The following is a 144,179-nucleotide window of genomic DNA, read 5'->3' on the forward strand; positions in this document are numbered from 1 at the left end:
CGCTGAAAGCTGAATAAATTTTGTTTTTTGAACGAAATACGTCACAAAAGGTTTTACCACATATAACTGCAGTGCTGAACACTGAATACATTTTGTTTTTCGACCGAAATAAGTCAATAAACACTTTATTACATATAACCGCAGCGCTGAACACTGAATAAATTGTGTTTTTCAATCAAAATACATCAATAAAGATTTTACTACATATAACTGCAGCGCTGAACGCTGAATATATTTTGTTTTTCGACCGAAATACGTCACTAAAGGTTTTGCCACATATAACTACAACAGTGAATGCTGAATATTTTTTTTTTATACCGAAATACGTTACTAAAGGTTTTACCACATACAGATGTAGTAGAGTTAACACACATGCTTTATGAGACGTGTTAGCTAAACCAAATGCGTTAAGCAATAGTGTTGATTGCGAATATTCGAAAAGCAAATTTTTATCGCGAATATCGGCACTTCGAGAATTCGCTAATGACGAATATATATATATATTTTTTTTAACACAGTACACATCAGGTGATCAACCATCCCTTCTTCTAGCTTGTGGGCCAATGAGAAGACTTTGTCACAGCTTTGCAACATCCCTAGCAACCAATAGAATAGTTGCCTGCCCCTTACTATATAAGTTGCACGTATTGCGAAAAAATATGCGTATCATTAATTGCCGCAAATATATTGGAGCACTCTATCTCCATATAAAGCTATTCTAATGTTCTGCCGTGTCAACCATTTTCTCCAGTCTCAGGAAACTTATACCAGCTAGAAAAATGTAGCATAAGTGACCCACGCCGGTATTTTGCGCGCATTACGCGAATAATACGTTGCTGATTTTCGCAATCAAGAATATAATCTCGAATTCTCAAATCTTGAATATATATGACAAATATTCTACAAAATATTCGCAAAATATTGCAAATTCGAGTATTGCCCCTGCCGCTCATCACTGTTAAGCAAACACCTTCAATTGCTTTTCAATGGCTTTTGTTTCACGATAACATGAAGAAATTTGAGTTAAGAGTTTGTGTGTTAACCCTGCTACATCCGTATAACTGCAAAAGTGAGCGCTGAATATATTTTGTTTTTGTACTGAAATAACTGCAGAAGTGAAATGCATATACAGTACAGACCAAAAGTTTGGACACACCTTCTCATTCAAAGAGTTTTCTTTATTTTCATGACTATGAAGGCATCAAAACTATGAATTAACACATGTGGAATTATATACATAACAAACAAGTGTTTTAATATATATATATTGGGACCAGCCTGGGTAAGGTTATTTACTATATGATATTTACAAATGCCTAACTAGGCAGAGAAACCTATCTTGACCCAGGTATTTAAAACTTCACTTTTATTGAGGTAGTTCTAAAAGTATATATATTGTATGTGTGCGACATGCACCCTTTAATTGAAATAAAGACAACCAAAGAATGAAAGGTTAAAAATACAAAGCACCTCAACTATGATAGCGATGATACCTGCACTAAGTGAGGGGAGGGGATAATTGCTCTATCTCTCACTGCATGTCCCTATAGACAAGGTACCACTGTCACTGGCGGAGCTACACACTGCCTTGACGCCGTCAGCGGTTCACTGCACGCTGTGGAGGGTAGTCTTGATACCCTTGAAAGGTGGCGTGGGAGGGAGAACACTGCCCACCGTTCATATATGTCGCTTAAAGCGTTTATTCTCAGACTGAAATGATTGAATGACTGAAAACGCACAGAGATGCAGTGTTCAGCAGCTGTACTCAAACCAACTGAATATTAAACTGCACCAGACACCATCGGCTGGGTGACCGTGAAGCTGTGGTGACCAGTGAGGAGGTGCAATGCAGTTAAAATCTGTTACTGCCCCCCGACATGTTTCGCCAGATTTCTGGCTTCTTCAGGGGCAAATGGGCAGCGACGAATGGCCATAAACAACTGTAAGTTTAAATAGTGTGGTTACTTTGATTAGCATGTGTTCATGCCGAATCAGCCCACTACACACGGCACGAGCATCCAATCAGAGCCATGGGCCCTCCCCCTCATTCATCCCATTGGAGCGCCATAGATCACGCCCACCCGACACGTCAGAGGTGACGCTCTGCGTGAAGGGAGGCTGCGCGAACACTTGGATTGTGTTCACGATAGCAGGGATGACGCGCGTATGTCTGTCACCCTTTACAGTCGTCACCTGTGGACTGTGCATGCACTGCGCTACTTGTATGTGCGCACAGACTTAGACGTGAGGGGAGAGATGAAGAAGAGGGATAACTTACACAGATGGATGATACGCCCAGACTAGACTGGAGGAGGTGGTAGGTAGATCCAAACATAGTCTTTGAAATACATTACCATCCAAACAGATGCCTTATTAGAAGCTGCGACTCATGTGCTGACAGTTGTACAGTAGGACACTATACTATATGGTTACTCATCAGCTCACCTTGTTCCTTTAATATCACAGCCAAAGGGCAAATCAGAGGCTGGAGACAAAAATGGGCAAATTATAGCCATAGGGGTGGGTAAACCACCCACAATTGGCCCTGTGTCATCAAAGCAGCTGTTTCAAAGGTGAAGGCAAAATAATGGATGAAGTGGCAGAAACTCTGGTAGCTGTAATTAATATAAAACAAACAGTAGTTGGGGTCCATACAAAACATTCCTTGGTAAGATGTCAGAACTTATGACAGAAAGATAACAAAAGACACAGAATCAAAAACAAAAACAAAACAAAATAGCAACCTGCTCCTCTCCTAATCATCCGAGAAAAGCAGTGAAGGCAAAACCTTCATTAAGCCCTTTGGGGCTCAGACTGTCCAATCGGTAAATCCACCTGGTTTCTTCCTGCAGTAGGATGGCATCAAGATCTCCTCTTCTGGCACCCAGGGTTTTCTTACATATGCCCCAAAATTTAAGTACCTTATAATCCCCTCCATGATAGGCTCTAACGTGCCTAGAGACAGAGGTGTCAGCTTTGGTATTAATACTACTGATGTGCTGACAAATCCTTCTACGGAACTCTTGAGATGTCTTTCCCACATAAATCTTAAGACAGGGACATTGGATGACATAGACAATTCCCTTGGTCTTACAATTGATAAATTGTTTAATATGATATTCTTTTTGGTCTACAGGATTACTGAAGGATCGACATTTTTGGACAAGAGGACAGAAGATACAGTCCCCACAGGGGTAAGTACCCACTACATCTGACTTAAGCCAGGTGATTTTGGGTGGTGCTGGACAAAAATAGCTGTGGACCAAAAGATCCTTAAGATTTCTACCTCTACGGTAGGTGACACTAGGGTTCTGCATGATGACTGTCCTTAGGTCATTACCTGCCCACAGAACATGCCAATGTTTCTTTAGTATGCAAAAGATCTGATTATTTTGAGCATCATAGGTGCCGATACACCTAACCTGTGGTGTCTTAGGGTCCTTGGTTCTGGCCTTTAGTAAATCGCTCCTATCGATGTTCTTTGCTCTAGCATAGGCCTTATGTAGAACCTTTTTAGGGTATCCCCTAGCACGGAACCGATCATATAGGGTGTTACACTCTTTGACAAAGGTCACCTCATCCGAGCAATTCCTGCGGGCCCTAATATATTGCCCTACAGGAATGCCCATTTTTAGGGGTCTTGGATGGTAACTACCCCACTGTAATAGATTGTTCGAACAATCTATTACAGTGGGGTAGTTACCATCCAAGACCCCTAAAAATGGGCATTCCTGTAGGGCAATATATTAGGGCCCGCAGGAATTGCTCGGATGAGGTGACCTTTGTCAAAGAGTGTAACACCCTATATGATCGGTTCCGTGCTAGGGGATACCCTAAAAAGGTTCTACATAAGGCCTATGCTAGAGCAAAGAACATCGATAGGAGCGATTTACTAAAGGCCAGAACCAAGGACCCTAAGACACCACAGGTTAGGTGTATCGGCACCTATGATGCTCAAAATAATCAGATCTTTCGCATACTAAAGATACATTGGCATGTTCTGTGGGCAGATAATGACCTAAGGACAGTCATCATGCAGAACCCTAGTGTCACCTACCGTAGAGGTAGAAACCTTAAGGATCTTTTGGTCCACAGCTATTTTTGTCCAGCACCACCCAAAATCACCTGGCTTAAGTCAGATGTAGTGGGTACTTACCCCTGTGGGGACTGTATCTTCTGTCCTCTTGTCCAAAAATGTCGATCCTTCAGTAATCCTGTAGACCAAAAAGAATATCATATTAAACAATTTATCAATTGTAAGACCAAGGGAATTGTCTATGTCATCCAATGTCCCTGTCTTAAGATTTATGTGGGAAAGACATCTCAAGAGTTCCGTAGAAGGATTTGTCAGCACATCAGTATTATTAATACCAAAGCTGACACCTCTGTCTCTAGGCACGTTAGAGCCTATCATGGAGGGGATTATAAGGTACTTAAATTTTGGGGCATATGTAAGAAAACCCTGGGTGCCAGAAGAGGAGATCTTGATGCCATCCTACTGCAGGAAGAAACCAGGTGGATTTACCGATCGGACAGTCTGAGCCCCAAAGGGCTTAATGAAGGTTTTGCCTTCACTGCTTTTCTCGGATGATTAGGAGAGGAGCAGGTTGCTATTTTGTTTTGTTTTTGTTTTTGATTCTGTGTCTTTTGTTATCTTTCTGTCATAAGTTCTGACATCTAACCAAGGAATGTTTTGTATGGACCCCAACTACTGTTTGTTTTATATTAATTACAGCTACCAGAGTTTCTGCCACTTCATCCATTATTTTGCCTTCACCTTTGAAACAGCTGCTTTGATGACACAGGGCCAATTGTGGGTGGTTTACCCACCCCTATGGCTATAATTTGCCCATTTTTGTCTCCAGCCTCTGAGTTGCCCTTTGGCTGTGATATTAAAGGAACAAGGTGAGCTGATGAGTAACCATATAGTATAGTGTCCTACTGTACAACTGCCAGCACATGAGTCGCAGCTTCTAATAAGGCATCTGTTTGGATGGTATTGTATTTCAAAGACTATGTTTGGATCTACCTACCACCTCCTCCAGTCTAGTCTGGGCGTATTATTCATCTGTGTAAGTTATCCCTCTTCTTCATCTCTCCCCTCACGTCTAAGTCTGTGCGCACATACAAGTAGCGCAGTGCATGCGCATTCCACAGGTGACGACTGTAAAGGGTGACAGACATACGCGCGTCATCCCTGCTATCGTGAACACAATCCAAGTGTTCGCGCAGCCTCCCTTCACGCAGAGCGTCACCTCTGACGTGTCGGGTGGGCGTGATCTACGGCGCTCCAATGGGATGAATGAGGGGGAGGGCCCATGGCTCTGATTGGATGCTCGTGCCGTGTGTAGTGGGCTGATTCGGCATGAACACATGCTAATCAAAGTAACCACACTATTTAAACTTACAGTTGTTTGGGGCCATTCGTCGCTGCCCATTTGCCCCTGAAGAAGCCAGAAATCTGGCGAAACATGTCGGGGGGCAGTAACAGATTTTAACTGCATTGCACCTCCTCACTGGTCACCACAGCTTCACGGTCACCCAGCCGATGGTGTCTGGTGCAGTTTAATATTCAGTTGGTTTGAGTACAGCTGCTGAACACTGCATCTCTGTGCGTTTTCAGTCATTCAATCATTTCAGTCTGAGAATAAACGCTTTAAGCGACATATATGAACGGTGGGCAGTGTTCTCCCTCCCACGCCACCTTTCAAGGGTATCAAGACTACCCTCCACAGCGTGCAGTGAACCGCTGACGGCGTCAAGGCAGTGTGTAGCTCCGCCAGTGACAGTGGTACCTTGTCTATAGGGACATGCAGTGAGAGATAGAGCAATTATCCCCTCCCCTCACTTAGTGCAGGTATCATCGCTATCATAGTTGAGGTGCTTTGTATTTTTAATCTTTCATTCTTTGGTTGTCTTTATTTCAATTAAAGGGTGCATGTCGCACACATACAATATATATACTTTTAGAACTACCTCAATAAAAGTGAAGTTTTAAATACCTCGGTCAAGATAGGTTTCTCTGCCTAGTTAGGCATTTGTAAATAACAAACAAGTGTGAAACAACTGAAAATATGTCTTATTCTAGGTTCTTCAAAATAGCCACCTTTTGCTTTGATTACTGCTTTGCACACTCTTGGCATTCTCTTGATGAGCTTCAAGAGGTAGTCACCTGAAATGGTCTTCCAACAGTCTTGAAGGAGTTCCCAGAGATGCTTAGCACTTGTTGGCCCTTTTGCCTTTACTCTGCGGTCCAGCTCACCCCAAACCATCTTGATTGGGTTCAGGTCCAGTGACTGTGGAGGCCAGGTCATCTGGCGCAGCACCCCATCACTCTCCTTCATGGTCAAATAGCCCATACTTTCAAAGTTTTCCCAATTTTTCGGCTGACTGACTGACCTTCATTTCTTAAAGTAATGATGGCCACTAGTTTTTCTTTACTTAGCTGCTTTTTTCTTGCCATAATACAAATTCTAACAGTCTATTCAGTAGGACTATCAGCTGTGTATCCACCTGACTTCTCCTCAACGCAACTGATGGTCCCAACCCCATTTATAAGGCAAGAAATCCCACTTATTAAACCTGACATGGCACACCTGTGAAGTGAAAACCATTTCAGGGGACTACCTCTTGAAGCTCATCAAGAGAATGCCAAGAGTGTGCAAAGCAGTAATCCAAGCAAAAGGTGGCTACTTTGAAGAACCTAGAATATGACATATTTTCAGTTGTTTCACACTTGTTTGTTATGTATATAATTCCACATGTGTTAATTCATAGTTTTGATGCCTTCAGTGTGAATCTACAATTTTCATAGTCATGAAAATAAAGAAAACTCTTTGAATGAGAAGGTGTGTCCAAACTTTTGGTCTGTACTGTATATTTTTCTTTTTGTACTGAAAAAGGCCAGTAAATGCTTTTAGCAGAAATAAATGCACCACTGAAGTGCATATATATTTTTCTTTCTGTACTGAAATAGGCCAGTAAAAGCTTTCAAGACATATAACCGCCGCCGATGTGAACTGAGAATGTATTTTTCTTTTTGTATTGAAATAGGCCACTAAACGCTTTCAAGACATATAACCGACATATACTGAAATACAAAATAACACATATAACCGCCACACTGACTGACTGCTACCACCGCTACTTCCGTGAACCCCTGCACCACTACTTCCCGGGCAGTTTGGCTGCTGAGAAGCAGGTGGTCTACCCCGGGCAAGTTTGGCTCCCGACCTCCTACTGCTCCCACCCTGCTGACTCACTGCTGCCACCCTGCTGACTCCCAGCCATGCTTTCAACACATATAACCGCCGACGCGAACTGATAATATATTTTTCTTTTTGTACTGAAATAGGCCACTAAACGCTTTCAAGACATAGAAACATAGAAACATAGAAACATAGAAACATAGAATGTGTCGGCAGATAAGAACCATTTGGCCCATCTAGTCTGCCCAATATACTGAATACTATGGATAGCCCCCGGCCCTTATCTTATATGAAGGATGGCCTTATGCCTATCCCATGCATGCTTAAACCCCTTCACTGTATTTGCAGCTACCACTTCTGCAGGAAGGCTATTCCATGTATCCACTACTCTCTCAGTAAAGTAATACTTCCTTATATTACTTTTAAACCTTTGCCCCTCTAATTTAAAACTGTGTCCTCTTGTGGTAGTTTTTCTTCTTTTAAATATGCTCTCCTCCTTTACCGAGTTGATTCACTTTATGTATTTAAAAGTTTCTATCATATCCCCTCTGTCTCTTCTTTCTTCCAAGCTATACATATTAAGGTCCTTTAACCTTTCCTGGTAAGTTTTATCCTGAATTCCATGTACTAGTTTAGTAGCTCTTCTCTGAACTCTCTCTAGAGTATCTATATCCTTCTGGAGATATGGCCTCCAGTACTGCGCACAATACTCCAAGTGAGGTCTCACCAGTGTTCTGTACAGCGGCATAAGCACTTCACTCTTTCTACTGCTTATACATCTCCATATACATCCAAGCATTCTGCTGGCATTTCGTGCTGCTCTATTACATTGTCTTCCCACCTTTAAGTCTTCTGAAATAATTACTCCTAAATCCCTTTCCTCAGATACTGAGGTCAGGACTGTGTCAAATATTCTATATTCTGCCCTTGGGTTTTTACGCCCCAGGTGCATTATCTTGCACTTATCCACATTAAATTTCAGTTTCCAGAGTTCTGACCATTCTTCTAGTTTTCCTAAAACCTTTTCCATATAACATATAACCGACACCGATGTAAACTGAGAATTAATTTTTCTTTTTGTACTGAAATAGGCCGCTAAAAGATTTCAAGACATATAACCACCACCTACATGAACTGAGAATGCATTTTTCTTTTTGTACTGAAATACAAAATAACACTTATATCCGCCGCACTGACTGACTGCTACGGCCGCTACTTCCGTGAACCCCTGCACCATTAATTCCCGAGTAGGTAGGCTGCTGCGAAGCAGGTGGTCTACCCCGGGCACGTTTGGCTCCTGACCTCCCACTGCTCCCACCCTGCTGACTCCCAGACATGCTTTCAACAAATATAACCGCCGACTTGAACTGAGAATATATTTTTCTTTTTGTACTGAAATAGGCCAGTAAACACTTTTAGCAGAAATAAATGCACCAGTGAAGTGTGTATATATTTTTCTTTCTGTACTGAAATAGACCAGTAAATGCTTTGAAGACATATAACTGCAGAAGTGAACTGAGAATATATTTTTCTTTTTGTACTGAAATAGGTCAGTAAACGCTTTTAGCAGAAATAAATGCACCAGTGAAGTGCGTATATATTTTTCTTTCTGCACTGAAATAGGCCACTAAATGATTTTGCCACAAATAATTGCTCCAGTGAAGTGAGTATATATGTTTTTATTTCTGTACTGAAATAGGCTAGTAAACGCTTTCAAGACATAACTGCAGAAGTGAACTGAGAATATATTTTCTTTTTGTACTGAAATAGGCCAGTAAACGCTTTTAGCAGAAATAAATGCACCAGTGAAGTGCGTATATATTTTTCTTTCTGTACTGAAATAGGCCACTAAATCCTTTTGCCACAAATAACCAGCGATCTCAAGTCTCCCGGACGTTCAGGGAGTCTCCCGCTATTAGATAGCGGCTCCCTGACGCCCGCATGTGAAACAATATATCCCGGAAAGGTTTACTCTAGTGATGTCCGGTTCATGAACGAATCGTTCTTTTGAATCGATTCAGTTCACTGAACCGGAGGAGTCGATTCCTCTGACTGAGCTGATCCGTGTGAAACAGCTCAATCAGATAGCGGAGCAGAGAGACGCTGGCAGCAGGGAGGGAGGAACGTAAACTGATCCTAGAGTGGAAGCCAGCCCCTCCCCTCTCCGCCCACCCCGGCCTGCAACCAATAAGAGCTCAGGCAAGCAGCACTGAGTCACACACTGTACAGGAGGGAGTCTAAGAATGGAATGAGTCACAGGTTAAAAGAATGTAAAGATCCGACTTAGTTAGAGACTCATTCGATTCTTTGAGTTAAAAGAACCGTGAGTCACTCGAACAGTTTACACTGAGGCTGATGACCAGGCTGCAGCAGTCATAAGGTTAACCGCCTCCGGACCGCCGAACGCAGGGACGCGTCCTGGAGGCGGTCGATTAATTCCTCCTGGACGCATATATGCGTCCTTTCGCGAGACGCGAGATTTCCTGTGAACGCGCGCACACAGGTATATTATACCTGCTACCTGGTCCTCTGGTGGTCCCTTTTGCTTGGATCGACCACCAGAGGACACAGGCAGCTCAGTAATAAGTAGCACCAAACACCACTACACTACACCCCCCCGTCACTTATTAACCCCTTATTAACCCCTGATCACCCTTGATCACCCCATATAGACTCCCTGATCACCCCCCTGTCATTGATCACCCCCTTGTAAGGCTCCATTCAGACGTCCGTATGTTTTTTACGGATCCACGGATACATGGATCGGATCCGCAAAACACATACGGACGTCTGAATGGAGCCTTACAGGGGGTGATCAATGATGGGGGTGATCACCCCATATAGACTTCCTGATCACCCCCGTCATTGATCACCCCCCTGTAATGCTCAATTCAGACATCCGTATGTTTTTTACGGATCCATGGATACATGGATCGGATCCGCAAAACACATACAGACGTCTGACTGGAGCCTTACAGGGGGGTGATCACCCCATATAGACTCTCTGATCACCCCCCTGTCATTGATCACCCCCATGTCATTGATCACCCCCCTGTAAGGCTCCATTCAGACGTCCGTATGTTTTTTACGGATACATGGATAGGATCCGCAAAGCACATACGGACGTCTCAATGGAGCCTTACAGGGGGGTAATCAATAACAGGAGGGTGATCACCCCATATAGACTCCCTGATCACCCCCCTGTCATTGATCACCCCCCTGTAAGGCTCCATTCAGATGTCCGTATGTTTTTCACGGATCCACGGATACATGGATCGGATCCGCAAAACACATACGAACGTCTGAATGGAGCATTAAAGGGGGGTGATCACCCCATATAGACTCCCTGATCACCCCTCTGTCATTGATCACCCCCCTGTCATTGATCACCCCCCTGTAAGGCTCCATTCAGACGTCCGTATGTTTTTTACGGATCCACGGATACATGGATCAGATTCGCAAAACACATACGGACATCTGAATGGAGACTTACAGGGGGGTGATCAATGACAGGGGGGTGATCACCCCATATAGACTTCCTGATCACCCCCCTGTCATTGATCACCCCCCTGTAAGGCTCCATTCAGACGTCCGTATGTTTTTTACAGATCCACGGATACATGGATCGGATCCGCAAAACACATACGGACGTCTGAATGGAGCCTTACAGGGGGGTGATCAATGACAGGGGGGTGATCACCCCATATAGACTCCATGATCACCCCCCTGTCAATGATCACCCCCTGTCATTGATCACCCCCCTGTAAGGCTCCATTCAGACGTCCGTATGTTTATTACGGATCCACGGATACATGGATCGGATCCGCAAAACACATACGGACATCTGAATGGAGCCTTACAGGGGGGTGATCAATGACAGGGGGGTGATCACCCCATAAAGACTCCATGATCACCCCCCTGTCATTGATCACCCCCCTGTAAGGCTCCATTCAGACGTCCGTATGTTTTTTACAGATCCACGGATACATGGATCGGATCTGCAAAACACATACGGACATCTGAATGGAGCCTTACAGGAGGGTGATCAATGACAGGGGGGTGATCACCCCATATAGACTCCCTGATAACCCCCCTGTCATTGATCACCCCCCTGTCATTGATCACCCCCCTGTAAGGCTACATTCAGACGTCCGTATGTTTTTTACCGATCCACGGATACATGGATCGGATCCGCAAAACACATACGGACATCTGAATGGAGCCTTACAGGGGGGTGATCAATGATAGGGGGGTGATCACCCCATATAGACTCCCTGATCACCCCCCTTTCATTGATCACCCTCCTGTAAGTCTCCATTCAGACGTCCGTATGTTTTTTACAGATCCACGGATACATGTATCGGATCCGCAAAACACATACGGACATCTGAATGGAGCCTTACAGGGGGGTGATCAATGACAGCGGGGTGTTCACCCCATATAGACTTCCTGATCACCCCCCTGTCATTGATCACCCCCCTGTAAGGCTCCATTCAGTCATCCGTATGTAATTTGCGGATCCGTAAAGCCGCAAAACACGGACACCGCGGATCCGCAAAACACATACGGATGTCTGAATGGAGCCTTACAGGGCGGTGATCAATGACAGGGGGGTGATAACCCCATATACACTCCCTGATCACCCTCCTGTCATTGATCACCCCCCTGTAAGGCTCCATTCAGACTTTTTTTGGCCCAAGTTAGCGGAAATTGTTTTTTTTTTTTTTTTTTCTTACAAAGTCTCATATTCCACTAACTTGTGTCAAAAAATAAAATCTCACATGAACTCACCATACCCCTCACGGAATCCAAATGCGTAAAATATTTTAGACATTTATATTCCAGACTTCTTCTCACGCTTTAGGGCCCCTAAAATGCCAGGGCAGTATAAATACCCCACATGTGACCCCATTTCGTAAAGTAGACACCCCAAGGTATTCGCTGAGGGGCATATTGAGTCCATGAAAGATTGAAATTTTTGTCCCAAGTTAGCGGAAAGGGAGACTGTGAGAAAAAAAAAAAATAAATAAATTTTCGCTAACTTGTGCCAAAAAAAAATTATTCTATGAATTCGCCATGCCCCTGATTGAATACCTTGGGGTGTCTTCTTTCCAAAATGGGGTCACTTGTGGGGTATTTATACTGCCCTTGCATTTTAGGGGCCCTAAAGCGTGAGAAGAAGTCTGGGATCCAAATGTCTAAAAATGCTCACATAAAAGGAATTTGGGCCCCTTTGCGCATCTGGTATCGCCGTACTCAGAAGAAGTTGGGCAATGTGTTTTGGGGTGTCATTTAACATATACCCATGCTGGGTGAGATAAATATCTTGGTCAAATGCCAACTTTGTATAAAAAAATGGGAAAAGTTGTCTTTTGCCGAGATATTTCTCTCACCCAGCATGGATATATGTAAAAAGACACCCCAAAACACATTGCCCTACTTCTCCTGAGTACGGCGATACCACATGTGTGACACTTTTTTGCAGCCTAGGTGGGCAAAGGGGCCCACATTCCAAAGAGCACCTTTCGGATTTCACAGGGCATTTTTTACAGATTTTGATTTCAAACTACTTCTCACGCATTAGGGCCCCTAAATCCAGGGCAGTATAACTACCCCACAAGTGACCCCATTTTAAAAAGAAGACACCCCAAGGTATTCCGTGAGGGGCATGGCGAGTTCCTAGAATTTTTTATTTTTTGTCACAAGTTAGCGGAAAATTATGATTTATTTTTTCTTTTATTTCTTACAAAGTCTCATATTCCACAAACTTGTGACAAAAAATAAAAACTTCCATGAACTCACTATGCCCATCACGAAATACCTTGGGGTGTCTTCTTTCCAAAATGGGGTCACTTGTGGGGTAGTTATACTGCCCTGGCATTCTAGGGGCCCTAATGTGTGGTAAGTAGTTTGAAATCAAAATGTGTAAAAAATGGCCTGTGAAATCCGAAAGGTGCTCTTTGGAATGTGGACCCCTTTGCCCACCTAGGCTGCAAAAAAGTGTCACACATGCGGTATCGCTGTACTCAGGAGAAGTTGGGCAATGTGTTTTGGGGTGTCATTTTACATATACCCATGCTGGGTGAGCTAAATATCTCGGCAAAAGACAACTTTTCCCATTTTTTTATACAAAGTTGTCTTTTGTCGAGATATTTAGCTCACCCAGCATGGGTATATTCCATATTCCAAAGAGCACCTTTAGGATTTCACAGGTTATTTTTTACACGTTTTGATTTCAAACTACTTACCACACATTAGGGCCCCTAGAATGCCAGGGCAGTATAACTACCCCACAAGTGACCCCATTTTGGAAAGAAGACACCCCAAGGTATTTCGTGATGGGCATAGTGAGTTCATGGAAGTTTTTATTTTTTGTCACAAGTTAGTGGAATATGAGACTTTGTAAGGAAAAAAATAATAAAAATCATAATTTTCCGCTAACTTGTGACAAAAAATAAAAAGTTCTATGAACTTACTATGCCCATCAGCGAATACCTTAGGGTGTCTACTTTCCAAAATGGGGTTATTTGTGGGGTGTTTTTACTTTCTGGGCATTATAGAACCTCAGGAAACATGACAGGTGCTCAGAAAGTCAGAGCTGCTTCAAAAAGCGGAAATTCACATTTTTGTACCATAGTTTGTAAACGCTATAACTTTTACCCAATTTTTTTTTTTTTACCCAAACATTTTTTTTTATCAAAGACATGTAGAACAATAAATTTAGAGAAAAATTTATATATGGATGTCGTTTTTTTTGAAAAATTTTACAACTGAAAGTGAAAAATGTCATTTTTTTGCAAAAATTTCGTTAAATTTCGATTAATAACAAAAAAGTAAAAATGTCAGCAGCAATGAAATACCACCAAATGAAAGCTCTATTAGTGAAAATAAAAGGAGGTAAAATTCATTTGGGTGGTAAGTTGCATGACCGAGCAATAAACGGTGAAAGTAGTGTAGTGCAGAAGTGTAAAAAGTGGCCTGGTCATTAAGGGTGTTTAAGCTAGGGGAGCTGAGGTGGTTAAGGGACAGACGGGCAGTCAGCAGAGAGATTAGAGAAGTGACAGGACAGAGTTTAGATTACAGGTTGAATTAACCCTTTAGGGTCAAATTGGCTTCTCAAGGAGATATATATGTTAAAAGCATTCCTTCTTCTGTCTCATTCAGTAGCTATAGAACTATTGAGAGAGATGTATTTGTTTTTTAATACATTTACACATTTAACCCTCCATTTTAATTATATTATTTACCCCAGTGTTAAATTCACACCCCCTGGATGCTTGTTTTTTTCCTACAGTGGGGTAGATAATAACAAATAGGGTTTTAAAGAATAAACTTCCTGACTCAGACCAAGAGCCGACTCAGCGAGTCAGCAAGTGAATCGAAGCATCCGCGCATGCGCATTGAGCAACCTAAGCTTCGGTTCACTTGCTTCTTGTCAGCTCAGCGAATGAACCGAAGATTCGATTCATGAATCGGATCATTTGAATGAACTGATTCAAATGAACCGATTCATGTGAAAGATCCGAACTTCCCATCTCTAGTTTACTCGCAGTAAACCTTTCCGGCAACCTGTAGCAGTGTCCCCTTCTGGGCGGGTGCGCACAGTGCAAGAAGAAGCCGAAGCCAGCAGTCCGCAATGGCGCATCAGGCTGAGCCTGTGCGCACGCCCGGGATCTCAAAGCCGGAGGAGGGGGAGGGAGGGAGAGGCGGCACTGAGGAGTAGAAGGCGGCGCTGGGCACGAACAGCGATGCGTGCGGCCGGGCACCATGCATCCACAGACCTCCCCTGCTTGGGCACCTTAATTCAATGATTGACAGGTTAGTAAAACCTGTTTTTCTGCAGAATAAAGCCACAAATAGCTTTTATAAGGCCACCTTAGAAATCAGAATGCTACCCTGGACATGAGCATATGTTTAGCTCACAGGGCTTATAGGTGGTGACAGAATCCCTTTAATCATATACATAAATATGATAATTTGGGGCAGGGTAATGAGCCCAGACCTCCACACCATAGAGCAAAGTGTGCAGATACTGCATATGTTTGGAAAATGTAATAAAAAGTTTGTGAAAGAAAAAAAAAAGAAAACCTCCCTGAAATGAGAAGGGCACCTCCCTGAAATGAGTTTTTGCAGGTTGGGATGTCTGAATAACTGCACCAGTGAAGTGCATATATTTTTTTCTTTCTATAATGAAATAGGCCACTGAACACTTTTGCCACAAATAAGTGCACCAGTGAAGTGCGTATATTTTTTACTTTCTGTACTGAAATAGGCCACTAAACGCTTGTGCCACAAATAACTGCACCAGTGAAGTGCACATATTTTTTTCTTTCTATAATGAAAGAGACCACTAAACGCTTTTGCTACAAATAAGTGCACCAGTGAAATGCATATATTTTTTTTCTTTCTGTATGCTTTCAACACATATAACTGCAGAAGTAAACTGTGTATATATTTTTCTTGTTTGAAAATATATAAGCCACTAAACGATTTTCAACATAGCACTTGCACCCCGAGAACAAATTGCTGGAATGACAGAGCTATATAATGGCTATTTGGACCCCCAAATAATCTTTCCCTGCACTTCTAAATCGCGATTCTAGCACTGTCCCTAGAGCCTTCTGACTAGTGTTGGTCGAGCACCAAAGTGCTCGGGTGCTAGAGTAGAACATCTCGGCATGTTCAGGTGCTCTACCGAGACTGACAATATTAGGCACAAAACCGAAGATAAAATCGATTTTAGAGGAAAAATTGTTAGGAAACATTCTGGTGGTGTAAGGCTGGAACTGTACACCATGAAAAATATTGGCGGCTGGGGACAGAGTAACGCGGGATGGACACCGCCATTAGGCTGCGGAATGACTCAGTGTCCACAAGCCTAAATGGCAGCATTTCCAGTGCCAGCAATTTGGAAAGGTGCGCATTTAGTGCTATGGCCTGTGGGTGGGTGGATGGGTATTTGCGCTTTCGTTCAAAGGCCTGGGGAATAGACATCTGTATGCTGCGCTGGGACACAGACGTGGATGTGCTAGCTGATGGTGCTTTCGAAGGTCCAGGTGCATGGTGGGAGGCATTCGGGCCTGCGTCTTGGACAGGGGATTCGCCAGCACGTAACACAGGGGAAGAAGAGGCAATGGTGGGACCCGCAGACACAGACTAGGAAATGAGGCGTTCGGCCCACCTATTATGGTGCTTGGATGCCATGTGGCGGATCATGCTGGTGGTGGTGAGGTTGCTAGTGTAAGTGCCCCTGCTCATTTTGGTACGACAGGTTGCAAATGACACCTTCCCAGGTTGGGTCAGTGACTTTATCGTCCACCACCTCCTATTCCACTTCCTCACTCTGGTTATCCTCCTGACTTGTTGGCCCAACAAGAACCTCAGTTATTGACAACTGTGTCTCATCCTCATCATCAACCTCTTGAGACACTAATTGTGGTTGACTTATTGGCAACTGTGTCTCATCATCATCATCCACCTCGTGAAACACTAATTGCCGTTCCACACAGTCATCTTCTTGTGACTGTGGATGCTCAAGAGTTTCGGAATCAGGGCACAATATCTCCTCATGTCCCTCTTCAAGCGGGCTTGTCGAGAGGCCAAAATCAAGGAATGATGATGAAAAGACCTCCTCGGAATATCCGAGTGTGGGATCACTTGTTTGCCAAGACTGTCCATGGTGGGAGGAAGAAGGATCAGGATGAGGATTCTGTTGACCAGACTCTTGGCTACTGAGACTGGACTTTGTGGAAGACAGGGTGGTGCTTAATCGACTGGAAGCATCATCTGCTGCAATCCAACCAACCACCTGGTCGCACTGGTATGATTTTGAGAGTGGTGTCCTGCGCCGCCCGGCAAACTGGGACATGAAGCTAGGTATCGTGGATGAGTGTGTTTCTTGTGCTCTGGCAGTAGGCACAGTTTCACAACGTCCAGGGCCACGGCCTCTGCGTGCAACATCAGCAGCACGGCCACTTCCCTGTCCCTTACTACTCGCTTTCTGCATATTAAATGGTATATATGCTTGCAAGTATGTCACACGTACAGTAGCGCAGGTTTTGTAAGTGTATGTGCAAATAAAGTCCACTTAATGTCACAGATATTTTTAGGATGCGCACACGTTAAACAGGAGATGTAGCACAGTTAATGTCGCTGTCCACAGCGTCTATGAAAAAAGTACACTGAACGTCACATATAATTTTTGGATGCACAAACGTTATACAGGAGGTATAGCGCAAGTAATGTCACTGTCACCACCGATTAATAAAAAAATTACACTGAATGAATGTCACTGATATTTAGGTTGCACAAACATTATACAGAAGGTATAGCGTAAGTTATGTCGCTGTCACCACCGCCTAATAAAAAATTACACTGAATGAATGTCACTGATATTTAGGTTGCACAAACGTTATACAGGAGGTATAGCGCAAGTAATGTTGCTGTCACCACTGCCTAAAAAAAAAATTACACTGAAATAATGTCACTGATATTTAGGTTGTACAAACTTTATACAGTAGGTATAGCGCAAGTAATGTCGCGGTCACCACCGCCTAATAAAAAATTACACTGAATGAATGTCACTGATATTTAGGATGCACAAATTTTATACAGGAGGTATAGCGTAAGTAATGTCGCTGTCACCACCGCCTAATAAAAAAATGACACTGAATGAATGTCATTGATATTTAGGATGCACAAACGTTATACAGAAGGTATAGCGCAAGTAAAGTTGCTGTCACCACCGCCAAATAAAAAAATTGCACTGAATTAATGTCACTGATATTTAGGATGGGCAAACGTTATACAGGAGATGTAGCGCAGGTAATGTCGTTGCCACCAGCAGAAAAAAAATTTGACTGAATGTCACTGATATTTCGGATAAGCAAACGTTATATGGGAGATGTAGCGCAGGTAATGTTACTGTCCGCAGCGGACACCATTTACGGAAAAAGTACATTGGATGTCACAGATGTTTTTAGGCTGCGCACTCATTACACAGGAGATGTAGCGCAGATAATGTCGCTGTCTGCAGCTGCCGAACAATTGCAAGCTATTTAGCGCAGGTTGAGCTAAAAATATATATTGCTGCCAGATACAACTATAGTCCTTAAAAGGACTTTTGGGTCTCTAACAATTCCACGCAATTTAGCGCATGTTTCTCTAATAATTATATTGCTGCCAGATACAACAATAGTCCTTAAAAGGACTTTTGGGTCTCTAACAAGTTTTTTCAGCACAGCTCTCCTCGACTAAGACTGAGCCGAACACGTGTCATCAGGTGCTATATACCACCCGATGACGCGTTCCAGCCAGCCAATCACTGTAATGCCAGTAGCCAACATGGCTACGGCATTACAGTGAATGACAGTACTAACCTACATGTTTATTGTTTGCTTAGCAGCGAACAAACGTGCAGGGAAGAGACTCGAGCATCGCGCTCAAGTACATGCAGTGTTCAGCCGTTCTACATAAATGCTGTGGAATGATTCCTCCCTATCCTGTACCTACACCTTGAATAATCTTTCCCTGAACTTGCAAATAGTTTTTTTTAGCACAATGAAGTCTTTCCTAGCACTGTCCCTAGCAACTGCTGACATCTCTCCCTGCACTAAGTACACTGGAAAATGGCAGAATCCAAGATGGCTGAGGCTATTTATAGGGCTGTGACATCATAGGGCTGGGTGCTGATTGGCTGCATGCATGGCATTATGGTTGATCCCATGTTCCCAGAGCTCCTTGCTCCATGTCCTCACACATGCAGCAGCCATCTCTAATCATCATCATTAAATACTGTCTGCACGTCACTGATGTCCTCCTCAACTGTCTCTGGGTCAGGAGCCTGACAGCTCGCAACACCATCTCCCACGCCACTCTCCTTATCACTACTTGCCCGCCTACCGGAGGAAGCAACAGATGTCTACTCCACATCTTAATAAAATGGATTGTAGAAGGGCACTCACTAAATGGGAATACACAGAAATTTAATAAAATATCCACTTATAATAGTACATACAGGAATAAATGAGTAAAATAGCACAGTAATAAACCAATTATGATGGCACAGCAATAAAATCTATATGCTTAAATACACTGCCTGGTAGACCAAAATAAAATAAAATATATAAGTCCACACTTATCATGCAGAATAAATATAACCAATAAGTCCACACTTATGGGATATGAGATGGTGGGGTGTCCTTCACAAATTGCGCAAATCTGCTGTGTCCCAAAAGCTCCAAGTTGTTATGGGTGGACAACACAAATAGTTAATGGCAGGATTGTGTTAGTATAGTAAATTTTTCCCCTCAATGCAGATATACGGTATTAATCGTACTGATGTTGTACATTACCGCTCCTGGGTTCTCCGGCTGTGTCCTATAGAAATTCCTTCTACCAGCCCGCCCGGCACGGCATTCAATGTAGCTTAACCTAGCGCGGCGTCCCGCGTGGTTACAGAGTCAAACGTAGCGTCCCACGTGACTCTGCAGATGCTTCCTGGAGAGCGTCTCCAGTCCCCTGGTTCCTACTTTCCCTTCGCCTCCGCTCTCATTCACTTTCAGAGATGCAGGTACATACGGGAATGTGGCATCAGGTTTCCATAGATGATTTCATCAGTACAAATCCAGTATCAGCACCAAACGCATTTCAGGGTATGCACCCCTTCATCAGTGGCTAGGTAGTATGATAGCTATAGGTATATGCTCCTGATGAAGGGGACCCATTAAGAGGCCCCGAAATGCGTCGAGCTGCTCACTCCCCCACCCTGGCTTTGGAATAAAAGAACAAAAGAATGAACAAGAACTCCTGAGTGATCATTGTTCGTTTCTGAGACTCTACTGGCGATCCAGGCGCAAGAGGTGTGATGTGGGTGTCTAGAGCTTTATCCCATATTACCCTCCTGGGTGAAGTGAGTCACTAAAATTTTGATTTGATTTTATATCTTGATTTTATATTTGCCTAATATTGCTTTCACTATTTGCCTACCATATATGAATTAACCCTAAGAACAATAATAACTGGTGAGTGTGTAAGTATTGCCATCGCACTTAAGTATACCTAACAACATAAGCTTCTACCTTTTGGTTATATACCAGCACAATCCTAGATACTAGGGATTCTGGCGCGTCTCTGTGGTCCTTTTTAGCGTCTCCACGCAACCCCACTGTCAGCTTTCTCATGAGACAGTGGAAGTGTGGCAGCGTGCGGCAGAGCCAGCAGGGTGCAAGCATGGCCGTGAGTCAGCAGGGTGGCAGCAGTGTGAGATCTGGAACCAAACGTGAATGGTGTAGACCGTCTGCTACTCAGGAGCCTACCTGTCTGGAAACACCTAGTGGTGCACGGAATCATAGAGGCAGCAGCATGCAGTCATCATGTGGTGGTAGGGGTAAAATGCCATACTCGTGGATGTGGGAATTTTTTATCAAGTCGCCGGAGGATGTCAGCATCATCGCTGTGTTTTTACTGCCACTGCTGTTGACCCCCACTCTGTGACTTGGCCACTATGTTGACTCCTCATGCTATTGCCACCCTCACCACTCTATGATTGTGCCACTATGTTGACTTCTCATGCTGTTGCCACCCTCACCCCTCTGTGACTGGGCCACTGTGTTGACTCCTCTCACTGTTGCAACCTTTCCCCACTCTGTGACTGGGCCACTATTATGTCACCTGTTGCTGTTGCCACCTTCACCACTCTGACATTGCTACTAGTGTCCATGTTTGGCCTTGTTAACATCACTGTTTATTTCTCCATTCTTCTGATCTGTCAGAACACAGCAGATCCTGTCTTTAGAGCATCCATAAGGCCTCTATCATAGGGTCAGTATTTTGCATTGGGATTTGATCATGATTTGGAAGCCAAAAGCAGGAGTGAGTCCAAAACACAGACGACATGCAAATAATTCCATCATGTGTAATCTCTATTTTGTACCCACTCCTGTTTTTACCTTGCCAATACCGATCAATTACTGACCATATACTGACAGATGCTCAAAAGACAGGATCCAATTTTTTTAGGTTGTTCTTCTGAAGGATGAGAAGAAAAGAAAAATAAACAGTGACATTAACATAAACTTACTGCTGACACCCTCCCCACTCTGTCATGGGGCGGCGGGACCACTACCTGCATCATTGGCTAGCAGAACAAATTATCTATCAAGCTATGTGGAATGTAGAAGAGAATAAAGGGCTAGCCGACTGCCTTAATGAATACTCCTGTTCAGTTTTTACAAAAGAAAAAGGAGAAGGACCTCCACTAGAAAGGATGACTAATAAATCATTTGATGCATGTATCTTTACAGAGGAAGATGTTCTAAGTTTGCTGTCTAAGGTAAAGACAAATAAGTCACAGGGGCCTGATGAGATACACCCAAAATTATTAAAAGAGCTTAGTGGTGAGCTGGCAAAACCGCTAACAGATTTATTTAACCAATCATTAGTAACAGGAGTCGTCCCGGAAGATTGGAAATTGGCAAATGTCGTGCCCATTCACAAGAAAGGTAGTAGGGAGGAATCGAGCAACTATAGACCAGTGAGTCTGACATCAATAGTAGGCAAATTAATGGAAACCCTATTAAAGGATAGGATTGTGGAACATCTAAAATCCCATGGATTGCAAGATGAAAAACAACATCGGTTTACTTCAGGGAGATCATGTCAAACAAATCTTATAGATTTTTTTGACTGGGTGACTAAAATAATAGACGGTGGAGGTGCAGTAGACATCGCATATCTAGATTTTAGTAAGGCTTTTGACACTGTCCCACATAGAAGACTTATCAATAAACTGCAGTCATTGAGCATGGACTCCCATATTGTTGAGTGGATTAGGCAGTGGCTGAGTGACAGACAGCAGAGGGTTGTAGTCAATGGAGAACATTCAAAACAAGGCCATGTTACCAGTGGGGTTCCACAGGGATCTGTACTGGGACCAATTTTGTTTAATATCTTCATAAGTGATATTGCAAAAGGCCTCGATGGTAAGGTTTGTCTTTTTGCTGATGACACAAAGATATGTAACAGGGTTGATGTTCCTGGAGGGAAACACCAAATGGAAAAGGATTTAGGAAAACTAGAAGAATGGTCAGAACTCTGGCAACTGAAATTTAATGTGGATAAGTGCAAGATAATGCACCTGGGGCGTAAAAACCCAAGGGAAGAATATAGAATATTTGACACAGTCCTGACCTCAGTATCTGAGGAAAGGGATTTAGGAGTAATTATTTCAGAAGACTTAAAGGTGGGAAGACAATGTAATAGAGCAGCACGAAATGACAGCAGAATGCTTGGATGTATAGGGAGAGGTATAAGCAGTAGAAAGAGTGAAGTGCTTATGCCGCTGTACAGAACACTGGTGAGACCTCACTTGGAGTATTGTGCGCAGTACTGGAGGCCATATCTCCAGAAGGATATAGATACTCTAGAGAGAGTTCAGAGAAGAGCTACTAAACTAGTACATGGATTGCAGGATAAAACTTACCAGGAAAGGTTAAAGGACCTTAACATGTACAGTTTGGAAGAAAGAAGAGACAGAGGGGATATGATAGAAACTTTTAAATACATAAAGGGAATCAACTCGGTAAAGGAGGAGAGCATATTTAAAAGAAGAAAAACTACCACAAGAGGACACAGTTTTAAATTAGAGGGGCAAAGGTTTAAAAGTAATATAAGAAAGTATTACTTTACTGAGAGAGTAGTGGATGCATGGAATAACCTTCCTGCAGAAGTGGTAGCTGCAAATACAGTGAAGGGGTTTAAGCATGCATGGGATAGGCATAAGGCTATCCTTCATATAAGATAGGGCCAGGGACTATTAATAGGATTCAGATATATTGGGCAGACTAGATGGGCCAAATGGTTCTTATCTGCCGACACATTCTATGTTTCTATGTTTCTATGAATCAGCAGACAATGTAAAATGAGACAGCTCTTTCACTCTATAGTAGAATCTTGGGCCACTGCACAGTTAAGTACATTATACTTGACGCTAACATTAACCTGTTTACACTTCAGTTATTTCCAGCTATTACTGTATGTTGAGCCAAAGTCAGGAGCCAATCCAACTCTCAGATAAAGTATCATGAAATGATCTGTTCTGTGTTATTTTGATCCATAGCTGACCAAATAACTGAAGTGTGAACTAAGCCTAATTGTAACGCCTGTCACCTGCCTGTCATACTGACGCACAGTAACTGTTTAACTACCAGAAAGGACTAGCTATGCATGTTGTTGCAATGAACAGTGATATACACCAAAATACACTCTCCCTGCAGACCTGGATTTGCTGATTTAACGTGCTTCATGGAGAGTTAATTTGGAAAGAAGCAGATTTTGGGGGAAAAATCGACTTTTTGAAAAATATAGGGTATCCAGAGAAAATGATGTTCTTGTAAGGAATAAAATTTGATCTAATGATTAGCCCATAAATGTGGCTTATTTTGCATCAAAATCTGGTACATCTTTGACATGAAATGTTTAAACATTTTAAACATGTTTAAGAGCCATTAGCCAAAAAGAGTAATGCTCTGCATAATTTAATGGGAAAGAGGCATGACTTAAGCTGTGAATATTTGTGCCAAATTTTGGAACACAATTCTGGCTCAAAGTAAGTCAACCAAGAGGTGTTATTAAGTTAAACAAGTATCTAGCCATGAACCAAATTTATGATACAATGTGAGTACATCTTTAGACTGCCTATCTTAGATTATGCTGTCTACATTTTAGACAGAATTAGTAAATCTGTCCTAATGGGCTGTTAATGAACTTCTTGGATGTGGCAAGTCCTCTAGAACTTCCAGTAAAGAAAAAAAATAAAGTAGAGGAGTCTAGACACAGTTTATCTCTGGGTGAACAAAGTACTGGACATTTTGATATCCAACATGCTGGATCCTTCATTCCCAGACAAATCAATACACATCAGGTAGTTGACTAGTCCTGCCAAAATTGCCGATTTTTGTCAATTTATATTTAATGTGAAGGGGCAAATGTTTGCGAACGGGCGAACCGCCATAGACTTCAATAGGCAGGCAAATTTTAAAACCCACAGGGACTCTTTCTAGCCACAATAGTGATGGAAAAGTTGTTTCAAGGGGACTAACACCTGGACTGCGGCATGCCGGAGGGGAATCCATGGCAAAACGTCCATGGAAAATTACGTAGTTGACGCAGAGTTGGGTTTTAATCCATAAAGGGCATAAATCGCCTAACATACCTAAATTGTTTGGAATAACGTGCTTTAAAACATCCAGTGTGTGTATACGATCAGGTATGATGTTGTATTGATCAGGTAGTGTAAGGGTTATGCCTGCTTCACAGTGACAGACCAAACTCTGACAGATCAAACTCCCCGTTTAACGCACCTCAAACAACCGCAAAGAGTTGTCCATAGTTGACACACTCATGACATAAATTTTATTCCTCTATGCATCAATCTTGGTGTAGTGATAACTGTGCTCGTGCGCACGTTCGGGAGATTGCAGGCGATGGCGGTTTTTCAAAGCCTATGGTCATGCTGAGGTAGTTCAGTGACCGTTAAGTGACCCAGAAAACAATGATTCTTTTTTTTGGCCCATTCTTGGCCTAGTAGGCTTTAATGATCACCTTAGATGATCACAAAGAAAATTAATGTTTTTTCTATGCAAAATTATCCAGCCGATCGCTTTTGGTCTGTTCACAATGAAGCAACGACCTTATCATCTGGGGTGTGCCAACATTGCCAACACACTCATAGAGGTGATCGCTTCATTGTGATAACCAAGCCCCTTCTCCACAACAAGGTAACGATCACGAAGGGGAATTGACACATGTATGTGCCTATTTTTTTGTTTTGTTTTTGCAGCCACAGTGCAGCACCAAAATTAGGCCGGAAAAATTGATGTTTTCCAGGCAGAAAGTGCACTAAAACATTGCGGCTTTAACCCTAGTTGGTGGCGGAGAAGTCACGTAAGTCATCCGGCATGCAGAGATTAAATACAGTAGTGTGGGGACCATTTTTAGCCCAAGGCATCTCATCAGGCCTTTTTAAGTCAAATGCATCCCCCACTGTCAGTCCCTTCGGGATCCATGCCTCATTCATCTTAATAAAGGTGAGGTAATCTAGACTTTTTTGACCTAGGCGACTTCTCTTCTCAGTGACAATACCTCCTGCTGCGCTGAAGGTCCTTTCTGACAGGACACTTGAAGCGGGGCAGGCCAGAAGTTCTATCGCAAATTGGGATAGCTCAGGCCACAGGTCAAGCCTGCACACCCAGTAGTCAAAAGGGTTCATCGCTCCTCAGAGTGTTGATATCTGCAGTTAAGGCGAGGTAGTCTGCTACCTGTCGGTCGAGTCGTTCTCTGAGGGTGGACCACGAAGGGCTGTGGCAATGCGTAGGACTTAAAAAGCTCTGCATGTGCTCCATCAACTACACGTCTGTAAAGCGTCCTGTCCTTACCGGCGTGGTTGTGGTAGGAGGAGGATTACTTTCACCTCTTCCCCTGTTAGATTCCCATTGTGCTGTGACATCACCCTTATACGCTGTGTAAAGCATACTTTTTAACTTGTTTTGGAACTGCTGCATCCTTTACTACTTCCGGTAATTCGGTAACATTTTAGCCACTTTCTGCTTATACCGGGGGTCTAGTAGTGTGGCCACCCAGTACAGTTCGTTCTCCTTCAGCCTTTTTATACAGGGTCCCTCAACAGGCATGACAGCATGAAAGACCCCATTTGCACAAGGTTGGATGCCGAGCTACTCATGTCCCGTTCCTCATCCTCACTGATCTCATTGAAGGTCTGTTCTTCCCCCCAGCCATGTACAACACCACGGGTACCAGATAGGTTCAACGAGCACCCTGGGATGCCTGCTGTGGTTGGTCTTCCTCCTCCTCAAAGCCACATTCCTCCTTTGACTCCTCTGACTCCTCTTCCTCAGACTCCTCTTCCAGCGTTGCCGCAGGTCCGGCAAGCGATGATGATAAGGCTGTTTCTGGTGGTGATGGTGACCACAACTCTTCCTCTTCACGCTCATCTACGGCCTGATCCAGCACTCTTCGCAGGGCACCCTCCAGGAAGAAAACAAATGGGATGAGGTCGCTGATGGTGCCTTCGGTGTGACTGACTAGGTTTGTCACCTCCTCAAAAGGACGCATGAGCCTACAGGCATTGCGCATGAGCGTCCAGTAACGTGGCAAAAAAATACCCAGCTCTGCAGAGGCTGTCCTAGCACCCCGGTCATACAAATACTCGTTGACGGCTTTTTCTTGTTGGGGGCAGGCGGTCGAACATTAGGAGTGTTGAATTCCAACGTGTTGGGTCGTCGCAAATCAAGCGCCTCACTGGCATGTTGTTTTGCCGCTGAATATTGGAAAAGTGCGCCATGGCCGTGTAGGAACGCCTGAAATGGCCACACACCGTCCTGGCCTGCTTGAGGACGTCCTGTAAGCCTGGGTACTTATGCACAAAGCGTTGTACGATCAGATTCAACACATGTGGCATGCACATGTGTCAACTTGCCTAAATTCAATGCCGCCAACAAATTGCTTCCATTGTCACACACCACTTTGCCGATCTCCAGTTGGTGCAGGGTCAGCCACTGATCCACCTGTGCATTCAGGGCAGACAGGAGTGCTGGTCCGGTGTGACTCTCTGCTTTCAGGCAAGTCAACCCCAAGACAGCGTGACACTGTCGTATCCGCGATGTGGAATAGCCCCTGGGGAGCTGGGGGGATTCAGTTGATGTGGAGCAAGACGCAGCAGCAGAAGAGGACTCAGCCGAGGAGGTTATGGAAAAGGATGGAGTAGGAGGAATAGAGGAGGTGGCAGCAGGCCTGCCTGCAAGTCGTGGCGGTGTCACCAACTCCTCTGCAGAGCCACGCATTCCATGCTTGGCAGCCGTCAGCAGGTTTACCCAATGCGCAGTGTACGTGATATACCTGCCCTGACCGTTCTTTGCAGACCAGGTATTAGTGGTCAGATGGACCCTTGCCCCAACACTGTGTGCCAGACATGCCATGACTTCCTTTTCCACAATAAAGTACAGGTTGGGGATTGCCTTTTGTGAAAAAAATATTTGGCCGGGTACCTTCCACTGTGGTGTCCCAATAGCTACAAATTTTTGGAAGGCCTCAGACTCCACCAGCTTGTATGGTAAAAGCTGGCGGGCTAAGAATTCCGACAAGCCATCTGTCAGACGCCGGGCAAGGGGGTGACTCTGTGACATTGGCTTCTTACGCTCAAACATTTCCTTGACAGACACCTGACTGTGGGCAGATGAGCAGGAACTGCTGAAGGTGAGAGGCGGAGTGGCGGGTGGTTGAGAGGGGGCAAGGAGGACAGGAGTGGTTGACGTAACTGAAGATGCTGGACCAGGAGGAGGATGGTGGTGTCACGACCGCTACCCCAGCAGCAGTCGTGTTGCACCAGACGGAGGGGAAGGGGGACCCTTATCTACGGATGGGAATAGTATGGCCACCCCTGACTAACCCTAAGCTGGCACCTGTCTGCCCTGATACCCTAGACGGGGTGTGAACCCGTGCGGAGAGCAGGATGCCTAAATCCTCAGTCACCCTAACAAACCTAGAGTGGGGAAAGGCCGATGGGAGCACTAGTCACCATCACTCATGTCTAGGAGAACAGCAGGGGAAGACAGCAACAAACAAACTATATCAGAGATAAACTTATCCAGTCACGAGCAGAGAAGGCGATCCCAATCACGACAGTCCACGCCGGACAAGAGCTCCACAGCAACACCCTCAAACGATCTCCTTCAAGGTCAGAATAGAACTGGAAGTAAGGACTATATCTGGCAATGACTGCAAGTGAAAGTGAAACTAATATAGTAGCTGGGAGTGGCAGACAGGACTCACCTGAGAAGGATGCCTACAAACTCCCAGTCAGGACAAAAAGGTTCACAAGGCAAAACCCAGATGACATACCCTGAACCACGGCGCAAACTCACAAGCTATCGCGAGTAGCAAGTCGCTGTGACCTTCTCCTCCCAGACCTGTCTGGATCAGTCACAGTCGTGACAGTACCCCCCTTTCTACGAGGGGCCCCTGGACCCTCAAGACCAGGCCTCTCCGGATGGGAGCTATGAAAAGCCCGAATGAGTCTGTCCGCTTTTATCTCTGATGCTGGAACCCACATTCTCTCTTCGGAACCATAACCTTTCCAGTGCACCAGGTACTGAAGAGAGCGGCGAACAGATTGTGAATCAACAATCTTTTCTACCTGAAACTCGAGACTGCCATCAACAACCACCGGTGGAGGCGGTAGTGGCAATGGGTCAGGAGGTTCTACATATCTCTTAAGCAGAGATCTGTGGAAGACATTATGGATCCATAGAGTCTGAGGTAGCTCCAGACGAAAAGCCACCGGGTTAATGATCTTAATTACCCTATAAGGACCAATAAATCTCGGACCTAATTTCCACGAGGGAACCTTCAACTTGATATTTCTGGTAGACAACCACACCAAGTCATTCACCCCAAGGTCCGGACCTTCAGAGCGCTTCCTATCAGCCGCACGTTTGTATCTACCACCAATTCTCTTCAAACTTTCTTGCACACTCTGCCACACTGAAGAAAGTGAAGACGCAAATCGTTCCTCCTCGGGAATCCCAGACAGCCCCCCCTCACTAAACGTACAAAACTGAGGATGGAAACCATACGCACCAAAAAATGGTGACTTATCGGTGGATTCTTGACGACGATTATTAATGGCAAACTCGGCTAACGGTAAATAAGATGACCATTCCTCCTGATTTTCGGAAACAAAGCATCTCAAATATGTCTCTAGGTTTTGATTGGTACGTTCAGTCTGACCGTTGGACTGTGGATGGAAAGATGAAGAAAACGACAGATGAACCCCTAAACGAGAACAAAAAGCTTTCCAAAATTTAGAAACAAATTAGGTACCACGATCCGAAACAATATCGGAAGGGACCCCGTGAAGCTTCACGATGTGGTCAATAAAAACCTGAGCCAGTGTGTTAGCATTAGGCAATGCGGCAAGAGCAATAAAGTGCACCATTTTGCTGAATCTGTCAACAACTACAAGAATAACAGTCTTCCCCGCTGATACTGGTAGATCCGTAATGAAATCCATTGACAGGTGCGTCCAAGGCCTGTTGGGGATGGCCAGAGGTAAAAGACGCCCTGCCGGACGAGTATGATCTACCTTAGAACGAGCACAGGTAGCACATGCAGACACAAAATTCAACACCTCCTGGCGCCATTTAGGCCACCAGAACCGACGAGACACTAACTCAGAGGTTGCCCTACTACCTGGGTGTTCTGCCAGTGTGGAGTTATGGTGCTCTTTTAGTATCTCCAGTCGTAAATTTTCTGGCACAAACAGTTTACCCGAGGGTCAGGAGGCCGGGGCGTCCCCCTGAGCTTCCAACACCCTCCCCTCCAAACCTGAGTGTAATGCAGAGACCACCACCCCCTTTTGCAAAATGGGCTCTGGTACCTCAACATCACCCCCTCCAGGAAAACTTCGAGACAATGCATCCGCCTTAGTATTTTTTGCCCCCGGGCGATAGGTTATTACAAAATTAAACCTAGTAAAAAAAACGACCACCGAGCCTGTCTAGGGGTGAGACGTTTAGCAGACTCCAGATATAATAAGTTTTTGTGATCAGTAATCACCGTGACGGGATGAACCGCCCCCTCCAAAAAATGACGCCACTCCTCAAAAGCCAACTTAATAGCCAAAAGTTCCCTGTTGCCAATATCATAGTTCCTTTCTGCAGTAGACAATTTCTTCGAAAAGAAAGCACACGGACGCCATTCACCAGGGGACAGGCCCTGAGATAGTACCGCTCACACCCCCACCTCTGATGCGTCAACCTCTACAATAAAAGGAAGCGAGACATCTGGCTGTACGAGAATAGGGGCCGAGGTGAATCTCTCCTTCAGAGATGCAAAGGCAGTTTTGGCTGCATGTGACCATTTGGAAAAATCGGATCCCTTTCGGGTCATGTCCGTCAGTGGTTTGACCACCAAGGAATAGTTTTTTATAAACTTTCTATAAAAATTGGCAAACCCCAGGAAGCGTTGCAATGCCTTCAGGTTCTCAGGCAGATCCCAGTCTATAATCACCCGGACTTTCTCTGGATCCATGCGGAAACCTGAATCTGACAACACATACCCCAGAAATGGCAGTTCTTTTACGGCGAACACACATTTTTCTAACTTAGCAAACAATTTGTTGGCCCTTAATATCTGCAGCACTTGTCTCACATGGATCTTATGTGTATCCAGATCCGGGGAATAGACCAGAATGTCATCAAGATATATCACAACAAATCTCCCGATAAGGGGACTAAAAATATCGTTGACAAAATGTTGGAATACCGCAGGCGCATTAGTAAGACCAAATGGCATGACCAGATTTTCATAATGCCCTTCCGGAGTATTAAAAGCCGTCTTCCACTCATCCCCCTCTTTGATGCGAACCAGGTTATAGGCTCCTCTGAGATCCATTTTGGAGAACCATTTAGCACCAGCAACCTGATTAAAGAGGTCGGGAATGAGAGGAAGAGGATAGGGATCTCGGATAGTTATCCGGTTTAATTCCCGGAAATCCAGGCAAGGACGTAGGCCCCCATCTTTCTTTTTAACGAAAAAGAACCCTGCAGCCACAGGTGAAGAAGAGGGTCTGATGTGTCCCTTAGCCAAACTCTCCGAAATATAATCTTTCATAGCCTTCCTCTCCGGGAAAGATTGTATAACCGGGTTTTAGGTAGTTTGGCCCCAGGTAGTAGATTAATCGGACAATCATATGGACGATGAGGTGGTAACCCCTGACAACCCTTCTCAGAAAACACATCCATAAAATCTGACAGAAAGGCAGGTAAAGATGTTACAGAGAGTGTAGAGCACCTACTACTCAAGCAGTTGTCCTTACAATGTTCACTCCACTCCACAATCTCCGCGGCCGGCCAATCCACCACTGGATTGTGAGTCACCAGCCAGGGAAGCCCCAATACCATAGGAGCCGGAAGACCGTCCAGGACATAACACGAGATATGCTCTTTATGGAGGTCCCCTACCTGCAGATGGATATTATGAATGATCTGAGTTAACTCTTTCTGAGTAAGAGGGGAGGAGTCGATTGGAAAAATAGGAATAGTTCTGCATATCGGTTCTGGAGTAAAACCCAGAGCCTGAGCAAACCGTGAATCCACCAAGTTGACCCCCGCCCCACTGTCCAAAAAGACGGAACAGATCTCAGTCTTATTGCCCGCCTCAACGGTAGCGGACAACAAAAACTGAGACATGCGTATGGAGGAAACGAATACACCCAGACTGTTATCCTCCGCACAATCTGGGGACTCTAGTTTTCCCGGCGGCTCCTTTGTTTGTGGTCTCTTGGGTTCTGAGGGACAAACCTTTACAAAATTACCCCTCCCCCACAACGAAAACAAACCTCTGACCTACAGCTGAACTTAGGAGGATTCACCCGTCTAGTGGCGCCCCCTATTTGAATTGGTTCGACTGGATCATAACAAACCGATCCCTGCCCTATAGAGGCCTCCGTAAAATTTAATAGTATCTCCCTGAGTCGTCTGTCGATTCTTATGGACAGAGACATAGCAGCCTCCAGAGACCCAGGGACCTCGTATACCGCCAGCGCGTCTTTTAATTTTTCAGACAACCCCTGGCAGAACTGACTCCTAAGGGCCGAGTCGTTCCATAACGTATCAGTAGCCCACCTACGGAATTCGGAACAATATAGTTCAGCAGACCGGTTCTCTTACCGAAGTCTACGTAGCTTAGACTCAGCCAGTGAGACCCTGTCCGGGTCATTATATACGAGACCCAGGGCTTCAAAACACTCCTCCACTGATCGTAAGGCCAGAGAGTCTGATGGTAGGGAGAAAGCCCAAGCCTGCGGATCTCCTTGCAGGAGAGAAATTACAATACCCACCCGTTGTTCCTCACCGCCGGAGGATCTAGGGCGTAACCTGAAGAACAATTTGCAAGCTTCTCTGAAGGTTACAAATTGGTCTCTCCCTCCTGAGAACCTATCAGGTAAAGCCACTTTTGGCTCAGGAGTACCTTGGTTTCCCGTAGCAACGGTGGAACCCAAGGATAGCTGCTGCTGCTGCAGCACTGTTGCTTTTAATCCTGCCACTTCAAGGGATAATCCCTGTAATTGTTTTGCCAAAACCGTAACCGGATCCATAGTGGAACAGAAAAATACAAAGCAAAACATCAAGCAAAAAAAAAAAAAAAAAAAGAAATGTCACTTTATTTTTTTTACATTTTTTTAAAAGGCCAGATATACTGTCACGACCGCTACCCCAGCAGCAGTCGTGTCGCACCAGACGGAGGGGAAGGGGGACCCTTATCTACGGATGGGAATAGTATGGCCACCCCTGACTAACCCTAAGCTGGCACCTGTCTGCCCTGATACCCTAGACGGGGTGTGAACCCGTGCGGCGAGCAGGATGCCTAAATCCTCAGTCACCCTAACAAGCCTAGAGTGGGAAAAGGCCGATGGGAGCACTAGTCACCATCACTCATGTCTAGGAGAACAGCAGGGGAAGACAGCAACAAACAAACTATATCAGAGATAAACTTATCCAGTCACGAGCAGAGAAGGCGATCCCAATCACGACAGTCCACGCCGGACAAGAGCTCCACAGCAACACCCTCAAATGATCTCCTTCAAGGTCAGAATAGAACTGGAAGTAAGGACTATATCTGCCAATGACTGCAAGTGAAAGTGAAATTAATATAGTAGCTGGGAGTGGCAGACAGGACTCACCTGAGAAGGATGCCTACAAACTCCCAGTCAGGACAAAAAGGTTCACAAGGCAAAACCCAGATGACATACCCTGAACCACGCAGCAAACTCACAAGCTATCGCGAGTAGCAAGTCGCTGCGACCTTCTCCTCCCAGACCTGTCTGGATCAGTCACAGTCGTGACAGGTGGCTTTCAGTTTGTGTGCTGCTTGTACTCATCATGTGTTGATCCCATAGGCGTTTGTGATGTGAGATCATGTGCCTTAGCAAAGCAGTTGTACCTAGGTGGGTGATGGATTTCCCACGACTCAGTTTCTTTTGGCACAGGTTGCAAATGGCATCGCTGTTATCAGAGGCAGACACACCAAAAAAATGCCACACTGCTGAACTTTGCAATGACAGCATTCTGGTGGTGGCAACAGCATGCGTTGATTGGTGTGCTGTCTGGCTGACCCTGGGTGACGATACATGCTGTCTGACTGTGCTACTAGCTCCTTGGGACGACCTCCCCCTGCTTCCAACTCGTCTTCTCCTCCTCTCTGTCTCCCCATTTGAACTTTCCCCCTGTTCTTCTTCTCTTCGAGCAGGCACCCACGTGACATCCACGGACACATCGTCATCATCAACCGCTTCACTTGTATCTGACAACTCAGCAAAGGAAGCAGCAGAGGGTACAACATCATCATCATCACACCGTACGTCCATGTGTGTAATGCTGCCTGACTGAGACATATCCCTGTTATCTACATCCTCTGGCAATAATGGTTGCACATCACTAATTTCTTCCAACTGATGTGTAAATAACTCCTCTGACAGATCAAGTGAAGCGGCTGTGGTGCTAGTGTTGGTGGTGGTGGCGGCGGGCGGGCCAGTGGTAACTTGAGAGGTGCCCGAAGCTGAGCTGGAGGAGGATGGTGAGTCAAGGTTCCGAGCGGAAGCAGTAGAAGATTTGATGTCCTCTGTAAGCCAGTCAACTATGTCCTCAGAACTTTTCGAGTTCAGGGTACGTGGCCTCTGAACACAGGGCATTATTCTAGGGCCAAAGGAAATTACAGCACCACGACCACGACGGCCTCTGCGGGGTGGCCTGCCTCTTCCTGTCTTTTTTTTTTTAGATTAGTGGCACTATGCGTGCAAGGTACTGTGCCACCCGATATGAGTGGTGGGCAGTGGGCACAGTACAGTCAGTGGGCCTGACACACACTGGCAGGCAACTGCAATTATATTACAGAGAAAAAATTAAATGACTTTTTTATCTGCAAGGTACTGTGCCACCCGATATGAGTGGTAGGCACTGGCAGTGGGGACAGTACAGTCAGTGGGCCTGACACACACTGGCAGGCAACTGCAATTATATTACAGAGAAAAAAAATTATGACTTTTTTATCTGCAAGGTACTGTGTCGCCCGATATGAGTGGTGGGCACTGGCAGTGGGCACATTACAGTCAGTGGGTCTGACACACACTGGCAGGCAACTGCAATTATATTACAGAGAAAAAATTAAATGACTTTTTTATCTGCAAGGTACTGTGCCACCCAATATGAGAGGTGGGCTCTGTCAGTGGGCACAGTACAGTCAGTGGGCCTGACACACACTGGCAGGCAACTGCAATTATATTGCAGAGAAAAAATTAAATGACTTTTTTATCTGCAAGGTACTGTGCCACCTGATATGAGTGGTGGGCAGTGGGCACAGTACAGTCTGTGGGCCTGACACTCAATGGCAGGCAACTGCAATTATATTACAGAGAAAATTTTAATGACTTTTTTATGTGCAGGGTACTGTGCCACCCGATATGAGTGGTGGGCAGTGGGCACAGTACAGTCAGTGGGCCTGACAAACACTGGCAGGCAACTGCAATTATATTACAGAGGAAAAATGAAATGACTTTTTTATCTGCAAGGTACTGTGCCACCTGATATGAGTGGTGGGCAGTGGGCACAGTACAGTCTGTGGGCCTGACACTCAATGGCAGGCAACTGCAATTATATTACAGAGAAAAAATGTAATGACTTTTTTATATGGAAGGTACTGTGCCACCCGATATGAGTGGTGGGCACTAGCAGTGGGCACAGTACAGTCAGTGGGCCTGACACACACTGGCAGGCAACTGCAATTATATTACAGAGAAAAAAATTATGACTTTTTTATCTGCAAGGTACTGTGCCACCCGATATGAGTGGTGGGCAATGGCAGTGGGCACAGTACAGTCAGTGGGCCTGACACACACTGGCAGGCAACTGCAATTATATTAAAGGGTAAAAATTAAATGACTTTTTTATCTGCAAGGTACTGTGCCACCCGATATGAGTGGTAGGCACTGGCAGTGGGGACAATACAGTCAGTGGGCCTGACACACACTGGCAGGCAACTGCAATTATATTACAGAGAAAAAAAATTATGACTTTTATCTGCAAGGTACTGTGCCACCCGATATGAGTGGTGGGCACTGGCAGTGGGCACAGTACAGTCAGTGGGTCTGACACACACTGGCAGGCAACTGCAATTATATTACAGAGAAAAAATGAAATGACTTTTTTATCTTCAAGGTACTGTGCCACCTGATATGAGTGGTGGGCAGTGGGCACAGTACAGTCTGTGGGTCTGACACACACTGGCAGGCAACTGCAATTATATTACAGAGAAAAAATTAAATTACTTTTTTATCTGCAAGGTACTGTGCCACCTGATATGAGTGGTGGGCAGTGGGCACAGTACAGTCTGTGGGCCTGACACTCAATGGCAGGCAACTGCAATTATATTACAGTGAAAAAATGTAATGACTTTTTTATCTGCAAGGTACTGTGCCACCCGATATGAGTGGTGGGCAATAGCAGTGGGCACAGTACAGTCTGTGGGCCTGACACTCACTGGCAGGTAACTGCAATTATATTACAGAGAAAAAAAAATTATGTCTTTTGTATCTTCAAGTTACTGTGCCACCTGATATGAGTAGTGGGCAATGGCAGTGGGCACAGTACAGTCAGTGGGCCTGACACACACTGGCAGGCAGTTGCAATTATAATAAAGGGTACAAATTAAATGACTTTTTCATCTGCAAGGTACTGTGCCACCCGATATGAGTGGTGGGCATTGGCAGTGGGCACAGTACAGTCAGTGGGCCTGACACACACTGGCAGGCAACTGCAATTATATTACAGAGAAAAAATGTAATAACTTTTTTATCTGCATGGTACAGTGCCACCCGATATGAGTGTTGGGCAGTGGGCACAGTACAGTCTGTGGGCCTGACACTCACTGGCAGGCAACTGCAATTATATTACAGAGAAAATTTTAATGACTTTTTTATGTGCAGGGTACTGTGCCACCCGATATGAGTGGTGGGCACTGGCAGTGGGCACAGTACAGTCAGTGGGCCTGACACACACTGGCAGGCAACTGCAATTATATTACAGAGGAAAAATGAAATGACTTTTTTATCTTCAAGGTACTGTTTCCCCCGATATGAGTGGTGGGCACTGGCAGTGGGCACAGTACAGTCAGTGGGCCTGACACACACTGGCAGGCAACTGCAATTATATTACAGAGAAAAAATGTAATGACTTTTTTATCTGCAAGGTACTGTGCCACCCGATATGAGTGGTGGGCAGTGGGCACAGTACAGTCTGTTGGCCTGTGGCCTCTCACACATGGGCAGGCAACTGCAATATATATATATATATATATATATATATAAAAAAAAGAAAAGAAAAAAGGAGACTGATGTACCAGCCCTAAAAAGGGCTTTTTGGGGTGCTGTCGGGACGCTGTCCTTACAGCAGATGAGTCTTTGAGGACTGGAGTGGACACAGAACACTGGTCTAGCTAACAATTTCCCTATTAATTCAGCAGCAGCAACAGCAGCACTCTCCCTGCTCTAACTAACACTGCAGCTTCAGAATAAATCTAAGATGGATGCTGTCCTTGCTTTTTGATAGGAGGTGGGTGGGTCTGGGAGGGAGGGTATGCTGATTGGCTGGAAAGTGTCTGCTGACTGTGAGGTACAGGGTCAAAGTTTGCTCAATGATGACATATAGGGGGCGGACCAAACATCGCATATGTTCGCCCGCTGCGGCGAACGCGAACAAGCGGTGTTCGCCGGGAACTGTTTGCCGGCGAATAGTTCGGGACATCTCTAGCCATTGCTCCCAGTGGAGTTCATCAACCCCTTTGTTCTAGTGAAGGGTGGAGGTATCAGGGTCACGGTTTTCTGACATAGCTCAGTGATTAAACTCAGATGATCATAAGATGCTCATAGTAATACATTATTACACTCCCTTAACATGCCCTGACCATGTTGATGCTTCTTTTCCAATGAGATTAGGAGGCATCATAATCACTATAGAGTACGTGTTTTTGAATGATGCCAAGGATGGGTGTTTAGGAAGCTATTACGTGCAATAGAACCGACTGAAGCACATTACCATGAGCACTTTTTAAAAAGTTTAAATAGATCTGTTTGATGGACCCTCAAAGAGTGGAGTCTAATTGCTGAGACTTCCACTAATCTCTAAAATAAGGAGATAGAAGCTTTCACACGGAGTGATATCTCTTCTTGCTGCTGAAGACAGACTGGAGATGGGCTCATAGACTTAGTATTATGCCTTTAAATTATTACGCTTTAAATGTTTTCATGTTATCTAAGACATTGGCTTTATATGAGATTTTCTATACGCTTTTTCACCTGATGTGCTTTCATATGTATTTATATATTAGGAAACTGTATTATATGCTGTGTGTTTGTGAAAGTTGCAAACCCCAATAAAACTGTGATCGTATATACCAATTTTTGCCTTAAATATGTTTGCTTAAAAATAAATAAACAACACCGCAATTCACAATGGGAGTAAAATTCACTAGAGGAAGAGCACAGATGGAGAGAAAATGAATTATAGGAGATTAGGGAATAAGCAGGGTTTGCAGGATCAGCCAGAATGTGCAGATAACAGACTGTGACATGACTAAATGAAAAGAACTGAATAGAACCCTCAAGCTGCCACCTCTAGCACATATCTTCTGCTATGCAATACGGAAGGTTTAATATAAGAAACAATAAAAATGTCCTTGTTTTATGGAGGGATAGGTGATTAGGAGATCCTATGGGTTTTGCCAGCTATGCTATAAATCCTCTGGATGTTTTATGACTAGGTTTTCTTATTATTGTTCTATGAACAGAAATCAATTAGTGTCATTTGACATAACCAGTACAGAGATAAGTTTAGATAGTTTAGCCTAATAGGTGGTGTAGGCAGTACTGAACCTAGTGTGAGTATGAGTTATATGAAAATGCAACGAGAAATAGGAATAAAAATGGGGTTTCAAAAATACCAGTAAATGTACACTTCTATGTGGCTCTGTTTCCATTCTTTATGTAATTTTAATTGGTAGTGACCAGAATTAACAAGACCATAGCAGTGCCTTGGCATAACAGTGCCATGCAACAATAGGTAACATCATTGTACCAGCTGGGGACGTTTAGAACAAACTAAGCCACTGGGTGTTTGCATTCATGCTTGTGTATATGAACATTTTAAATATAAAAATGATTGCAGGACCTGAGGTTATGGATAAAACTATCACATTATAATATCATGTGACCTTTGAAATTGGCATCAAATAGACTTGACATCACACAGGGTATACTATATTGCTGCCTGATTGCACAAATAGTACACAATTTATATTTATACATCAAGACAAACCTAATCTCTAGACTAGAACCATTTGTCTACAGCTGTTGATTGCTTTTTCTCTGAATCCCTGTACCTACCAACCCGACCAAGTGAAAGTAAGAATTATAATTACACTGTTGAATGGCAAACCTCTATTATGGGTAAAAAAAACTCTTGAAGCCTTAGTCACTTAAATGATGCACAATTTACTGAATTACATCAGATTGAATTTACAAAAGTGATTTTAATTCAATGTGGTCAAATGACTCCTATTTAATATCAGCCTAGTTCATGGCAGGAGATTTGTAATACCCTCAACTGGTCCATTGTTTCACTTTCCTACTATTGATGATCGAGCATGCTCGGCCGAATACCAGTTCGGCGCGAGCATCTCGATGCTCGGCACATGGCGGTATTCGGCCGAATACCGCATGTGCTCGAGCGCAATGCTTAAGTCTCCGCCTCACACGTTTCTTGGCTGTTACGCAGCCAATAAACGTGCAGGTAAGTACTGCCCTCACTGTAATGCCGTAGCCATGTTGGCTACTGGCATTACACTGATTGGCTGGCCGGAACATGCATCAGTGGGTGCTATATAGCACCAGGTGATGCATTTTTGGCTCATTCCTAGTCAGGGAGAGCTGTGCTGAGGAAGGGACAGACAGTGTAGGGAGTGATTTAAGAATATTTTTACCACCAAAACTTTTCAGAGACCCAAAAGTCTTTTTAAGGATTATTGTGTGTGGCAGCAGCAATATCTTTTTTTTTTGCGTATAATAGTTAGGCTTCTGCAGACAGCGACATTAGCTGCGCCACATCTCCATTGTAAAATGTTCGCATCCAAAAAAAACTGTGACATTCAGTGTACTTTTTCCGTAGACGGTGTCCACTGCGGACAGTGACATTAGGTGCACCACATCTCCAGTGTAAAGTGTGTGCATCCAAAAAATATCTGTGACATCCAGTGTAATTTCTCAATAGACGGTGTCCGCTGCGACAATGACATTAGCTGCGCGACATCTCCAGTGTATAGTGTGCGCATCCCAAAAATATCTGACATCCAGTGTACTTTTTTAATAGACGGTGTCCGCTTCTGACAGTGACACTACCAGTGCCACATCTCCAGTGTAATGTGTGCGCTTAAAAAATGTATCTGACATACAGTGTACTTATTACAGATGCTTTGGACAGTAATATTACCGGTGGTGCCTCTCCTCTAACTTTTCCTCATCCCAAATACCTGTGACATTCCCTGTAATTTTTTATTTGCCGCTGGTGACAGCATTGACATTTTCTGTGGGATATCTCCTGTGTGACGTTTCCACATCCCAAATACCATTTTAAATTTTTTTGTGCATACACTCCCAAATCTTACGCTACTGTACGTGTGACATCCTTTCAAGCATATGTAACTTTTAATATGAGCAAGACTAGCAGTAAGGGACAGGAAAGTGGCCTTGATGCTGATGGTGCATGCAGAGGCCGTGGCCCTGGGCGTATTGAAACTGTGCCTGCTGCCAGAGCACAAAAGAACAATCATACATGAAACCTAACTTCATGTCCCAGTTTGCAGAGCAGTGCGGGACACCACTATTGAAGTCAGAGCAGTGTGACCAGGTGGTCGATTGGATTGCAGCAGATAATGCTTCCAGTCGCTTAAGCACCACCCTGTCTTCCACCAAGTCCAGTCTCAGTAGCCAAGAGTCTTCTCAACGCTCAACACAATCCTCACCCTGATCCTCCTTCCTCCCACCATGGAGAGTCTGGACAAACAAGTGATCCCACACTAGGATATTCCGAGGACCTCTTTTCAGCGCCATTCCTTGATTTGGACCTCTCGCCAAGCACACTTGAAGAGGGACAGATCTTGTGCCCTGATTCCAAAACTCTTGAGCATCCATAGTCACAAGAAGATGACGGTGGGGAACGGCAATTACTGTTTAATGAGGTGGATGATGATGAGACACAGTTGCCAATAAGTCAACGGCGATTACTGTCTCAAGAGGTTGATAAAGAGGATGACACAGTTGTCAATCACTGAGGTTGTGGTTAGGTCAAAAAGTCAGGGGGCTGAGCAGAGTGAGGTGGTGGTGGACGATGAAGTCACTGATCTAACCTGGGAAGGTGGAAAGCCGAGTGAGGACAGCATTACAGAGGGGGAGGAATCTTCTGCACTACAACAGGCTGAAAGAGGCAGTGGGGTGGCAAAAGGGAGAAGGTGTGCCACACTAAACAGGCCCAGAACTTGCCAAGGGGTAGGTGTTCTGCAGTATGGCTTTTTTTTAGGAAAGTGCAGACGACAAAAGAATAGTAGTTTGCAACCTGTGCCGTACCAAAATGAGCCAGGGCGTGAACACTAGCAACCTCAGCACCACCAGCATGATCCGCCACATGGCATCCAAGCAACAAAATAAGTGGGCCGAACGCCTCGGTCCATAGTCTGTGTCTGCGGGTCACACCACTGCCTCCTCTTCCCCTATGTTACGTGCTGGCCAATCCCCTGTTGAAGGCGCAGGCCTCCCGCCCTGCACCTGGACCTTCCCAAGCACCATCAGCGACCACATCCACTTTTGTGTCCCAGGTCAGCGTACAAATGTCCTTACCCCAGGCATTTGAATGCAATCGCAAATACCCAGCCACCCACCCACATGCCATAGCACTAAATGCGCAACTTTCCAAATTACTGGCCCTGGAAATGTTGCCATTTAAGCTTGTGGACACTGAGGCCTTCCGCAACCTGATGTTGGCGGCCGTCCCGTGTTACTCAGTCCCCAGCTGCCACTATTTTTCAAAGTGTGCCGCAGTTACTGGGAAGAATTACTTAATCACTGACACATGGACAAGTGTATTCGGCCAGGGAGGCTACATTTCCCTGTCCGCACACTAGATGAATGTTGTGGAGGCCAGGAGCGAGTCGTACTCTGGGATGGCACAGCTGCTACCGACTCCAAGGATTGTGGGCCCAAATTCCATCAGTGTTTCCGCCAGCACCTACGTTAGTGGCTCTAATCCCCACTTCTCCTTCTCCGCCTCCTCCTCTACTTACACCTCAGAATTATCCTCTTGCAGCACCAGTCAGCCATCAGTCGGTAGCTGGAAGCAGCGTAGCACTGAAGTGGGGAAGCGCCACAGAGATGTGGCAGGGGATAAGAGACCAGACTGAGATGTGGCTCTCACCACTCAACCTCAAACCAGGCATGGTTGTGTCTGATAATGGCTGTAACTTGGTGGCGGCTTTGGAGCTCGGCAAGCTCACACACATCCCATGCGTATCCCACGTCTTAAACTTAGTGGTTCAGCGGTTTCTAAAAAACCCATTTTTCCTGAGCTACTGGTGAAGGTGCGCCGCGTGTGTGCACACTTCCGCAAGTCATCGACAGCTTCAGCCGGTCTGTCAACGCTGCATCAGCGTTGGAAATTGCCAGCTCACCGGCTGTTGTGCAAAGTGAGCATGCGCTGGAACTCAACGTTCCACATGTTGGCCAGGATTTTTGAGCAGCAGAAGGCAGTAGTGGAATACCAGCTGCAACATGGTCGTCACCTTTTCAGTCAGCTTCCGCTATTCGTAAGCAAGTAGTTGGCATGGATGTCTGACCTCTGTGGGGTTTTATAAAAATTTGAGGAATCATCACAGATGGTGAGCTGTGATAACGCTATTATCAGCGTAACCATCCCACTTCTGTGTCTACTCAAATGCTCGCTGCTCACAATTAAAGGGATTCTGTCACCTCCCCTAACCGAAAATCCGATTTTAAAGCATTCATGTAGCACAGCTTACCTTGAATAGGCTGTGCTCTTTTATCTTCCGATCGGCAATCCTCTGCGCTTCCTCACCAGGCTGACTGAGGGAAGAGCGAGCATCTGACGTCACTGGGCTCGGCGCATGCCCAGTGACAAAGATGAAGCTCCTGCCCTCAGTCTCCTGCAGATCGCACTGGCGCAGCCCTCAGTTGGTACTGCGCCTGCGCAAGAGTACGTTCGGCCGTGAGGGAGGGGGAGGAGAGGGAGGAGAGGCTGTGGGCAGTCAGAAGGAAGGCGTTTTGTGCACCGTAAGAGGGGCGGTACTGGGCACACTAAAGCTAACATAACGCCCCTCTGGGCACCTTCAGGGCTAATTTACATAAACATAAAAGTCGATTTTATCAAAAACTACTGGACGGATTAGAAGATAAAAGAGCACAGCCTATTCAAGGTAAGCTGTGCTACATGAATGCTTTAAAATTTGATTTTCGGTTAGGGGAGGTGACAGAATCCCTTTAAGGGCAAAACTTTGCATGTGTAAGAGGTGGAAATGGGGGAAGACATTACACAGGGTGATAGCCAGACTTTCCTCAGCTTGTCTTCTCGGCACGAATTGGACAATGAAGAGGAGGAGGAGCAGGAGATGGTTGCCTCCGCTACAGAGGGTAGTACCCATGGAAGTTTAAATTAATCTATTCTGCGTCGGTAGGCAGAAGAGGTGGAAGAGGATGAGGAAATTGAGAATCATACTTCTGATGATGACAGCAAAGTCTTGCCTGTTGGTACTTGGGCACACATGGCTGACTTCATTTTAGGCTGCCTTTCCGGGGACACAAGCGTTATATGCATTTTAGACAACACGGATTACTGTAGGTTCACTCTTGTCAACCCCCGCTACAAAGAGAACTTCTCATCTCTCATTCCTCTGGTGGAGAGGACAAGCAAAACGGTGCAATACTAGAAGGTCCTTGTTGAAAAATTGCTCTGAAAATTTCCATCTGACAACACTGGCGGCAGAGTCCGTAGTTCCTTGGCCAACCAAGGAGGGGAGACAAGGGGAACACTCAGAAGTTCCAACAGAGGCAAAGCAACACTCTCCAAAGCCTGGGACAGTTTCATGACACCCCGCCAGCACCCTCACCCTGATGCGCGGCCTAGCGTCACAAGGAGGAAAAAAATTTGAACGATGGTGAAGAAGTACACAGCAGACCGTGTCAGCGTCGTCAATGATCCCTCAGTGCCTTGCAACTACTGGGTGTCCAAGCTGGACACGTGGAACGAACTGGCACTCTACGCCTTGGAGGTGCTGGCCTGCCCTACCGACAGCGTTTTGTCTGAGAGGGTATTTAGTGCTGCTGGTGGCATTATAACAGATAAGTGTCATGCCCCACTCTGACGATGTGCGGAGGTCGGCCAGGATAGCAGCACGAGTTTAGTATTTATTTTGGTGCCGTGCTGGATCCGCCTCTCATCAGGTGCACTGGGTGGAGTCATTAGTTTAAATGGTCTCCAGCTAAGTGCTCTGAGTGGATTATACTGATCATTTTTGTCTGGGAAGTTTGGAGGGAAGGTTGGCTGTCAGTTACTGCTCTCAGAAGATAAGTGTCATTCCTTGTTTGGTTGTTGGTGTCATCTATCCCATCCAGGTTCTGTGCGAGCAGGCTGCTCCTATCTCCCCACTTCACCATCTCAGGGAGTTCAGGGTTTTGTCAGTTCAGGCTGGAGGACACAGCACAGCTACCTTCAAGGTCTGCCTGTGGGCTGAGCAGTGCAGGGAAAGAGGTCAGGGATAAACTAGGAGGTGACCTTTCCCCTCTCTCTCGTCCAGAGCCTGGTTGGTGTGTTATCTTTTATACTGTGCACGTCCGCCGTGACAATAAGCGTATATCCGCCTGTCAACTGAAAATGCTGAAAGGTTGACTCTTATAAAAATGAACAAGGCTTGGATTGACCATGACTTCTCGACTCCACCAGAGGAAAGCAGCTGAACATAAAGGCACTTTAAATGTGTTTATAATGTACTGAATACACTGTATTCCCATGCACCCCTTCCAACTTTTTCATCCTCCTCTTCCATCATATCAACATGCTTATTCGTCGCATATAATGCCCCCGTATACAATGTTTTGCAGGGTCAGCTCACCTACAGGCCCTCACATATAATTTTTTAGGGGGTCAGCTCTGTTGTAATCCCTCGCATATAATTTTTTAGAGGGTAAGCTCACCAGTAGTCCCTTACCTACAATCTTTTACAGGGTCAGCTCACCTGCAGGCCCTCGCATATAATTTTTTAGAGGGTCAGCTCACTAGCAGGCCCTCACCTTCAATATTTTATAGGGTTAGCTCACCTGCAGGCCCTCGCATATAATGTTTGACAGGGTCAGCACACCAGCAGGCCTGCACCTAAAATCTTTTACAGGGTTAGCTCACAAGCAGCCCACACCTAAAATCTTTTATAGGGTCAGCAGGCCCTCGCATATAATGTTTTACAGGGTCAGCTCACCATCAGGCCCGCACGTAAAATCTTTTACAAGGTTCAACTCACCAGCAGGCCCGCACCTAAAATCTTTTACAGGGTTAGCTTACCTGCAGGCGTTCACATATAATGTTTTACAAGGTCACCTCACCAGCAGGCCCGCTTGTAAAATCTTTTACAAGGTTCAACTCACCAGTAGGCCCGCACCTAAAATCTTTTACAGGGACGGCTCACCTACAGGCCCTCGCATATCATTTTTTTGACGGTCAGCTCAGCTGCATGCCAATGCATATAATTTTTTAGAGCATTAGCTCAACTGTAAACCTTAACCTACAATATTTTTCAGGGTCAGCTCTGCTGCAGGCCCTCGCATATAATTTTTTAGAGGGTCAGCTCACCAGCAGGCCCTCACCTATGTTTTACAAGGTCAGCTTACCAGTAGGTCTTCACCTACAATCTTTTACAAGGTCAGCTCACCTGCCGGCCCGCACCTAAAATCTTTTACAGGGTCAGCTCACCTGCCAGGCCCTCGCATATAATTTTTTATAGGCTCAGCTCTAGAGATGGCCTTACGGTTCGCCCGGCGGGTCATTTCGCGGTAAACTTTGCTCGTTCTCGATTTGCCAAACATGCGAACATATGGTGATATTCGCATGCGCCATATTTTTTTGCATAGCGCCGAACTTTGACCCATGACACATCCATCAGGTGGGACAGGACAGCCAATTGAGACATTTAAGCACATGGACACACCCCCTAACCCATAAATATACTCGATCTGGCTGCCATTTTACATAGTCTTTTGCCAGTGTAGGGAGAGGTTGCTGTGTGGAGCAGAGACAGACTATTAGGCCCCTTTCACACGGGCGAGTATTCCACGTCGGTGCAATGTGTGAATTGAACGCATTGTACTCGCACTGAATCCGGACCCATTCATTTCTATGGGGCTGTTCACATGAGCAGTGATTTTCACGCATCACTTGTGGGTTGCGTGAAAATCTCTATTTTGTGTGTTTTTCATGATACGCAGGCCCCATAGAAGTGAATGCGGATGTGTGTTTCAGGCCCTGCAAGTGCACAGTGTCACCAGTGCAACTCATATCTGGTGTCACAGTCGATTACATTTAAAAAATAAAATAAAAATTTTGACGGTAAAATAATAGCAGTCAGTTGCCTGCACGCATTTTTTTTACAGGTCCTGCAAGTGCACAGTGTCACCAGCGCAACTCATATCTGGTGACACAGTAGATTACATTTAAAAAAATTATATTTTGACTGTGAAATAATAGCAATCGTGCCTGCACGCATGTGTGTTTCAGGCCCTGCAAGTGCATAGTGTCACCAGCGCAACTCATATCTGGTGTCAAAGTAGATTACATAAAAAAATAAAATATTTTGACTGTGAAATAATAGCAGTCAGTTGCCTGCACGTGTGTGTGTGTTTCGGGCACTGCAAGTGCATAGTGTCACCAGCGCAACTCAAATCTTGTGTCACAGTAGATTACATTTAAAAAACAAAAACTATTCTGACTGTGAAATAATAGCAGTCAGTTGCCTACACATGTGTGTGTGTTTCATGCCCTGCAAGTGTCACAGTAGATTTTATTTTAAAAATATATATATATTTTGACTGTGAAATAATAGCAGTCAGTTGCCTGCACGCGTGTGTGTGTTTCAGGCCCTGCAAGTGCATAGTGTCACCAGCGCAACTAAAATCTTGTGTCACAGTAGATTACATTTAAAAAAAAATTTAATAGATAAAAAAAAACTGTAATAGATTAAATAGCAGTTAGTTGTCTGCAAGCGTGTGTGTTAGGCCTACAGCGTCTACTCTGCCAACCAATAATAGCAGTCAGTTGCCTACACATGTGTGTGTGTTTCATGCCCTGCAAGTGTCACAGTAGATTTTATTTTAAAAATATATATATATTTTGACTGTGAAATAATAGCAGTCAGTTGCCTGCACGCGTGTGTGTGTTTCAGGCCCTGCAAGTGCATAGTGTCACCAGCGCAACTAAAATCTTGTGTCACAGTAGATTACATTTTAAAAAAAATGTAATAGATAAAAAAAAACTGTAATAGATTAAATAGCAGTTAGTTGTCTGCAAGCGTGTGTGTTAGGCCTACAGCGTCTACTCTGCCAACCTCTGCCAGTGCATAGTGCCACTCATATCTGGTGTCACAGTAGCTTGCACGCATAGTACAACTAAACTAATCTAAAAAAAATGACAGGCAGAGGCATGCCACCCTGCAGGGGCCGTCGTGGTCGTGGTGCTGTGATTCCCTTTGGCCCTAGAATAATGCCCAGTGTTCAGAGGCCACGTACCCTGAACTCGAAAAGTTCTGAGGACATAGTTGACTGGCTAACACAGGACACCCAATCTTCTACAGCTTCCGCTCGGAACCTTGACGCACCATCCTCCTCTTGCTCAGCTTCGGGCACCTCTCAAGTTACCACTCGCCCGCCACCACCAACACTAGCACCACAGCTGCTTCACTTGATCTGTCAGAAGAGTTATTTACACATCAGTTGGAAGAAATGAGTGATGCGCAACCTTTATTGCCAGAGGATGTATATAAAAGGGATATGTCTCAGTCAGGCAGCATTACACACATGGACGTACGGTGTGATGATGATGATGTTGTACCCGCTGCTGCTTCCTTTGCTGAGTTGTCAGATACAAGTGAAGCGGTTGATGATGACGATGTGTCCGTGGATGTCACGTGGGTGCCCGCTCGAAGAAAAGAAGAACAGGGGGAAAGTTCAGATGGGGAGACAGAGAGGAGGAGGAGACGAGTTGGAAGCAGGGGGAGGTTGTCGCAAGGAGCTAGTGGCACAGTCAGACAGCATGCATCGGCACCCGGGGTCAGCCAGACAGCACGCCAATCAACGCATGCTGTTGCCACCACCAGAATGCCGTCATTGCAGAGATCATCAGTGTGGCATTTTTTTTGTGTGTCTGCCTCTGATAACAGCGATGCCATTTGCAACCTGTGCCAAAAGAAACTGAGTCGTGGGAAGTCCAACACCCACCTCGGTACAACTGCTTTGCGAAGGCACATGATCTCAAATCACAAACTCCTATGGGATCAACACATGAGTACAAGCAGCACACAAACTCAAAGCCGCCATCAACCACTGCTGTCCTCCTTGCCCCCTCTCAACCACCTGCCACTCCGTCTCTCACCTTGAGCAGTTCCTGCTCATCTGCCCACAGTCAGGTGTCTGTCAAGGAAATGTTTAAGCGTAAGAAGCCAATGTCACAAAGTCACCCGCTTGCCCGGCGTCTGACAACTGGCTTGTCGGAACTCTTAGCCCACCAGCTTTTACCATACAAGCTGGTGGAGTCTGAGGCCTTCCAAAAATTTGTTGCTATTGGGACACCGCAGTGGAAGGTACCCGGCCAAAATTTCTTTGCACAAAAGGCAATCCCCAACCTGTACTCGATTGTGCAAAAGGAAGTGATGGCATGTCTGGCACACAGTGTTGGGGGCAAGGGTCCATCTGACCACTGATACCTGGTCTGCAAAGCACGGTCAGGGCAGGTAAATCACCTACACTGTGCATTAGGTAAACCTGCTGACGGCTGCTAAGCATGTAATGCGTGGCTCTGCAGAGGAGTTGCTGACACCTCCTCGACTTGCAGGTAGGCCTGCTGCCACCTCCTCTACTCCTCCTACTCCATTTTCTTCCATAACCTCCTTGGCTGAGTCCTCTTCTGCTGCTGCGTCTTGCTCCACATCAACTGCACCTCCCCATGGGCTATTCCACATCCTGTCACGCCGTCTTGGGGTTGACTTGCCTGAAAGCAGAGAGTCACACCAGACCAGCACTCCTGTCCGCCCTGAACGCACAGGTAGATCAGTGGCTAACTCCGCACCAACTGGAGATCGGCAAAGTGATGTGTGACAACGGAAGCAATTTGTTGGCGGCATTGAATTTGGGCAAGTTGACACATGTGCCGTGCATTGTACAATGCTTTGTGCATAAGTACCCAGGCTTACAGGACGTTCTCAAGCAGGCCAGGAAGGTGTGTGGCCATTTCAGGGGTTCCTACATGGCCATGGCGCACTTTTCAGATATCCAGCAGCGAAACAACATGCCAGTGAGGCGCTTGATTTGCGACAGCCCGACACGTTGGAATTCAACACTCCTAATGTTTGACCGCCTGCTCCAACAAGAAAAAGCCGTCAACAAGTATTTGTATGACTGGGGTGCTAGGACAGCCTCTGCAGAGCTGGGTATTTTTTTGCCACGTTACTGGACGCTCATGCGCAATGCCTGTAGCCTCATGCGTCCTTTTGAGGAGGTGACAAACCTAGTCAGTCGCACCGAAGGCACCATCACCGACATCATCCCATTTGTTTTCTTCCTGGAGCGTGCCCTGCGGAGAGTGCTGGATCAGGCCGTAGATGAGCGTGAAGAGGAAGAGGAAGAGTTGTGGTCACCATCACCACCAGAAACAGCCTTATCTGCATCGCTTGCTGGACCTGCGGCAACACTAGAAGAGGAGTGTGAGGAAGAGGAATCAGAGGAGGAATGTAGCTTTGAGGAGGAGGAGGAAGACCAACCACAGCAGGCATCCCAGTGTGCTCATTGTCACCTATCTGGTACCCGTGGTGTTGTACGTGGCTGGGGGGAAGAACAGACTTTCAGTGAGATCACTGAGGACGAGGAACGGGACATGAGTAGTTCGGCATCCAACCTTGTGCAAATGGGGTCTTTCATGCTTTCGTGCCTGTTGAGGGACCCTCATATAAAAAGGCTGAAGGAGAACGACCTGTACTGGGTGTCCACGCTACTAGACCCCCGGTATAAGCAGAAAGTGCCTGAAATGTTACTGAATTACCGCAAGTCGGAAAAGATGCAGCAGTTCCAAAATAAATTAAAAAGTATGCTTTACACAGCGTATAAGGGTGATGTCACAGCACAACGGGAATCTAACAGGGGAAGAGGTGAAAGTAATCCTCCTACCACGACCACGCCGGCAAGGACAGGACACTTTACAGACGTGTTGTTGATGGAGGACATGCAGAGTTTTTTAAGTCCTACGCATCGCCACTGCACTTCGGGATCCACCCTCAGAGAACGACTCGACCGACAGGTAGCAGACTACCTCGCCTTAACTGCAGATATCGACACTCTGAGGAGCGATGAACCCCTTGACTACTGGGTGTGCAGGCTTGACCTGTGGCCTGAGCTATCCCAATTTGCGATAGAACTTCTGGCCTGCCCCGCTTCAAGTGTCCTGTCAGAAAGGACCTTCAGTGCAGCAGGAGGTATTGTCACTGAGAAGAGAAGTCGCCTAGGTCAAAAAAGTCTAGATTACCTCACTTTATTAAGATGAATGAGGCATGGATCCCAAAGGGACTGACAGTGGGCGATACATTTGACTAATAAAGGCCTGATGATGAGATAAGCTGCCTTGGGTTAAAAATGGTCCCCACGCTGCTGTATTTTATCTCTGCATGCCGGATGACTTGCGTGACTTATTTGCCACCAACTAGGGTTCAAGCCAAAATGTTTTAGTGCACTTTCTGCCTGGAAAACATCGATTTTTCTGGCTGCTGGTGCTGCACTGTGGCTGCAAAAAAAAAAAAAAAAAAAAGGCACATGCATGTGTCAATTCCCCTTCGTGATCGTTACCTTGTTGTGGTGGAGGGGCTTGCTTATCACAATGAAGCGACCACCTCTATGAATGTGTTGGCAATGGCAATGTTGGCACACCCCAGATGATAAGGTCGTTGCTTCATTGTGAACAGACCAAAAGCGATCGGCTGGATAATTTTGCATAGAAAAAACATTAATTTTCTTTGTGATCATCTAAGGTGATCATTAAAGTCTACTAGGCCAACAATGGGCCCACACTGCAGAATCATTGTTTTCTGGGTCACTTAACTGTCACTAAACTACCTCATTCAGCACGACCATAGACTTTGAAAAACCGCCATCGCCTGCAATGTCCCAAACGTGCGCACGAGCACAGTCATCACTACACCAAGATTGACGCATAGAGGAATAAAATTTATGTCATGAGTGTGTCAACTATTGACAACTCTTTGCGGTTGTCTAAAATCTATTCCATACACGTCCTCTGATAGGGGACGTAACAGGGATTAAACTGATAGGAATAGTACTACTTAACACATCACTCATATCTGGTGGCACAGTACATTACACGGCGCATGCGCAGTGCCCCAAATTGGAAGTAAGAGGACCGACCAAGCATCTTTTTCCATCTCCTGGTTCCTAAAATCTATTCCATACACGGGCCCCTGATAGGGGACAAAACAGAAATTAAACTGGTAAGAACAGTTTTTTTTAATTAAAAAAAAGAGGACAGCCTCTGCGGAGCTGGGTATTTTTTGGCCGCGTTACTGAACGCTCATGCACAATGGCTGTAGGCTCATGCGTCCTTTTGCGGAGTTGACAAAAAACAAGGCAACATCATCGACCTCATCCCATAAGCGTTTTTTCTGGAGCGTGCCCTGCGAAGAGTGCTGGATCAGGCCGTAGATGAGCATGAAGAGGAAGAGTTGTGGTCACCATTACCACCAGAAGCAGCCTTGTCGTCGTCGATTGCTGGACCTGCGACAATGCAGAGAGAGGAGTCTGAAGAAGAGGAGTCAGAGGAGGAAGGTGGCTTTGAGGAGGTGGAAGACCAACCACAGCAGGCATCCCAGGGGGCTTGTTGTCACCTTTCAGGGACCCTTGGTGTTGTATGTGGCTGGGCGGAGGAAGAGACCTTCAATGACGTCAGTGAGGACAAGGAACGGGACATGGCTAGCTTGGTATCCAACCTTGTGCAAATGGGGAGTTTGCGGTTGTGCAAATGGACTGTTTGCGGTTGTTTGCGGTGCGTTAAACGGGGAGTTTGGTCTGTCACTGTGAAGCGGGCGTAACACTGGATGTTTTAAAGCACGTTATTGCAAACAATTTAGGAATGTTAGGCGATTTATGCCCTTTATGGATTAAAACCCGACTCTGCGTCAACTACGCAATTTTTCATGGGAGTTTTGCCATGGATCCCCCTCCGGCATGCCACAGTCCAGGTGTTAGTCCCCTTGAAACAACTTTTCCATCACTATTGTGGCCAGAAAGAGTCCCTGTGGGTTTTTAAAATTTGCCTGCCTATTGAAGTCTATGGCGGTTCGCCCGGTTCGCCTGTTCACGAACATTTGCAAAAATTCGCGTTCACCAATCGCGAACAAAGTTTTATGTTCGTGACATCTCTATATACCAGTTGCCCCCCAAAAAAACTGATTGAGGCAGGGGTGTGATATACGTATAATATACTTTCTGTATAGTGCATTTGTAATTTGAAGGAGTTGTGTGCGGTTCTGCTGAGATACCCCAGCTATACAGAGGATCAAACGCTATTGGAACAAATAATTTTAATTGATTTGATATACCAGTTGCCCCCCAAAAAAACAGATTGAGGGGTTTGATATACCTGCTTCCAGCAAATAATTATTAAGCGGTTCTGTATACCTGCTTCCACAAATACTGCTCTTCTATAAGGACTTTGTCACAGGGTCATATTGAAAATGACAGGCAGAGAAAGAGGCCGGCCATTCCGTAGGGGTAGTAGGGGTCAGGCAGGTGCACCAGGCTGGAGCCTAAGTGGGAAGTTGGAGAAGGTGCGTGCGATTACGTCAAAGGACGCACCAGAGTTGGTTGACTGGCTCACTCAGCCGTCCGCTTCTGCACCCTCCTCAGCCTATATATCTGCACCCTCCTCACTCTCTGTTGTGTGCACTCCTTAAGACACCACCACCACCATAGCCATTCCACTCTAGTAAGAGGAATTATTTTCCCATAAATTCCCAGAACTTACCGATGTGCAGCTATTCTTGGAATCGGATGAGGAAGAGGAGGTAGCAACGACCGCCACCCAGCGGTCTGACGACAGTACCCGGATCAGCCCAAGGAGGGTGGTCCCCGCTGTTGCTGCATACTCCGAGATCTCTAATGTCAGTGGTGGTGAAGGTGACGATGATGACGTGTAGATGGACGTCACGTGGGTGATGCCCACAAGAGAGGAAGAGGAGGGGAGTTCAGATGGAGAGATGGAACAGCAGATAGGGAGGAGAAGGAGGAGAAGCAGACAGAACTCGCAGTGCACAGGAGCAGGGTTGAGCAAACCTGAACTATAAAGTTCGGGTTCGTTCCGAACTTTAGGATTTTTGGACCCCGGACCCGAACCCGAAAATTTCAGTAAAAGTTGGGGTTCGGGTTCGGTGTTCGACGCTTTCTTGGCGCTTTTTGAAAGGCTGCAGAGCAGCCAATCAACAAGCGGTTAACTGTCTGACCTTAGAAGCCATCACAGCCATGCCTACTAATGGTATGCCTGTGATTGGCCAGTGTAGCATGTGACCCAGCCTCTATATAAGCTGGAGTCACATATCGCTGCACGTCACTCTGCTGTGCTTAGTGTAGGGAGAGGATGCTGCTGGTGATTTCTGGGAGAGAATAGGAGAGAGTCTTTGCTCAAAATCTGAATCTAACTCAGCGATCTACATACATTGTGTTTTGTGAGAGCAGGGCACAATTTTTTTATCCTGCCCTGAGCCCAGTGACCGGAAAAAAAATAACTTTAATAAGTCAGTTAGGTGGGCGGTGGCGGCGGCCATTTTATGCAATCTCAGTGCACCAGCACTGCATCTGAGATTTTGGGACATTGAAAATCCCAATTTTTTGGGCAATTTACAACATCTGGATTAGTCAGTGTGCAATTTAAAAGTGTTTCTTTGGATAGGACCGCGCTACCTCTGGAATCACAGAGAATCCACAATCGAAGCCAGCAAGATATTCACAAGCATGGGGAAGCAAACAGGCCAGTCAAAACCTCTCCTCCTCTCCTTTCCAGGCTTCTATGGAACACCAAAATTGCATCCAATAGTGAAGTACCGTCATGCAAGTCGGAGTAAAAACGGTTTTATTATACTCACAATGCACACGTATAAACAAGCAGTATACAATGGATCAAATCACCCGACCCGGGTTTCGCTCGGTTGAGCTTCGTCAGGGGTATTCATCCCACCCACTTCAGGGCGGTCTTATAACGGGTCAGGTTGGTTTGCACCCGCCTACCCACACACATATGATCCAATCAATGGTAAATTAAATCATGCACATATACATCCTTTTAAAACAATATAAAATGCATAAGATACAAATATATAAAATACATAAAACAAGGACATCTCAAAATGAATCTATCATATGTCAGTATATAATCACTTGTGGCGATCTATGTCTACTCCTATACTGTCAGTTCCGTTCATGCTACTTCCTCTTTACTAGACTCTAAACCTCCCAACCAATCACAGACCACATTATCCTTCGCCCTCTTTTCTCCATTCATAAAAAATGGCAACACCCCCATACCACATGATATCTCTTAGCCAGTCACAGATCAAATGCGCCTAGGCCCGCCCTACTTCATTCATAAAAACAGCAACTCCCCCATATCACATGGTGCTGTCCAGCCAATCCAGTTCTACAACCTCGGAAGGTCCTTGCTCGATACAACACCACACTCACAGGTCCTAGATCAACCACGAACACTTCGTCGCTTCAGGTAAGACAAGGTTTTAAGTCAAACTCCACATTCAGACCTTTTGGTTGTAGCGTTCCCAGTTTGTATATCCATTCCACCTCACGTTTATTAATCTGTTTTACTCCATCCCCTCCACGCCAGTGGGGCTTAACTTGTTCCAACCCCACAAAGAACAAACTACTCAGATTTTTTTGGTGCACCAATTTAAAGTGCATCGAAACACTATGGGTCTCCAACCCCTTCTTAATGTTCCTCACATGCTCCTGGATTCTTACTTTGAGCTTCCTAAGTGTACGTCCCACATATTGGAGTCCACATGGGCACTCCAACATGTAGACCACCCCTACATTCTCACAAGTAATTTGCCCCTTAATTTTTATATCCACATTTTTTCCATTAGAGTGCACAGATAGAGTATGCATTTTTTTGTCTTCCCTTTTCCAATTTTTACATGGCAAACAGAACCCACACCAGCTAAACTTATTCCCTTTTGTTGTCTTCTCTTGATGGTTCGAACACGCTCTGAATAATGATCCCCTGATGACCCAACAACAGGGCTTATTTATTTTGGAGTGTGTTGATTTCTGTTTGAGTCACAATTATTTTTGGTACATGGAGCAACATTACCTGCAGCGGACCGGTACAGCGATGGGGGCGAAATTCGCCCCCAGTTTCGCTAATATTTTTATGGGGTCCTGGGAAAGTGCCACTATCACACCCGTGTTGAATAAGATCATGGAAGCTGGGGAATTGATAACATGGAGGAGATTTATCGATGATTGTCTGGTCCTGTGGAAGGGGGAGAAACAGGGCCTTTTAGATTTCATCGAGGAGTTAAATGACAATCAATGGAATTTATCCTTCACTAGTACAGTCAGTGATACCTCCGTAGATTTTTTGGATCTGACACTTTTTGTGGAGGGTACCCAGCTTAAAACTAAAACTTTCTTCAAAGAGACGGATGTTAATGGCTACATAGACACCTCCAGCTGCCACCATACACCGTGGCTGAAAAATATTCCTAAGGGACAAATTAAGAGGGTCTTTAGGAATTGTACCAAAGTGGAGGATTTTAGAATACAAAGTGAGGTCATTAAGGAACGGTTCAGGGAGAAAGGATATCAGGCAGATGAACTAGCCGAATGCAGCAGGATGATAGAGGAAGAAGTTGAAGGGAAGAAGAAAAAGGTGGTGATTGAGAAAGATTTCCGCTTTTCCTTTTTAACCCAATATAATACGCAGGCTGGTTTGATAAAGGATGCCATTAGGAAAAATTGGTCCACCTTAAAAAATGACCCTGTGCTGGGGAAGGATATTCCACAAAAACTGGTAGTTATTTTCAAAAAGGCTCCATGTTTGCGTACTAAGTTAGTACATAGTTCCAACCATCAAGAGAAGACAACAAAAGGGAATAAGTTTAGCTGGTGTGGGTTCTGTTTGCCATGTAAAAATCGGAAAAGAGAAGACAAAAAAATGCATACTCTATCTGTGCACTCTAATGGAAAAAATGTGGATATAAAAATTAAGGGGCAAATTACTTGTGAGAATGTAGGGGTGGTCTACATGTTGGAGTGCCCATGTGGACTCCAATATGTGGGACGTACACTTAGGAAGCTCAAAGTAAGAATCCAGGAGCATGTGAGGAACATTAAGAAGGGGTTGGAGACCCATAGTGTTTCGATGCACTTTAAATTGGTGCACCAAAAAAATCTGAGTGGTTTGTTCTTTGTGGGGTTGGAACAAGTTAAGCCCCACTGGCGTGGAGGGGATGGAGTAAAACAGATTAATAAACGTGAGGTGGAATGGATATACAAACTGGGAACGCTACAACCAAAAGGTCTGAATGTGGAGTTTGACTTAAAACCTTGTCTTACCTGAAGCGACGAAGTGTTCGTGGTTGATCTAGGACCTGTGAGTGTGGTGTTGTATCGAGCAAGGACCTTCCGAGGTTGTAGAACTGGATTGGCTGGACAGCACCATGTGATATGGGGGAGTTGCTGTTTTTATGAATGAAGTAGGGCGGGCCTAGGCGCATTTGATCTGTGACTGGCTAAGAGATATCATGTGGTATGGGGGTGTTGCCATTTTTTATGAATGGAGAAAAGAGGGCGAAGGATAATGTGGTCTGTGATTGGTTGGGAGGTTTAGAGTATAGTAAAGAGGAAGTAGCATGAACGGAACTGACAGTATAGGAGTAGGCATAGATCGCCACAAGTGATTATATACTGACATATGATAGATTCATTTTGAGATGTCCTTGTTTTATGTATTTTATATATTTGTATCTTATGCATTTTATATTGTTTTAAAAGGATGTATATGTGCATGATTTAATTTACCATTGATTGGATCATATGTGTGTGGGTAGGCGGGTGCAAACCAACCTGACCCGTTATAAGACCGCCCTGAAGTGGGTGGGATGAATACCCCTGACGAAGCTCAACCGAGCGAAACCCGGGTCGGGTGATTTGATCCATTGTATACTGCTTGTTTATACGTGTGCATTGTGAGTATAATAAAACCGTTTTTACTCCGACTTGCATGACGGTACTTCACTATTGGATGCAATTTTGGTGTTCCATAGAAGCCTGGAAAGGAGAGGAGGAGAGGTTTTGACTGGCCTGTTTGCTTCCCCATGCTTGTGAATATCTTGCTGGCTTCGATTGTGGATTCTCTGTGATTCCAGAGGTAGCGCGGTCCTATCCAAAGAAACACTTTTACCTGTGTGAACTGTACCCACTTCACCGTTGGGACCTGCGACACCACCAAGCAACGTACTTTTGAGGCTTATTTATTTATTTTTATAAAGTGTGCAATTTAAGCTAGAAATACACCCATCATTTTCTGGGGTTTTAAAAACACACTTTTTTTTTTGCCAAAAAACACTATTTAAACAACGCTAGTGTGAAAGTAGCCTAAAAAATTCTTCACAGTTCTGGAGCAACATCCTATGGACAGATAAGACCAAGATACACTTGTACCAAAGTGATGGGAAGAGAAGAGTATGGAGAAGGAAAGGAACTGCTCATGGTCCTAAGCATACCACCTCATCAGTGAAGCATGGTGGTGGTAGTGTCATGGCGTGGGCATGTATGGCTGCCAATAGAACTGGTTCTCTTGTATTTATTGATGATGTGACTGCTGGCAAAAGCAGCAGGATGAATTATGAAGTGTTTTGGGTAATATTATCTGCTCATATTCAGCCAAATGCTTCAGAACTCATTGGACGGCCCTTCACAGTGCAGATGGACAATGACCCAAAGCACACTGCAAAAGCAAAGAGTTTTTTAAGGGAAAGACATGGAATGTTATGCAATGGCCAAGTCAATTACCTGACCTGAATCCGATTGAGCATGCATTTCACTTGCTGAAAACAAAACTGAAGGGAAAATGCCCCAAGAACAAGCAGGAACTGAAGACAGTTGCAGTAGAGGCCTGGCAGAGCATCACCAGGGATGCTCGGTACTCATATTCTGGATTAGTCAGTGTGCAATTTAAGCTATAAATGCAGCCATCATTTTCTAGGGTTTTAAAAACACACTTTTTTGGCAAAGACCACTATTTTCCTGATCTGCAAGTGTTAAATTCAAGTTTAATATATACAGCTTTCATATTCTGTTACCAAAAAAAACACTTTTTTGACAATATACAACATCTGCATTAGTCATTGTGCAATTTAAGCTAGAAATACACCCATCATTTTCTGGGGTTTTAAAAACACACTTTTTTTTGCCAAAAAACACAATTTTCCTGATCTGCAAGTGTTAAATTCAAGTTTAATATATACAGCTTTCATATTCCAGTACCAAAAAAAAACACTTTTTTGGCAATATACAACATCTGGATTAGTCATTGTGCAATTTAAGCTAGAAGTACACCCATCATTTTCTGGGGTTTTAAAAACACACTTTTTTGCCAAAAACCACTATTTTCAGGCCTTGCAGCATCAGCACGTGTGAAATTACAGTCTTATATACTGCTGTCAAATTCAGTTATTAAACAAACACCCGTTTGGGCAAAAAAAAGTTTATTTGGCAGCCTTTGCTGCATATGTCATTGTGAGAAACACCCTTAATACATTTGGGTTAGATTCAGATATTTGAAATACCGGCATTTGGTGCACAAATCTTTAATTCAGGCCTACTGTGGGTCAGGCCGTGTGAGATACACCCTGTATATACAGGGCTTATATTCTTTCATTAATAAAGCACCCTTCTTGGGGCAAAATACACAATATTTCAGGCCTTGCAGCATCTTGACGTTTGAAATTCCTGGGTTATATACTGCTGCCATATTGACTTATTAAACAAACACCCGTTTGGGCAAAAAAAGTTTATTTGGCAGCCTTTGATGCAGATGTCATTGTGAGATACACCCTTAATACATTTGGGTTAGATTCAGATATTTGAAATACCGCCATTTGGTGCACAAATCTTTAATTGCGGCCTACTGTAGGCCAGGCCGTGTGGGATACACCCTTTACATACAGGGGTTTGATTCAGGCATTTGAAATACAGCCATTTTGGGCAAAGAAATCTTTAATTGAGGCCTACTGTGGGTCAGGCCATGTGAGATACACCCATTTAATACAGGGGTTTGATTCTAGTATTTAAAATACAGCCATTTTGGGCAAACAAATCTTTAATTGAGGCCTACTGTTTGTCAGGCCATGTGAGATACACCCTTTAAATACAGGGGTTTGATTCAGGTTTTCTGAAATACAGCCATTTTGGGCAAAGAAATCTTTAATTGAGGCCTACTGTGGGTCAGGCCGTGTGAGATACACCCTTTACATACAGGGGTTTGATTCAGGCATTTGAAATACAGCCATTTTGGGCAAAGAAATCTTTAATTGAGGCCTATTGTGGGTCAGGCCGTGTGAGATACACCCTTTAAATACAGGGGTTTGATTCAGGTATTTGAAATGCAGCCATTGTGGGCAAACAAATCTTTAATTGAGGGCTAATGTGGGTCAGGCCATGTGAGATACACTTTTTACATACAGGGGTTTGATGACTTTTTTTTTGTTCACTATTGATTTCTCCTGTAACTAGGGCTGACATAGTAGCCCCAGTTACAGTGGAAATACACCCCCCAGAGAGGCTGTACAGCACTATACTGTGGTGTACAGCCTCAGTGCAGGGCTGATCGAGGCCTGTAGAAGACCTCACAGCTCCTGCACTCTCCCAGCCCTGGCGGTCACATGACTGCCGGGCCGGAACAGGAAGCGCATATCGCTTCCTGCTCTGTATACACAGTGCTCGGTGAGGACTGTGTATACAGCGATCTAGAAGGCAGGGACACCTGGGTGTCCCTGCCTTCTCTAAGGGTTGCCCTGCTGTCACTGACAGCGGGCAACCCAATCTGCATCTGCACGATTAGCGTGCAGCTGCGATCTCTGAATGGACGTTTTAAAACGTCCATTCAGAGATAGAGAACCACCTCCCGGACGTTTATAGTCTATGGGCGGACGGGAGGTGGTTAAAAAAATAAATAAATTGTCATTTACATTTTCGGGTGAAATTCACCAATTTTTTGGTGTGATGTACCACTGCTATACCTAGTAGGCCGGTTAAAAAAAAAAAATTGTCATTTACATTTTCAGGTGAAATTCACCACTTTTCGGGTGTATAGTACCACTGCTATACCTAGCAGACAGGTTAAAAAAATATATAACATTTGTTAGTTACATTTTAGGGTCAAATTCACAAATTTTTGGGTGTAATATACCCCTCCTCTACACAGCTTAATAAATTTCAATAATTTTAATTTTACATTTTCGGGAGACAGGTTAATACATTTCTGTAATTTTTCTGTTACATTCGTGGGTTGACATTATACAATTTTAGACGTGAATAAACCCCTGCTCTGCATAGGTGACAGGGAATAAAATTTCTGAAATGCTTCTTTAACCACCTCCGGACCGCTGTACGCACAGACGCGTCCTGGAGGTGGTTGATTCATTCCGAGTGGACGCGCCGGCGCGTCCTCTCGCGATGGCCGAGATTTCCTGTGAACGCGCGCACACAGGCGCGCGCGCTCACAGGAACGGAAGGTAAGAAAGTGGATCTCCAGCCTGCCAGCGGCGATCGTTCGCTGGCAGGCTGGAGATGTGATTTTTTTAACCCCTAACAGGTATATTAGACGCTGTTATGATAACAGCGTCTAATATACCTGCTACCTGGTCCTCTGGTGGTCCCCTTTGTTTGGATCGACCACCAGAGGACACAGGTAGCTCAGTAATATGTTGCACCAAGCACCACACTACACTACACCCCCCCGTCACTTATTAACCCCTTATTCACCCTTGATCACCCCTGATCACCCCATATAGACTCCCTGATCACCCCCCTGTCATTGATTACACCCCTGTCATTGATCACACCCCTGTAAAGCTCCATTCAGACGTCCGCATGATTTTTACGGATTCACTGATAGATAGATCGGATCCGCAAAACGCACACGGACGTCTGAATGGAGCCTTACAGGGGCATGATCAATGACTGTGGTGATCACCCCATATAGACTCCCTGATCACCCCCCTGTCATTGATTACACCCCTGTCATTGATCACCCCCCTTTAAAGCTCCATTCAGACGTCCGCATGATTTTTACGGATCCACTGATAGATGGATCGGATCCGCAAAACGCACACGGACGTCTGAATGGAGCCTTACAGGGGCATGATCAATGACTGTGGTGATCACCCCATATAGACTCCCTGATCACCCCCCTGTCATTGATTACCCCCCTGTCATTGATCACCCCCCTGTAAAGCTCCATTCAGATGTCCGCATGATTTTTACGGATCCACTGATAGATGGATCGGATCCGCAAAACGCACACGGACGTCTGAATGGAGCCTTACAGGGGCGTGATCAATGACTGTGGTGATCACCCCATATAGACTCCCTGATCACCCCCCTGTCATTGATCACCCCCCTGTCATTGATCACCCCCCTGTCATTGATCACCCCCCCTGTCATTAATCACCCCTCTGTAAGGCTCCATTCAGACATTTTTTTGGCCCAAGATAGCGGAAATGTATTTTTTTTTCTTACAAAGTCTCATATTCCACTAACTTGTGTCAAAAAATTAAATCTCACATGAACTCACCATACCCCTCACGGAATCCAAATGCGTAAAATTTTTTAGACATTTATATTCCAGACTTCTTCTCACGCTTTAGGGCCCCTAGAATGCCAGGGCAGTATAAATACCCTACATGTGACCCCATTTCGGAAAGAAGACACCCCCAGGTATTCCGTGAGGGGCATATTGAGTCCATGAAAGATTGAAATTTTTGTCCCAAGTTAGCGGAAAGGGAGACTTTGTGAGAAAAAAATAAATAAAATCAATTTCCGCTAACTTGTGCCAAAAAAAAAAAATTTCGATGAACTCGCCATGCCCCTCATTGAATACCTTGGGGTGTCTTCTTTCCAAAATGGGGTCACATGTGGGGTATTTATACTGCCCTGGCATTCTAGGGGCCCTAAAGCGTGAGAAGAAGTCTGGGATCCAAATGTCTAAAAATGCCCTAATAAAAGGAATGTGGGCCCCTTTGCGCATTTAGGCTGCAAAAAAGTGTCACACATCTGGTATCGCCGTACTCAGGAGAAGTTGGGGAATGTGTTTTGGGGTGTCATTTTACATATACCCATGCTGGGTGAGAGAAATATCTTGGCAAAAGACAACTTTTCCCATTTTTTTATACAAAGTTGGCATTTGACCAAGATATTTATCTCACCTAGCATGGGTATATGTAAAATGACACCCCAAAACACATTCCCCAACTTCTCCCAAGTACGGAGATACCACATGTGTGGCACTTTTTTGCAGCCTAGGTGGGCAAAGGGGCCCACATTCCAAAGAGCACCTTTCGGATTTCACAGGTCATTTACCTACTTACCACACATTAGGGCCCCTGGAAAATGCCAGGGCAGTATAACTACCCCACAAGTGACCCCATTTTGGAAAGAAGACACCCCAAGGTATTCCGTGAGGGGCATGGCGAGTTCCTAGAATTTTTTATTTTTTGTCACAAGTTAGTGGAAAATGATGATTTTTTTTTTATTTATTTTTTTCTTACAAAGTCTCATATTCCACTAACTTGTGACAAAAAATAAAAACTTCCATGAACTCACTATGCCCATCAGCGAATACCTTGGGGTGTCTTCTTTCCAAAATGGGGTCACTTGTGGGGTAGTTATACTGCCCTGGCATTCTAGGGGCCCAAATGTGTGGTAAGGAGTTTGAAATCAAATTCTGTAAAAAATGACCAGTGAAATCCGAAAGGTGCTCTTTGGAATATGGGCCCCTTTGCCCACCTAGGCTGCAAAAAAGTGTCACACATCTGGTATCTCCGTACTCAGGAGAAGTTGGGGAATGTGTTTTGGGGTGTCATTTTACATATACCCATGCTGGGTGAGAGAAATATCTTGGCAAAAGACAACTTTTCCCATTTTTTTATACAAAGTTGGCATTTGACCAAGATATTTATCTCACCCAGCATGGGTATATGTAAAAAGACACCCCAAAACACATTCCTCAACTTCTCCTGAATACAGAGATACCAGATGTGTGACACTTTTTTGCAGCCTAGGTGGGCAAAGGGGCCCATATTCCAAAGAGCACCTTTTGGATTTCACTGGTCATTTTTTACAGAATTTGATTTCAAACTCCTTACCACACATTTGGGCCCCTAGAATGCCAGGGCAGTATAACTACCCCACAAGTGACCCCATTTTGGAAAGAAGAGACCCCAAGGTATTTCGTGATGGGCATAGTGAGTTCATAGAACTTTTTATTTTTTGTCACAAGTTAGTGGAATATGAGACTTTGTAAGAAAAAAAAAATAAAAATCATCATTTTCCGCTAACTTGTGACAAAAACTAAAAAGTTCTATGAACTCACTATGCCCATCAGCGAATACCTTAGGGTGTCTAATTTCCGAAATGGGGTCATTTGTGGGGTGTTTGTACTGTCTGGCCATTGTAGAACTTCAGGAAACATGACAGGTGCTCAGAAAGTCAGAGCTGCTTCAAAAAGCGGAAATTCACATTTTTGTACCATAGTTTGTAAACGCTATAACTTTTACCCAAACCATTTTTTTTTTACCCAAACATTTTTTGTTTATCAAAAACATGTAGAACAATAAATTTAGAGCAAAATTTATATATGGATCTCGTTTTTTTTGCAAAATTTTACAACTGAAAGTGAAAAATGTCATTTTTTTGCAAAAAAATCGTTAAATTTCGATTAATAACAAAAAAAGTAAAAATGTCAGCAGCAATGAAATACCACCAAATGAAAGCTCTATTAGTGAGAAGAAAAGGAGGTAAAATTCATTTGGGTGGTAAGTTGCATGACCGAGCAATAAACGGTGAAAGTAGTGTAGGTCAGAAGTGTAAAAAGTGGCCTGGTCTTTCAGGGTGTTTAAGCACTGGGGGCTGAGGTGTTTAATTGATGTGCGCCACCTCTTTTGATTCAATGCTTAAACTTAAACAAGTTGTACCAGATTTTCACTTCAATAATTTGTCCCACATTTCCGCTATACTCTTTTGGCCAACATTTGCGACCTCAACAGCTTTTCCCACATTTCCGCTTAACTCTTTTGGCCCACATTTGGGCTACTGTAATTTGTACAAGATTTGCGCCTTAATAGCTTTTCCCACATTTCCGCTTGACTCTTTTGGCCCACATTTGGGCTTCTGTAATTTGTACAAGATTTGCGCCTTAATAGCTTTTCCCACATTTCTGCTCGATCCCAATTTTTTAAAATAAATTTACCTCCCTTAAATTTGGTCTCTTTTTATCACGCTCCCTCTCCAGCCTGGAACCCTGCTTCCCCGCCACCCGTGATCACCATGGTAGGCGCATAAAAGAACATCGAAAGTTGATAGAGCAGATATCGAATTTGATCGTTAACATCACGGGGACGTGCGACATGGTGGGGCAGTAAGTATGCACACGCCTACACGAACTAACTGACAGGGGTCAGCCCCTGCAACTTCTGGGTCTCCAAATTGGGCACATGGCCTGAGCTTGCCCTTTACGCTTTGGAGGTGCTGGCCTGCCCTGCAGCCAGTGTATTGTCTGAACGTGTGTTTATCACGACTGGAGGGTTATATTTCCCAATGTTTTGGGGTGCACCCTAATTTAAAAAAATAAAAATAAAATTTTAAACCAAAAAGCAGTGTAGGCTACCTCCTCATCCTCCACTGCCACTGCCACTTCCACCTACACCGCCACATCCACCCCCTCCTCAACCTCCTACTCCATATGGACCTGGTCCTCCTAGATCAAGATTATTATTATTTTTATTATATTTTATTTAATGTCATGACATTTTCAGCCCTCAAGCCCTTTCCATTACATTTTTACAGCCATTTTATTGCTCAAAAGTTCAGGTCCCAATTGACTTCAATGGGGTTCTGGTTCGGGGTCAAGTTCGGGTCTCCAACTCAAACTTTTTTGTGAAGTTCGGCCGAACCCGTCGAACCCGAACATCCAGGTGTCCGCTCAACTCTACACAGGAGGCAAAAAGCAGACTGCAAATGTATCTAGAGCGAGCCATCCACCATGCACGGTCACATATTGCGCTCCCAGGATGCCGGCACATGGCTCCGCAGTGTGGGCTTTTTTTAACTTGTCAGCTGCTGATAATAGAGTTGCCATCTGACGCCTGTGCTGTCAACGCATAAGTTGCACTAAACCCAACACTCACCTAGGGTCGAGGCCTTAAGAAGGCATCTGACCAATTTGTCGCCATTGGCACACTGCAATGGAAGGTCCCCGGAAGAAAATATTTCTACCAGAAAGGCATTCCAGAGCTATATAGCCACGTTCAGCTGCAAGTGATTGTATCTCTGGCACACAGTGTCGGTGCCAAGATACATCTGACCACAGTCACGTGGTCTAGCAAACACAGGCAGGGAAGGTACATAACTTTTACTGCCCACTGGGTGAAACTTCTGATGGCCGTCAATCATGTAACCTGTGGCATCCGTGTGGATTTGGTGTTACTGCCACGGATTGCATGCAAGCCTGCTTCTTCTTCTCCTCCTCGGCTGACTCCTTTTTTTCCACTGCTACCACCTCTCCCGCTGCTCCCCCCCAGCTCCCCAGAACCTATTTGACGTGCCAGGTGAGACGTTGCCATGCTTTGCTGCGGCGATTGTGCCTGGAAGCCAAGAGCCACACCGGTCCTGCACTCCTTTCTGCTCTGCGGTCACAGGCTGATCAGTGGCTAACCCTGCTAAATTTGACAGTTGGTAAAGTGTTGTGCGACAATGGTGCTGAGCTTGCTAAAACAGGGCAAAATGACACACGTGCCGTGCATGGCACACATCCTGAACAAAGTCGTGCAGCGATTCGTTGCTAAATACCCCGGGGTCCAGGACATCTTGCGGCAGGCCAGGAATGTCTCTGACCATTTTAGAAGATCTTACACGGCCATGGCTCGCCTTGCTGATGTTCAGCGGCAACACCACTTGCCCGTCAGACGTCCGATTTGTGAATGCCCGACACAATGCAACTCCACCTTGTATATGCTTGAGAGGCTTCTCCAGCAGAAAAGTTCCGTTAATGACTACCTTTACGAAATCTGCGGCAGGACAGGTTCTGGGGACCTTTTTTTTTTTTTTTACCGCGCCAGTGGCTGCTCATGCGCGACGCATGCAGACTTTTGCGGCCATTTGATGAGATCACCAAACTGGTCAGTCGCAGCCAGGTCTCCATCAGAGACTTCTTTCTGAAGTGTGCATTGTATCGTGTCATTGATCAAGCCGTCGAGGAGCAGGAAGATGAGGAAGTCGCAATGCTGAATGAATTCCCGGGGGGCTTCTCCATCTGAGACAAGTCAGCAGGAGTCTAAAGAGGAGTCAGAGGAGGATGGTGCCTGGAGAGAGGAGGAGGAGCAAGAAGAGCAGGCTTTTAACTTTTTTGGGATCCCTGGTGTTGTTGATCTCCAGTGTTTGAAGAGGAACCCCGTATAAAAAGAATAAAGGGGAAGGACCAGTACTGGGTGGCAACGTACTTAGACCCCCGGTACAAACTCAAAATGCAGACATGTTACCAGCATCACAGAGGGCTCTCAGAATGCAGAATTTCCAGGCCTTGCTGCGAGAGATGCTGCATTCTGCTGTTGCAGGAGCTGTCAAAGGAATTTCCACACACAGAGAGACAGTTGCAAGTACCAATCCTACAGTGCATGCAAGAAGAGGGCAGTTTGAAGATGTGTTTAACCACCGATGAAGAGTTCAAGATAAATTTACGGTAGTAGTTGGTAAACCCCAAAAACCGCATAAGCGCTTTCAGATTTTCGGGTCGATCCCAGTCCAACACGGCACGGACCTTCCGGGATCCATGCGAAAACCTGAGGATGAGAGCAGGTAACCCAGGAATTGCACTTCCTGTACAGCAAATACACACTTTTCCATCTTGGCATACAACTTATTCTCTCTTAGGATCTGTAACACCTGTCTCACATGATCCTGATGAGTCTCCATATTAGGCGAATAAATTTGTATGTCATCAAGGTATACAACGACAAACCTCCCCACCAGATGATGAAAGATGTCATTGACAAAGTGTTGAATAACCGCAGGAGCATTGGTTAACCTAAAGGGCATGACCAGGTTTTCAAAATGACCCTCAGGGGTATTAAATGCGGTCTTCCACTCATCCCCCTCCTTGATCCTTACCAGATTATATGCCCCCCTCAGATCTAATTTAGAGAACATCTTGGCACCGACAATCTGACTAAACAAATCTGGAATCAAAGGAAGGGGGTAAGGATCACGGACGGTAATACGATTGAACTCACGGAAGTCCAGACATGGTCTCAGGGTACCATCTTTTTTCTTTACAAAGAAAAACCCAGCAGCCACTGGGGACTTGGATTGTCTAATATGTCCCTTTGCCAAACTCTTGGTAATATACTCTCGCATGGCCTTTCTTTCGGGTTCCGAAAGATTATACAACCGAGATTTGGGCAATTTAGATCCGGGAATAAGATTGACGGAACAGTCATACTCCCGATGGGGAGGCAACTCCTGATTACCACTCTCAGACAAAACATCAGAAAATTCTGAAATGAACGAGGGTACAGTTTTAGTGGTAACCATAGAGAATTATATATTAAGAAAGTTGTCCATGCAAAAATCACTCCAATCGAGAATCTGTCTCGCTTGCCAGTCGATGTTAGGGTTTTGTTTGCTTAACCATGGTAAGCCCAACACCAACGGAGCAGGCAGACCCTCCAATACATAACAGGAGATAGATTCCTGATGCAATCACCCACTCTTAAATGAATGTCATTCACTACCTGCGACAGGCATGTTTGAGTGAGAGGTGCTGAGTCAATTGCAAAGACAGAAATACTTTTCTCTAATGCATTAGTAGTGAACCCGTGAATGCGTACAAACTGTCCATCAATCAAGTTAACTCCTGCCCCACTGTCGATAAATGCTTCGATTTTCACCGTTTTGGACTCTAGCGCCACCTCGGCAGACAGGAGAAAACGGGTACTACCAGTAAAAGACAAAAGTAGGTTTTCTTGCTCCCCATCCACACCACCAATAGTAATTTGAGGATTCATTATTTTTTCTTTATTGTTTACACCTTGATGCTGCAAGTACGGACAAATATTCACAAAATGTCCCTTCTTGCCAAAATAAAAGCAGACTTCTTTCACATGACCCAAGCTTTTGCCAGGAGTAGCTCCTCCTAACTGCATAGGCTCATCACAAGGTGCAACTACCAGTGTCTCTCCACCGTAAGTGTCAAAGGAAGCAGTACCCTTTTTGGACAGTACATCCTGAAGGTGAGGACCCCTAGATCTCTCCCTCAGGCGTCTATCTAGACGTACAGCAAGGGACATAGCTGCTTCCAATGACACAGGATTTTCATGAAAAACCAACGCGTCCTGCAGTCTCTCAGAGAGACCCTGACAGAATTGGCTACGGAGAACAGGATCGTTCCACTCAGTATCTGTAGCCCATCTCCTAAATTCAGAGCAATAAGTCTCAACAGAATGTTCTCCCTGCAGCAAACTCCGTAACTTGGTCTCGGCCTGAGAGATCCGATCCGGGTCATCGTAGATGAGACCCAAGGATCTAAAGAATTCATCTACCGACTGGAGGGACGGTGATCCGGTCGGTAGAGAAAAAGCCCAAGATTGGGCGTCCTCTTTAAGCAATGAAATAATCATACCCACACGTTGACACTTATCCCCAGAAGAGCATGGACGCAGCTTAAAGTATAATTTACATGACTCCCTGAACTGGATGAAATTGTCACTACACAAAAATGGCGGTATTGGCTTGGGATAATGTCACGGATGTAGTAGGGGAGAACACCAAAAGACAACAAGAAGGAAGGGGAAAGACACTAGGCCTCACCGCTAGGGAAGGAAAAGGGTCACCACCTATAAAATCCTGCTCCTGGTCCTAACTCCTATCCTTATGGGCACCTCTTGATGGTAGAGATACCCATACACAGGAACCTAGAAAACTCTGGTGACCCTCAGATGCCCTAAAGATAATGACACGGCAGAGACCACCTGTTCCTTCCCTGGTGAAGGAACTATGGTCTCACTGAGGCCTAGTAAACAACCAGGGGGGGAAGAAATACAAAACACAACAAGCGGAACAATTAACTTCTGAGGATGATGGATGAACAGGACTTGAACACGAACAACACTCCAGCTCTTCCAAAACCAAATGAAGCTATACCAAGCAAAGAGTGATGGGTAAAGTCAGACTAAATAGGGCGAGGTAAAGGTCACATGATCCACACCTGAACAGGAGGTGTGGACATACCAGCAACACACAGACAAAGTGAAACCACTAATGCGTAGATAATCTTTCAGACCTTCTGAGACCTGTCACAGATGTGACACCACATTTAATTGAATTTCCTCATGACAGCCCACAAATATCCACCACCACCCAGAACAAATAATGGTCCCTGTCTTGGATAAATACAGCGGCATAAAAGGACTTTTCTGTCCGGTGAATGCCTAATGTTTGGAACTTGAAGGAATTCAAAACCTGTTGACAAAGACCCCGTGTTATTAAATTTCAACTATTATCATTTTTATTTTTTTTCAAGAGGGGGGATTTCGTTAGCCATGTTTTTAATCCAATTTTATATTTTTTGTTCTTTTAAGCATATGTATTTGACATCTATTTGTACTGGCCTGCAGTAAAATTGATATCCAATGACCGTCTAATATACCACCAGCCATATAATTACTTGTTCTTTTCTGTCCGGTGAATGCCTAATTGTTTGGGGCCTATACTACACTGTCCTGCAGTAAAATTGATTTTGAATGGCCATATAATATACCTCCAGCCACATAATCACTTGATCATTTATGTACGTTGAATGCATAATTTTTGGGGCATGTAATCTAACTGGCCAATAGTAAAATTATGGTGACTGCCTAATTTACCTCCAGCCACATTATCAATTGTGCTTTTCTGTACGGTGATTGAATATTTTTTGGGGCCTGTAGTCCACTGGCCTGCAGTAAAATCGATATCCATTGACCATCTAATATACCTCCGGCCACATAATCACTTGATCATTTATGTACGTTAAAAGTATAATTTTTGGGGCCTGTAATCTAACTGGCCAACAGTAAAATTATTATACGGTGACCGCCTAATGTACCTCCAGCCGCATAATCACTTGCCCTTTTCTGTACGGTGAATGCCTAATGTTTGGGGCCTGTACTACACTGGACTGCAGTAAAATTGATATTGAATGACCTTCTAATATACCTCCAGCCACATAATTACTTGTTCTTTTCTGTCCGGTGAATGCCTAATGTTTGGGACCTCAGAGGTATTCAACACCTGTTGACGACGACCACGTGTTATCAAATTTCAACTATTATCATTTGGGGTTTTATCAAGAGAGGGGATTTCGTTATCCATGTTTAATTCCAATTTAATATTTTTTGTTCTTTTAACCGCTTCACGTCCGCCCATAGGATATAAACGTCCTATGGGTGGACGTCTATTTCTGAACGGACGTTCCAGAACGTCTTTTCAGAAATAGCAGCTGCACGCTAATCGTGCAGCTGCTGATCGGGTTTCCCGCTGTCAGTGACAGCAGGGCAACCCTAAGACAAGGCAGGGACAGTGCCCAGGTGTCCCTGCCTTCTAGATCGCTGCAGACACAGCGCTCACCGAGCGCTGTGTCTGCAGAGAAGGAAGCGCTGTGCGCTTCCTGTTCCGGCCCGGCGGTCATGTGACCGCCGTGACCGGAGAGTGCAGGGGCTGTGTGAGGTCTCAGAGACCTCGATCAGCCCTGCTCTGAGGCTGTACAGCGCAGGATTGCTGCTGTACAGCCTCTATAGGGGTGCATTTGTCCTGTAACTGGGGCTACTATGTCAGCCCCAGTTACAGGAGAAATCAACTGTGAAAAAAAAAAAAAAAGTGAAGTAAATGTCCCCCAGAGGTCTTGTATGACCTTATGGGGGACGAAAAGTGTAAAAAAAAAAAATAAAAAAAAAAAGGTTGAAAATAAAAAAATAAAAAAAAGTTTCACATGTAAAAAAAAAAAAGTCCCCAAGTAAGGAATGAAAAAAAAAAATTTAAAATAGAAAAAATAAAAAAAAATATACATATTTGGTATTGCCGCGTCCGTAAAAACCAGCTCTATAAAAATATCACATGAGCTAACCCCTCGGATGAACACCGTAAAAAAAAAAAAAAAAACTGTGTCAAAACAAGCAATTTTTGTCACCTTGCATCACAAAAAGTGCAACACCAAGTGATCAAAAACGCGTATGTCCCACAAAATAGTACCAATAAAACCGTCACCTCATCCCGCAAAAAATGAGCCCCTACATAAGAAAATCTCTCAAAAAATAAAAAAACTATAGCTCTTAGAACATGGAGACACTAAAACATCATTTTTTTGGTTTCAAAAATGCTATTATTGTGTTAAAGTGAAACAAATAAAAAAAAGTATACATATTAGGTATTGCCGCATCCGTAAAAACCAGCTCTATAAAAATATCACATGAGCTAACCCCTCGGGTGAACACCGTAAAAAAAAAAAAAAAAAAACTGTGTCAAAACAAGCAATTTTTGTCACCTTGCATCACAAAAGGTGCAACACCAAGTGATCAAAAATGCGTATGTCAAACAAAATAGTACCAATAAAACCGTCACCTCATCCCGCAAAAAATGAGCCCCTACATAAGAAAATCTCTCAAAAAATAAAAAATCTATAGCTCTCAGAACATGGACACATTAAAACATAATTTTTTTGTTTAAAAAATTCTATTATTGTGTAAAACTTTAATAAATGAGAAAAAGTATACATATTAGGTATCGCCACGTCCGTAACAATCTGCTCTATAAAAATGTCACTTGACTGAACCCCTCAGGTGAACGCTGTAAAAATAAATAAATAGAAACTGTGCTAAAACAACCAATTTTTTGGTCACCTTGCCACATAAAGTGTTATAATGAATGATCAAAAAATCATATGTACCCAAAAATAGTACTAATAAAACTGGCACCTTATCCCCTAGTTTCCAAAATGGGGTCACTTCTTGGGAGTTTCTACTGTAAGGGTGCATCAGGGGGCTTCAAATGGGACATGGCATCTAAAAACCATGTGGAGTTCCTTTTCTTCTGCGCCCTGCCGTGTGCCCATACAGCAGTTTATGACCACATGTGGGGTGTTTCTGTAAACCGCAGAATCTGGGTAATAAATATTGAGTTTTGTTTGGCTGTTAACCATCGATGTGTTAAAGAAAAAAATTGATTAAAATGGAAAATCTGCCAAAAAAGTGAAATTTTAAAATTAGATCTCCATTTTCCTTTAATTCTTGTGGAACGCCTAAAGGGTTAACAAAGTTTGTAAAATCGGTTTTGAATACCTTGAGGGGTGTAGTTTCTACAATGGGGTCATTTATGGGGGTATCCACTATGTAGGCCCCACAAAGTGACCTCAGACCTGAACTGGTCCTTATAAAGTGGGTTTTGGCAATTTTCTTAAAAATTTGAAGAATTGCTTCTAAACTTCTAAGCCTTCTAACGTCCTAAAAAAATAAAATGACATTTCCAAAATGATGCCAACATAAAGTAGACATATGGGGAATGTTAAATAATAAATATTTTATGAGGTATCACTTTCTGTTTTAAAAGCAGAGAAATTGAAATTTTGAAAATTGCAAATTTTTCAAATTTTTGGGTAAATTTGGGATTTTTTCATAAATAAAGGTGAAATATTTTGACTCAAATTTATTATTATCATGAAGTACAATGTGTCACGAGAAAACATTCTCTGAATGACTTGGATAAATAAAGGAGTTCCAAAGTTATTACCACATAAGGTGAGATATGTCAGTTTTGCAAAATGTGGCCTGGTCAGGAAGGGGGCAAATGGCCCAGATGGAAGGTGGTTAAGCATATGTATTTGACATCTATTTGTATTAGCCTGCAGTAAAATTGATATCCAATGACCGTCTAATATACCTCCAGACACATAATCACTTGATGTTTTATGTCAAGTGAATGTCTATTTTTTTGGGGCCTGTACTCCTGTGGCCTAAATTATAATTTTTCTAGGCTCCAGCAGGCCACATTTTTTATATTTTTCCTTTAAGACTCATAAAAATGGCCCCTGATTAAAATACATATTTTTGGGGGGAATTTTTGCCATTGATCCCCCTCTGGTATGTCACTGTCCATGTTGTGGAATGATTTGTGCACTTCTTGTAAGTATTTGGTGGCCGCAATATTGACCTGAAGGTTTTTCAGGTTCGCCTACCATTAAAGTGAATGGTAGAGATGTCGCGAACATAAAATTTTCCGTTCGCGAAAGGCGAACGCGAATTTTTGCAAATGTTCGTGAACGGGCGAACCGCCATTGACTTCAATGGGCAGGCGAATTATAAATCCCATAGGGACTCTTTCTAGCCACAGTAGTGATGGAAAAGTTGTTTCAAGGGGACTAACACCTGGACTGTGGCATGCCGGAGGGGGATCCATGGCAAAACTCCCATGGAAAATTACATAGTTGATGCAGAGTTGGGTTTTAATCCATAAAGGGCATAAATCACCTAACAATCCAAATTTTTTTTGAACAACGTGGTTTAAAACATCCAGTGTGTGTATACGATCAGGTATGATGTTGTATCGATCAGGTAGTGTAAGGGTTACGCCCGCTTCACAGACATTGACAGACCAAACTCCCCTTTTAATGCACCGCAAACAGTCCATTTGCCCAACCGCAAACTCCCCATTTGCACAAGGTTGGATACCAAGCTAGCCATGTCCCATTGATGTCATTGAAGGTTTCTTCCTCCACCCAGCCACGTACAACACCAGGGGTCCCCGAAAGAAACGCTGGCTCCCTCCCCTTTGTTTGAATCCACGGTCACTGCGTCTGCGCCGTGCAATTTACTCTCAGACCCGATATGAGTGTTATTTTCTGTAGTGCTATTCTCATCAGTTTAATCCCTGTTACGTCCCCAATCAGGGGTCCATTTATTGAATAGATTTTTCGAACGGGGAGATGGTTAAAAAAACGCTGGCTCCCTCCCCTTTGTTTAATCCACGGTCACTGCGTCTGTGCCGTGCAATTTACTGTCACACCCGATATGAGTGGTATTTTCTGTAGTACTATTCTCATCAGTTTAATCCCTGTTACGTCCCATATCAGGGATTGCCTTTTGTGAAAAGGGTACCTTCGGCTGCCTTCACAGTGACAGACCAAACTCTGATACACCAAACTGAATTGATTTTAGTTACCGGGAGATGGAAAAAGCAGCTTGGTCGGTCCTCTTACTCCCAAGTTGGGGCACTGCGCGTGCACAGAGCAATGTGCTGTTACACCCTATATGAGTGGTGTCTTAACTAGTACTATTCCTATCAGTTTAATCCCTGTTACGTCCCCTATCCGGGGACGTGTGTCGAATTGATTAACCATTGTCGAATTAACGAACCATTACGACATCCTGAAATAATTTAGTTCAGAGCTCTGTACTTTTTAAAATTGTCTGCATTATTTTTAATAAACTAAGAGACTTTATTATGATTTTTTTATTTTATATATTAAAAACCCATACAACTTTAAAAAAAAAAAAAATAAGAAAGAAAATTTATGTTTTTTCTATGAAAAATTATCCAGCCGATCGCTTTTGGTCTGATCATAATGAAGCAACGGCCTTATCATCTGGGGTGTGGCAACATTGCCAACACACTCATAGAGGTGATGATCGCTTCATTGTGATACGCAAGCCCCTTCATCACAACAAGGTAAAGATCACGAAGGGGAAATGACACTTGTATGTGCCTTTTGTTTTTTTGCAGCCACAGTGCAGCACGAGAGGCCAGAAAAATTTGGCATGTACACATGCCTGAAAAATAATGGTATTGTTGCAGCCGCTGTTGTAGCAGCGGCCGGAAGAATTGATGTTTTCCAGGCAGAAATGTGACTAAAACATTGCGGCTTGAACCCTAGTTGGTGGCGGAGAATTCACAAGTCATCAGGTATGCAGACATTAAATACAGCAGCGTGGGGACCATTTTGAGGCCAGGGCATGTCATCAGGCCTTTTGTTAGTCAAACGTATCCCCCACTTTCAGTCCCTTCGGGATCCATGCCTCATTCATCTTAATGAAGGTGAGGTAATCAACACTTTTTTGACCGAGGCGACTTCTTTTGTCAGTCACAATGCCTCCTGCTGTACTGAAGGTCCTTTCTGACAGGACACTTGAAGCTGGGCAGGCCAGAAGTTCTATCGCAAACTTGCATAGCTCAGGCCACAGGTCAAGCCTGCACACCCAGTAGTCAAGGGGTTCATCGCTCCTCAGAGTGTCAATATCTGCAGTTAAGGCGAGGTAGTCTGCTACCTGTCGGTCGAGTCGTTCTCTAAGGCTGGATCCCGAAGGGTTGTGGCGATGTGTAGAACTGAAAAAGCTCTGCATGTCCTCCATCAACAACACATCTGTAAAGTGTCCTGTCCTTGCCGCCGTCGTGGTAGGAGGAGGATTACTTTCACCTCTTCCCCAGTTAGATTCCCGTTGTGCTGTGACATCCCCCTTATAAGCTGTGTAAAGCATATTTTTTAGTTTGGTTTTGAACTGCTGCATCCTTTCTGACTTTTGGTAATTTGGTAACATTTCTGCCACTTTCTGCTTATACTGGGGGTCTAGTAGCGTGGCCACCCAGTACATGTCGTTCTCCTTCATCCTTTTTATACGAGGGTCCCTCAACAGACATGACAGCATGAAAAACCCCATTTGCACACAGTTGGATGCCGAGCTACTCATTTCCCGTTCCTCGTCCTCACTGATGTCATTGACGGTCTGTTCTCCCCCCCAGCCACGTACAACACAACGGGTCCCAGATAGGTGACAACAACGAGCACCCTGGGATGTCTGCTGTGGTTAGTCTTTCTCCTCCTCAAAGCCACATTCCTCCTCTGACTCCTCTTCCTCATACTCCTCTTGCAGCGTTACCGCAGGTCCGGCAAGCGATGATGACAAGGCTGTTTCTGGTGGTGATGGTGACCTCAACTCTTCCTCTTCCTCTTCCTCTTCACGCTCATCTACAGCCTGATCCAGCACTCTTCGCAGGGCACGCTCCAGGAAGAAAACAAATGGGATGAGAACGCTGATGGTGCCTTCGGTGCGACTGACTAGGTTTGTCACCTCCTCAAAAGGACGCATGAGCCTACAGGCATTGCGCATGAGCATCCAGTAACGTGGCAAAAAAAATCCCAGCTCCGCAGAGGCTGTCCTGGCACCCCGGTCAAACAAAAACTCGTTGACGGCTTTTTCTTGTTGGAGCAGGCGGTCGAACATTAGGAGTGTTGAATTCCAACGTGTTGGGCTGTCGCAAATCAAGCGCCTCACTGGCATGTTGTTTCGCCGCTGAATATTGGAAAAGTGCGCCATGGCCGTGTAGGAACGCCTGAAATGGCCACACACCTTCCTGGCCTGTTTGAGGATGTCCTGTAAGCCTGGGTACTTAGACACAAAGTGTTATACGATGAGATTCAACACATGTGCCATGCACGGCACATGTGACAACTTGCCCAAATTCAATGCCGCCAACAAATTGCTTCCATTGTCGTACACCACTTTGCCGATCTCCAGTTGGTGCGGGGCCAGCCAATGATCCACCTGTGCGTTCAGGGCGGACAGGAGTGCTGGTCCGGTGTGGCTCTCTGCTTTCAGGCAAGTCAATCCCAAGACAGCGTGACACTGTCGTATCCGGGATGTGGAATAGCCCCTGGGGAGCTTGGGGGATTCAGTTGATGTGCAGCCAGACGCAGCAGCCGAAGAGGACTCAGCCGAGGAGGTTATCGAAGAGGATGGAGTAGGAGGAGTAGAGGAGGTGGCAGTAGGCCTGCCTGCAAGTCGTGGCGGTGTCACCAACTCCGCTGCAGAGCCACGCATTCCATGCTTGTCAGCAGGTTGACCCAATGCACAGTGTAGGTGATATACCTGCCCTGACCGTGCTTTGCAGACCAGGTATCAGTGGTCAGATGAACCCTTACCCCAACACTGTATGCCAGAGATGCCATGACTTCCTTTTCAATAACTGAGTAGAGGTTTGGGATTGCCTTTTTTGAAAAAAATATTCATACGGGTACCTTCCACTGTGGTGTCCCAATAGCGACAAATTTTTTGAAGGCCTCAGACTCCACCTGCTGGTATGGTAAAAGCTGGCGGGCTAAGAGTTCCGTAAAGCCAGCTGTCAGACGCCAGGCAAGGGGGTGACTCTGTGACGTTGGCTTCTTATGCTCAAACATTTCCTTGACAGACACCTGACTGTGGGCAGATGAGATGGAACTGCTGAAGGTGAGAGGCGGAGTGGCAGGTGGTTGAGAGGGGGCAAGGAGGACAGCAGTGGTTGACGTGGCTGAAGATGCTGGACCAGGAGGAGGATGGTGGCTTTGAGTTTGTGTGCTGCTTGTACTCATGTGTTGATCCCATTGGCGTTTGTGATGTGAGATCATGTGCCTTCGCAAAGCAGTTGTACCGAGGTGGGTGTTGGACTTCCCACGACTCAGTTTTTTTTGGCACAGGTTGCAAATGTCATTGTTATCAGAGGCAGACACACAAAAAAAATGCCACACTGCTGAGCTTTGCAATGACGGCATTCTGGTGGTGGCAACAGCATGCGTTCATTGGCGTGCTGTCTGGCTGACCCCGGGTGCCGATACATGCTGTCTGACTGTGCCACTAGCTCCTTGCGACGACCTCCCCCTGCTTCCAACTCGTCTCCTCCTTCTCTCTGTCTCCCCTTCTGAACTTTCCCCCTCTTCTTCTTCTCTTCGAGCAGGCACCCACGTGGCATCCACGGACACATCGTCATCATCAACCACTTCACTTGTATCTGACACCTCAGCAAAGGAAGCAGCAGTGGGTACAACATCATCATCATCATCATCATCACACTGTACGTCCATGTGTGTAATCCTGCCTGACTGAGACATATCCCTGTTATCTACATCCTCTGGCAATAATGGTTGTGCATCACTAATTTCATCCAACTGATGTGTAAATAACTCCTCTGACGGATCAAGTGAAGCGGCTGTGGTGGTAGTGGTGGTAGTGGTGGTGGTGGCGGCGGGCGGGAGAGTGGTAACTTGAGAGCAGGTGACCGAAGCTGAGCTGGAGGAGGATGGTGCGTCAAGGCTCTTAGCGGAAGCTGTTGAAGATTGGGTGTCCTGTGTAAGCCAGTCAACTATTTTCTCCGAATTTTTCGGGTTCAGGGTACGTGGCCTCTGAACGCTGGGCATTATTCCAGGGCCAGTGTAAATCACAGCACCACGACCATGACTGCCCCTGCGGGGTGGCCTGCCTCTGCCTGTCATTATTTTTTAGATAAGTGGTAATATGCGTGCAAGCTACTGTGCCACCCTATATAAGTGGTGGCAGTTGGCACAGTACAGTCTGTGTGGGCCTGACACACACTGGCTTGCAACTGCTAATATATCACAGAGAAAAAATAAATTGGCTTTTTTTTATCTGCAAGGTATTGTGACACCCTGTAACAGTATGAGTGGTGGCCTGGCCAGTGGCCACAGAACAGTCTGTGGGCCAGACACTCACTGGCTTGCAACTGCCATTATATCACAGAGAAAAAATAAATTTACTTTTTTTATCTGCAAGGTATTGTGACACCCTGTAACGGTATGAGTGGTGGCCTGGCCAGTGGACACAGTACAGTCTGTGAGCCTGCAGCCTCTCACTGTCTGGCAACTGCGATTATATCACAGAAAAAATAAATTGGCTTTTTTTATCTGCAAGGTATTGTGACACCCTTTAACGGTATGAGTGGTGGCCTGGCCAGTGGACACAGTACAGTCTGTGGGCCAGACACTCAGTGGCTTGCAACTGCGATTATATCACAGAGAAAAAATAAATAAACTTTTTTTTATCTGCAAGGTATTGTGACACCCTGTATAAATGGTGTGCACACAGTACAGTCTGTGAGCCTGCAGCCTCTCACTGTCTGGCAACTGCGATTATATCACAGAGAAAAAATAAATTGACTTTTTTTATCTGCAAGGTATTGTGACACCATGTATGAATGGTGTGCACACAGTACAGTCTGTGAGCCTGCAGCCTCTCACTGTCTGGCAACTGCGATTATATTAAAATTATTAAATTATATTAAAATTATATTAAAATTATAATAAATGTACTTTTTTTTATCTGCAAGGTACTGTATGTGACACCCTGTATGAATGGTGTGCACACAGTACAGTCTGTGAGCCTGCAGCCTCTTACACACGGGCAGGCAACTGCAATATATATATATATATATATATATATATATTTAAAAAAAGCAGACTGATGTACCAGCCCTAAAAAGGGCTTTTTGGGGTGCTGTCAGAACGCTGTCCTTACAGCAGATGAGTCTGTGGACACAGAACACTGCCCTAGCTAACGCTTTCCCTTTTAAATCAGCAGCAGCACTGTCACTCCTCTCACTGCAGCTTCCGAATGAATCAGAAATGGATGCTGTCCAGGAGGTGGAAGGGTCTGGGAGGGAGGGTCTGCTGCGGATTGGCTGAAATGTGTCTGCTGACTGTGAGGTACAGGGTCAAAGTTTACACAATGATGACGAATAGGGGGCGGACCGAACATCACATATGTTCGCCCGCCGCGGCGAACGCGAACAAGCTATGTTCGCCGTGAATTGTTCGCCGACGAATAGTTCGGGACATCACTAGTGAATGGGGCCAGCCGATCACCAGCAGGCCATCAATCATAATTTTTCAAGGGTGTATGATGATCTGCTTTATGTATAATAAATGGTTTATTGGAGCGCCGGTTCCTTGTAATTTATGGCAGCCCTTTCAATTAGTGCATAGGCTTTATGAGTGTAGGAGTCCCAGTACCTGAACAATTGTACCACAATGTGAATGAGGCCCTCCTTTATGTGATATACAGGTTTTATTGGAATGCCTCTTCCTTGTAATTTTTTAGGCAGCACTAGCACTTTATATACAAGTAAATATACAGGAAAGAATGTTTCCTAACAATTTTTCCTTTGTCTAAAATCGATTTTATATTCGGTTTGGTGCATATTATTGTCAGTCTGTAAAAGTGGCGTACTACTCGGACAACATCGTTCCCAGCAGCAACCTAAGAGTCCAAGATGTATCCAGACATCCACCCCATGCTGTTCCCGAACCATTTCAGTGGTACTTCCATCAATTTAGGAACTTTTCTTATCAACCAGAAACCCTCCCCTCTTCAGAGCAGGGGGTGCCTGGTTTAATGCTCGGGTTCTCCCTTTGACTTCCATTGTGCTCGGGTGCTCAGGAGCATCCCGAGGTGTTCGGCCCGAGCCCCCAAACACTATGGTGCTTGATTAACACTATTTCCTACAATCTTCCAAAGACCCCTGTCCAAGGTGGCAAAGATACCGTATGAAGTCTATTTTTACTTATGAATATCAATCATTCCTGGGTATATTCAGAAAGAATTGGACAGGTTCTAGTTTTCTGCATCAAATTTATGGCGGCTTGAGCTACAATTCCAGTTGGCTGAATCTTTTCCCTGTCTGAAACTGAATTAAAATCATTTAAGGAATATCTAGAAGAAATAGGACTTCATCTAGCCATCCACCCACTGCTAGAGCTGGGCTTTTCTTTACTGAGAGCAAGAACTATACTCTTCAGTAAGAAAACATCAAGAATTGTTTCCCCTTCCACTTGATTTTCTCCAAACTAGATCTCAGGGGGCCATATAATTTTGTTTGTATCTATGAAAGAAATGAATCAAAGATGACGACCTTTCATACATGAAATGAACACTTTGAATACATGGTAATTCCTTTTGGTCAGTTTTGAGTTCCATGCCGCCAATTTGGTGAAGTCAAAAAGAAGTTCAATGATTTTTCAGTTTCCCTATCTTCTATAAGATGTTAATTCACAATATATATGCTGTTTGGTCAGCCAGTGACCAGTAACAAACTCTCCTTTTCTTGATCCTAAGATTTTGCAAGCACAGGTTTACATCACCTCCAGTGATCATCCACCTGGATATCTTCCAGTTTATTGTTAAGGTTGATGCCTCCAAACAGGAGCATTTACAGATATAATAGGTCCCCAAAGTAAGAAGTAAGGGACCTACTCTGCTTGTGAGAAATTACATACATTATTTACTTTACCCAATTTCTATGTCTGCAAAAGTTAGAAAAGGGCTTTAGAAATATAGTGCTCATTCTGAACACCATATATCTCAATATACTGTATTTATACCAGACAACTAAAATAAAATTACAGTTTATCACAGTTTAGCTACCACTAGAGGGGGCTCAGCACATAGCAATTCATAGCTCAATAAAGCTGTAAAATATCTTTGTTCCAAGCTCCCCCTAGTGGTAGCAGCAGGAAAATGTAGTATATTTATGTTGGGGAGCAGAATAAGGAGCTCAGCGTGGGTGCCCTCTCTTGACAGGCCTCATAACAGTCACGTGGTCTGCCCCCATAATTGGTATACCACTGCCTCCATTACATAGAGAATATGACCAGAAGGGCTTACCCATCCCATGGTCTTTCTCCTAAAGAAACTTATTTCAACTGAAAGAGATTATGATCTCACTGAGTGGTGACTATAAGTTAGTAAATAGACAATGGAAGAATTCCAATAATTTTTTGGAAGAAGATGTGCACCAATTTATAATTTACATGGAATATAAAAATTTTGAGTATCTCAAAACCTCAAAGAGGTTAAAAACTTATCCCTGTAGACTCTCGTTTTTCCAGATTTCAATACATATAAAGTACCATTAAAGATCAGAATAGTATGGCTAATACTTTCTTGATCTGATAACCCTTCTTAAAAGTACTTCCTGGGATACTGGAGGAAAACAAGATCATTGTCAATCCAAAAATGGTCTTCTTCAAACCTGAGATGAACTTAAATGCATAGCTAACTGCTGGCCCTCAGTAAATCAAGAAGACCACCGAACTAGTCTACAGAACATTCTTTTGGTCTTGTTTAGCCTAAGACTGTAGGTCACGTCAAGTGTTGTGATACCTGACCTGCTGGACTCCAAGCTATGCCAGTTCCTTAAAAACTCTGGAGCTCCATTTCTATGGATTTTATCACTGATCTGACAGCTGTCCAAGAGTACTTGGCAACTATGTGGGTGGTGACTGGTCTCCTATCAGCTGCTAAAACAAGAAGGAAATTGTGAGATTAAATGGTATTCAAAAATTATATCCGAGATATAGAATTTGACAGAGTTTAGGTCATGACCAGATTCTGGAAAGTTTTCTGCCAAGTTTTAGGAATCAAACTATCTACTGCATTTAATCCGCAGGCCGATGGACAGAAAGAAAGGCAAAAAAAATATAAAAATAAATAAATTAAAATAAAATAAAATAAAACAAACCTTGGTCAATAACTCAAATGCTTTTCTACTTCTTCTCATAATGTCATAAGTAGCTGTGAGTCTTGCCCTTAGTATAGTTTCCTTATAATAATTCCTTCCATTAATCCATCAATCAAAATCAGCTGTTTTTAATTACAGGTTTCTTTTGCATAATCATTACTAGCCTAGCTTACCCCAAGAGATCTCTGTACCAGCTGTCCACATGAGTTGACATTTTTTTCTGGATAACATTGTTAGTCTCCAGCAGTTCCGCAAACAAGCCCAGGATTGTCACTGTTCATGTAAATCAAAAGAGGGAAGATTTTCCTAAGTTTCAAGTAGATAACAAGTTGTGGTTATCCATAGCTGAATATTTTTTTTTTCTCTTTTCCCAAGAAACTGGCACCAAGATACTGGACAGTATCAATAAACAAATCCAGTAATTTGAAAACTTCCAGCTGTCCTCATTATTATCCAGTTTTTCATATATCACTGTTAAAATTCATTCATCCCAATATGGGCAGAATATGAGGTGGAGAAAACGCAAGACTGTAGAAAGTACCATGAAGGCTTGCAATATCTAATTGCCTGGAAGGATGTCTGGTCTGAGGAGAATTGATAGAAGCATGGAAAAAGGTTCATGTTTCTTTTAATGATCCAGTTGTTACCTAATAGTTTGATTTTTTCTGATTTTCTTATCACACGAGTTTTAAATACATTGCTTTAGAATTAGTGACTTTTAAAAATACCTTTAATCGTGATAGTGCGGGTAAGGGGAAGGAATATACCAACAAAGTGTACTACATTTAAAAAAAGATTAAACTTTTTGACAGGGGAGTAGCGAACCCTACACAGAACATTCACCAAAAGTCACTCTTGAGGAGGGGACAATATCATCCATGGACAAACGTGAGCCACCACAATGCTTTATTTCCCAGGCAATGTGTTTTCATATCTGAAGCCATGGAGCTTGGGTCTCACATTTACCTGCCTGTTGCAGACCTATAGCTATACTATTTTTCTAATTGAGCCTGTGTATAGCTGTGTGACTGTTAGGGATTAACCTGGGAACCCCAAGGTGGGTATCTGACTCACTAGTAAAGTCCACTGCTCCTTGAGTGGGTTAAGGGTAGAGAAAATGAAAAACTTTAGATTCCATATTTCAGGTTAACGCCTGTACCAACCTAATCATGGTCCCCTGAATTGTTTTCTACTTATCTGTCAAGTCTACAAGACCTGCCATCCACAAACCACCTACCAGCTCACCTCAAATGGCATCCAGGTACATTTTCGCCCTTAGACTAGAACTTTAGAAGCATAACACACTACATAAGCAAATTCTTAATTTAATAAAGTGCCTTATTTTAATATGTTGTCCGGTAGAGAGGAGTGAATATTTACCACTGACTCACTAAAATGCAAATCATTTTGATGTGCAATCAATCTCAAACCTGGCAAGTTCTATTGACAGGTACTTGGGTAATAAGGAAAATTTAAACATATCCAATCCACTTATGATTAAATGTGAGTAGTTTCCACAGACTTCCATAAATATGCCTGTCTATGTTCACATGGGCTATTCATTTCTGTGCACACGATCATCCAGGTGAGTTGGTGGTTGTGGTTGTGGTAGAATGACAGTCAGCTTCATGCTCTTAAAGCTGGCACTGAAGAAACCTCTGATTCCAGTTATTTAATCTCTCATAATACTGATCTAGACACCAGTACTGATTGCAAATTTCTCCGTTTGACAGCTTCTCACTTCCACTAATAATCATCTGTTGATGTTGGAAAAGCTTTGTCAAGGCAAAAAATTTTCCCTGCAGCATTTGCTATCCATTCCAACAAATGGTTGTCCATGTAATACACAGATGCAGCGGGTTAGCTAAAAGGGTAGGCCTATGGATGTTGTAGTGCATCCCCCAACATGGCATCCATATACCTTAATTTTAAAAGGGCAGAACCCAAAACAAAAAAAAGATCTTTTAAATATTTCAGACACATTCTTTATTTATACTCAACTAAAAAGGTTTCACAAATACTGTAGTTTGTAGATTGTATTTGTCAATGGCATTTATCTTTTTTCACTATCAATCCGATCTTTCTAGTGAAGATTAAGTGTTCACATAAATGACAGCAACAGCAAAAGAACTGGATTCCATTCTGAGTCAAATAGACTCCAAAATAAACTGTATGCTCGAATCTAAAAGATTCACTGTTATTATCTCAACTGAAAACTTCAGGTTAGATTGCTCTTTTCTATGTAAATATCAAACATGTCAATACAATTTAATGTAACTTTGCATTTACTTAACTTTTAGCCTGCGCCTTGCTGAAGAAGCATTGAACCGTGACATTCTCCTGTATAAAGTTGGATTCACAGTTGCCTGCTTTGAATTCATATGAGTTATCAAGTCCAGCTGTCTGCTGCACCCAGAAGATATAGGCAGGCAGCTCCGATAGACTCAAACTTCCTGCTTCACTTGATATTGTTGGAACTTGTACTTACTTGCTGGCTCAATTAATTTCTCCCTTCCTTTGAAAAGGTTACAGCAGATGCTGACACCATGTGTTACATCAACACAGCTTCAATGGGTCATTTATGATAATATGGTGGAGAGGTGATAGGTGATAACCAGCACAGTGGTATGTCCCATTTGTAGTTGATGCTCCTCAGTGCGGCTTCTTTCAGTCTGAAGAGTGACAAGATATTGCAGATATCCAAATACATCAATTAAAGAAAACAAAAACACACTACTGCATTTGCCATGTATGTCAAGGGGATTTGCCTATGTATACCTCTGATGAATTCTCCCCACATATGCCAATATATAGGCATAGAAAGGCAGACATCGTTCCAGACTCCAGAATGTCTTCCATGGATCCAGCTGCATCCCTTTGGTGCAAAGAATGAAATTAAGGAATTCCATTGTGTCTTAAAACTAATATTTAAAGGGCTTCTGTCACCCCATTAAACTCTTTTTTTTTTGTTGGGGTACTTATAATCCCTATAATGCGATTTATCCATACATAATGTAATTAATCATTTTGGTTCAGTAGATACTGCAAAAAATGTACTTTTATAATATGCAAATTACCTGTCTACCAGCAAGTAGGGCGGCTACTTGCTGGTAGCATCCGCGTCCTCCTATCATAAAGACGCCCCCTCCTCATGTTGATTGACAGGGCCAGCGAAACGTTCTCGTTCTCTGCTGGCCCTGTCTGCATTCAAATTCTGGCGCCGGGGCCGTACCTGTCTTGAGTCGGCGCAGGCGCACTGAGGGGAGGACGCTCGCTCAGCCGCTCCTTCCTCAGTGCGCCTGCGCCGGGTGTAGATGTGACGTCACCGGTGCAGGCCGCCCTACTTGCTGGTAGACAGGTAATTTGCATATTATAAAAGTACATTTTTTGCAGTATCTACTGAACCAAAATGATTAATTACATTATGTACGGATAAATCGCAGTATAGGGATTATAAGTACCCCCCAAAAAAAAGAGTTTAGTGGGGTGACAGAAGCCCTTTAAACCATTTTTGTTTATACAAGAGATACTTTGGGGGTCATTTATGATGAGAAGTACACCACTTTTTTGTGTACTTTTGTCGCAGATTCTGTTGCAAATGGGATTTGCGTCCAAATCTGCGACTTTTCCCTGCTCACGTCACTTTTCTGAGCTGGAGGGAAATGGGAGCGTGGTGTCTACAACTGTTTTTGGTGTCAAAAATTACTTAAATCTATGTCATCAAGGGAGCTGGCGTAGATTTAAACAAGTTGCACAGCCAGCACGGCCCCTCTAAATAACTTCATCAAGTGCAGGATTATCAAGACCAGCGTCTAAAACTCCGGTCTCCATAAATGACCCCATTTATCTTTTATAACCTGTAGTTTTCAATGACTACAGACTGTTCTTTCTACTTTGCAATGAAATCTATCAGAGAACTGCTCTAAAGGTTTTTTCGGCACTTTCCAGACAGCTGGTAAATACTTATTCAAAAAGAACCTGCCTCTATAGAATGTAGTACAATCTACAGGCAGCTTGTTATGGAGCAGGAAAAGATGATCAGATTAAGGCCTCATGCACACGACCGTTTTTTTTTGCGGTCCTCAAAACGGACTTCCGTTGTTCCGTGATCCGTTACCGTTTTTTCTTCCGTGGGTCTTCCTTAATTTTTGGAGGATCCACGGACATGAAAAGTGCAAAAAAAAAAAGAAGTCAAGTTTGCATTGAAAATGATAGGAAAAACGGACACGGATCACGGACACGGATCACGGACACGGATGACTATCTTGTGTGCATCCGTGATTTTTCACGGACCCATTGAATTGAATGGGTCCGTGAACCGTTGTCCGTGAAAAAAATAGGACAGGTCATATTTTTTTCATGGACTGGAAAAACGGATCACGGACGCGGAAGCCAAACGGTGCATTTTCCGATTTTTCCACGGACCCATTGAAAGTCAATGGGTCAGCGAAAAAAAATGGAAAACGGAGGAACGGCCGCGGATGCACACAACGGTCGTGTGCATGAGGCCTTATACATAGTTTTTGGGAAAATATTCAATTACATTTGTAATTTATACATTAAATCTCTGCTGTTTCTAAGTTTAGTTGTACACAAGGGCTGTTTTATAGGTGACTGACAGATATGTCTGTATACACAGAGAATGCCGTCAATCATTATTAAGAAAGGTCGTCAGTAAAAAAGTCTGAAACCTATGGCCCTGATTTACTAAGACTGGCATTTTATATCTTAATAATCGGGTTCTCTAGTTTGAGATCCACCAAATTTATTACTGGGGTAATAATAATTATAAATTTTGGTACATCTTCGATTCTTCACTGCACTTGTCTCTGAAATTTACACCAGCTCAGAATTGGCTTAGATTAAATTGCAGAATATTAGTAAAGTAGTATTTTTTTTTTTTTTTACCACGTTGGCGTATTGTACGTGCTGCAATGAAACATTTTAGAGTAGAAATACTAACAATGAGTTTTTTCTTTTCTACATTAATGTCAGCTTAACGTTCTCCACTTTAGATTTATTTCATTGTATTTCTGTAAAATTGCCAAAACCTGGTCAGCATTTTATAAATGTACAGTCCTATAGACTTTCTAGGGTTCTAAAGTCCCAGCATTCCCTACAGAGTTACTTTATAATTGCTATGAAAACATGGAACATTTCTGCAATCTAGTCTAATTCTAAAGCATCTCCATTTCTCCAATAATCCACCTGAAAGGCTTTCCAATTTTTTTTTTTTTCTGGTGGCCTATCTCCTGAGAGCAGCACATTCTGATTAATAAGACTGGGTGAGCAATTCTGGAATTTATTTCAAAAGCACCTTATGTGTACGATCCACAGGAAGCCAATACAAAGCTATGCACATTCAGCATTATTATAATTTTGCCTACAGCGATACATTTTTAAATTAGTAACATATTTTGTTTATTTTCTTTCATGTATTATTTAGCTCACAAGCAAAGTTTAGCTGGCATATCTCCTAGTTGACAATAAGCCCTTTACCCTTTTTAGACAGGATATTTAACCCTTTCAAGAATGGGTGATTTTCTTTTTTTATTTTTTTTTATTCATTTTTGTTTTTTACTCCCAGCCCTCTCAAAGCAAAACTTTTTTATTTTGTCATGTACATAGCCGTATGAGGACTCGTTTTTGCGGAGCAAGATGCAATTTCTAATGACAATATTTATGGTTGCATACAAAGCAGTGGGAAGCTGGAAGAAAATTACAAATGATTTGAAATTGGAAAAAAAATTATCCTGGAACAGTTTTTTGGGTTTTGTTTTTACGTGTTCCCTCTACGGTAAAACTGACCAGTTACTTTAATTCTCCAGATCAGTACAAATCTTGAAATACCACATATGTATATTTATTCTTCAGTTTTTACACAAAAAAATAAAATAAGATCCTTGAAAAAAACTTTTTTTTTTTAGGTTGCCATATTCTGACTCCTCTAACTTTTTTGTAGTTATATGTATGGAGCTATGTGAGAGCTCATTTTTTGTGGGCCGATCTGTACTTTTCAGTGATACTATTTTGGGGTGCATTCAACTTTTTGATATTTTTTTTAATCTAATTTATTGTGGGAGGAGAAGCAACCAAAAAACAACAAATCGTCCATTTAGCATTCTTTTCCATTTTGCTATTTTCTAGGGATGAGCGAACCCGAACTGTATAGTTCGGGTTCGTACCGAATTTTGGGGTGTCCGTGACACGGACCCGAACCCGAACATTTTCGTAAAAGTCCGGGTTCGGGTTCGGTGTTCGGCGCTTTCTTGGCGCTTTTTGAAAGGCTGCAAAGCAGCCAATCAACAAGCGTCATACTACTTGCCCCAAGAGGCCATCACAGCCTTGCCTACTATTGGCATGGCTGTGATTGGCCAGTGCACCATGTGACCCAGCCTCTATTTAAGCTGGAGTCACGTAGCGCCGCACGTCACTCTGCTAGGATCAGTATAGGGAGAGGTTGCAGCTGCGACGTTAGGGCGAGATTAGGCAGATTAACTCCTCCAAAAGACTTCATTCTGTGATCGATCTGCAGCTGTGGATCATTGAAGTGCTATTATTGACTTGCTCACTTTTTTGAGGCTGCCCAGAGCGTTTTTAGATCACTTTTTTTCCGGGGTGATCGGCGGCCATTTTGTGACTTGTGGTGCGCCAGCACGAGCTATCACCAAGTGTATTTAACCATCGATAGTGTGGTTATTTTGTGCTATATCCTACATCAGCTGCAGGCTGAGCCTGTGTCACCGAAGTGCATTTAACCATCAACAGTCTGATTATTTTTTGGCCATATACTACATCAGCTGCATGCTGAGCCTGTGTCACCGAAGTGCATTTAACCATCAACAGTCTGGTTATTTTTTGCCCATATATTACATCAGGGGCAAGTTGAGCCTGTCACCCAGCGCCTAAAAAATAGACCTGACATTTCTATTCAACCAAATCTGCACAGTTTTAGCTGGTCAAGTTATTTGTAGTGACCGTCAAAGCAGACTTTTTGTTCTGGGTTGAAAAAGCATTCCCAAATTTGCCATTCTGAAAATAACTAGTTTGTGGTATTTCAGGCCTACTTGAAATCTATCCCAAAAAGAAAATATTCCATTGAAGTTATTGATAGTATCATTCAGAAAAACCTAAGACACACGCTAGCGTGCTGATAGAAGTCTCATTCTGTGATTAAACCTATAACTGTCACACAGCGCAAAAAAAAACAGGTCTCACATCTCTATTCAACCAAATCTGCACAGTTTTAGCTGGTCAAGTTATTTGTAGTGACCGTCAAAGCAGACTTTTTGTTCTGGGTTGAAAAAGCATTCCCAAATTTGCCATTCTGAAAATAACTAGTTTGTGGTATTTCAGGCCTACTTGAAATCTATCCCAAAAAGAAAATCTTCCATTAAAGTTATTGATAGTATCATTCAGAAAAACCTAAGACACACGCTAGCGTGCTGATAGAAGTGTCATTCTGTGATTAAACCTATAACTGTCACACAGCGCAAAAAAAAACAGGTCTCACATCTCTATTCAACCAAATCTGCACTGTTTTAGCTGGTCAAGTTATTTGTAGTGACCGTAAAAGCAAACTTTTTGTTCTGGGTTGAAAAAGCATTCCCAAATTTGCCATTCTGAAAATAACTAGTTTGTGGTATTTCAGGCCTACTTGAAATCTATCCAAAAAAGAAAATCTTACATTGAAGTTATTGATAGTATCATTCAGAAAAACCTAAGACACACGCTAGCGTGCTGATAGAAGTGTCATTCTGTGATTAAACCTATAACTGTCACACAGCGCAAAAAAAAACAGGTCTCACATCTCTATTCAACCAAATCTGCACAGTTTTAGCTGGTCAAGTTATTTGTAGTGACCGTCAAAGCAGACTTTTTGTTCTGGGTTGAAAAAGCATTCCCAAATTTGCCATTCTGAAAATAACTAGTTTGTGGTATTTCAGGCCTACTTGAAATCTATCCAAAAAAGAAAATCTTACATTGAAGTTATTGATAGTATCATTCAGAAAAACCTAAGACACACGCTAGCGTGCTGATAGAAGTGTCATTCTGTGATTAAACCTATAACTGTCACACAGCGCAAAAAAAAACAGGTCTCACATCTCTATTCAACCAAATCTGCACAGTTTTAGCTGGTCAAGTTATTTGTAGTGACCGTCAAAGCAGACTTTTTGTTCTGGGTTGAAAAAGCATTCCCAAATTTCCCATTCTCAAAATTGTGGTGAACGGGAACAATGAGGAAAACATCTAATATGGGACGCGGATGTGGACATGGTCGTGGTGGTGTTAGTGGACCCTCTGGTGCTGGGAGAGGACGTGGCCGTTCTGCCACAGCCACACGTCCTAGTGAACCAACTACCTCAGGTCCCAGTAGCCGCCAGAATTTACAGGGATATTTGGTGGGGCCCAATGCCGTTCTAAGGATGGTAAGGCCTGAGCAGGTACAGGCATTGGTCAATTGGTTGGCCGACAGTGCATCCAGCACGTTCACATTATCTCCCACCCAGTCTTCTGCAGAAAGCGCACAGATGGCGCATGAAAACCAAGCCCATCAGTCTGTCACATCACCCCCATGCATATCAGGGAAACTGTCTGAGCCTCAAGTAATGCATTCTCTTATGCTGTTTGAAGACTCTGCTGCCAGGGTTTTCCAAGTGCATCCACCTAGCCCTTCACCAGGGGTGGAAGAGATAGAATGCACTAACGCACAACCACTTATGTTTCCTGATGATGAGGACATGGGAATACCACCTCAGCACGTCTCTGATGATGACGATACACAGGTGCCAACTGCTGCGTCTTTCTGCAGTGTGCAGACTGAACAGGAGGTCAGGGGTCATGACTGGGTGGAAGACAATGCAGGGGACGATGAGGTCCTAGACCCCACATGGAATGAAGGTCGTGCCACTGACTTTCAGAGTTCGGAGGAAGAGGCAGTGGTGAGACCGAGCCAACAGCGTAGCAAAAGAGGGAGCAGTGGGCAAAATCAGAACACCCGCCACCAAGAGACTCCGCCTGCTACTGACCGCCGCCATCTGGGACAGAGCACCCCAAAGGCAGCTTCAAGGAGTTCCCTGGCATGGCACTTCTTCAAACAATGTGCTGACGACAAGACCCGAGTGGTTTGCACGCTGTGCCATCAGAGCCTTAAGCGAGGCATTAACGTTCTGAACCTTAGCACAACCTGCATGACCAGGCACCTGCATGCAAAGCATGAACTGCAGTGGAGTAAACACCTTAAAAACAAGGAAGTCACTCAGGCTCCCCCTGCTACCTCTTCTGCTGCTGCCGCCTCGGCCTCTTCTGCTGCTGCTGCCGCCGCCGCCTCGGCCTTATCCTCTGCCTCTGGAGGAATGTTGGCACCTGCCGCCCAGCAAACATGGGATGTACCACCAACACCACCACCTGCGTCACCAAGCATCTCAACCATGTCACACGGCAGCGTTCAGCTCTCCATCTCACAAACATTTGAGAGAAAGCGTAAATTCCCACCTAGCCACCCTCGATCCCTGGCCCTGAATGCCAGCATTTCTAAACTACTGGCCTATGAAATGCTGTCATTTAGGCTGGTTTACACACACAGCTTCAAACAGCTCATGTCACTTGCTGTCCCACAGTATGTTGTTCCCAGCCGCCACTACTTCTCTAAGAGAGTCGTGCCTTCCCTGCACAAACAAGTGTCCGATAAAATCAAGTGTGCACTGCGCAACGCCATCTGTGGCAAGGTCCACCTAACCACAGATACGTGGACCAGTAAGCACGGCCAGGGACGCTATATCTCCCTAACTGCACACTGGGTAAATGTAGTGGCGGCTGGGCCCCAGGCGGAGAGCTATTTGGCGCACGTCCTTCCGCCGCCAAGGATCGCAGGGCAACATTCTTTGCCTCCTGTCTCCTCCTCCTCCTACTCAGCTTCCTCCTCCTCTTCTTCCACAAGCTCATCCAGTCAGCCACACACCTTCACCACCAACTTCAGCACAGCACGGGGTAAACGTCAGCAGGCCATTTTGAAACTCATATGTTTGGGGGACAGGCCCCACACCGCACAGGAGTTGTGGCGGGGTATAGAACAACAGACCGACGAGTGGTTGCTGCCGGTGAGCCTCAAGCCCGGCCTGGTGGTGTGCGATAATGGGCGAAATCTCGTTGCAGCTCTGGGACTAGTCGGTTTGACGCACATCCCTTGCCTGGCGCATGTGCTGAATTTGGTGGTGCAGAAGTTCATTCGCAACTACCCAGACATGTCAGAGCTGCTGCATAAAGTGCGGGCCGTCTGTTCGCGCTTCCGGCGTTCACACCCTGCCGCTGCTCGCCTGTCTGCGCTACAGCGTAACTTCGGCCTTCCCGCTCACCGCCTCATATGCGACGTGCCCACCAGGTGGAACTCCACCTTGCATATGCTGGACAGACTGTGCGAGCAGCAGCAGGCCATAGTGGAGTTTCAGCTGCAGCACGCACGGGTCAGTATCACTGCGGATCAGACCCACTTCACCACCAATGACTGGGCCTCCATGCGAGACCTGTGTGCCCTGTTGCGCTGTTTCGAGTACTCCACCAACATGGCCAGTGGCGATGACGCCGTTATCAGCGTTACAATACCACTTCTATGTCTCCTTGAGAAAACACTTAGGGCGATGATGGAAGAGGAGGTGGCCCAGGAGGAAGAGGAGGAAGAGGGGTCATTTTTAGCACTTTCAGGCCAGTCTCTTCAAAGTGACTCAGAGGGAGGTTTTTTGCAACACCAGAGGCCAGGTACAAATGTGGCCAGACAGGGCCCACTACTGGAGGACGAGGAGGACGAGGATGAGGAGGAGGTGGAGGAGGATGAGGATGAAGCATGTTCACAGCGGGGTGGCACCCAAAGCAGCTCGGGCCCATCACTGGTGCGTGGCTGGGGGGAAACACAGGACGATGACGATACGCCTCCCTCAGAGGACAGCTTGTCCTTACCTCTGGGCAGCCTGGCACACATGAGCGACTACATGCTGCAGTGCCTGCGCAACGACAGCAGAGTTGCCCACATTTTAACGTGTGCAGACTACTGGGTTGCCACCCTGCTGGATCCCCGGTACAAAGACAATTTGCCCACCTTACTTCCTACACTGGAGCGTGATAGGAAGATGCGCGAGTACAAGCGCACGTTGGTAGACGCGCTACTGAGAGCATTCCCAAATGTCACAGGGGAACCAGTGGAAGCCCAAGGCGAAGGCAGAGGAGGAGCAAGAGGTCGCCAACGCAGCTGTGTCACGGCCAGCTCCTCTGAGGGCAGGGTTAGCATGGCAGAGATGTGGAAAAGTTTTGTCACCACGCCACAGCTAACTGCACCACCTCCTGATACGGAACGTGTTAGCAGGAGGCAACATTTCACTAACATGGTGGAACAGTACCTGTGCACACCCCTCCACGTACTGACTGATGGTTCGGCCCCATTCAACTTCTGGGTCTCCAAATTGTCCACGTGGCCAGAGCTAGCCTTTTATGCCTTGGAGGTGCTGGCCTGCCCGGCGGCCAGCGTTTTGTCTGAACGTGTATTCAGCACGGCAGGGGGCGTCATTACAGACAAACGCAGCCGCCTGTCTACAGCCAATGTGGACAAGCTGACGTTCATAATAATGAACCAGGCATGGATCCCACAAGACCTGTCCATCCCTTGTGCAGATTAGATATTAACTACCTCCCCTTAACAATATATTATTCTACTCCAGGGCACTTCCTCATTCAATACTATTTTTAATTTCATTTTACCATTATATTGTGGGGCAACCCAAAGTTGAATGAACCTCTCCTATGTCTGGGTGCCGGGGCCTAAATGTGTGACAGTGGCCTGTTCCAGTGGTGGGTGACGTGAAGCCTGATTCTCTGCTATGACATGAATACAGATTCTGTGCTGACATAAGGCCAGATTCTCTGTTACGGGACCTCTCTCCTCTGCCTGGGTGCCTGGGCCTAAATCTGTGACAGTGGCCTGTTCCAGTGGTGGCTGACGTGAAGCCTGATTCTCTGCTATGACATGAAGACAGATTCTGCGCTGACATAAGGCCAGATTCTCTGTTACGGGACCGCTCTCCTCTGTCTGGGTGCCGGGGCCTAAATGTGTGACAGTGGCCTGTTCCAGTGGTGGGTGACGTGAAGCCTGATTCTCTGCTATGACATGAATACAGATTCTGTGCTGACATAAGGCCAGATTCTCTGTTACGGGACCTCTCTCCTCTGTCTGGGTGCCTGGGCCTAAATGTGTGACAGTGGCCTGTTCCAGTGGTGGGTGACGTGAAGCCTGATTCTCTGCTATGACATTAAGACAGATTCTGTGCTGACATAAGGCCAGATTCTCTGTTACAGGACCTCTCTCCTCTGTCTGGGTGCCGGGGCCTAAATGTGTGACAGTGGCCTGTTCCAGTGGTGGGTGACGTGAAGCTTGATTCTCTGCTATGACATGAAGACAGATTCTGCGCTGACATAAGGCCAGATTCTCTGTTACGGGACCGCTCTCCTCTGTCTGGGTGCCGGGGCCTAAATGTGTGACAGTGGCCTGTTCCAGTGGTGGGTGACGTGAAGCCTGATTCTCTGCTATGACATGAATACAGATTCTGCGCTGACATAAGGCCAGATTCTCTGTTACGGGACCTCTCTCCTCTGCCTGGGCCTAAATGTGTGACAGTGGCCTGTTCCATTGGTGGGTGACGTGAAGCTTGATTCTCTGCTATGACATGAAGACAGATTCTGCGCTGACATAAGTCCAGATTCTCTGTTACGGGACCGCTCTCCTCTGTCTGGGTGCCGGGGCCTAAATGTGTGACAGTGGCCTGTTCCAGTGGTGGGTGACGTGAAGCCTGATTCTCTGCTATGACATGAATACAGATTCTGCGCTGACATAAGGCCAGATTCTCTGTTACGGGACCTCTCTCCTCTGCCTGGGTGCCTGGGCCTAAATGTGTGACAGTGGCCTGTTCCAGTGGTGGGTGACGTGAAGCCTGATTCTCTGCTATGACATGAATACAGATTCTGCGCTGACATAAGGCCAGATTCTCTGTTACGGGACCTCTCTCCTCTGCCTGGGTGCCTGGGCCTAAATGTGTGACAGTGGCCTGTTCCAGTGGTGGGTGACGTGATGCCTGATTCTCTGCTATGACATGAAGACAGATTTGTGCTGACATAAGGCCAGATTCTCTGTTACAGGACCTCTCTCCTCTGTCTGGGTGCCGGGGCCTAAATGTGTGACAGTGGCCTGTTCCAGTGGTGGGTGACGTGAAGCTTGATTCTCTGCTATGACATGAAGACAGATTCTGCGCTGACATAAGGCCAGATTCTCTGTTACGGGACCGCTCTCCTCTGTCTGGGTGCCGAGGCCTAAATGTGTGACAGTGGCCTGTTCCAGTGGTGGGTGACGTGAAGCCTGATTCTCTGCTATGACATGAAGACTGATTCTGCGCTGACATGAAGCCAGATTCTTTGCTATGGCATGAAGAGACTGATTCTCTGCTGATGTGAAGCCAGATTCTCTGCTATGGGACCTCTGTCCAATTGATATTGGTTCATTTTTATTTTTTTTATTTTTATTTTAATTCATTTCCCTATCCACATTTGTTTGCAGGAGATTTACCTACATGTTGCTGCCTTTTGCAGCCCTCTAGCTCTTTCCTGGGCTGTTTTACAGCCTTTTTAGTGCCCAAAAGTTTGGGTCCCCATTAACTTCAATGGGATTCGGGTTCGGGACGAAGTTCGGATCGGGTTCGGATCCCGAACCCGAACATTTCCGGGAAGTTGGGCCGAACTTCTCGAACCCGAACATCCAGGTGTTCGCTCAACTCTACTATTTTCCCTATGGGATAAATATATATATTTTTTGTAACTTTTATTTTTATTGAGAATAATTAATACAATTACAGAATACATAGACAATCATTTGAGGTATTTTGTAGTAATAAAGTAGAACAAAAAGAATAGGAAAGTCAAATAAATAAAATACGGTAGTTTATACTACCTAAGCGTACAAAAAAGAAAAGCAACATTTGTTGGTCCAGGTAATCAAATTATTTGCTACATAGGAGATGTTGCACTACAGGACAATCTAACCATCTGTATCACAAACTTCTTGTTGATAGATTGGAGAATGTATTGATTGTCATCAAAAGGAGATTGTGTTATATTTACAAGATAACCATATATCCCATTTATTTTTGAAAGCCACCATGTTATCCATTAAAGAGGCAATCATAGATTAATACCTTATTACCCTAGCCATTGATGGTATGACTGGAGATCTCCAATTATGGGCAAATTGTTCTCTCACTACAGTAAGCACATGAAGAATGAAAGATTTGTAGAATAAAGAAAATTGGCCAGAATTGATGTTCAGTAATGCCAATGGGGCCTCAAGAATTATTGGAAAACCACATATAAATGATATAAGTCTCCCAATCCTTTTCCAGAATTTCAGAATACATGGGCACTCCCACCATATATGTAAAAAGGATCTGGTTTACCGACAACTCCGGCATTTACTGGGAACGTCGCTAAACAGGGACATCCTTGCAGGTACCATAAACCATTGATACAACAGTTTCCTAGATAGTTCAATATGATTTGAACATCTACATCTCTTAGGAATGATAGCGTATGCTTCCTGCTAGTCAGTTTCTGAAAAGGTAGTTTTGAGAGCAGTTTCCCATGTTGTTTTATATTTTGCAAGGATCCTATAAGGATCCTATAGCAGTAAGATATTCCCTTCCTTGTGATTGAAAGAGAGGTAAGCCAACTGCTCATTGGAGATTTTGGTGTTCCAGCAGGCTAGAATATGTAAAAGTATCTGAGGATAGTAATGAAAATTTGTTCTTTAAACTTCCAAAGCTGGTAGGTCGGTTGTCTGAGATTAAATCTGATAATTTACATATGCCTTTTGATCTTCGGTATAATGGATTCAAGCAGTTCAGTACCTGCATTCAGAAAGTTCATGGAAAACAGTTTACATTCAATAACTGCTGTCCACAAGGAATCCATGATTGCTCCTATAGTCGGATGAGAGCTAATAAGTGGTGTATGAAATAGTGTGGCAGCCTCTAATTTTGCAGCTATACCTAGTCTACCGAAAACTGTATGTCTTGATGTCAACCCAGTGTTTAGATGTATCTAGAAGCGAAAGAGGTTTTAATTGGTCTAATATGACAGCTCGATAATAGTAGCTAATAGAAGGACATCCCATACCCCATCTTAACCTCCTTATACAGTATGTCTGCCCATGGGGTTTTGCTGTTCCAAATAAATCTCATTAATAAAGATTGGATCTTTAATAGAAATGCGTTAGATAAGCAAATCGGGACATTTCTAAACACATATAGTATTTTGGGAATCATTAACATTTTGACAGCTGCAATCTTGCCAAACCAAGAGACTCCACAAGTAGAGTTGAGCGGACACCTGGATGTTCGGGTTCGGCAGGTTTGGCCGAACTTGAAAAAAATGTTCGGGTTCGGCACCCGAACTTGACCGGAACTTGACCCCGAACCCCATTGAAGTCAATGGGGACCCGAACTTTTGGGCACTAAAATGGCTCTAAAATAGTCCTTGAAAGGGGTAGAGGGCTGCAAAAGGCAACAAAATGTGCTTAAGAGCATGACAACTGTTCTGCAAACAAATGTGGATAGGGAAATGACTTAAAATAACGTAAAATACAGAAAAATGTAAAATAACAATCTGGATCTAGGAGTAGGAGGTTGAGGAGGCGGTGGATGGGTGGATGTGGCGGTGTAGGTTGACGTGGCGGTGTAGGTGGAAGCGGCGGTGAAGGAGGAATAGGTAGCCAACACTGATTTGTGTTATTTTTAATTTTTAAAATAAAACAAAGAATAAGTGCACTTGAGTACAAGAATGGATGGTTGAGGCTTGTATAAATGTCTATTCTGCACAAGGTACGGACAAGTCCTGTGGGATCCATGCCTGGTTAATTTTAATAAACGTAAGCTTGTCCACATTGGCTGCGGCCTGTGATAATGCTCTCTGCCGTGCTAAACACATGTTCACACGATACACTGGCTGCAGGGCAGGTCAGCACCTCCAAGGCTGACAAAGCTTTTCCACATTTTGGCCATGCTAACCCTGCCTTCTCAGGTGCTGGTGGTGCCCTAGCTGCGTTGGCGACCTCTTCCTCCTCTTCTGCCTTTGCCTTGTGCTTCCACTGTGCACCCGCTGTCAGGTGGGAATGCTATCATCAGCGTGCGCTTGTAGTCGCGCATCTTCCGATCAGTAACAGATGTTTTCACTAAATTTAGTTCCCTGTCAGCAATGCAGAGCAGGGGTTCATTCACGGCAAAAGGGGGTTCATGTCACCCAGCAATAGAACAGACGATTTTGAGAGATTTAGGCCCCTGTCACCCAGGCACAACAGGGGTTTATTCAGGGCAAAAGGGGGTTCATGTCATCCAGCAATAGAACAGACGATTTTGAGAGATTTAGGCCCCTGTCACCCAGGCACAGCAGGGGTTCATTCACGGCAAAAGGGGGTTCATGTCACCCAGCAATACAACAGAGGATTTTGAGAGATTTAAGCCCCTGTCACCCAGGCACAGCAGGGGTTCATTCAAGGCAAAAGGGGGTTCATGTCACCCAGCAATAGAACAGACGATTTTGAGAGATTTAAGCCCCTGTCACCCAGGCACAGCAGGGGTTCATTCACGGCAAAAGGGGGTTCATGTCACCCAGCAATAGAACAGACGATTTTGAGAGATTTAGGCCCCTGTCACCCAGGCACAGCAGGGGTTCATTCACGGCAAAAGGGGGTTCATGTCACCCAGCAATACAACAGAGGATTTTGAGAGATTTAGGCCCCTGTCACCCAGGCACAGCAGGGGTTCATTCACGGCAAAAGGGGGTTCATTTCACCCAGCAATAGAACAGACGATTTTAAAAGATTTAGGCCCCTGTCACCCAGGCACAGCAGGGGTTTATTCACGGCAAAAGGGGGTTCATGTCACCCAGCAATAGAACAGATGATTTTTAGAGATTTAGGGCCCTGTCACCCAGGCACAGCAGGGGTTTGTATACGCCAAAAATGGTAAAATGTCACCCGACAATTGAAAATAAGATTTTTTTCAATTTAAGGCACTAAAATGGCTCTAAAATAGTTATTGAAAAGGCTAGAGGGATGTAAAAGGCAGTAAAATGTGCTTAAGAGCATGGCAACTGCTCTGCAAACAAATGTGGATAGGGAAATAACTTAAAATAAAATAAAATAACTAAAAATTTTAAATTGTAACCTGCAACTCAGAGAAGGAGGTGGATATGGAGTCGGAGGTTGAGGCGGTGGTGAATGTGGTGTTGTAGGTGGAGGCAGCAATAAAGGAGGAGGAGGTAGCCAAAATGTTTATTTTTTATTGGGGTAGGTAGCCCCCAAAATATTGGGACAAATAAAAAAATAAGAAAACAAAGAATCATTGCACTTGACTTGAGTACAAGAATGTATGTTTGATGGTGGTATAAATGTCTATTCTGCACAAGGTACAGACAAGTATTGTGGGATCCAAGCCTGGTTCATTTTAATGAACGTAAGCTTGTCCACGTTGGCTGTGGACAGGCGGCTGAGTCTGTCTGTAATGACGCCTCCTGCCGTGCTAAATACACGTTCAGAGAGTACACTGGCTGCAGGGCAGGCCAGCACCTCCAAGGCATACAGGGCAAGCTCTGGCCATGTGGACAATTTGGAGACCCAGAAGTTGAATGGGACAGAACCATCAATCAGAACGTGTAGGCGTGTGCACAGGTACTGTTCCACCATGTTCAAATGCTGTCTCCTGCTAACACGCTCATATCAGCAGTTGGGGCCGGTTGTTGCGGCGAGGTGACAAAGCTTTTCCACATGTCGGCCATGCTAACCCTGCCTTCTGAGGTGCTGGCGCTGACACAGCTGCGTTGGCGACCTCTTCCTCCTCCCCTGCCTTCGCCTTGTGCTTCCACTTGTCCCCCGTCGTCAGTCGGGAATACTCTCAGGAGCGCGTCTACCAGCGTGCGTCTGTAGTCGCGCATCTTCCGATTACGCTCTAGTGAGGGAATTAGGGATGGCACATTGTCTTTTTTAACGGAAATCTAGCAGGGTTGCCACCCAGTAGTCAGCACACGTTAAAATGTGGGCAACTCTGCAGTCATTCCGCAGGCACTGCAGCATGTAGTCGCTCATGTGTGCCAGGCTGCCCAGAGGTAAGGACAAGCTGTCCTCTGTGTAAGGCGTATCGTCTGCGTCCTCCGTATACCCCAGCCACGCACCAGTGATGGGCCCGAGCTGCGTTGGGTGCCACCCCGCTGTGAACATGCTTCATACCCTTCCTCCTCCTCCTCCTCCTCGTCCTTGTCCTCCAGTAGTGGGCCCTGGCTGGCCAAATTTGTACCTGGCCTCTGCTGTTGCAAAAATCCTCTTTCTGAGCCACTTCTAAAAGACTGGCCTGAAAGTGTTGGAGATGATCCCTCTTCCTCCTCCTCGTCCTGGGCCACATCCTCTTCCATCATCGACCTAAGTGTTTTCTCAAGGAGACATAGAAGTGGTATTGTAACGCTGATAACGGCGTCATCGCCACTGGCCATGTTGGTGGAGTACTCGAAACAGGGCACACATGTCTTGCATGGAGGCCCAGTGATTGGTGGTGAAGTGGTGCTGTTCCGCAGTGCAACTCACCCGTGCGTGCTGCAGCTGAAACTCCACTATGGCCTGCAGCATGTGCAAGGTGGAGTTCCACCTGGTGGGCACGTCGCATATGAGGCGGTGAGCAGGAAGGCCGAAGTTATGCTGTAGAGCAGACAGCCGAGCTGCGGCAGGATGAGAACGCCGGAAGCGCGCACAGACGGCCCGCACTTTATGCAGCAGCTCTGACATGTCGGGGTAGTTGTGAATGAATTTCTGCACCACCAAATTAAGCACATGCGCCAGGCAAGGGATGTTCGTCAAATCAGCTAGTCCCAGAGCTGCAACGAGATTTCGCCCATTATCGCACACCACCAGGCCGGGCTTGTGGCCCACTGGCAGCAACCACTCGTCGGTCTGTTGTTCTATACCCCGCCACAACTCCTGCGCAGTGTGGGGCCTGTCCCCCAAACATATGAGTTTCAGAACGGCCTGCTGAGGTTTACCCCTAGCTGTGCTGAAGTTGGTGGTGAAGGTTTGTCGCTGACCGAATGAGGAGGTGGTAGAAGAGGAGGAGGAAGCCGAGTAGGATGAGGAGGCAACAGGAGGCAAAGAATGATGCGCTGCAATCCTTGGCGGCGGAAGGACGTGCGCCAAACAGCTCTCCGCCTGGGGCCCAGCCGCCACTACATTTACCCAGTGTGCAGTCAGGGAGATATAGCGTCCCTGGCCGTGCTTACTGGTCCACGTATCTGTGGTTAGGTGGACCTTGCCACAGATGGCATTGAGCAGTGCACACTTGATTTTATCCGATACTTGGTTGTGCAGGGAGGGCACGTCTCTCCTGGAGAAGTAGTGGCGGCTGGGAACAACGTACTGTGGGACAGCAAGCGACATGAGCTGTTTGAAGCTGTCCGTCTCCACCAGCCTGAATGACAGCATTTCAAAGGCCAGTAGTTTAGAAATGCTGGCATTCAGGGCCAGGGATCGAGGGTGGCTAGGTGGGAATTTACGCTTTCTCTCAAAGGTTTGTGAGATGGAGAGCTGAACGCTTCCGTGTGACATGGTGGAGATGCTTGGTGACGGAGGTGGTGTTGTTGGTGGCACATCCTCTGTTTGCTGGGCGACAGGTGCCAATGTTCCTCCAGAGGCGGAGGAAGAGACCGAGGCAGCAGCAGAAGAGGGAGCAGGAGGGGCGTGAGCCCTTTCTTGGTTTTGAAGGTGCTTACTCCACTGCAGCCCGTGTCTCGCATGTAGATGCCTGGTCATGCAGGTTGTGCTAAGCTTCAGAACGTTAATGCCTCGCTTCAGGCTCTGATGGCACAGCGTGCAAACAACTCGGGTCTTGTCGTCACCACATTGTGTGAAGAAGTGCCATGCCAGGGAACTCCTTGAAGCTGCCTTTGGTGTGCTCGGTCCCTGGTGACGGTGGCCAGTAGCAGGCAAACTGTTTTGGCGACGGCTGCTCTGCTTTTGCACCCTGCTTTTGCTATGCTGTTGGTTCGGTCTCACCACTGCCTCTTCCTCTGAACTCTGAAAGTCAGTGGCAAGACCTTCATTCCATGTGGGGTCTAGGACCTCATCGTCCCCTGCATCGTCTTCCACCCAGTCTTCCTAATTGACCTCCTTTTCGGTCTGCACACTGCAGAAAGAAGCAGCAGTTGGCACCTGTGTTTCGTCATCATCAGAGACGTGCTGAGGTGGTATTCCCATGTCCTCATCAGGAAACATAAGTGGTTGTGCGTCAGTGCATTCTATGTCTTCCACCCCTGGGGAAGGGCTAGGTGGATGCCCTTGGGAAACCCTTCCAGCAGAGTCTTCAAATAGTATAAGAGACTGCTGCATGACTTGAGGCTCAGACAGGTTCCCCGATATGCACAGGGTTGATGTGACAGACTGATGGGCATGGGTTTCAGGCGCCACCTGTGCGCTTTCTGCAGAAGACTGGGTGGGAGATAATGTGAACGTGCTGAATCCACTGTCGGCCACCCAATTGACTAGCGCCTGTACATGCTCAGGCCTTACCATCCTTAGAACGGCATTAGGCATGACCAAATATCGCTGTAGATTCTGGCGGCTACTGGGACGTGTAGCTGTGGCAGAACGACCACGTCATCTACCTGCACCAGAGGCTCCACCAACACCACCACCACGACCATGACCGCGTCCCTTATTAGATGTTTGCCTCATATTTAGCGTTCACAAAGCAAAGTAAAAAGTGGTTAAGTATGTTAAAAATAATTAACTGCCAATATAAACCCTGATGTAGGGTATTGCACTCAATTATTATTATTTTTTTAACTCTATATGACAGCAGTATTTGTGGCCTAAATGTGACAGTCACCTTTGCAAGTGTAATTACAGATGTGCAGTATATGAAAAAAAGGTTTTTTTTTAACAACTGTAACCTAATAGCCGTATTTGTAGCCTAAATGTGACAGTCACCTATGCAAGTGTAATCCCAGATGTGCAGCATATCAGAGGGATTTTTCACCACAGTATCCTAAAAGCCTTAATTGTGGCCTAAATGTGACAGTCACCTATGCACATGTAATCACAGATGTGCACTATATCAGAGGCTTTTTTCACCAGGTAAACAAAAAGCCGTATTTCTGGCCTAAATGTGACAGTCACTTATGCACGTCTAATCCTAGATGTGCAGTATATCAGAGGCTTTTTTCACCCCAGTAACCAAAAAGCCGTATTTCTACCCTAAATGTGACAGTCACTTATGCACGTGTAATCACAGATGTGCAATATATTAGAGGCTTTTTTCACCCCAGTAACCAAAAAGATGTATTCCTGTCCTAAATGTGACAGCCACTTATGCTTGTCTAATCCCAGATGTGCAGTATATTAGAGGGTTTTTTCACCCCAACCAAAAAGCTGTATTTCTGTCCTAAATGTGACAGTCACTTATGCTTGTCTAATCCCAGATGTGCAGTATATTAGAGGGTTTTTTCACCCTAAACCAAAAAGATGTATTTCTGTACTAAATGTGACAGTCAGTTATGCACGTGTAATCCCAGATGTGCAATATATTAGAAGTTTTTTTCACCCTTACCAAAAAGCTGTATTTCTGTCCTAAATGTGACAGTCACTTATACACGTGTAATCCCAGATGTGCAGTATATCAGAGGCTTTTTTCACCCCAGTATGCCAAAGCCGTATTTATGGCCTAAATGTAACAGTCACTTATGCTTGTCTAATCCCAGATGTGCAGTATATTAGAGGGTTTTTTCACCCTAACCAAAAAGCAGTATTTCTGTCCTAAATGTGACAGTCACTCATGCTTGTCTAATCCCAGATGTGCAGTATATTAGAGTGTTTTTTCACCCTAACCAAAAAGCTGTATTTCTGTCCTAAATGTGACAGTCACTTATGCACGTGTAATCTCAGATGTGCCGTATATCAGAGGTTTTTTTCACCCCACTATGCCAAAGCCGTATTTATGGCCTAAATGTGACAGTCACTTATGCACGTGAAATGCCAGATGTGCAGTATATTAGAGGGTTTTTTCACCCTAACCGAAAAGCTGTATTTGTCCTAAATGTGACAGCTACTTATGCTTGTCTAATCCCAGATGTGCAGTATATTAGAGGGTTATTTCACCCTAACCAAAAAGATGTATTTCTGTCTTAAATGTGACAGTCACTTATGCACGTGTAATCCCAGATGTGCAGTATATCAGAGGCTTTTATCACCCCAGTATGCCAAAGCCGTATTTAAGGCCTACATGTGACAGTTACTTATGCATGTGTAATCCCAGATGTGCAATATATTAGAGGCTTTTTTCACCCAAGTAACCAAAAAGCCGTATTTCTGTCCTAATTGTGACAGTCACTTATGCTTGTCTAATCCCAGATGTGCAGTATATTAGAAGGTTTTTTCACACTAACCAAAAAGCTATATTTCTGTCCTAAATGTGACAGTCACTTATGCACGTGTAATCCCAGATGTGCAGTATATTAGAGGGTTTTTTCACCCTAACCAAAAAGCTGTATTTCTGTCCAAAATGTGACAGTCACTTATGCTTTTCTAATCCTAGATGTGCAGTATATTAGAGGGTTTTTTCACCTAAACCAAAAAGCTGTATTTATGTCCTAAATGTGACAGTCAGTTATGCATGTGTAATCCCAGATGTGCAATATATTAGAGGCTTTTTTCACCCCAGTAACCAAAAAGATGTATTCCTGTCCTAAATGTGACAGCCACTTATGCTTGTCTAATCCCAGATGTGCAGTATATTAGAGGGTTTTTTCACCCCAACCAAAAAGCTGTATTTCTGTCCTAAATGTGACAGTCACTTATGCACGTGTAATCCCAGATGTGCAATATATTAGAAGTTTTTTTCACCCTTACCAAAAAGCTGTATTTCTGTCCTAAATGTGACAGTCACTTATACACGTGTAATCCCAGATGTGCAGTATATCAGAGGCTTTTTTCACCCCACTATGCCAAAGCCGTATTTATGGCCTAAATGTAACAGTCACTTATGCTTGTCTAATCCCAGATGTGCAGTATATTAGAGGGTTTTTTCACCCTAACCAAAAAGCTGTATTTCTGTCCTAAATGTGACAGTCACTTATGCTTGTCTAATCCCAGATGTGCAGTATATTAGAGTGTTTTTTCACCCTAACCAAAAAGCTGTATTTCTGTCCTAAATGTGACAGTCACTTATGCACGTGTAATTTCAGATGTGCAGTATATGAGAGGCTTTTTTCACCCCAGTATGCCAAAGCCGTATTTATGGCCTACATGTGACAGTTACTTATGCATGTGTAATCCCAGATGTGCAATATATTAGAGGCTTTTTTCACACCAGTAACCAAAAAGCCGTATTTATGTCCTAATTGTGACAGTCACTTATGCTTGTCTAATCCTAGATGTGCAGTATATTAGAAGGTTTTTTCACACTAACCAAATAGCTATATTTCTGTCCTAAATGTGACAGTCACTTATGCATGTGTAATCCCAGATGTGCAGTATATGAGAGGCTTTTTTCACCCTAGTATGCCAAAGCCATATTTATAGCCTAAATGTGACAGTCACTCATGCACGTGTAATCCCAGATGTGCAGTATATTAGAGGGTTATTTCACCCTAACCAAAAAGATGTATTTCTGTACTAAATGTGACAGTCAGTTATGCACGTGTAATCCCAGATGTGCAATATATTAGAGGTTTTTTTCACTCTTACCAAAAAGCTGTATTTCTGTCCTAAATGTGACAGTCACTTGTACACGTGTAATCCCAGATGTGCAGTATATCAGAGGCTTTTTTCACCCCAGTATGCCAAAGCCGTATTTCTATCCTAAATGTGACAGTCAGTTATGCATGTGTAATTCCAGATGTGCAATATATTAGAGGCTTTTTTCACCCCAGTAACCAAAAAGATGTATTCCTGTCCTAAATGTGACAGCCACTTATGCTTGTCTAATCCCAGATGTGCAGTATATTAGAGAGTTTTTTCACCCTAACCAAAAAGCTGTATTTATGGCCTAAATGTGACAGTCACTTATGCACGTGTAATCCCAGATGTGCAGTATATGAGAGGCTTTTTTTCACCCCAGTATGCCAAAGCCGTATTTATGGCCTAAATGTGACAGTCACTTATGCTTGTCTAATCCCAGATGTGCAGTATATTAGAGGGGTTTTTCACCCTAACCGAAAAGCTGTATTTCTATCCTAAATGTGACAGCTACTTATGCTTGTCTAATCCCAGATGTGCAGTATATTAGAGGGTTATTTCACCCTAACCAAAAAGATGTATTTCTGTCTTAAATGTGACAGTCAATTATGCACGTGTAATCCCAGATGTGCAGTAAATCAGAGGCTTTTTTCACCCCAGTATGCCAAAGCCGTATTTATGGCCTAAATGTGACAGTCACTTATGCACGTGTAATCTCAGATGTGCAGTATATGAGAGGTTTTTTTCACCCCAGTATGCCAAAGCCGTATTTATGGCCTACATGTGATAGTCACTTATGCATGTGTAATCCCAGATGTGCAATATATTAGAGGCTTTTTTCACCCCAGTGACCAAAAAGCCGTATTTATGGCCTAAATGGGAATGTCACATATGCTTGTCTAATCTCAGATGTGCAGTATATTAGAGGGTTTTTTCACCCTAACCAAAAAGCTGTATTTATGGCCTAAATGTGACAGTCACTTTTTGCTTGTCTAATCCCAGTTGTGCAGTATATCAGAGGCTTTTTTCACCCCAGTATGCCAAAGCTGTATTTCTGGACTTGCAGATAGCCTACTGTAATGGTGTGCCGAAGGTACACTCGGTCTCCCATTAGCCGCAGACCTGCTGCTTAGCTTCGGGAACGAGGATCTGTGTTTTACCTCATTCCCAGGGTGGCTTTACTAGCTGGGTGGCTCCCTGCTCCTAAGTCTGCCTTGAGCGCCGAGCTGATCACTCGGTGCTCGACTGGTTGGTCTGTCGGTCATGTGACGCTGGCTACGTCACATGACCCTCACTCCCCACTATAAATACAGGCAGCCTGCTGGCCACAGGTTTCCTGTTAATTTAGGTTCCACCTGTGATTTAGTCTTTCCTGGCGTACTTACCTCCTGCTGAATTTCTGACGATCCTCTGCCTGCTCCTTGTGTACTTTGCTGCTCTCCTGGTATTCTGACCCCGGCCTCCTCCTGACGATCCTCTGCTGACTCCTTTGGTACTTCACATCTCTCCTGGTATTTATGACCCCGGCTTCTCCTGACAATTCTCTGCTTGCTCCATTTGTACTTTGTAGCTTTCCTGGTATTGACTTGGTCCGTTCACATCCTGTTGTTTGTCTGTCTGTCATCCCTGCACTTATTCCAAGTTAGGGATTGCCGTCCAGTTGTCCCCTGTCATTAGGACTCGCTGTCACGGATGGTGTACAGGAAACAAGACAATGCAATACAATTAATGACTCACTGGATCCACAACTAAGGAACAAAAGGGAGACCCCTACATGAGTCCTGCCACTCTCCCTAATTGCTCAGCCTATGCGAACACCCCAAAGGTGGATGGGCGCATATCCACGTACCTCGGCTATCTAATACCTGAAGACCCTACAATAGTGAGGGGACACGACCACCGGCTCCCTACACAAGACACGGAGGGAGTCAGGGTCACCTGAAAATCCAGCAGACAGAAAATCACAAATAAAGGAACAGCACTTATCTTGCAGAGGACTGAGGAATAGAAACAGCATGCACACACACTCCAGGAAGTTGTATAAGCCACAACCTAGTGCATCCTGGGGAGGAACTTAAAGGGAAGCAATCAGTCCAACTGCATGACAGCTGAGATAGACTAACGAGATGAGGAACTTAACCAAAACAAAGAAACTCAAGGAGGAGGATCTGGAAAGCTCCTGTCAGAGCTTCTCAACTGTCTGGTTGTGACAGTACCCCTCCCTCTACGAGTGGACTCCGGACACTCAGGGCCCACCTTCTCAGGATGGGACCTATGGAAAGCCCTGATGAGACGAGTGGCCTTAATGTCCGTCACTGGGACCCACATCCTCTCCTCAGGACCATAACCCTCCCAATGAACGAGGTACTGGAGGGAACCGCGGACAAGACGAGAATCCACAATCCTAGAGACCTGAAATTCAAGATTTCCATCAACCATAATCGGAGGAGGAGGCAAAGGCGAGGGTACAATAGGTTGAACATAAGGTTTCAATAAGGACTTATGAAAAACATTATGGATCTTCCAAGTCTGAGGAAGATCAAGACGGTAGGCAACAGGATTGATGACAGACAGGATCTTGTAAGGCCCAATAAACCTAGGACCCAACTTCCAGGAGGGAACCTTCAATTTGATATTCTTGGTAGACAACCACACCAGATCACCAACATTCAGGTCCGGACCAGGCACACGTCTCTTATCTGCCACACGCTTATATCTCTCACTCATGCTCTTTAGATTATCCTGAATCTTTTGCCAAATAGATGACAAAGACGAGGAGAATCTGTCCTCATCAGGTAAACCAGAAGACCCCTCTCCCGAGAAAGTCCCAAACTGCGGATGAAACCCATATGCACCAAAAAATGGTCGGTTATTTAAAGCAAACTCAGCAAGGGACAAAAAAGAACACCAATCCTCCTGATTCTCCGCCACAAAACAGCGCAGATATGTCTCCAGATTCTGATTGACGCGCTCTGTCTGGCCATTCGACTGCAGGTGGAAAGCAGAAGAGAATGACAACCGAACCCCCAAGCGAGAACAGAAAGCCTTCCAGAATCTGGAAACAAACTGCGTGCCCCTATCAGAGACTATGTCTGAAGGAATACCATGCAATTTGACAATGTGGTCAATAAATGCCTGCGCCAGCGTCTTAGCATTGGGCAAACCAGGAAAAGGGATGAAATGCACCATTTTGCTAAAACGGTCCACCACCACCAGAATCACAGTCTTCCCCGAGGAACGAGGCAAGTACGTTATGAAGTCCATGGACAGATGTGTCCAAGGACGGGAAGGAATGGGTAAGGGAAGGAGAGGACCTGATGGCCGTGAATGAGGGACTTTGGCACGAGCGCAAGTCTCGCAAGCTGCCACAAAACTCTCAACCGACTTACGAAGCGCAGGCCACCAGAATCTCCGAGCGATGAGATCCAGTGTGGCTCTTGCCCCCGGGTGCCCAGCAAGGACCGTATCGTGGTGTTCCTTAAAAATCTTGTGTCTCAAAGCGAGAGGCACAAACAACCTCCCAGGAGGACAAAGATCAGGAGCCTCTGACTGGGCTGCCTGCACCTCTGCCTCCAATTCAGGAAAAAGAGCAGAGACCACCACAACTTCAGCCAAAATGGGTCTTCAAAATTCCCACCTCCCGGAAAACAACGTGACAGGGCATCTGCCTTCACATTCTTAACCCCAGGGCGGAACGTGACAACAAAATTAAACCTTGAAAAGAACAAAGACCATCTGGCCTGTCTCGGGTTCAGACGCTTGGCTGACTCCAAGTAGGCCAGATTTTTATGGTCAGTAAACACGGTAATAGGGTGTCTGGCTCCCTCTAGCCAATTGCGCCATTCCTCAAAAGCCAACTTGATGGCCAACAATTCCCTATCTCCCACATCATAATTTCTCTCTGCGGAGGAGAGTTTCTTCGAGAAAAAGGCACATGGTTGCCATTTGGCAGGAGAGGAACCCTAAGACAAGACCGCACCCACCCCTACCTCAGAAGCATCAACCTCAACTATGAAGGGTAACGAAATATCAGGTTGTACCAGGATGGGAGCGGAAGCAAAACTCTCCTTGATATTAGAAAAGGCCTTATGCGCCTCTACCGACCAGGAAGAAAAATCTACCCCCTTTCTGTTCATATCAGTGAGTGGTTTAACAACAGAGGAATAATTCAAAATAAATTTCCTGTAATAATTGGCAAAGCCCAAAAAACGCATCAGCGCCTTCTGATTCTCAGGAAGCTCCCACTCAAGCACAGCGCGGACCTTCTCGGGGTTCATGCGAAAACCAGAAGCGGAGAGAAGAAACCCCAGAAATTGAATTTCTGGAACCGCAAACACACATTTTTCCAGTTTCGCATATAATTTATTCTCCCGCAGGATGAGCAAGACCTGACGTAAATGTTCCTTATGAGTCTTGAAATCAGGAGAAAAAATCAAAATGTCATCCAAATACACCAATACAAATTTTCCCATTAAATGATAAAAAATGCTGTTCACGAAATGCTGAAAAACGGCTGGGGCATTCATCAAACCAAAAGGCATAACCAAATTCTCAAAATGGCCCTCAGGGGTATTGAAAGCAGTCTTCCATTCGTCTCCTTCTCTGACCCTGACCAGGTTGTATGCCCCTCTTAGGTCTAATTTGGAAAAGACTTTAGCCCCAACAACCTGGTTAAACAGGTCCGGGATCAGAGGAAGCGGATAAGGGTCACGAATAGTGATACTGTTCAGCTCCCTGAAATCCAGACAAGGTCTTAAAGAACCATCTTTTTTCTTAACAAAGAAAAAACCAGCGGCAACAGGTGACTTCGAGGGTCGTATGTGTCCTTATCTCAGACTCTCAGAGATATAAGCACGCATAGCGACCCTCTCAGGTTGGGAAAGATTGTATAAACGAGATTTAGGCAGCATGGCGCCTGGGATGAGATTAATAGGGCAATCGTACTCCCTGTGCGGGGGCAAATCCTGAACTCCTTTCTCAGAGAAGACATCCGAAAATTCAGAGAGGAAAGGTGGTACAGTCTTAGTAGAAACCTCAGAAACAGATGTCATGAGGCAATTCTCTCTGCAAAAGTCACTCCAACCATTTATTTGCCTCGCTTGCCAATCAATGGTGGGGTTATGTTTAGTGAGCCAGGGTAGCCCCAACACTAGAGGAGTAGGCAAACCGCTAAGGACGAAACATGACGCATCCTCAACATGAGCATCACTCACAATTAAACGGATATTGTGAACTATGCCCTTTAATGATTTCTGAGAAAGTGGAGCAGAATCAATAGCAAAAACAGGAATATCCTTTCCCAAAGTGCATACCTGGAAACCATGAGTTATTGCAAATTGATTATCAATGAGATTGACAGCTGCTCCACTATCCACAAAAATCTCACAAAAAATGCTTTTGCTCTCTAGCGCCACCCTAGCAGGCAGGACAAAACGGGAACGAGATGAGGAACTTAACCAAAACAAAGAAACTCAAGGAGGAGGATCTGGAAAGCTCCTGTCAGAGCTTCTCAACTGTCTGGTTGTGACACTCGCGAGGCAAGTAGGCAGGGCCAGGGGTAAGGGTGGAGCGCAGTGGTCACTTCCCTCCCCCCTGTGTGTGTGTGCGCGACCGTTACAGATTAACAGGCCCAATAACCACTGTATAATGAATCCTCTGGTGACCCTGACTGACCATGTCTCTAATCTGACGCAGATGGTGCAGGAGTTAGGGGAAAAACTCAGTTCTTTTGAGTTAGGGCAAGGTTCTTCCACTCCTCAGGCCTCCAGTCCGCATTTTGAGCAACAGATTAAGCTCCCAGAACCCTTTTCTGGAGACCGGAAGAAGTTTCTACACCCTGAATTTTCTAAATGTAAGCTTTCGGTACCCATTACGATTTCTCTGGGAGTAGATAAATGGCCGGGTAAGGCCTTTATTTATTCTGGCTCAGCGGCTAGCTTTATTGACTCTGAGTATGCTGTAAGATTGGGTATTCCTATGTTTGCCTTACCAACTCCTATTCATGTCAAGGCTATTGATGCTACTCCTCTTATTGGTGGTACGGTGAGCTTATGTACCTCGGAGATTTCTCTAACCGTGGGTGTGTGCCACTCAGAGAGATGTTCGCTTTTAGTCCTGGAGAACCTACCGGCTGAGGTGGTACTAGGGTTTCCTTGGCTCCGACTACATAACCCCACTATAGATTGGTCCAATGGGGAGTTGGTGAGATGGGGGCCAAAGTGTGACTCGTGCTTGTCGCTGGTACAGGCTGGGGTCTCAGTAAAGTCTGATGCTTTACCCTCTGTTGTTAGAGAATATTCTGATGTATTCTTTTTTTTAACAAATCTCTTTTTATTGAAAAAGCAAAGTGTATGACAAACATTATAAAGTCAGACAATTATTATTATTTTTTTTTTGGTTTTTACATTGTAACATCAAAAATCATAGTGGAAATGACACTGATGACATCGCGTCTTGAGCCAGCAATGTTGGTATTACACATAATGATGATAACCACATAGCATTATAGCCAAGGTTGCACAAGGTAAATTTCTAGCTCTGATTGAGAGGCAAAGCATATCCACCTTTTAACAGAGGGGAAAAGGGGGAACATGAAGAAGATCATGAAACGTGTTAGGGGACAAAAGGTTCTCGGTTGTTTTATTTATTTATTTTAACATCACAATATAGTCAGCCATATGGATGCTGGATATGTGTGTGTACCCTGCCTTGAATGTCCAGCCACAGATGCCCACTCCTTCAACGTCTTCGAGCTATGTAACTCAGTTTAGATAATCCTGAAGTGCCTATTACTAACCCAGGATCGGTTGCTTCTCTCTGAATTTTTTCCAGGGCGCCCACAATCTAAGGAATCTATGATGCGATCTAGTAGCCCAGCTCACCAGATCCTCCATCAAATATATTTGATCTAATTTGACATACCATTCATTCAGGGAAGGAGGCGATGTTTGAAGCCAGAGCTTCGGAATTACTAATCTTGCCGCCTGTACCATCTGGGTCGGCAGGTGAGCTAAGCCCGGGCGCCAGGTGCTCGATGGCAGCCAAAGCAGCACCGTAGTGGGCGACAACTGGATCGATGTATTACATATAGTATTTATCTGACGCTCGACTAGCTCCCAGAATGGACGTATGATCGGGCAGAACCATAGTATGTGACCTAAGGTACCTGTTCCCACTCTACATCGCCAACATCGGTCATCAGGAGATAAGCCCATTTTGAACAGTTTAGCCGGATCGTTATACCATCGGGTCATAGTTTTGAAGGAATGTTCCTGTATTTTAATACATTTCGAGAAACCATGGGACCTTTGATAGAGCAGGGTTAATTCCGCTGGGGTGAAAGAGCAATCTAAGTCAGACTCCCAAGCTTTTATAAAAATCGGGGTTCCCATGGGTCTCTTGGACAATAACCATTTGTACAACAGTGAGATGGTCTGTTTCGGTAATTTATCATGAGATGCCAGCTGTTCAAACCAAGTGGGAGCATTGAGATTACCATACTTAGCTAATAGGTCGGTACAGGTGTTCCTTAGTTCATTATACGCTAGGAAGTTTTCCTTACTCACAATCGTAGAGCAAAAGGAGGCTATGCCTCCATCTAACTTTAGTTTAAGAAGAAGGGATGACAACGAAGTATTCTTGAGCAAATTCCAAAATTGCGGAATGGATGGCATGTCCCTGTTCAACAGAAAAGGGATGGCCGTGGCTGGAAGGAGATGAGGGGGCGTTGAGAAGAGCGACATATGCTCTTTAGGCTTTTTAATTGTCTTATAAAGGCCTACTGAAAGTCCTGGCAGAGAATCGTCTGGGAGATCAAGTCCCCAAAGACTAGCCAATTGTTTTTCGGTTAGCATTGCAATCTCAATGTCTGCCCCCAAAGGTCTATATGTCTGTATGCAGAGCAACAGCCATCTCTTTAGTTGAACAGCTCTATAATATAAAGCTAAATCAGGGAGGCCTAAACCTCCTTGTATACGAGCATTAGTTAGTCTGTCATAGGCTATCCTGGGTTTTTTACCTTTCCATAGGAAGAGTGAGAACATTTGTCGCACCCGTCTGAAGAAGGATAGCAGAACACTCACTGGTACCATCTGTAGTAGATATAGCAATTTTGGGACTATATATGCCTGTAGAACATTTTTACACCCCAACCACGATACCCACGGAAGTGTCAGGGACTTCAGCTGGGTTTGTATTTTCTTTAACAGTGCTATATAATTAACATTATATAGTTTAGAGGGGTCACTAGTCAGTTCAACTCCTAGGTATGTAATGGAGGTGTCATTCCACTTAAATGGGTATGTCGCTTTAAGCGTTCTCAGCAAAGAGGCGTGCACCGACACTCCCATTGCTACTGACTTAGAATAGTTTATTCTAAAGTTGGATAATTTTTCAAATGCCAAGAATAATTCCATAATTAATGGGAAAGCCTGTTTCGGGTTCGTTATTAGGAGCATTAAGTCGTCAGCAAATGCCGCACATTTGTGTTCCACCGACCCTATTGTTAAGCCCTTAATGAGTGGGTTGTCGCGGAACGCCTGCAACAACGTCTCCATAACCATTATAAATAATGATGGGGACAAGGGGCACCCCTGTCATGTACCATTGGAGATAGGAAAGGGGTTTGATAGTGTGCCATTAACTCGTACCCTGGCGCTAGGGGAGCTATATAGAGACATTATGGCTTGCATGAACATTGAGGGGACTCCAAACCTGAGGAGGGTACGCTGCATGTATAGCCAGTCGACCCGATCAAAGGCCTTCTCAGCGTCTGTACTCAACAGCACCATAGGCTGGGATTTAAGCTTTGACCATGTGATCGCGTTCAAGAGTCTACAGGATTGGAAGTGCCCCTCCCTGCCCAGTACAAACCCTGCCTGTTCTCTGTTAATAATTTTTGGCATCAGGGAGTTTAATCTAGAAGCCAATAGTTTGGCCCAAATCTTTATGTCTAGGTTCAGTAGCGAGATGGGTCTGTAGTTCCCACATTCTCTTGCATCTTTTCCTTCTTTGTGGATAATTGTAATTGTGGCTTCTAATGCTTGTTTGGGAAGAGATTCGCCTTTTGCTAGGGCCTGGCACCAATTTGTTAGTTGGGGTAGGAGGGTTGGGAGGAATTTCTTATAATATCCGATTGGCAGGCCATCAGGGACCGGTGCTTTACCCAAGGGCTCTTCAGAGAAGGGTTTAGTGAGGTTCGAACAGTCATCTTTGGACAATACTGGCAGGTTCAAGGTTGCGAGGAAGCTGTCTATCTGGCGTACTTTCTCAGCCCTTGACAGGTCCCTTGGGGTCATCCCAGAAGAGGTCTCAAGGTTGTACAATTGTTTATAAAAGGAGCAGAATTCAGCTGCTATGTCAGAAGTATTGGAGACACAACCGCCACCTGCGGAGTTAATGGAAGGGATAAATTGGGCGTCTCTTCGCTGTTTAATTTGGTGCGACATGAGTTTGCTACCTTTGTTCCCGTGTAGGTATTGTTTAAATTTAGCATATTGGTATGCCTTTGCACACTTAATATTCAATAACTCCCTTAGTTGTCTTCTCAGGGCATTAAGCTCGTCTTGAACTTGGACTAATTTGGACTGTTTCTGGATAGATTCTAGATTGCTATTTGGCTTAGTAGAGAGTTAAGCATCTTTTGTCTGTCCTTTTTAACTTTAGCTCCTAATGCGATGAGTTCTCCTCTAATGAAAGCCTTGTGGGCTTCCCAGATAATGGTCTGGGACGTGTCACTTGTAGAGTTGATACGGAAGTAGTGTGACATTTTAATAGACAGATCGGAGACGTGTGATTCTTTATCTAATAAGGTTTCGTTTAGACGCCACGACCATGACCTAATGGGGAGGTTAGAAAACGTGAGTGTGGATGTCACTGGGGCATGATCGGAGACTGTGATAGAGTCTATGTGTGACTGTGTTAGCATGTTAATATGAGAGCTTGACAGAAAGATGTAGTCTAATCTTTGGAATGACTTGTGTACTGAGGAGTAAAATGTATAGTCTTTTCCTAGAGCATGTACTGCTCTCCAGGTGTCTACCATCTGGAAGTCTTTAAGTAAACCACTAATACCTCCCAAAGTTTTCCGTGATGTGTGCGACCTACCAGTAGATGTGTCCAATTCGGGGTTGAGGGAGATATTAAAGTCCCCTCCAATAATCCTTAGTCCCTCAGCAAAATCTTGGAATTTCAGCAGAGTCGTGCGTAACCATTTGTGCTGTCTTGAGTTGGGTGCGTAGAGACCCGCCAGGGAAACTAGGAGGCCTCCAATTTTGCCCTTTATAAATAAGAATCTACCCTCAGGGTCGTCCTGAACTAAAATGGGTTCAAACGGTACATTTTTCCCTAACGCAATGCTCACACCTCTTGAGGCTGAGGTATACGTGCAGTGGAACCATCTAGGAAACTGTGATTTCGAGATATTCGGTATTCTCCCCTTTTTAAGGTGTGTTTCTTGCAGGAAACATTTGTCGCTACCCAGTTTTTTTAGGAGAGTGAAAACCTGAGACCTCCTCTGGGGTGAGTTAAACCCTCTAACATTGAAGGTAGTGACCTTTAATTCCGCCATTTAATATCAATGGTGGGCGCAAGTGTAGAAAGCTGACAGTACGCCCCATAGGCATGGTACATACCAATCCGAGGCTCCTTTGGACCAGGCCAGCACTTGACAGACAGACATATGGGAGAAGAATGGACTATTCATAACTGCATGTTCCCCCGGAGTCGCCGTTGAGCTGAATACAGGTAAAAAGACATAAAAGCTGAGTGCATAATTAATAGTAACGGGTACAAAGCATATATCTGGCACGCTGGGTACCTGGACTAAGATCGTATAAACACAAATGCAGACATAATTGCTATAGATACGAACCTTCACAATTCCCTGCGGGGTGAAGATTAAGGAAGGAGCCGCCCGGCTATGAATACAAGGTGGTCTAAATATATAGAATGCACGATACAACCTAAGGTGGGCTGGTATCTTCAGGTAAGTACACGTGCTAGGCATATGAATGAGCACACGATTACCAGTCCCATTCTGAGAGAAGGGTGGCGAGAGGCAGAGGACATGGGTAATGACATGTGGGCTGAATACATGTATATGCATACGGAGATTAAAAGCATGTTTATCATGCCTTGTACTGAATATAACCAAATACCGGAGGTTGTACAACTTTTGCAAGTGGCCTAGTAGGTAGGGCAAAAACTTAATGAGGTGTGTATTGAGTATGCCAGGAAGGGTGGTCGAACCTGTTGTGAGACTCCAAGCAGATATAAGCCAAATCTCTCTATGGGGGCTTATCACATACACTGGATGAAAAAGCCATTGTATAAGGTGAGCTGGCGAGCTGGGCATTTCTGTACTGGTAAGCTGATTGGGTATGCAAACACACGTGACCCCAGACAACAACCTGTATTTGGCAACACTTCTGCGCGTCAAGTGGGCATCTGGGCTGAGAACAGAGCTGACAACAGAGTTATGAAAGTGGGGATAAAGACAACTTAAACCGTTAATAATAACTAACAGTTGGTATATTAGGGAAGTCTTCTTTGAGGGTATGAGCCCCAGCTGAAGGGTGGGGGAGGAACGGTGCAGGCGGAGTTTCATCCTAACCCGAAGCCTCCACTACCCCACTTCTAAGGGCTTACAGATCTTGGCCTAGCAGATAAAGCCAGGACCAGCATAGTAGGTATAGTGCACATTGCATAAATACACCATAGTGGCATAGCTACAACGGTAGCAAAACATAATTATAACAGAAGTGCCACTGGTTTCATGTAACTTAAGGAAAAAAGGACAGCTAGATCTTGAGCTTCAGAGGTATCGCTTGACCACCGGCCTTGATAGAATCTCTTCAACCCGGAGATTTCCTGCTGCCGGAAGATCTCCTTCTGGAGACTGTAGGCCAGGATTCTGAGGTCGGCAGTTGCGGTAGACGGGTTGATGGAATGTCCACTGGTAACCAGGAGTCTAACTCCAGCGGGGCTATCTCCAGGATTTTCCAGGCAGAACGTAAGTCCTGGGGAGACCTGATTGTATATCTTCGGCCATTCCTGGCGAACGTGATCCCGAAGGGGAATAACCACTTGTACATTATTTTCTGACTCCTCAGGTGGTCCGCGAGTGGCTTTAGTATCCTGCGCTTGGCTAGCGTTGAGGCTGCTATGTCCTGGTATAGAGATACAGGTGACTCTTCATAACACAGTGATGTCTTTTTCCTGGCAGCCTGGAGTATGGCGGATGTGTCTCTGTAACTCAGGGGACCACAAATAACATCTCTTGGGGGGTCTGCCTCTTTAGGTGCAGGGCGCAGAGAACGATGGATCCTCTCAATAATGATGGTTGTCGCCCGCTCTTCCCCCAGCAGGTCCGCAAACATGGCCAGTGCGGCGCGCTCAAGTTCCCCTGGAACATCAGTCTCAGGTAAGCCTTTTATACGTATATTTTTTCTCCTACTTCTATTTTCTTGGTCCTCAATCATGAGGAAGGCATTATTTAAAGAAGCTACTTGGTCTCTGGAGATGGAAGAGAGGGCTACACTGTGGGCTACTATCTGTTCCTGGCAGGATTCCAGGAGTTCAACCCTGGATCCCAAGGCCCGCATGTCATGGTGCAGATCTCTCACCTCTTGTATCAGGGGTGCCAGCGCTTGTGTCAGCGATTCCTTTAGAAAGGATTTTGTAATGTGTCCCGCTTCCTCCATCGGCTTGTCATCTGCAGGTGAGTCTGCATAATCCAGCTCTTCCTCTGCCTCTCCGTCTGATTCCTGCTCTGAGCGTTTGGGCGCCATTTTGGTCAGTCGTGCAGGAGACCGAGTGGATCGCTTATGAACGAATCTGTCCAGGTCTGTTTGGTTTTTCTTCCCCTTGGGGGTATCGGAATCATCCCTGGGTCTTTCTCTGCTGAATTTTCCCATTTTTACGCAGTTTGCAACGTGCAGAGGCTTTGAAGTGGGGTATATGGAGGAGAGAGCTTCTACTCACAGCTCCGTCTTAATCAGCGGTTAGGCTCCGCCCCCATAGACCTTATGATTGTACCATAGAGCTAGTAGAGGGGGCCAAGTTTCCTAAGGGACGAATTTATAATCTTTCTATGCCCGAATGCAAGGCCATGGAAGATTATATTAAGGAGAGCCTTGGTAAAGGGCATATTAGACCTTCTGTCTCTCCTATGGGGGCGGGGTTTTTCTTCGTTAAGAAAAAAGATGGTGGTCTTAGGCCATGTATCGATTACCGGAGATTAAATAAAATCACTGTCCAGAATAGATACTCCCTCCCATTGATTCCGGATTTATTTAACCAGGTTCTGGTGGCAACCTGGTTTTCCAAAATTGACCTGAAAGGGGCATACAATCTAATCTGAATCAAGAAGGGAGACGAATGGAAGACGGCGTTCAATACCCTGGTATGACACTTTGAATATCAGGTGATGCCTTTTGGACTCAGCAATGCCCCAGCTGTATTCCAAAACTTCATGAATGACATTCTTAGGGAGTTCTTAGGTAAATTTGTTATTGTCTATCTTGACGACATTTTGATATTCTCTCTTGACTTCGAATCCCATGTGTCTCATGTTAAACAAGTATTAGAGGTGTTGAGGGAGAATCAGCTATCCGAAGCAAGAGAAATGTGTCTTTGGTGTACAGGAGATTCTGTTTCTAGGACATGTTCTGACTCCTCACACCTTCAAGATGGATCCTGGTAAGGTACTAGCAATTAAGGAATGGGTAAGACCTTCATCCTGAAAGGCCTTACAACGGTTCTTAGGTTTCGCCAATTACTATCGTAAATTTATCATGAATTTTTCCGTAATTGCTAAACCGTTGACCGACCTTACTAAGAAAGGGGCGGATTTGGAGAATTGGTCTACTGAGGCCATTTCTTCATTTGAAAAATTAAAAAAGGCATTCAGTAGCGCTCCCATTCTGATCCAGCCTGATCAGGAGAAACCTTTTATTGTGGAGGTGGATGCGTCCGAGGACGGCGCAGGAGCAGTCCTTTCACAAGGTCCTGCTAGCCTCACTAACCTGAGACCATGTGCCTTCTTCTCCAGGAAATTCTCTCCCACGGAGAGAAAGTACGACATAGGGAATAGGGAGCTGCTGGCCATTAAATGGGCTTTTGAGGAGTGGAGGCATTTTCTGGAGGGGGCAAGGCATTGTGTAACTGTTGTCACTGACCATAAAAACCTTATGTTTCTCGAGTCTGCTAAGAGGTTGAATCCCCGTCAAGCCAGATGGGCTCTGTTTTTTTACTCGTTTTGATTTTTCCATTACGTTCAGGCCAGGAAGTAAAAATGTGAAGGCGGACGCATTATCTCGGAGCTTCCAGGCTTTTCAACCTACTGAGGTACCACCTGAATCCATCCTACCAGCAAAAATCTTCTTAGCAGCTCTTACCCAGGATATCTCGGCTCGCATTAGGTCTGAATAACATCTGGCACCGGTATCCACCCCAACAGATAAGCTGTTTGTTCCCGTACAATTTCGTCTCCAGCTGTTGGGTGAGTGTCACGATTCTGCCTTTTGTGGCCATCCGGGTGTTGAGGGCACTAAGGATCTGGTTTCTAGATCTTATTGGTGGCCCACTCTAACTAGGGATGTCAAGTCCTATGTGTCAGCCTGTGAGGTTTGTGCCAGGTCCAAGACACCTAGGACTCGCCCTGCTGGTAACCTACGACCCCTACCCATTTCCAGTAGACCCTGGTCCCATATCTCGATGGACTATATAACTGACCTAACGCCGGCGGAGGGTAAGACTGTAGTTTCGGTAGTGGTCGATAGGTTTAGCAAGATGGTCCATTTCATTCCCCTGTCTAAACTCCGTCTCCTCCTCTAACCCTGAGGCGGATAGGTTCTCCTCTGAACTGTGCACAGTTTGGGCCCGGGTTCAATCGAACTTAGAAAAGGCTCAAAGTTCTCAGAAACTAAAGGCCAATAGGAGACATTCAAGGGGGGTGAATTTTCAGGTTGGGGATAAGGTATGGTTGTCCTCCAAGAATCTCTCTCTTAAGGTAGATTCTAAAAAGTTTGCTCCTCGTTTTATTGGACCATTTAAGATCACGGAGGTGATTAACCCGGTATCATTTAGGTTGGAGCTGCCCGAGTCATTCCACATTCATAATGTGTTCCATAAATCTCTACTTAAAAAATATATTGAACCGGTCTGGTAGTACCATCGAAAGCCTCGCCTCCGCCGGTTCTTGTTAATGATGCTGTCGAGTATGTGGTGTCTAAAATAGTGGATGTCAGGAAGGTGCGTAATTCCTTGCAGTACCTGATTCACTGGAAGGGGTATGGACCTGAAGAGAGATCTTGGGTACCTGCCAGGGAGGTTTATGCTCCTAGACTTGTTCGAAAATTTCATTTTGAACACCCTGAAAGGCCATCGCCTGAAGTCTTGGGTCCGGTGGCCCCTCGTAAAAGGGGGGGTACTGTAACAGGGTTCCGAAGGTACACTCGGTCCCCCATTAGCCGCAGACCTGCTGCTTAGCTTCGGGAATGAGGATCTGTGTTTTACCTCGTTCCCAGGGCGGCTTTACTAGCTGGGTGGCTCCCTGCTCCTAAGTCTGCCTTGAGCGCCGAGCTGATCACTCGGTGCTCGACTGGTTGGTCTGTCGGTCATGTGACGCTGGCCAAGTCACATGACCCTCACTCCCCACTATAAATACAGGCAGCCTGCTGGCCACAGGTTGCCTGTTAATTTAGGTTCCACCTGTGATTTAGTCTTTCCTGGCGTACTTACCTCCTGCTGAATTCCTGACGATCCTCTGCCTGCTCCTTGTGTACTTTGCTGCTCTCCTGGTATTCTGACCCCCGCCTCCTCCTGACAATCCTCTGCTGACTCCTTTGGTACTTCACATCTCTCCTGGTATTTATGACCCCGGCTTCTCCTGACAATTCTCTGCTTGCTCCATTTGTACTTTGTAGCTTTCCTGGTATTGACTCGGTCCGTTCACGTCCTGTTTGTCTGTCTGTCATCCCTGCACTTATTCCAAGTTAGGGATTGCCGTCCAGTTGTCCCTTGTCATTAGGACTCGCGAGGCAAGTAGGCAGGGCCAGGGGTAAGGGTGGAGCGCAGTGGTCACTTCCCTCCCCCCTGTGTGTGTGTGTACGCGACCGTTACACCTACACTGGTGTACTATCGTTGCATAAAATGGCTGCCGATCATGTATTGATATTGACTAACTGAAGAAAATAAAGTTCGTTTTCAGCAGTAGTTTGCTCAGGGCAGGCTTAAAAAAATTGTGCACTGCACCCACAAAACACTTTTGCTGTAGATCGCTGAGTACAAAAAACTGTTCTTGATGAGATTTCTCCCTGATCTCTCCCTCACAGCAGCTGCAGCCTCTCCCTACACTGATCAGAGCAGAGTGACGGGCGGCGCTACGTGACTCCAGCTTAAATAGAGGCTGTGTCACATGCTGCAGTTGGCCAATCACAGCCATGCCAATAGTAGGCATGGCTGTGATTTCCTTTTGAGGCAAGTAGTATGACACTTGTTGATTGGCTGCTGTGCAGCCTTTTAAAAAGCGCCATAAAAATCGCCGAACATCGAACGCGAACTTTTACGTAAATGTTCGGGTCCGGGTGCCGAAAACCCTAAAGTTCAGTACGAACCCAAATTTTACAGTTCGGGTTCGCTCAACTCTATCCAACAGTTCTAAAACTAGACAGATCCTTCTTGATTTCACCAAGAAGGGTTAATTAGTTGGTTTTGAATAACTTAGAGACAGGGTATGTGAGTTTTATGCCTAAATATGAGCAGACGTTTCCTACCCAAAAGAGTACCCAGATTTTAATTGTTTTACTGTCTTAGATGGAAGACCCATATTCAGGATAGATGATTTGGATTGATTCACTTTATAATATTAAAACTTACTAAAGTTGGTGAATAAAACTAATTTACAAACAGGTAACCTCATTAAAACGTAACCTTTAATGCATAATCATTAAAAACAGCCCAAATATTATGTAAAAATCAAGAATCCAAAAGACCACCACAGATGTTACACAGTACAAATGCAAACACTGTTTTTTGTACCAATATCTCAGGCACACCAAGGTAACCATAGAAAAGCATAGCGGAAGATAGAAAAGTTGGAGGGACACAGGTACTTGGTCTCTCGCCCTACCTAACCCTATGTCTACCTCCTTATATCCTTCACTCTGTGTCCCTTATTGTCTCTATCAGTGGCCAGCGTTGACTGCCCAGCTTCATCAAAAGATTAGAAAGGGTACACTGTTGTCCACTCAATACAAATATCCTGTACCAACGCGTTTCCTTGGCATAGGGCAAATCATCGGGGGACCAATTCATAAGATAGTATTTCAATGCTTGAATGGCCCCAATGTACAGTACATTAAGGCCAAAATCAACAGTCATCAAATGCATATATAGCGGTGATAAATCGCCAGCAATGAATACTTATCTATCCATTTGATCAGGTACATGGACAAGTAGCTCTCATGGCGTCCTATGTGTGGCAGCAGCAACAGGCGTGCGCCGATGCAGCTTTTTAAAGCCGCGCCAGAGAGCCTGGTGTCCGCCCCAAGTTTCACATGACCGGTCACGTGATGTGTCATGTGACCGGACGCACCACATGATCGCCTGACGCTGCGAGAGGAGCATGTCTGAAGACTGAAGGCACACCCTTTTCACTGAGGTCAGAGGTGGCAAGCAGGACTGGGGCTCTGAAGCAGGGCCTTCCTGTGGAGTTCACTACCTCCGCTATCTGTCAGCAAATGGGGGTGTGAGGACATGGCTGACAGTAAATATTAATCCATATTCCTCACATACCTTCTTCCACAAATACTGCTCTGCTATAGGGACTTTGTCATATGGTCATTTTGAAAATGACAGACAGAGGAAGAGGCAGGCCATTCCGCAAGGGTGGTAGGAGTTGAGTAGGTGCACAAGGCCGGAGCCTAAGTGGGAAGGCCGGAGCCTAAGTGGGAAGTTGCAGAAGGTATGTGCAATTACGTCAAAGGACGCACCAGAGTTGGTTGAGTGGCTCACTCAGCCTTCCGCTTCTACACCCTCCTCATCCTCTCTATCTGCACGCTCTTCACTCTTTGCTGTGTGCACCCCCAAAGACACCACCACCACCATATCCCCTCCGCTTGGGTCAGAGGAATTATTTTCCCATCCATTCCAAGACCTTACCGATGCGCAGCCATTCTTGGCATTGAATCAGAAAGAGGTTGAATCAACGTTCGCCACCCAGCAGTCAGATGACAGTACCCAGTTCAGCCCAAGGAGGGTGGTCCCCGCTGTTGCTGCCTACTCCGGAGATCTTTAATGTCAGTGGTGGTACAGGTTGACGATGATGACGTTTCGATGGACGTCACATCGGTGCCCACAAGAGAAGAAGAGGGAATTTCAGAGGGAGAGATGGAGCAGCAGATAGGGAGGAGAATGATGAGAAGCAAGCGATAACTTACAGTGCATAGGAGGCAAAAAGCAGACTGCTAATGTATCTGGAACGAGCCATCCACCATGCAAGGTCACATCTGGATCTCCCAGGACGCCGGCACATAGGTCCGCAGTGTGGGCTTTTTTTAACGTGTTCGCTGCTGACAATAGTGTTGCCATCTGCAGCCTGTGTTGTCAACGCATAAGTCGCGGTAAGCCCAACACTCACCTAGGGACGATCGCCTTAAGAAGGCACCTGGCCTCCCATCACCGAGCCCAGTTGGAGCAACACCGTCAGAACCCACAAAGCCACACTTCCGGTGCTACACATCTTGCCTCTTCTCCTTCTCCTTTCTCCTCCCATTTGTCCTCCACTCCACCTTCCACCATGTCATTGTCGCGTTCATCTGGCAAGAGGCAAGCTTCTGTGGCCCAAATGTTTGAGCGTGAAAAAAAGATGATGATGCTGGATAACCCTCTTGCCCAACGGCTGACTGCCGTTTTGTCGGAACTGCTAGCCCGCCAACTACTGCCATATAAACTGGTGGACAGAGGCCTTTAGAAAATTTGTGGCCATTAGCACACCGGAATGGAAGGTTCCCGGAAGGAAATATTTCTTTCAGAAGGGAATCCCGGAGCTATATGTTCACGTTCAGCGGCAAGTGAATGTATCTCTGGCACACAGTGTCAGTGCAAAGATACATCTGACCACAGACACGTGGTCTAGCAAACACGGGCAGGGAAGTTACATAACTTTTACTGCCCACTGGGTAAACCTTCTGACGGCTATCAAGCATGCAACCTTTAGCACACATGTGACACCACCTAACCGTCAGACGTCTGATTTGTGACTGCAACGCATGCGGACTTCTGCGGCCATTTGTTGAGATCACCAAACTGGTCAGTCGCAGCCAGGGTGCAATCAGTGACATCGTATCTTACGCCTTTTTTGTGGAGCGTGCATTACGTTGTGTCATTGCTCAAGCCGTCGAGGAGCAGGAAGATGAGGAAGTCGCAATGCTGAATGAATTCCCAGGGACGGTTACTTCATCTTAAACAAGTCAACAGCAGTCTGAAGAGGAGTCAGAGGAGGAGCAGGAGCAAGAAGAGCATGCTTTAAACTTTTCTGGGATCCCTGGTGTTGTCCGTGGCTGGGGGAAGGAGAGCAAGGACTACATTATCCTGGATGATGATCAGGAGCCAGGACACTCCACCACTTTCAGTTTAGTGCAAATGGGGGCCTTCATGCTCCAGTGTTTGAAGAGGGACCCCCGTATAAAAAGCATAAAGGGCAAGGACCAGTACTGGGTGGCAACGTACTTAGACCCCCGGTCCAAACACAAAATGGCGGACATGTTACCAGCATCACAAAGGGCTGTCAGAATGCAACATTTCCAGGCCTTGCTGCGAGAGATGCTGTATTCTGCCTTTGCGGGTGCTGGCAGAAGAATTTCCATCCACAGAGAAACCGTTGCGGGTACCAATCCAACAGCGCATGCAAGAAGAGGGCGGTTTGAAGATGTGTTGGTCACTTCAGATTTGAGAGCATTCTTGCAGCAAACCCATCGACAGTCGCCCTCCGGATCCAGCCTCAGGGAACGCCTAGACCGACATCGGGTTAACGGCCGATGTGGATGCTCTGAGAAGCGCGGAACCCCTGGTCTACTGGGTGTTCAGGCTTGACCTGTGGCCAGAGCTGGCACAATTTGCCATGGAACTCTTGGCTTGCCCCTCTTCCAGTGTCCTGTCCGAAAGGACGTTCAGCGCAGCAGCAAAGATTGTGACCGATAATCGCACTCGCCTAGCTCACGACAGTGAGGACTACCTCACATTTCTAAAAATAAATGAAAATTGGATCTCTGAGAAATTCAACACCTGTGACCACCACATTTAATTGAATTTCCTCATGACAGCCCACACATATCCTACAACACCAAGAACAAAGAATGGTCGCTGTCTTATGTAAATAATGAAGCATAAAATGCCTTTACTGATCGTTGAATGCCTAATGTTTTGGGCCTCGGAGGAATTCAACACCTGTGACAACCAAGTGTTTCAACTATTATCATTAGGGTTTTTTTCAAAAGGGGGAATTTTGTTAGCCATGTTTTTATTCCAATTTTATATTTTTGGTTCTTTTAAAACATATGTATTTGGCCAGTACCTTTAGTAAAATTGATATCCATTGACCGTCTAATGGGGACCCGAAATTTTCGGCACTAAAAAGGCTGTAAAACAGCCCAGGAAAGAGATAGAGGGCTGCAAAAGGCAGCAACATGTAGGTAAATCCCCTGCAAACAAATGTGGATAGGGAAATGAATTAAAATAAAAATTAAAAAAATAAAAATTAACCAATATCAATTGGACAGAGGTCCCATAGCAGAGAATCTGGCTTCACGTCAGCAGAGAATCAGTCTCTTCATGCCATAGCAAAGAATCTGGCTTCATGTCAGCACAGAATCAGTCTCTTCATGCCATAGCAGAGAATCTGGCTTCATGTCAGCACAGAATCAGTCTTCATATCATAGCAGAGAATCAGGCTTCAAGTCACCCACCACTGGAACAGGCCACTGTCACACATTTAGGCCCAGGCACCCAGGCAGAGGAGAGAGGTCCCGTAACAGAGAATCTGGCCTGATGTCAGCACAGAATCTGTCTTCATGTCATAGCAGAGAATCAGGCTTCACGTCACCCACCACTGGAACAGGCCACTATCACACATTTAGGCCCAGGCACCCAGGCAGAGGAGAGAGGTCCCGTAACAGAGAATCTGGCCTTATGTCAGCACAGAATCTGTCTTCATGTCATAGCAGAGAATCAAGCTTCACGTCACCCACCACTGGAACAGGCCACTGTCACACATTTAGGCCCAGGCACCCAGGCAGAGGAGAGAGGTCTCGTAACAGAGAATCTGGCATTATGTCAGCACAGAATCTGTCTTCATGTCATAGCAGAGAATCAGGCTTCATGTCACCCACCACTGGAACAGGCCACTGTCACACATTTAGGCCCAGGCACCCAGGCAGAGGAGAGAGGTCGCGTAACAGAGAATCTGGCTTCATGTCAGCACAGAATAAGTCTTCATGTCATAGCAGAGAATCAGGCTTCACGTCACCCACCACTGGAACAGGCCACTGTCACACATTTAGGCCCCGGCACCCAGACAGAGGAGAGGTTCATTCAACTTTGGGTTGCCCCGCAATATAATGGTAAAATGAAATTAAAAATAGTATTGAATGAGGAAGTGCCCTGGAGTAGAATAATATATTGTTAAGGGGAGGTAGTTAATATCTAATCTGCACAAGGGATGGACAGGTCCTGTGGGATCCATGCCTGGTTCATTTTTATGAACGTCAGCTTGTCCACATTGGCTGTAGACAGGCGGCTGCGTTTGTCTGTAATGACGCCCCCTGCCGTGCTGAATACACGTTCAGACAAAACGCTGGCCGCCCGGCAGGCCAGCACCTCCAAGGCATAAAAGGCTAGCTCTGGCCATGTGGACAATTTGGAGACCCAGAAGTTGAATGGGGCCGAACCATCAGTCAGTACGTGGAGGGGTGTGCACAGGTACTGTTCCACCATGTTAGTGAAATGTTGCCTCCTGCTAACACTTTCCGTATCAGGTGGTGGTGCAGTTAGCTGTGGCGTGGTGACAAAACTTTTCCACATCTCTGCCATGCTAACCCTGCCCTCAGAGGAGCTGGGCGTGATACAGCTGCGTTGGCGACCTCTTGCTCCTCCTCTGCCTTCGCCTTGGGCTTCCACTGGTTCCCCTGTGACATTTGGGAATGCTCTCAGTAGCGCGTCTACCAACGTGCGCTTGTACTCGCGCATCTTACTATCACGCTCCAGTGTAGGAAGTAAGGTGGGCACATTGTCTTTGTACCGGGGATCCAGCAGGGTGGCAACCCAGTAGTCCGCACACGTTAAAATGTGGGCAACTCTGCTGTCGTTGCGCAGGCACTGCAGCATGAAGTCGCTCATGTGTGCCAGGCTGCCCAGAGGTAAGGACAAGCTGTCCTCTGTGGGAGGCGTATCGTCATCGTCCTGTGTTTCCCCCCAGCCACGCACCAGTGATGGGCCTGAGCTGCTTTGGGTGCCACCCCGCTGTGAACATGCTTCATCGTCATCCTCCTCCACCTCCTCCTCATCCTCGTCCTCCTCGTCCTCAAGTAGTGGGCCCTGTCTGGCCACATTTGTACCTGGCCTCTGGTGTTGCAAAAAACCTCCCTCTGAGTCACTTCGAAGAGACTGGCCTGAAAGTGCTAAAAATGACCCCTCTTCCTCCTCTTCCATCATCGCCCTAAGTGTTTTCTCAAGGAAACATAGAAGTGGTATTGTAACGCTGATAAAGGCGTCATCGCCACTGGCCATGTTGGTGGAGTACTCGAAACAACGCAACAGGGCACACATGTCTCGCATGGAGGCCCAGTCATTGGTGGTGAAGTGTGTCTGATCCACAGTGCGACTGACCCGTGCGTGCTGCAGCTGAAACTCCACTATGGCCTGCTGCTGCTCGCACAGTCTGTCCAGCATATGCAAGGTGGAGTTCCACCTGGTGGGTACGTCGCATATGAGGCGGTGAGCGGGAAGGCCGATGTTACGCTGTAGCGCAGACAGGCGAGCAGCGGCAGGGTGTGAATGCCGGAAGCGCGAACAGACGGCCCGCACTTTATGCAGCAGCTCTGACATGTCGGGGTAGTTGCGAATGAACTTCTGCACCACCAAATTCAGCACATGCGCCAGGCAAGGGATGTGCGTCAAACCGGCTAGTCCCAGAGCTGCAACGAGATTTCGCCCATTATCGCACACCACCAGGCCGGGCTTGAGGCTCACCAGCAGCAACCACTCGTCGGCCTGTTGTTCTATACCCCGCCAAAACTCCTGTGCGGTGTGGGGCCTGTCCCCCAAACATATGAGTTTCAGAATTGCCTGCTGACGTTTACCCAGGGCTGTGCTGAAGTTGGTGGTGAAGGTGTGAGGCTGACTGGATGAGCAGGTGGAAGAAGAGGAGGAGGAAGCTGAGTAGGAGGAGGAGGAGACAGGAGGCAAAGAATGTTGCCCTGCGATACTTGGCGGCGGATGGACGTGCGCCAAACAGCTCTCCGCCTGGGGCCCAGCCGCCACTACATTTACCCAGTGTGCAGTTAGGGAGATATAGCGTCCCTGGCCGTGCTTACTGGTCCACGTATCTGTGGTTAGGTGGACCTTGCCACAGATGGCGTTGCGCAGTGCACACTTGATTTTATCGGACACTTGTTTGTGCAGGGAAGGCACTGCTCTCTTGGAGAAGTAGTGGCGGCTGGGAACAACATACTGTAGGACAGCAAGCGACATGAGCTGTTTGAAGCTGTGTGTGTCCACCAGCCTAAATGACAGCATTTCATAGGCCAGTAGTTTAGAAATGCTGGCATTCAGGGCCAGGGATCGAGGGTGGCTAGGTGGGAATTTACGCTTTCTCTCAAATGTTTGTGAGATGGAGAGCTGAACGCTGCCGTGTGACATGGTTGAGATGCTTGGTGACGCAGGTGGTGGTGTTGGTGGTACATCCCATGTTTGCTGGGCGGCAGGTGCCAACGTTCCTCCAGAGGCAGAGGAAGAGGCCGAGGCGGCGGCAGCAGCAGCAGCAGAAGAGGCCGAGGCAGCGGCAGCAGCAGAAGAAGCCGAGGCGGCAGCAGCAGAAGAGGCAGCAGGGGGAGCCTGAGTGACTTCCTTGTTTTTAAGGTGTTTACTCCACTGCAGTTCATGCTTTGCATGCAGGTGCCTGGTCATGCAGGTTGTGCTAAGGTTCAGAACGTTAATGCCTCGCTTCAGGCTCTGATGGCACAGCGTGCAAACCACTCGGGTCTTGTCGTCAGCACATTGTTTGAAGAAGTGCCATGCCAGGGAACTCCTTGAAGCTGCCTTTGGGGTGCTCGGTCCCAGATGGCGGCGGTCAGTAGCAGGCGGAGTCTCTTGGTGGCGGGTGTTCTGATTTTGCCCACTGCTCCCTCTTTTGCTACGCTGTTGGCTCGGTCTCACCGCTGCCTCTTCCTCCGAACTCTGAAAGTCAGTGGCACGACCTTCATTCCATGTGGGGTCTAGGACCTCATCGTCCCCTGCATTGTCTTCCACCCAGTCTTGATCCCTGACCTCCTGTTCAGTCTGCACACTGCAGAAAGACGCAGCAGTTGGCACCTGTGTTTCGTCATCATCAGAGACGTGCTGAGGTGGTATTCCCATGTCCTCATCATCAGGAAACATAAGTGGTTGTACGTTAGTGCATTCTATCTCTTCCACCCCTGGTGAAGAGCTAGGTGGATGCCCTCTGGAAACCCTGGCAGCAGAGTCTTCAAACAGCATAAGAGACTGCTGCATAACTTGAGGCTCAGACAGTTTCCCTGATATGCATGGGGGTGATGTGACAGACTGATGGGCTTGGTTTTCATGGGCCATCTGTGCGCTTTCTGCAGAAGACTGGGTGGGAGATAATGTGAACGTGCTGGATGCACTGTCGGCCACCCAATTGACTAATGCCTGTACCTGCTTAGGCCTTACCATCCTTAGAACGGCATTGGGCCCCGCCAAATATCCCTTTAAATTCTGGCGGCTACTGGGACCTGAGGTAGTTGGTACACTAGGACGTGTGGCTGTGGCAGAACGGCCACGTCCTCTCCCAGCACCAGAGGGTCCACTAACACCACCACGACCATGTCCACGTCCGCGTCCGTGTCCCTTATTAGATGTTTTCCTCATTGTTCCCGTTCACCATAATTTTGAGAATGGCAAATTTGGGAATGCTTTTTCAACCCAAAACAAAAAGTGTGCTTTTACGGTCACTACAAATAACTTGACCAGCTAAAACAGTACAGATTTGGTTGAATAGAAATGTGAGGCCTGTTTTTTTTTTTGCGCTGTGTGACAGGTATAGGTTTAATCACAGAATCAGACTTCTATCTGCACGCTAGCGTGTGTCTTAGGTTTTTCTGAATGACACTATCAGTACCTTCACAATGTAAGATATCCTTTTTGGGATAGATTTCAAGTAGGCCTCAAATACCAGAAACTAGTTATTTTGAGAATGGCAAATTTGGGAATAGTTTTTCAACCCAGAAAAAAAAATGTGCTTTTACGGTCACTAGAAATAACTTGACCAGCTAAAACAGTACAGATTTGGTTGAATAGAGATGTGAGGCCTGTTTTTTTTTTGCGCTGTGTGACAGGTATAGGTTTAATCACAGAATCAGACTTCTATCTGCACGCTAGCTTGTGTCTTAGGTTTTTCTGAATGACACTATCAGCACCTTCAATGTAAGATATCCTTTTTGGGATAGATTTCAAGTAGGCCTCATATACCAGAAACTAGTTATTTTGAGAATGGCAAATTTGGGAATTGTTTTTCAACCCAGAACAAAAAGTGTGCTTTTACGGTCACTAGAAATAACTTGACCAGCTAAAACAGTACAGATTTGGTTGAATAGAAATGTCAGGTCTATTTTTTTTGCTCTGGGTGACAGGCTCAACTTGCCCCTGATGTAGTATATGGCCAAAAAATAACCACTCTGTTGATGGTTAAATGCACTTGGGTGACACAGGCTCAGCCTGCACCAGATGTAGTATATGGCCAAAAAATAACCAGACTGTTGATGGTTAAATGCACTTCGGTGACACAGGCTCAGCCTGCAGCTGATGTAGGATATAGCACAAAATAACCACACTATTGATGGTTAAATACACTTGGTGATAGCTTGTGCTGGCCCACCACAAGTTACAAAATGGCTGCCGATCACCCCAGAAAAAAGTGATCTAAAAACGCTCTGGGCAGCCTCAAAAAAGTGAGCAAGTCAATATTAGCACTTCAATGATCCACAGCTGCAGATCGATCACAGAATGTAGTCTTTTGGAGGAGTTAATCACTGCCTAATCTCGCCCTAACGTCGCAGCTGCAACCTCTCCCTATGCTTGAATCAGCAGAGTGACTTGCAGCGCAACGTGACCCAAGCTTATATAGAGGCTGGGTCACATGCTGCACTGGCCAATCACAGCCATGCCAATAGTAGGCAAGGCTGTTATGGCCTCTTGGGGCAAGTAGTATGACGCTTGTTGATTGGCTGCTTTGCAGCCTTTCAAAAAGCGCCAAGAAAGCGCCGAACACCGAACCCGAACACGGACTTTTACGAAAATGTTCGGGTTCGGGTCCGTGTCACGGACACCCCAAAATTCGGTACGAACCCGAACTATACAGTTCGGGTTCGCTCATCCCTATTGACGAGCACAAGGCTGGAGATCATTATATCAGGCTGATTGGGTTAATATGGCAGACTTGACATTTTAAAAGGAGGGTGATGCTTGAAATCATTGTTCTTCCATTGTTAACCATGGTGACCTGCAAAGAACCGCTTGCAGCCATCATTGCGTTGCATAAAAATGGCTTCACAGGCAAGGATATTGTGGCTACTAAGATTGCACCTCAATCAACAATTTATAGGATCATCAAGAACTTCAAGGAAAGAGGTTCAATTCTTGTTAAGAAGGCTTCAGGGCGTCCAAGAAAGTCCAGCAAGCGCCAGGATCGTCTCCTAAAGAGGATTCAGCTGCGGGATCGGAGTGCCACCAGTGCAGAGCTTGCTCAGGAATGGCAGCAGGCAGGTGTGAGCGCATCTGCACGCACAGTGAGGCGAAGACTTTTGGAAGATGGCCTGGTGTCAAGAAGGGCAGCAAAGAAGCCACTTTTCTCAAAAAAAACCATCAGGGACAGATTGATCTTCTGCAGAAAGTATGGTGAATGGACTGCTGAGGACTGGGGCAAAGTCATATTCTCAGATGAAGCCTCTTTCCGATTGTTTGGGGCATCTGGAAAAAGGCTTGTCCGGAGAAGAAAAGGTGAGCGCTACCATCAGTCCTGTGTCATGCCAACAGTAAAGCATCCTGAGACCATTCATATGTGGGGTTGCTTCTCATCCAAGGGAGTGGGCTCACTCACAATTTTGCCCAAAAACACAGCCATGAATAAAGAATGGTACCAAAACACCCTCCAACAGCAACTTCTTCCAACAATCCAACAACAGTTTGGTGAAGAACAATGCATTTTCCAGCACGATAGAGCACCGTGCCATAAGGCAAAAGTGATAATTAAGTGGCTTGGGGACCAAAACGTTGACATTTTGGGTCCATGGCCTGGAAACTCCCCAGATCTTAATCCCATTGAGAACTTGTGGTCAATACTCAAGAGGCGTGTGGACAAACAAAAACCCACTAATTCTGACAAACTGTAAGAAGTGATTATGAAAGAATGGGTTGCTATCAGTCAGGAATTGGCCCAGAAGTTGATTGAGACCATGCCCAGTCGAATTACAGAGGTCCTGAAAAAGAAGGGCCAACACTGCAAATACTGACTCTTTGCATAAATGTCATGTAATTGTCAATAAAAGCCTTTGAAACGTATGAAGTGCGTGTAATTATATTTCACTACATCACAGAAACAACTGAAACAAAAATCTAAAAGCAGTTTAGCAGCAAACTTTGGGAAAACTAATATTTGTGTCATTCTCAAAACTTTTGGCCACGACTGTATATTCTATCAGTTGGAATACCTCAAAAAAACATGAAAACGCAGGTGCAGTATTGGTGTGTCTTCCATGCGTTTTTATGTCAAATGGATGCATAATGTTATATCCCATGTGTGGAACTGTTTCACATACTTCTAAGAGCTCATGCTCATGACCATATGCCCTCCGAGACATAAGGTCCGTGAGCCTGCCATATGTCCCTGAGTGGCATACATTGTGCGCACGGGAGTACACAGCATCATAGGTTACTATGATACTGTGCGCATCGGGCCGCCCGTGGGACTATTGTCCGGCACTCATATGATATTATGAGTGCAGGACAATAGCCGCACGGGCGGCCCGATGCGCACAGCATCATAGTAACCTATGATGCTGTGCGCTCTTGTGCGCACGATGTATGCCGCTCCGGGACATATGGCCCGCTCACGGACCATATGTCTCGGAGGGCATACGTTCGTATGCATGAGCCCTAATTGTGTTGTATATAGTTGAATCTTGTATTTGAGCAGTTTTTCTTTAGCCCTCGGGGTACTTCAGATCCAAGTGTTATAGCCTTTTCTCAATGCTGAGTGATCCTCTACATCAGGGATGCTCAACCTGCGGCCCACTATCTGTTGTAAAACTACAACTCCCTCCATGCCCTTCTGTAGGCCGATAGCTGTAGGCTGTCCGGGAATTATGGGAGTTGTAGTTTTCCAACAGCTGGGGGGCCGCAGGTTGGGCATGCCTGCTCTAGATGTTCAATACTTTTCTTCACTTCAGCAAGAGGTCCTATAAAAGGATATACGCATAGTGCTCACCGTGTTAATGATATTAAAGCAGGTTTTTATTGTACTTACAAGATTTAAGACTTGCTTCATTCACATAAAATTTCATAAAAACTCATAGCCCGACCTAGGTTTTGCACTGCTTCATCAGGGGCGTTTCACCATCTGTGTCTGTTGTAAGTGCTTTTAAACCTCCTGCTTGCGGCATTGTATCCGCCTACTTCCATACTATTGTTGTGGAAATTTTATTAGGATGTGTATTTAATATATTGTGTATTGTCATCATGTCTCTCAGTGTCAGGGTAAACCATTGGAGTGGATATCTTCCTGTGTATGTCCGGTCACAGCTGCTGGGTGCAGAGGTCTCCGTCGGCGAATGGTCCATGTGCTATGCACTGGGCTGTGGGCCGGGGGAGACTGATGTGTTCAGCAGAGCAGTGTTTTGTTGGCTGATGTATGGACGCCAGCTAGGGCCCCCACGCAAGAAGCAGATTTATTGGCTTGGCTTGGATGCATTTGTTAAGAGAACAATATATGAGAGGAACGTGCGTTTGTTGTCTCTAGTGCGCCTGATCAGCCGCTGGAGATAATGACGCTGTCCTGTAAATAAACATGCATGAGGATCATAGTAACTTTATCTGGCATTGATCACTGAGCAAGGCTGGATAAGGTTCGCTCCAGTGGTTATAGGATACATGTGTTTGTTAGCTGGGTATGTTATTCTAAATGATGGTGTCTTGTCTTCCTATGTCATCACTTCCTGTTCCCTTGTCTTGGGCCAGCCCCTTTTACACCTTTTGTTAGTAAATAAAGGTGAGCAGACTGAGAAGGGCGGAGGGAGTTGCTCAGAATTTTCTATCAAGATGGTAACACGTGTGTCTCTCTCTGACTGGGGCTGAGAGAAGGGATTCACCTTTTTCCTTACACAAACTTTGATGCGAGCGGATTACAACTATTAATATTTACTATAACACTATTCACATGATGCACTTTATATGTTTTAAAATATATAAATATCCATCTAAAATGGTTTACAAATATACATTCCATTACACTTCATTTAAATACTAAAACATTTAAACACATTTTGCCACCATGAACTCATCACTGATTTTAAAGCTGTCATGTAGTCCTTTCAACAGGCAGCTCATTCACCTTTTGTTTTCTGGACGAGGAGTATCCCTTCAACAGGCAGCTCATTAACCTTTTGTTTCCTGGACAGGGAATGACGGATTCAAAAACTATTGTGTAGACTTTTCAACAGGCAGCTCATTCACCCTTTGTTTCCTGGACAAAGAGTATCGTTTTCAACAGGCAGCCCATTAACCTTGTGTTTTCTGGACGAGGAGTATCCCTTCAACAGGCAGCTCATTAACCTTTTGTTTCCTGGACAGGGAATGACGGATTCAAAAACTATTGTGTAGACTTTTCAACAGGCAGCTCATTCACCCTTTGTTTCCTGGACAAAGAGTATCGTTTTCAACAGGCAGCCCATTAACCTTGTGTTTTCTGGACAGGGAGTGACTACTCTCACAATCTCTTTCTATTCTAACTACTACTTGACACTCCTCCAATACATGGAAATTGCATGTGCTCCCTAAATCTATATGTATTAATCAGAAGCTATGCTATAATAGAAGGTATTGCCTCTTACAGTTAGCGTTGTCACAGGAAATACTCCTGTATTGGGACACTGTGCTTAATAAATAGAAACCGCTTTCACATCCCACTCTATATTCAGACCTGCAGGTTGCAGGGTCCGCATCTGATATATCCATTCCATCTCCTTTTTATTTATATACTCAACTGGATCTCCACCTCTCCATTTATTTCTGACTTAGGCCCCTTGCATACTAGCGTGTCTGGATTAGGTCTGGATGCGTCCCGGGTGCATTGCGGAAAACCCGCGCGAGTAGGTACGCAATTGCAGTCAGTTTTGACTGTGATTGCGTTCTGTTGTTCAGTTTTTATCGCGCGGGTGCAATGCGTTTTGCACGTGCGTGATAAATAACTGAATGTGGTACCCAGACCCGAACTTCTTCACTGAAGTTCAGGTTTGTGTTCGGTGTTGTGTAGATGTAATTATTTTCCCTTATAACATGGTTATAAGGGAAAATAATAGCATTATTTAATACAGAATGCCTAGTACATGGTCAATTTAGGGTTAAAAAATAAATAAAAATAACTCACCTCCTCCAATTGATCAAGTAGCTGCCGGTCTCCTGTTCTTTCTTCAGGACCTGTCAAAGGACCTGTGGTGACGTCACTGAGCTCATCACATGGTCCAATCACATGGTCCATCACCACGGTAATGGACCATGTGATTGGACCATGTGATGTGAGGTCACCACAGGTCCTTTAGCCGGCAGCTCATGATTAAAGAAGTAAGAAGAGACCGGCTGCTACGCGATCAAGAGGAGGAGGTGAGTTATTTTTTTATTTTTTTTTTAACCCTCAATTGACCTTCTAATAAGCATTCTGTATTAAAGAATGCTATTATTTTCCCTTATAACCATGTTATAAGGGAAAATAATACAGTGAATAGACTGTCATCTTAGCAACCATGCGTGAAAATCGCACCGCATCCGCACTTGCTTGCGGATGCTTGCGATTTTCACGCAGCCCCATTTACTTCTATGGGGCCTGCGTTACGTGAAAAACGCAGAATATAGAACATGCTGCGATTTTCACGCAACGCACAAGTGATGCGTGAAAATCACTGCTCATGTGCACAGCCCCATAGAAATGAATGGGTTAGGATTCAGTGCGGGTGCAATGCGTTCAACTGACGCATCGCATCTGCGCGGAATACTCGCCCGTGTGAAAGGGGCCTAAGCCTTTCACATCCCACTCTATATTTAGACCTGCAGGTTGCAGGATCCGCATCTGATATATCCATTCCATCTCCTTTGTATATACTCAACTGGATCTCCACCTCTCTATTTGTTTCTCACTAACTCCACACCAGTCAATTTCATACCTGCCGGATTACTTTGATGGCATTTTTTAAATGTGCTGATACGCTGTGTGTCTCTAAGCCTGTCCTTATATTTCTAAGATGTTCCCCTATCCTTACTTTTAATTTCCTCAGGGTTCTACCCACGTATTGTAATTTACAGGGACATTTGAGCACATATATTACTCCTATGTTTTCACAGGAGTAAACTTAAAAATGGGAAATACACTGAATGGGAAACTTGTAATCTTTAGCCACTTTCAGCGTATATGAAGCAAATTGGTTATATAATAGGTCACCAATATTTCAGGTATAAGTGGGAGTGATAACCATGTTTACCATGTAATATCCATAGATGTATTATCCATGAATAAAGAGAGACACCCCTTAACTTGTAATGATGTAGTTTGTTTCATACATTACATACAGTGCCTCATAACACACATACTAGGACTGAATAGTGAAATTTTTTCTCAAAACGTCCACATTAAATAAACCTAATAGTCCCATTTTGTCTCCAACAGTTCGGCAGATTTAAAGGGGTTAATGGCTTTGCTTCTGCAGCCAACTGCATAGGAAAATGAATGCCGTAGCTCTTGAACTATGGCAGCTTTTTACGCTCAATGCAGCGTGGCACATCTGAATGTCTTGCTGTGAGTTAAGTATTGTTTTTGAATCTCCAGTTAATCTCTTTGGAGCATAATTCCCCGCTGTCTGCTCATTGTGAACCCAAGTGTGGAAAGAGAGATTGCTGCAGTGGCTGTGATGTATGCAGCTTATACAAACAGAAAATTATGGAGTTAACAGAAGCACATCTTTTTATAAAATAATATATTTGTTTTGTATCTCATGTTAATGAATAGCCAGCCTGCAGTCTGTCTTCCAAACCACTGCTTTACTGCACCCGCTCCAGGAAGGAATTGCCAGGCTGGCTGCTTCTCCTTCTTCTGATAGATGTTCTAATATTTTCACAGGCCAAATATTTCAAAGTTATCTTTGCTGTTCAATCTGTCACTTTTATGCTGAAAAATCTCACACAGTCTACTTTTTCTTCCAAATTAGGATGAAATTGTAGACAAATGGTTGTTTTTGCGTCTTTACTATTTTGAACATTAGCAGCACAATGGACTAGATTATCCAACTGAAACATATATTATCCTTTTTTGTATTGAACTTTTCAATCAGTAGTGGCTACAAATTTAAATGTAATGTAACTAATAGTAAACTATGAGTATCATATACTTTATATCCATTGCTGCAAATGAAAGGTGCCACCTTTTGGGGTGGGGAAGGGTGGTTGGCAACCACCCTTCCTGGCCAGACCTGCAAAAGGGATGCATACTTTCCAACTACTGGTTCCCAACTCTTTCGCTCCTCATCATTGATTGCCTTGCTTGGGTGCCCCGCCATCAACTTTGACACTGGTGGTTGCGATGAAGTCACCCCTTGCATCACGTGACCAATTGACCTAATGCTAGGGAAAGAGGTTACCAAGGACAGGAAGTAAAGGAGACTCATTGGTGTGGAGCAGGTAACTATGCTTCCCTTTTGCAGGTCTGGCTAGGAATGGGGTTTATAAAACAAAATCACTGTAGAATAGCAGTGGCCAATATGGCAGAACTGCTCAAACCCCAAACACTGTAGCGTGTTTCTCATTGGGTGAGCAGTCCCATCGCATGTGAACCACAGAAATATCGTGGCGGATATGGAGGAGCTGCTCAACCCCAAACACTGTAGCGTGTTTCTCATTGGGGGAGCAGTCCCACCGCATGTGGACCGCAGCAAACGACCATCCCGAGCAATTAATGTGTACAAAGGAGGACGCATTAATTGTTTGGGGTTGAGCAGCTCCTCCATATCTGCCACGATATTTCTGTGGTTCACATGCGATGGGACTGCTCACCCAATGAGAAACACGCTACAGTGTTTGGGGTTTGAGCAGTTCCGCCATATTGGCCACTGCTATTCTACAGTGATTTTGTTTTATATGTCTTGAATGTGCCTTCATCTGGCAATTGAACATTCCTTTGCACCTGGAATCCTCCATCACATGGTCTGATATGGGTGGGGCTCACAGCCTTGCTTTGTTCACATTGCACTGGCTGTCCTGCTAAGCATTTGTGTGCAGGCTGGGCTGTGAGCTGGATTACATCACCTTCAGACCGTGTTCACACCACAGTTAGCGTAGTGGTAGGACCCTTTGCCATGCTGAGTGACCGTGACGTGGTGCAATGATGGGCTCCGATATTTTCCTGACAGGAATATATTGGCGAAAGTCTCAGCTTTTAATATCTGCTTGTATGACCAGCTAGTATAGTCAGTGGCATATCCTTTTGGTGCATTTTTCTCAGTGATTTATAGAATTGTATTTTCATCCGCACGATGCTCTGGCTTGTGCAGGATGCTTTTGTGGTGCATGTGGACCGCGCTGGCGTCCTCCTTTGTACGCATTAATTGCTCGGGATGGTCGTTTGCTGCGGTCCACATGCGGTGGGACTGCTCCCCCAATGAGAAACACGCTACAGTGTTTGGGGTTGAGCAGCTCCTCCATATCTGCCACGATATTTCTGTGGTTCACATGCGATGGGACTGCTCACCCAATGAGAAACACGCTACAGTGTTTGGGGTTTGAGCAGTTCCGCCATATTGGCCACTGCTATTCTACAGTGATTTTGTTTTATATGTCTTGAATGTGCCTTCATCTGGCAATTGAACATTCCTTTGCACCTGGAATCCTCCATCACATGGTCTGATATGGGTGGAGCTCACAGCCTTGCTTTGTTCACATTGCACTGGCTGTCCTGCTAGGCATTTGTGTGCAGGCTGGGCTGTGAGCTGGATTACATCACCTTCAGACCGTGTTCACACCACAGTTAGCCTAGTGGTAGGACCCTTTGCCATGCTGAGTGACCGTGACGTGGTGCAATGATGGGCTCCGATATTTTCCTGACAGGAATATATTGGCGAAAGTCTCAGCTTTTAATATCTGCTTGTATGACCAGCTAGTATAGTCAGTGGCATATCCTTTTGGTGCATTTTTCTCAGTGATTTATAGGAATGGGGTTTGCCAAAAAAATTAAAAGGTGACCAACCACTTTTTAAGATTTAGGGTTTAGGGTTAAGATTTGGCCAATATATGCATCAGGTTAATTTGTAGCAATGTTGCACAAAAGTATTAAAGTGGTGACATGTCAAGAATGTCATAGGCAGATTCCATATTTAAATATTGCATGTCTGTCACATCACGCAAAATAACAATTTTTCAATTAGAATATCTTTTAAAAACTGCTTGCTGTCGCCTATTTGTTATGGATGTACTTTAATTCCCTTCTCAGAACGTCCACCTAAAGTGATCAGTGCTGGTGGACACACATGCTCTGTAGTTAGTCCCACTGTCTGAATCCTATTGTGCATGAGGGGTAGTGTTGAGCAAATCGTAGCATCTGAAGTGGGATTCAATCCGAAGTCTAGGAAAAATAGATTTTCCAGAAATCCAAATTTCCTTGTGCTTTGAGGTGACGAGTCAATTTTTCCAAAAAAAATAAAATAAATTATCCTCACCTCATCCACTTGATCTCAGAGAGGCCAACTGCTCCTGTCTTGATTGTAGAAAATCAGCCAAAGTATCTGCGGCGAGCATGAAGGCGTCACTATTAGTGTTGATCGAGCACCCGAGTATAATGGAAATCAATGGAAGAACCCGAGCATTAAACCAGGCACCCCCTGCTCTGAAGAGGGGAGGGTGCCTGGTTCATAGGAAAAGGTCAGAAATTGATGGTAACACCACCAAAATGATGGAAACAGCATGGGGAGGATGTCTTGCTGCATCTTGGACTCCCAGGCCGCTGTTGGGAACCATGTTGTCCAATAGTACGCCACAGACTGACAATAATACGCACAAAACCGAAAAAAAATAATTTGAGGAAAAATTGCTAAGAAACATTTTTTCCTATATATTAACTTGTATATAAAGTGTAAGTGCTGCCAAAAATTTCAAGGAAGAGGCACTCCGATACAACCTGTATAACACATAATGGAGGGCCTCATTCACATTGTGGTACAATAGTTCAGGTAGTGGGACTCCTACACTCATAAAGCCTATGCACTAAGTGAAAGGGCTGCCAAAAATTTCAAGGAACTGGCACTCCAAAACACCCTTTGTTACACATAAAGGAGGGCATCAGACACACCCTTGAAAAATTATGATTGATGGCCTGCTGGTGACCCTCAAAAACATTTGGAGTAAGAGCCTGCTCATTTGACCATCTAAAACATTAGGGGTGAGGGCCTGCTGCCGCATTGGTGACTCTAGATAACCTCTGGGCGATTGCACGCCCCCGTGACGGTGACGATCCATTCGGATGTCTGCCCTATCAAATTTCGATGTTCTTTTCTGTGCCTACCATGGTGATCACGGGTAACGGGGAATCAGGGTTCGATGCTGGAGAGTGAGCCTGAGAAACGGCTACCACATCCAAGGGAGGTCAATGGCTGAAATCTGATTGGCTGTTGTTGCCTTGCCCCTTTTTTTTCCTAATTGTGAACCACCCAGAGAGGGTGGGTCAAGTTATTAAATCACAAGCATCCAAGAAAGGCAGCAGGTGAGCGTCAAATACCCACTCCCGACTCGGGGAGGTAGTGATGATAAAGAACAAGAGGCCCTGTTATTGGAATGAGTACACTTTTAGTTAACGAGGATCTATTGGAGGACAAGTCTGGTGCCAGCAGCCGACTTGCTCCCGGCCTTCACAACGTTCACCCAGTGAGGATTGTGGTGAGGATTGTGTTGGCTACTGAGACTGGACGTGTAGGTGCTGCCGCTTTGTTGACTCTAGATAACTTCTAGGCGATCGCACATCCCCGTGATGGCGACGATCCATTTGGATGTCTGCACTATCAACTTTGGAGCAATTTTTCAACAAGGACCTTCTGGTATAGCACCGTTTTGCTTGTCTTCTCCACCAGAGGAATGAAAGATGAGAAGTTCTCTTTGTAGCGGAGGTCGAGAAGGGTGAATAACTAGTAATCCGTGTTGTCTAAAATGCGTATAACGCGTGGGTCATGGGAAAGGCAGCCTAACATGAAGTCAGCCATGTGTGCCAGAGTACCAACAGGCAAGACTTCGTTGTCATCATCAGAAGGTTAGCTGACCCTGTAAAAGATTGTAGATGAGGGCCTGCTGGTGAGCTTACCCTGTAAAACATTATATGCGAGGGCCTGCAGTTGAGCTAACCCTGTAAAACATTATATGCAAGGGCCTGCAGCTGAGCTCACCCTGTAAAACAGTATATGCGATGGCCTGCAGGTGAGCTGACCCTGTAAAACATTATATGTGAGGGCCTGCAGTTGAGCTGACCCTGTAAAACATTATATGCGAGGGCATGCAGGTGAGCTGACCCAGTAAAACATTATATGCAAGGGCCTGCAGGTGATCTGAACCTGTAAAATATTATATGCAAGGGCCTGCAGTTGAGCTGACCCTCTAAAACATTATATGTGAGGGCCTGCAGGTTAGATGACCCTGTAAAACATTATATGTGAGGGCCTGCAGTTGAGCTGACCCTGAGGATGAGTAAAGGAAGATTTAACCATATACCCTTTTTTGTGGTGGAAGGGGTGCATGGGAATACAGTGTATTTAGTACATTAAACAACACATTTAAAGTGCATTTGTTCATCCGCTTTCCTTTGGTGAAGTCAAGAAGTCTGGGGAAATCCAGGCCTTGTTCATTTTTATGAGCCAACCTGTCAGCATTTTCAGTTGACAGGCGGATACTCTTATCTGTTATAATGCCACCAGCAGCACTAAATACCCGCTCAGACAAAACGCTGGTGGCAGGGCAGGCCAGCACCTCCAAGGCGTAGACTGCCAGTTTGTGCCACGTGTCCAGTTTGGACACTCAGTAGTTGTAATGCACTGAGGGATCACTGAGGACGCTGACAGGGTCTGCTACATACTCCTTCACCATCTTCCAAAACTTTTCCCTCCTTGTGACACTAGGCCGCGCATCAGGGTGAGGGTGCTGGTGGGGTGTCATAAAACTGTCCCAGGCCTTGGAGAGTGTTGCCCTGTCTCTGTTGGAACTGCTGTGTGTTCCTCTTGTCTCCCCTCCTCGGTTGCCCAAGTAACTACGGACTCTGCCGCCAGCGTTGTCAGATGGAAATGTTTGGAGCAATTTTTCAACAAGGACCTTCTGGTATTCCACCATTTTGCTCATCCTCTCCCCCCGCGAAATGAGAGATGAGAAGTTCTCTTTGTAGCGGGGGTCAATAAGGGTGAACATCCAGTAATCTGTGTTGTCTAAAATGCGTATAACGCGCAGGTCGCGAGAAAGGCAGCCTAACATGAAGTCAGCCATGTGTGCCAGAGGACCAACAGGCAAGACTTCGCAATCGTCATCA

This window comes from Bufo bufo, chromosome 8 (genome assembly GCF_905171765.1).
Source record: "Bufo bufo chromosome 8, aBufBuf1.1, whole genome shotgun sequence".
In the NCBI taxonomy this organism is placed as follows: domain Eukaryota; kingdom Metazoa; phylum Chordata; class Amphibia; order Anura; family Bufonidae; genus Bufo; species Bufo bufo.